Below are 121,896 nucleotides of genomic sequence, written 5' to 3'. Positions count from 1 at the left end.
TCCCAGCACATCTGGCTCCATTTTGGATTGAGAAGACAGGACTCTAAAAAGCCAATAAAACAAGTGTTTACTGTGAGATGCCAGGCCAGGAAAGCTTCTGGTCATCTCATATTTTCTTTTATCCATTGCATAGGGAAATCTGTTTGAAAGCAAGACTTTGCAGTGGTCATTAGCAGTTCCTAGTCCTTTAATTCATCAGAGCACTCTCAGGCACCTGATGAGACCATAGCAGAGCTGGGCTAAAGCATCTCCAGTGGTCCAGGCTCCCTGTTCAGTGCTTGGCCCCCCTCTCTTCCCTCTACTCTGGTTGCCCTTTGGTGCAACACCCCAAAACCCCGACACCGTGCCACAGGGCAGGAAGAGACAGCAGAAGTCCGGGAACTTACCGCGGCGAGGATGGGTTCAGTCACACCAGGCTAGGAGCTGGAGCTGGATGTTGGTTTGCTTCGAAATAAATATTCTGTGTGTAAATATTCTTCTTAGCCATTAGTATCCTCTCCCATCTTGCCTAGTGGAGGAATTAAAAACGTTTGGCAGCTGAGCACATTTGCTACAAAACCTTAAAAAACCCAAAAAAGCATCCCCAGAGCCAGCTAAGCCAGCCTGTGACTATCACTAACATCCTTCCAGCTTAGGCGTTACTGCTGTCATTACTTTCAGTGGAGACTGGGAGCAGAATTAGGCCCTCCGAGTCTCCCCCCACCCAAACTCCCTGCTTCAGCAGGAGAGAGCCGTGGAGAGGCCACAGGTGCATCTCGGGCTCCCACCGCTCCTCCGTGTCTCCCTCTTTGCCTGCAGACAAGCCCCACGGCCACGCTCCCCCGTCACTCCCCGTGTATCCTCCAGCAGCATTAACTTATGCACTCACCATTCACCAATTGTTCAGCATTTTTGTCAATGAAGGCACATTTTGTGAATTAGAAGAGCACATGCCCCCTTGTGGCTTGACTTCGCTCCCTGCTCCACGCCGCCAGCCCCCCCGCACCCCGCGGGGGCACTCCGGCAAGGAGAGGCTTCGCTCAAACCTTCACATGGGTTAAAAATAGCCCACGGCACCCGAAGAGATGGCCGGAGTGTTTGAATGATGAGCTGAAAGGACAGCATGCAAGAAAAAAAAAAAAGCAGTTGCTTGAGGAGTAAAGGGATATTTATTTCTACAGGGTTTTAAGAAGGGTTTAGTTAATTGAATCGAATGGAAAAGCAAGGCAGCTGACACGTATGCAGAATGCAGTCCCCTGTTCATCCATGGAGCAGGTACAGCACAGCAAATGGCTTCTGCCTGACCTATATGGCTCAGACACTCGCTAGAGAGCACAAGTGGAGCTGATTCTTCACAGCCTTTTCTCTCCTCACCCCTTCCAGCCCCTAACACGGGATTTTCTGGGGTCGGCTATGGTAGCAGTTTAATTATGAGAACCAGTTTTTACTGAGAACCGAAATGAACTCTTTGACCTAATCCACAGAGGGACTTCTGAGAGGACCTAGGTACAATGCCTTGATTTGGAGAATACAAGACCAAAGCGCACCCACCAGAGATGAGGCAAGACTGCCAATGCAGAGCCCACCCGTGGACCTCATTTACAATTAGGGTCGCATCCTGCGGCCATTATTCACGGCAAAACCCAAGGAGACAGAAGCCAGAACGAACCTCCCAAAGCCAGTGAGAGCCCTGGTGTCACAGGTTGTGGGATTGCTGTCTCTGGGATTGTGGCTGGGATTAGGAACTGGGAACACTGGGGCTCCAATCCCAGCTATCACATCACTCCTTTCTTAGGCAAGTCTCTGTAAAATGAGTAGTTAGTTCTCCATCTCCTGGGGGCTATGTGGCTGAATTATTGATGGTAGAAGGTGAAAAGCAATAAACAAGAAATCAGCCAAATTGCTAGCATGAGGGAAGAACAGGTATTAATATAATTATGAAAAAGAAAATCTTTGTTCCTGCAAATGTGGGAAGGATTGCAGTCTCATGGTTACCGGAGACAGGGAGAGACAGAACTCCTGGGCTGCAATGCCGACATGTGCGTGGCAGCTTGTTAGGCTCGGACTAAACACTCAGATCGGGTTGGTCTTTACTTGCGGTTGCACATTCTTGGTCAGGGATTTCCTTGTTACTTTTTGGGAAGCATCAAGCACTGTGGGGCCCACGGACAGTATTATGAAGAGACAGGATGCTAGACATAAAACACACACACACACACACACACACACACACTTGTGCATGTGTATATTTGCAACCACTTCCTGCGTAACTATCTGTGTGCATCATTAAAAGCATTTTGGGGTGGGCACCTTACCTTTATGTCTGTACACACAAGGACCTCGATCATGATTAGGGCCTCTGAGAACGGACATAATAAGAGTTTAAAAATACATACGGTAGTGGGTGTTAGGAGTGACCTTTGTTTCTTCTGCCTTAGACAGAAAGCCTTGTTTTTCAGTAAGCCTTACACAGTCTTATATAGCTTGTGGGATTTTTTACTTCATGTGGCTGTCAGTTTAAAATACTCGGGTGGAATATTTAACTTGAATGCTTTCCACCTTCTCTCGCTCTTTGCATGAACCAGCACAGGTTTCTTCTCCTGAGTGAGCACGGTGTCTCTAATAAAAACTATGGCAGCTAAATCGGGGATTGCTGTGTATTCTCCTTCACAGGTCTTGGTTCAAAATACTCAGTCTTGCAGAGAAAGCCCCTTCACACACAGGGAGATCCAGAGCAGCCAGTAAACTAGATCATCTCTCTTTCCTCTTCAGGAACGCAGAAGAAGAAAGCAGCTTGCTAAGATGCCTGTCTTGGGACCAGCGGGCAGCTCCCCGGCTCCCAAAAAGAGAAGGGGAGTCAGCACGTGGAGAAAAAATTGTAACTGTCACCAGTTCACAGGAGAAAATTACCAGAACTGCAACCCAAATTTCTCCTTGATGCTTTCCCAAGGTACAACACACAAGATACTATCCAGGAGAAGGCAAAGCTGCTTTTGCCCTGCTGGATTTGGAGGTCCTCTTTGAGACATCTGGAGGATTACTCTAGTTAGCAAAAGCATCCTAAGGATCCCATACAGCCCAAAATATCTTTGGTGCTCCATGCTACAGAGAGATCATCTCCAACTCAAGTCCCTTGTCTCATGCCCACTAAATTAATGAGGAAATTAACACAATGATTCTTCTGCTGAGGTACAATTCTTCCCTGATGTTGCTGGTACCTCTCCCTGCTTTGTTTTCCAACAGAAGTGGGGGCGTAGGAGAGAGCTTGAGGGATTTTTTCCCCTGTTGCCTGGAGTGAAATAACCTGCCCCTTTGAAGGAAAGAGTATTTTTCACCTGGATTTCCTCCTGTCTGGGCCTGAGCCCTCATTGGACTGACCTACTGCAATGGGAGCTGGGGGGGCTCAAGGCTAACCCCGAAGGGCTCTGGAAACCCCCATCAGCGCTGGTTGTTTGCTGGAGAGAGGTCTAGCCCTGCCGCTGCTGGCCACCGCCACTCCCGAGCACAGTTCAAAGGGTTGCTCGTTCTGGCTCACCACATTTGCTCTGGTGTGGACATCGTGCACTGGGGATGTAATCCCCTCTGTGCCATTCACCTGGGACAGCCAGAATGAGTCCTTGCCCACCCATGCTGGAGCAAAGGTGCTCTTCAAGAGGAAATTTGCTCTCCCCTGCCCGTGTCCCTGCCAAACCTGGTAGCACCCACACCTGGATGCTCTCCAGGTCTTTCCATCAATGCAGCCTTAAACAGGGGGTGGGAGGAAGCCGGCTGCAGAGCTCTATGTAGTAACATTATTTCTGCATGACAGAAATGATGAATCCAGGTGGTTCATACATTTTGGACCCAGCATTAGAAGAGTAGATGGTAAGAAAGCGCTGTATAAACTGGGCAAAGGTACAAGTACGGAAGATAAAAGTGTGATATCCATTACCTTGGTGTAAACCCCAGTGGGGTCAGAGCAGTCATATTGCCACAGCTACACCAGCCTGCCAACAGCCAGAGCTGTATTTCGGATTTTTCTTCCCCTCCTTTTTAGCTCCTTGTCACAGTGGGGATGCGACTGCCAGAGGCAAGGTAGGGCAAGTAGCCTGTGGTGGCTTGGGAATGGAGGCAGGCAGGGGCACCAAGCACCAGGGCTGGTGGTGGGGAGGCGGGCTGCAGCGATGTGGGGCTGCGGCGAGGAGCATTTCCCACCCTGCTGCCAGATAACATTTACCTTGGGGATCTCTGGGGTTTGTAACGTGGTTGTTTGGAGCTTATCTGCCCCCCAGCACATAGGGCTTATGTGCCTGTGTTTAAATATAGACTCAAGCTCACCAAGTCCCCAGTTGTAGGGAGGAAGGCAGAGGCTGTGGCTTGGCAGAGTGCAGCTCACTGCCCCAGCCTGCGTGGTGCCGCAGGGATGCGGAGGGGAGCGTGCCGCTGATGTAACCCCGTGTCCCGGGGAAGGGTGGGATGTGTGCTGGCACCGTGCTGGTTTTGTGTGCGGGGGTCACGTGGAACCGCTCCCGCAAGGTGGTGGTGCGTGGGTGTGCGGGGGCGTCAGGAGGCGGGGGGGCTGCCGGTGAGGCCTCCCCCGGCCACCCGGGCTCCAGCTGCCCGGAGGGAGCATGGAGTGGGGGTATGGCTAAGCTGTGCTGAATCCCCTTTAAAAATCTGCAGTTTGGTGTCTTGCTGGGTTTTATTTCTCTCTCCTGTTCCTCTCTCGCCCTGGAGTTCTGTAGTAGCCCTGAATTAGCATGTCACGTGTATGGCATGTGGAAATGAATCAGGGGCATGTGAGGAGGAGGAGGACGCCTGTGTCTGTGTTTGCATCCAAGGATCTCCTCTCACTCTGTGTTTGCGTAGGTGTCTAGCTCCCTTCTCCCCCCTCCCATCCCTGCCTGCCTCTCTCTCCCTGCCTCCCTCTCATCCCTCCATCTGGCCAGCCCAGCTCTCCCTGCCAGCTCAAGCAATACCTCAAGCAGAAACTGCAGCTTTTGCCCTGCACCCCATTAGGAAAATAAGGTGGCCCTAGACTCCAGACATGTACTTGGGGGAGAGCATGCACACATACTCCCAAATGTGAGCTCCCTTTCCCACTCCCCTCCTTCCCTGGATTTTCGCTCCTTAGTCAGCACCTCAAGCCCTGCAGACTGCACCAAGGGCAAGCTTATTAACGCTAACAACAACAAAACACAGCTGGCAACCGAGCCCCAGAACCTGCCTCTGTTACTGGGTAGGTCGCCCTCACCCCCTTTTAGGGAACTGCCACTGTCACACGTCTGCAGATAAAGCCAGGCATGAATTAAACCCACCCACGGGCAGGGAGGGGAAACGTCCCCGGTGGGGCGCAGGAAGCAGGCAGGACCCCCGGGGAGAGGGGCCAGGCGCGGTGGGGGGAGCAAAGGCTCAGCTCAGCGAGAGCTGAGGGGGCTGGGGCGGAGGCGCCGAGACCCTCTCGGGGGGTTTCCCCACACGTGCTGCCGCGCTGCCCCTCGCTGTGGAGTTTCCCCAGCCAAGGTCAGAGCGGCACCCCAAAACAGGAATGATGCCGGGGAAGGGATGGGGAGCATACCCTGCGCTCAGTCCCCTGTGGCAACCGGCCGCGCAAGCCCAGGGTCCCCCAGTCCCAATTATGACTCTCACTGGACCAGTCGCCCCCTCCCCATGGATCAAACTCCAGTACTGCTCTTTTTTAAACTCTCCCTCTGTATTGGGCGAGCTGGGATGTTTCTGCATCCCCCAAATCCACTTCCCAAGAGGCAGGTCTCACTCTGACCAGCTCCCAAGCACTCCCAGATCCCACGCAAGGGTTGCCCCAAGACACTTCCACTCAAAACCCCCTTCCTACCCTGGGAATAGCTGCCTCCCTCCTCGAATCTCTCCCAACCAATTTCTGATGCTTTCAGCTTCCATCCCCTGCCAAGCGCCTGAGATGGCTCCCCTTGTCCGCCTGCCCTCTGCTCCTCTCCACCTCGCATGCCATTCTCCCCGCTTCGCCTACCTCCTCTGCTCTGCTCCCTGCCCCTCCTTGCCTTCCAGGCTTTCCCCTGCCCTCTTCTCCTTGCCCGGGGGCCCTGCGCCCTGCCCTGCCCCATGGCCTGCCCCGTCCCGTACCCCCCGGGGCCGGCTGCTGCTGCTGCTGCTGGCAAGGTGCAGCCTAGTGTGGCGAGAGGCTATAAATAGCTCCGTAAGCTCAGCTCTCATTGACACCGTTTGGACAGAGGATGGAAAAATAAACAAAGGAAACTCCGTTCGAGCTGGGCTCCAAGCGGCAGCCACATTCCTCATGCTAAATAATAACAGATTTTCCACCAAGGTGTGTGGGTAATATACAGATTGGCATGGCGGGGGGGGGGGGGGGAGAGAGAGAGAGCAGGAATCAAAACAAATTATACACACCCAGTGCATGTCAATATTTTGGTCCCTCTCATTCTGCCCTGTAGTAGTTAAACACGCGCAGATTGCCTATATTTAGAAAAGGGTATATTTTTAAACACTCCGAGATGGAGATTGTTTCCATTAATAATGGTGGAGCACATTGGAGGAGGCAGACCTGGCGAGGAGCTGTCGAATGTTGCTTTAGTGACATACAGAGGCCTGAGAGATAAAGGACAGGGCAGGAGCAGAACAAATATTTTGAAATCAAGCAGTGATTACCCTGAAGTTTGCAGTTGCGTTGCTATTTTTACACAGGGGGCTGTTTGCACTGGGAGATTATTCACAGTTCCCTGGTGCAGAGATTCAGGCAGTGGGAGAAGAATTATATTACCAGGGGTTTATTTTATTTTGTGGTTTTCCTTTTTTTAATTGAGGACAGAATATATTCTGCAGCAGAAAGGTTCAGCTCAGAATGGCTGAAAGCAGGGATGGACACACGAAAAAGTAGCATTTATTACCCAGTTCTGGGATGCTAACTCAGCCTGGCTTAGGAAGGGCAGTGCCTGCGTTTTAACAAAATCCGTTTTTTTTCCCCTCCATCCTGTCCTTCCCAAAATAACCTCTCCCAATCTCAGTATTCCTACAGGGATTTTAGTAGTGAATTTTCATTTATATTATCGGAGGATGTAAACAACCAAATAAGATCTGCACAATAACACACTAGGAGCTATACATGCCTGGTATTAAGAGACTGCCCAAGAAGTTTAATATGTGAAAAGAGGAGAAAGAGAAGAAAAAGAAAAGAACAAAGACAAAAGAAAAAAAACACCTTTACGCTTACTTTATAGTCGGGTAAATGAAAGTTGGGTGACTCACCCAAGGCTATAGAGGGAGTCTGTGGCATTGCTGGGATGCGAAGCCATCTTAGCACAAATTTCCATCTTAGCACAACATCCTTCATGTGATCAAGAAGATGCTTCATTTTTTTTCCTCCTAGATGTTTCTGCTTAGCTATTGCACAGGCAGACTGGTTTCCAGAAGCACAAATTCCAGTAATTTTCCTATTACTCTCTCATGGAGGAATACGTACCAGTTGGAGCCACCCTCTCCAGTGAGGACCAGCATGGTGCGGGGGGACACCCCAAGCACATTTCAGGGCCCCCTCCAAATTACAGTCACTCCCACGCTCAGTCTGGCCGTGCAGCTCTGGCAGGCAGCCCCTGCCTTGACCCTGGTGAGCAGGCAGGGGCACCAGGGCTCAGGGCGGCAGATGCCTGCGGTCACCTTACGACCACCCAGTCTTGGTGCTGGTGGGGCTGCCTGGTGGGATGTCCCCCCTCCCTGCCCCTGCTGAGCTGAGTCAGCCCTAGCCCAAAGGTCTCTCACCCCTGGGGAGGCCAAGGCAGAGGAGGGTCCAGCCTCACTGCTCAGACATCTGGTGTGGGGGGTTTAGCTGTTCCCCCAGAGGAGCGTCCCAGTGACATTGGGAAAATCCACTCCTGAGCGGCCATGACCTGTCCCCCATCCTCACCTCCTGGTCAGGGATCAGACACACTCCCCAGCCACACCAGGCAGGGATGGTCTTCTTCCCCTGTGGCCTGCTAGGAGGCAGTCAGCCCTCACCAGATATGGCACTTCATTATCGGATCTGAACATGCAAATACACTCCTACCTCCTAGCGAAACCCATTCAGGCACGAAGTTTTCCTCACACTTTTGTGCACAAAGAACAGTCATGGCCTGACAGGTAGGAAAGCACTGGGAGCAGATGCTCCTCAGACTTTCTCTTGCTTCTGCCACAGTCTGACCTGGGTAAGTCATGCTACCTTATGCAGGATAGAGCAGGAGTAACTGGGGAAGCCATGTGATGAGATTAATCAATGTCTTGTAAATGCTTCTGAACTCTGGGTAAATTAAAGTTAGGTGATGGAAGACACTGAAGAGCTTGGAAATGTGGGGGAGCTCCCAACTAGAGGCTTTCTTAACCTACCCTGCACCACACACACGCCATGCTGCCGGGAAAGGACAAAGCCCTTCCCCTTCCTCAACTGGCCTTCACCAACACTGGGGTGAACCTCAAGCTGTCAGTTCACTTGTGAGGATCTTGGTGGTTTTTTGGTTTTGTTATTTTTTATCTTGGAGTGCTCAGCCCACATATTTGAGATTTTCCCTCACAACTTTCTTACAAACAGATATAGTGAGAGGCAACAGAACCGAGCTGCCTCCTTTCCCTGGATGGAGAGGGGTGGATAGAGCTGGGCATTTCAGGCTAAGCCTACTACAGTTGCTGAAAAAACTTCCCTTTAAATATACGTGTGGAGTTCAAATCTATCTTCAGCTAAACCTTTGAACAAAAAATAAGTCGACAGCCTCATTCCGCCCGTCTGATGCACAGGCAGCACACCCCACACGCATGAGCTAGAGATTTTGGGGGAGAAGCAGTGGAGGGATTCCCATTAAGGAAACCCCACTCACTGTCTGCTTGGGTAAGACGCGGGGGAGGGCTCCTCTCCTTCCCAGCGCTATGAACATGAGATCAGTTGCCTCATGGTTGCATAATTCCCTCACTCATTTGGGAATTCATGCGTTACTCCCATTTAGAGCCACTAAGAAGAGCCCCCATCTTTTGGGGATTAGGGGCTGAGGAGTGCAGCTTGAGCAACGTAAATGGGCTTGTGCTCCCACCGTCCGTCTGGCACCTCACGCAAAGTCCTCCCTCTTCCAGGCTTTCCTCCCCAAGGGAATCGGCTGCTTCACCCGGGGCTGGAGGCGGGGGTGAGTTAGCACGTGTGCTGTGCAAGCCCCCCGGGGACTGGAGCCACAACACGGGAACTGAATGGATTTGACCTTTTAGCACAACACGGATGCGATGTCAGCATGCTGGTAAAGAACGGCATAGAGGAGAAGACCAGCTATTTCTGGAAAACTAATCTTGCCCTCGCAACCTCCTTCTAGCCTGCTCCTTGGCAACACAGGGTGGGATGAGATGGACCCTGGTCTCAATTATGGCAGGGTACCAACTTTTGCATTTGTGGTATACCTGTATCTACACAATCAGAGGTTTGGAAGTACACTAATTTACTACAAGCTCTCTTCCCAAACTGAAAAAGGCTCTTGCCTCCTTTTACATTTTGGTTGCGATGGCTCATCAAGATAATGGTGGTGGAAACGGCTCTAAGGGGGTTGTCACAGAGCAGCAGAGCTGGAGGGCACCTGTATTGCTTATCTAATCATCTACCCCGCTAGCTGGAGCAGAGTCAACCGTAACCAATGTCATTCCTGACAGATGTCAGTTCAACCTTTTTAAAGGCTTCACCAACATCCATTACACCACAGTCTCCATCTCACAGAGGACTTATGTGCTTCAGGGAGCAAGCACAATGGCTCAGCACTGGCCACACTCATGTCCCCAAATGAAGAACCTGGATGAGCCTGGCCAAGGTCTGTGGTCACACCACGTTAAAGGGACTTCATGGCCATGCATCGGATTGTTAACCCTGGCAGACAGCAATCATCTTCCCCATTAGCCCAGAAACATGAAGGCAAGTGTAAGCTGAGCCCTCACTGCAGAGCTGTTAGAGTTGTGGCCAATATAACCACGAGAAGAAGAGACCCAGGTACCTACTATGACTTCTTTTGAAAACTCTCTTTGGGTCATGAAAATCAAATGGGGTGTAAAGGCAATGAAGAGAAACACAGCTATGGAAGACGGCTCCGAGGAAGACTTGCAATGGGAGGCTGGGGTGTAGGATGACTTTTACCCCAGCACCAGGACTAAGATTTCTCTTGGCCTTGATGACAATAAGCCTCTAGCTGACAATGCAGGCTGCTGTTATGCTCTGATATATCTACAGGGACAGTGGCACCATGCCAGCTGGGTGTTTTATTCATACTTTGCTACTCTTATAAAGATAGGCTCAAGTGACTCTTATGTCACTGGCCACACACCATACATTTAAACTCACTGTCATGGATTTGATTTCTGGGGGTTAGGTTGTCGTTGTTTTCTTTCTTTTTTTTTTTTTTTTTTTTTTTTTAATATTAATTCCTTTCCCTCCACTCTCCTCAATTTAATTATGGCTGTGTAATCTGGAGATCTGTAAGGCTCTAGCATGAGGTCTCTGGCTATCAAGTTTCCATGCTCACAATTAGCAAATGGAGACGAGAAGAGCAGCACTGGAAGAAAGGGGTTTTAACTTAAGATCCTTAAGAGGATCTCTTATGCTCTGGTCTCATCACTAATAGGAGGGCCATAGATGAGGAAGGTTTTAGGCTTCAAGCACAAGTTTTGAGGCACTCAAACCAATATGAAAACCAGTCTTTGTTGGACTTCCTAGAGCTAGATAAATGTTAAGCAATTAGGAGCACTGAAGGGATTTTAAGCCTTCCTCTGTAGTGTTCAAGAAACATTGAACCACAATGATGTCTGCTTGATCTTAGCTGAGAAGTTCTCATTTCTGGTCAAATGCCACTGAACAGTGCCTTCTGAGCAACACAACCCTGAAATTAGTGTTTTTTCACATCCTGATTGTCAGCTGCTGCTTTCTCCCTCATCTCATGCCACAATACCCTCAGACACTCCTCTCTCAAACTTTGCACTTGCTCCTAGAGAGATCCTCATGGAGGGCGAGGGCCTTAGGCACAGTCAAGAGGAAGACAAGAGGCTCAGAAAAGTCCAGGATTCCACCTTTGGCGCTTCCCCCAACACTTCTACAGTATACTGATGTGCAGAGGGCATAAGCGCATTAGACACAAGGCACGCTGATCAGCAAGATCAGCCAGAAACTTGCTGGCATGATTTTGAATTCAATATTGGTCCACCATACTTTTCATACCATGTAACACCTGAATGTCTCATACCACATTCCTGCAATGCTAGCTAGGCATCTTCAGCCTAGTGTTATCTTATTTTAGGATGAACTCCAAGTATAGATTCAGAATGGTACCATCCCAGAATTAAGAAAAGTAGAGGTGGTGTTTTGGGAAAAGATTTCTATTAAATCATTGGATAAAGCTCGTGAACATTTTCCATTTCTAGAATATATGTGCAGACATGAGGAATTCCCTACCATAAATCCCTTCTCCCCAAGAAGCCATTTCCCCCCTTACTTTTGAGGGAGAAATTTAAATTTCTTTTTTGTAATTTTCTTTAAGTGCGGTAAAGCGAAAACTAGTAAATATTTCACAAGGAAATATTGGCTTTCTCAAGGAAAACGTCATACCTGTTATGACCTACCTGTCTCCAAGGATCTACCCTCTGTCACAGGAGTTTTGCTGCCATTTCAGATGCTATGGAGCCTCTTGCTCAGGTCCTGTGCTGTACCATGCTAACTCATTATCAGGGAAAGAGAGAAGTGATGTCTACACATCTTCCATGCAGATACCACTCAGGCACCCCAGGATGCTAGTCGTGTCCAGTCAGACCTGAAAGTAAAAAAAAGAGAACTCAAAATTTGCTGATTATGGTGAGAAGGTCAAGCTCATTTAGGCAATGCTATGACTTAATTGTCATGGCAATGGAAAAATTCTTCTAGGCTGTTCCCAATTTTTCTTGCTGCGGCCACAGTTGAGACCTGCTACTGGCTGTATCCCTGCACAGGTAGTCCCGTGGTGAGACTTTGAATTGCTCACAGATGCAGGGACCCTAAAAAGGGAATAGGAGTACGTGGTACCTTGGGAAAAACATCAGTCCTTCTCACTGTGTTTAAACATGGGACAGATGCAGTGACACAGTACCTGAAGCAAGTCATTTCTGTGTAATTCCCTCCTCAGTGATGATGCTCCATTATAGAAATAAAGGATAATGCAGATAGCCAAAAGCATGAATCTCCTAGTCCAGGTTTCTAAATGGCAGTCACCTAGAAGGACAAGTGAGGGTCTGGAGGCTTGCAGGCTCCCTCCACCCCGACATGGTACCAAAGATGGCAAGAAGATGGAGGATGTTGTTGCACATTTGATACTGCAGTGGTCTGGCACTGCAGGTTTGGGAAAAGGAGGAAACCTGACTTGAAGGTTAAAGTCAAAGCTGAGAACCCCACCTCCTAATTTCTGTTCCAGGTACTGCCTGTAAGGTGGCTTTGCCCAAGTCCCCCCTGTGGCTCACTGCCCCTCTTTGTATAAGAGGGGTTAAATAACACCAGCTCTCTCCTAGATGGGGGTACCTGAGACTGAATGAAGCAGTAGCTGCAAAGGGCTTTAGGAACCTCAGTTAAGGGGTGAGGGTAGCAAAATATTAACTGATTGGTAGTAGACATGCAATAGCCTCCCTTCTGCATATTTACTACAGTAAAGCAAAGGGGAAAATGACTAGAAGAGCTTCTGCCTTTCGTTTTGCTTTAGACTTCTGCTGCCTATTTCTTGTGTCTGCTTCACAAGGGAAATTTCTTTGGATCTGTCACATAGGCAGAAAAATCCTGGACCAGGGTTGTGGGGTTTTTTTTGGATGGAGGCAACTGCAGATAGGTACTAAGGCTGTACCTTTTAATCTCCCTATCTGGCTAGATTAAATACATTTATAGCACACAAAATGTGCTGCAAAGTAGAAACTAGAAGGCTGGCTTTGTTGGGCAGGAGAGAGTTAATCCCTATGGGGTGCTCATGTACGTCAGAGCAGGTTCCTGTCTGTGCAGTGCTCAGCTAGGATTGAGAGCTTTTGTTCCTTGTTGTTTTTCATAATTTCTTTGCATTTAATAGTGTTTGGATTTTTTTAAAATACATTTTAAAGAGCATTTCAAGCTGGCAAATGGGGGGCAGACTGAGAACCCTGTAGACTGCAGTCCCCTACATATCCTAAGATATTAAAGAACATCATAGACACGGGCAGCACAAGTTCCCCACCATGGCCATGGCTAGTATACTTCAGCCTTTAGTGCCTGTGCCACACCCTGCAGGGGCAAAATCCCAGTTCATCTCCCATCACCTTCCAGGGGTCTGAGCAGGGACTAATAAGTGGTGGTGGGACTTGAGGTGGGGGTGCTCGCACCTCGTCTCCATCTCTGCCCCTCTAGGTCTCCAAATAGGCAGCTGTTACCTGTCTCAGCGGGACTGGTGGCCAACAGATGAGAAGCCCCGATGTTTCACTCCCAGGTCCTGAGCCAAGCCCAGCCCTGAGCGTGACTCTTCTGTTTGATTTTTGACTGAATTTAAATCAGTTTGGAAGAAAGCGGTGTCATTGTTCTCTGAGAATGAATCCAGCCCAAAAGGTTTGAAGCTGGCAGAGCCTGAGGTGGCTTCTGGTCTGAATTACAGACATTTCAGGACAGATGCAGTGCTGGATAACGCCTCTGCCTCCTCCAGAGGCAGGAAAGGTGACCAGGGAACTCCCTGCAAATAGGCTGTCCCCTGAGCGCTGGGGAGGCAGGCTGGTGCGAGAAGCTGGAGGGCACGCAGAGGTGAGGGACTGATCCGGTAAAGGAGCTGAGGAGGGTCAGCTTGAAAGAAAAGATCGTGAAATTCATGAAATATATATAGATTAGCCCAGCTGTGACTAAGGTTTGGGCCAAAATAACAACCCACAGTGAAAGGCGAGGGAATTGCACAACGCAGCCCGAAGGGCGGATCGGCGTGAGACTGCACAAAGCAGCCTCTCGGTGGGCTGCGAGGATCGCCAGGAGCAATCTCCTGATGAGCAGACCTTTCCCTTCCAGAACCTAGAGCTGAAGGGGGTAAACCCCTCAGAAATGCAGTGCTGGACACCACATGCCCGGGAGGGGGTCGCCGGCAACACCGCACCGCCTCCGTGTTTCCACCCCCGGTACCCCGGGTCCCGCATCCCCCGCCTTAAAGAGCCCCGGTTTCCAGACGGTGTGGGCGGGGGGGCGGTCCCCCTCAGCCCCCCGGGCCCTGCAGCGCCCGCGGGGGAGCCACGGCCGCCCCCGGGGCCGTTCGCCGGGCGGGGAGGCGGCGGCGAGGCGGGAGGTTTCGCCGCAGCCAGAGCTGGCACCGCAGCCGGGGCTTTCCAGCCTGGCTGCCGGGCCGCCGCCCGCCCCCCCCCCCCCCGCGCTCCTCGTCCGTCCCGGCCCGGCCCGGCCCGTCCCGTCCCGGCGGCGGGGAGCGCCCGGCAGCCCCGCTGCGCTACCGGCGGAGCGGCGCGCCCCAGCCGGGGAGGGCCGCTGGGCTTTGCACCCTGAGCAGCTCACACGGAGACCCCCGGGTCTGAGGGAGCAGCTAACGCTGCTCAGCGGGGCCACAGCTGCCCCTGGAGGGGGGCGACACGAGGGCGGCGCGCGGCCCCGCGCAGGGTGGGTCTCAGAAACACCGCAGCAAAGCCTGGTTTTCCCCCAGCGGTGCCACGGGCTCTGCCGTCGCCAAAAGAGCCGACAACGCACCAGACGCTCCCCCCCACACCCCGAAATGCAAGGGGACGAACCGGGGCCGAAGCGGGCGCCCCACGGGCGGCCGCACCTCGGTCGCGGAGGGGAGCGGGGGGCGGCCCTCCCCAGCCGCCCGGCGCCGCTCTCCGAGGGCAGCCCTCCCTCGGCTCCGTTTTGGGCCGCGGGGCAGCCGGCTGGCCGCGGCGGTGAGCACCGCCGGGCCGGGGGGACGAGGTGACGGTGGGGCCCGTACTCCCCTGCCCCACGCGTGGCGTGGATGGCAGCTGCGGTGCCCTAGCCTGCCACCCGCCGCGGGGGCTGCCGACATTTCGGACCCTGTACGGACCCACGAGCCAGATTTCGGGTGGGCGCTCCGTGCGGGGGGGCCGAGCACGGCAAGAGGGGCGAACCGACGGGAGCCGGGATCCAGCAGCGGCGGCGGCGCGGGGGCGGGCACTCGCCGCCGGCAGCCCGGAGGGATGGGGGTCCCGCCGCCCGGGGGGCGCAGGGCGCGGCCGGGCCCGGCAGCAGGGGCGCGACGGGGCTCCCGGGCCGGGCCGCGCCGCCGTCCCCGGCTGCGAGGCGCTGCCCCGCCCGGCCCGGCTTCCCCGCCGCCGACGCCGCCGTCTCAAGCCGGGCTCCGGCTGCCACCTGCAGGCCGCGCGGGGGAAAGGCGCCTCCCCGCCGCCCCCGGCCCTGCCCCGGGCTCCCCCGGCCCTGCCGCCGGGGCCGCCGAGCTGCGGCAGGAGCAGCTTAGGGACGGGGGGCAGACCGGGGCATCTACGGCATGACGCCCCCCACCCCCAGGATGAAAGGCTCCTGCCCAGGGCGTGAGTTTACGCCGAAGCTGGGGGTACGGGGGAGTCGTCGCCACCGTCGCCGCGTTGCCCCACTGGCAAAGCCCGGCCAGGAAAGGAATTCAGGGGAAAGACAGAGAGCTGCCATGAATCAGCAGTGAGGGGCTCAACCCGGGGACCCCCTGGAAAGGCAAAGAGGGGATTGTGTGGGTATCTAGGAGGCTCTGGCGCTGCAGGTGCGCAGACACAAAACTGCACTACGGGGGAGTCACAGAGCCAAAGCTGGCACACAAAGACAGGCAGTGCAAAAACTGGGACCTGAGAAACAGAAGTCAGTGGAGCCCAAAGCTGTGGTGGCAGAGGAGATGGAGAGGTAGCAAGACTGCAGGCTGGAAAGGCAGCTCGGGAAGCCTGATGCCCCCAGACGGGCACAGAGCTGCGAGGCCCTCGCATCACACGGATTCCCCAGGGAACATACTGGGACAGTCTGTGGGATAGGACAGGTGTACTGGGACGGGACAATTCTTACCTGCTCCTAGTAGGACAGACCATCAATCTAAGTCCAAATATGTCCAGAGAGGAGGCAATAATAATTTTGTCCTTGGGCACTTCTCATCTTCGCTTCAGCTGCCCATTCATTAACTTAGAGGTACAGGGAATAAGGCTGGAGTGGTTCAGGATCAGTAATGGCTCGTTTCCTGGCATGGAGAAAGGCAGGAACACAGTAAGGGTGAGGGAGGTGTGGGGATTGCCCCACAAACCACTGCTCACACCAGTACCTGCTCTTCAGCCCCTTCGGCTACTAGGTAGGTGACAAGAGCACAGCTGGAGGGGGCTGTGAAAGCGAGCAGACCACGAGGCTGGCTCTCAGCCCCCAGGTGCTATTCCCTCTTCTTCCTCCCACTCCTCCCACCTTCCTCCAGCTGCTGGTGCTGCTCTTTCCTCCCACACAGCAGCTCTAAGAGGCTGGAGGAGACAGTAAGGAACAGGGGAAGCACTTAGAGGCTGACAGCTGCCACAGCCTGGTTTCTTTCCAGAGCCCCATCTTCCTTCGACCTTCCCTGTCTCCTCCGTTTGCTCAGAGCTGGCAGCAGCGCTCGCAGAGGTGGCTGAGCTACGCGACGTGGACAAAGTGGGGTGCAGAGAAATGCGGGTGCCTGGGAGCTAAAGCTGATCACCACAGCCCTGAGAAGAAGCCACTTTGCTGAGAGTAAGGGAGGATCCTAGGAGGATTAAAAAAGAAAAATAAAAGAGTAAAACTCATTGGTAGTCCCCCCAAAACCAAGCTGTGCCAGCCAGGATCCATTTTGCTGGAGACCGCGGGAGTAGTGTGCAAGCAAGGGTATGAGATGGTAATCAAGGGCTGCTGGTGACACTTCGAAGTGAGAGAGTCACAGGGATGGATTCATTTCCATCTTATCCACTGTGCCCTTGTTGTTCATTCTACTAAATATCGACTTTTTAACTAATATTGTGAATTCATCCACACTTCACATTCCTCTTTCAAACTTCCTAGTGCCATGCTGACACTATTAGAAAGTCTTGTTCTTATTTTTCACTGACTTGAAGGATTGTATGTTGAACAGACAAATCACAGTAACCTGATATGCTAGGACATGCTATCCAGACTGAAAGAACTACAACTGCCACTCGATCACTTAAAAAAAAAAAAACCGAAACAACAAAACAGGCAAAAATAAAAGCTCAGGGCTAAGCCAATAAAGAAAAGGATGGAAAGAAAATAAAAGCCCTGTCCCTGGATTCACATAGCTAATGGGCAGGCTCTACTCCTCTGCCTAGCACTGGGGAAGGTTGAAACTACGGTCGGCACAGAAGGGGTTTTTGTCTTGGCTTCTCTTCTGAAGAGTTTCTAAGGAAATTCTCACCCCGTTTCAGGTTTTTTTTCTTTCCCCCCTTTTTTTTTTTCTCTTGCAGGTCCTCCAGTTGAAGAAAAAAAGCCTTGCCTACACTAAAATATGCCCAATTGTTTGTTCCTCTGGTCAAAATGTCTTTGAAACATTTTAGGGGAAAGTGGTTCATGAGAGACACTCTAGGTTTCTAAAAGCACAAAATATCCTGTTTATGAAAGGAGACACAGGGCTCTTTGTCAGGGTACCAGGATCAGTGCTGCACTGATCTGATCTGCCCCTGAGGAAGTGCTATCCTTCCCGCCTCAGCTGGAGAAGCTGGAGAGGACTTCAGTCAGGTTGTAGCCACCCAATTATTTAAGAGCTTTTAGTGGTGCTCCCGCGAAGGATGGCTACTGTATATGGGTGCAAGGGGGGTGTCGCTATAGAAATTCAAAGGAAGGCCCGTGTAAGCCTACAGTGACAAGGATAAGAACCCCTTGCAGAGCTCTTGCAACTTGATGTGCTGACCAAGCTGCTCCAAACAATTAAAATTGCCCTATGATGACAGTCAGGAATTAATTAATTAGGGTTTGGAAGATCATTCAATTCACCTCTCTCAGTTCACTGAAAAAGACCATAAAGCACTACTGTAATCAACAGATAATGCACAGATTACAAAGGTTTTATTCCCAATTTTCGTTATGGCAGTCTAATAGTTAATAGAACTGGCTCAGTGAATGAATCAGTGATTAATTTATACCCCATGGTCACAATTAACCACAGGGTTGTTTCTCATAGTGGTACACCCATGCATTTGTATGCTGGTATGCAAAGACATTGGTGTGGCAGGGCAGACAATACCGGCTAGTACAAAGTCTTTCAAGAAGCATTTGTTGTGACCCCATGGAGCTTGTATGACCAGATGCATGATCATCAAATGATCAACAAACAGGTGTCCTATTTCTGTAACCTGATAAGCTAGGGCGTGTCTCCTGTACTTTTTCTTATGTGAATGTGTGCATCCATCCATGCTTATGGATGATGCCATGAGGACATGCCATCATGCCATCCGCTTGCATGGAAAAACTTTTCCTCAGAGGACCCCACAGGCAGGCATGTCCCTGTGCCTCACGACAAGACACAGACCTCACTGTACCTGTAGGGCCCCGAGAAAGAGGGCGAGGGCGAGTGGGCCAGAAGATGCATCTGGTGTGTGGGCTGTAGATTGGCCACCCCGGTGTTAATACTTCAGTTACCTGAATCATGTCCTGACCTTTCTTTTCCAGCAGTATTTGCAATCCAGGTGGAGAAGTCAGAAAAAAAGCAGATTGTAGATGCTGTACAGTCTCCTTATAAAAAAAAAAAAAATTTGCTTTTGAGCAAGTGTTCTACCTTCCTAAACAAGTCAGTAGGCTAAAAGCCAAACTAGGTCTAGTCAGGCCTCAGTTTAGTCAAGAGTGCATGTCTTAGATAAGCATGTAACAGAAAAGGTGAGGGAGAACAACTGTTCATGATCACTACTAATACAAGATGTAGGAACCATCACACGAAACTAGTAGGTTCAAGACAAACAGATACCTCTTCACTGGAAACTAAACTGAACTCTGGAACTCCCAGCCATAGGTGACTATGGACACTAAAATGTCTACAATTTAGAAAATGGACCGACAAAGTCATGGGAGAAAACCCTGCAGTATTACATGACCACGTTCAAAGGGAGGGATGGCAGCACACCAGGGTGTTGGTGCAGTAGGGCTGAGCAGAGTGCTCTCAGGCACACTGCCCCAGGCTCTGGGACCTCCCTCGGCAGTGGGAGCAGGGAGGGTGCTCTGGGAGCTTTCATCCCATCGTCCATGGGATATGTGCTTATGCTCATCCCTGGGCACCTGCGCTGGCTGGGGAGGCTCAGCAGCTCTTGTCCTCCAAGGACTACAAGGACAGATGGCACATCCGAACATGCAGAGGGCTACATGTCAATGGCAGGTTCTGCAGTGGTTTTGCAGCATTGACTCATGGTTTCTCAGATGTCTTCCATCTTCTCTGACTTCTCCAGACAACCAGAAAAAAACATCCACTCAGGCCACCTCTTTGTCCTTGCTACCTTGCCCAGTCCTGGAGCCAGAACAGTCTCTCATGCTAGAAAAGCAGGACCCTCAGCTTCCTCGCTCTTACCTGGAGCTTTCTCTCCCTCCTCTGAGAGTCTCACCACTAAAGCCTGGTTTCTTTTCCCTGTTCCCAGAGAATACGGTTTCCTACCTCAGCTCCTAGCATGGCAGTTGGATAAAACTGGCTTCCTCCATCCATTTATGTTGTTTGGATTGCATCTGCCCACAAGTTAGTGTCTCTTAATGACTTTTAAATATTACTTCTTTGCTCTTCAGCACATGGATCACAAGACAGGGTACAGAAGAAGGCACTCATAAGACATACTGGTAACTCATGCTATCATACTGTAGTCTGTAACACCTGCAGCTCTGGACAATAATTTCTTTTTTTAAAAAAACAACAGTAGAATTGGATAATCATAGAGAGAAGACAAGACTGGATTTTGATCAAAAAGCAGAACAGTCAAAAATTCAGGTTGAAAGTTTTCCATTAAATTGTACTAGAATGATAATTGCTTGATTTGGCGGAGTACTGTCTTCTCCTCAGAGAAGCGTGGATAGCTCGGATTTTGAAACCGGCAGTGGTGCTATCGTGGAAGGACTGATGCCAGAAGGTTTGACAGAAGAGCAGTCTGATCCCGGTCATGGAATGAGCTCCACAAAGTCTGGAACCACTGTAAATATACTGTGGGCCGATGTCTGGGCTGTACAGCCTTCAGAGCAGAGACTGGCTCTTCTGTGAAACACCTGGCATGCCATGGGCACAAATAAATATAAAGAGCAAAACTCTGTTAGACTAGCAATAACCCGATTCTGAAGGACTGAATGTGGAAGGAGCAGCCTGAAACTAGATTAAAGAAAAAAACTCAGCAAATCTGCCTTAAGACAACCCCCCTAAAATTATAAACACCACAAAGCTACTCGCACTCATCTGTATTTGAAACTGTTCCTTCTGTGGCACTGTCATTGCACCTCTTCTGGGACTACTGAACTCAGTTACTATTATTTTTGCTCTGGAACCCAGAAGCAGATCATTAAGTTTAAAAGGTTAAAAAAAAAATAAAGTACTTGCAGAAGTTTGAGGGGCTGCTTTTTTAAGCAGTCAGCCTTATCAAAACACTGTTCCTAATCAGTCCTTAAGCTTTTCTCATTTTTAAGTATTGAAAAGCTCAAGTATGAGAACCGTCTCACTTAATTCAGACTTTCGCTTTCTTAACATTATATGTAGGTTGTATCACTCTTGTGCAAATTCCCTAAAACCAATAATAAAAATAAATGTTTTTAAGTTCACTGCCTGCCCTTTCCTGGCAGTCATTTGCAGGACAACCTTCTGTCAGCTCTCACAGATAACCAGCCATCAGACTTCAGCAAGAAGACCACAAATTGATAGGAAAGCTGCATAAGCCTCAGTGTTCATGGACCCATTTGCTTTGTTTGAATCCTGGCACACTTGATTACATTCAGCAAATTAAGAGGGGAAAAAAAAGCGGCAAAAGCAACCCCACAAGTGACAGACCTTACTCTTTGGGGACGTTTCTTTCAAGAGAGTCTCGTTGACCCAAAAATGGCCAGCTGGTCTTCTAAGAAATCAAGGCAACCTGCAGCACTCCAGAAGGACACCTCTAAGTGATGCTTGAGACAGGAGGGCCACCCTGAACCTGCCACACAACATCCAGTAGCTCCGGAGAAGAGAAGGAGCTTGTGTTGCTCTGAACACCAAGAGAAGTTCTTCTAAAGCATTTTCACTCTTTCAGTGCTGATACAGAGACTATTAAACTCTTCTTTTTCCCTGCTTCATAGGTCTCCACACAGTTGTTTTTAATTTGTGTTGCTACTATTTGTATTCTCTGGCACTACAACTGTTTCTCATAAAAAGACATAAACAGCAATGATTCCAGCTCCAAAAACCCCCATATGTTCTAAAAAGACATCAGACAACATGTGGGAGGAAGAGAGGTACAGCGACAAGTGGAAATGCCTTGTCTAAAGTCATACAGGAGGACAGCGACACGGATAGGAACGTTACTATTCATGAAGCAGGTCTAAACTCAGGAGGTCCTAAATTGCTAGCCAGACAAATTCAGGGCAGCTACTGAAAATCGCAGGAAGCAAAAGCATCACAATACTGCAACAGAGCTAATATAGCATCTTTGGCTATATCATACAATTGTTAGGGAGAGGTTATGGGGTTTTTGTTTGGTTTTAGTCTTTTTCCTGTAAGAGGGAAGGAGGAAGGGTTAGAGAGTGGGGAAAGAAGGTTCTAAGTTCCATCAGAAAACTTTTCTGAGTAATATTTTCAGTTTGCTACAAAAATTGGCCATCACAGGTGATGCAAGGTGTCCACAGGTGATGGAAATTAAGATCCCAGCCTCCATTGCGCTGTAAAATCTGTTATTTGAATGTGATGCTATGGTCACATTGGGTGCCAACATAGTATTTTATTTTATTTTTTTTTTGTCTGGCATCACTGCAGCCCCGACCGGTACAACTATGCCATCAATGGTGAATCAAAACCACCACTCCATAGACAGAAGTATCTGATTCTTGTCTTGTAGCTGTTGCCCTCAAAAGCCCCTGGATGTCAGGAGCGTGATGCTATCTGCAAACAAATGGAGACTTTTTTTCCCCATCTATACTTCATTTCTGGGTATGCTCTGAAAACAACAGAAAAAAAACTTTTTTGGAGAAGAGGGGATTTTGCCATTTACCTATGGTTGTGTCATCCCTAAATTAGACTACTTTGGCGATACATTTAGCAGAGCCAGTCAATATGAAATGAGTTACTAAGTCTCATTATTAGAAATCATATTGAAGTTCAGTTGGCCAAAGGTACCTCAACAGTCAATGGAAAGGAACAGGCAGTTTGAACAGGCCATTTGTCACGCTCTACAACAGGGAGGGTGGATCACCCTCTCAAGATAATAATCTTTTCCATTTACTGAAGACAGAGCCAAGGCAACTTACCTTAGCTTGTTTTAAAATAGCTTAAATGGAAGGAGATGAATGTCATCCTTAAATAGCTAGCTCATCCTGCAGAGTCGCACCTTTGCTCTGTAAAATTCACTGGCTTCCCTTTCAACACGCTGCCCAAATTGTCTTCTAAGATCTGCATAATTAGTTTTTCTTTGACTAACATTTGAACATAGCCAAACCACTCAAACCCACCATTCTCTGCATTTATACAGGAGGGTTGAAGACATGGAGATGAGAGAGTCTTCCATTCGCCTTCTCCAGGGTGGGAGCCAGCCTTCCCCAGTAGATTAATCCGTGGGTGATATCTTTAAGACACACACTCTGTTGCTGGTGTTAGGTCAAGTTTATGCTCTCGAGTAGATCTTTTTGCTTCCCTGCTTCAGTTTTATGTACTGCTTATGCAGTACACTTAGAATTACCTAAAATTTCTGAAAATACAGTTAAGAGGGAAGCATGGGCTATTTTCAAATTAGTTTTATGGCAGATACAGCATACAGTAGCCAAGTAGCAAATGAACAGCTGTACATACAAATTTTATGAGAGTACGGCAGTACACATTCCCTTAAAGTACTTAACCAAGATTCAGAAAAAAATTACATGAAGTCAGACTACTGCAGTTTTCAAGAACCATTTATAAGACGCAAGTTCTCTGGAAATGCAAACAGAGCAAGAAGAGCAAAAGCCTGCTATCTCCTTGGTGGCAATACCAATTTACAGTATGGTCATGCACACAAAACTAGGGTTCCTACCTTTTGGATGATGTCGGTATACAGTGCACCTTGCTGCATTTCTTAATAAAAAATAATACTGCAGTAAGCAAGACGTAAACTGACATGAGTATTAACGTCTAATTTTAAATGCCCATCAGTGCTGTCTATGAGCATAATCCTTGGTGATCCAGAAAAGGTCTATTTTAATTCCATCTTTTGTCAAAGCCAAGGATGACCATCTGTGCTCCACATATTGCTGCTTTAGGTTCTTACGGACCAGCCTTACTCTTCACTTATATCCCAGCATCTCTCATCATCAATGGGACAGATGCAGTAGAAAAAAAGAGTTCAGCATGTGGCAATCACTGGATTTGACCATAAGACACACTAGGAAACCAAGTAGTAAGGTGGATCCTCTGTACCAAGAGAAGTTTTTGCATATTACATTTTAAAACTAGCCCATGAAATGGGAGATTTACCAAATATATTTAAGTGACTGTCAAGTATCAACCACTATAAAAGTAAAGCAGATCACTTAATGAAACTGAATAAAAGCAGCCTCTCTGTGCATTGCTTTAGTTCAAGGAAAAGCCTTTGCTCTAACTTTTTTCTAGCTCTAACAGAACTTCTTTCCATTTACTTTTACCTGCCTTACTGGTTCCCCCTCCCACACCTCTATGTGAGAGATCACTGTGATTTGTTATCCCAGTCCATGATCCTAGTGGTGTATCAGACCTTCCAGAAGGTGATCTTCCTCTTGGAGTTTATTCAGATATAGCTATGCCCATCTCCAGTCAACAACATCCAGGCTTCAAGTAGCCTTGGGAAGGGAAGGCTTTGACACGCTGTTGGCTCTGTTGACAAAAATTTAACACGTTCACCCATTTTTAATAAAAAAACCTACCAAACAGTAGCACTAGCTCATACCTCTGTCAGACTTTCTAGATGAACAAAAATTACTTGCAATAAAACAGAGGTAAAATTTCCACTAGAACTGCTCACCTGCAGTTATATATAAAAATATACAGGGAACCTTTTATGAAGTAAAAAGTTACAGTATTAAAAAAAATTACGTTGACGTCATAGTTTCCACCACTGCCATACTTGCTCTTAATTTGCATCACTGAAAGAGGAAAAAGATCAACAAAAAGAGTAACTTCATAAACATTGTTAGCTCTTTAAAAAGAATCACTGAGCAGTACGTTTAACACTAAGAGCTGGAGGGTAGGTTACATGACAGACAGCTGATTTAGCCTGACCCCACAGAAAAGGGGTCAGGCACAGAGGTGCAGGGAATTTTCCATGGATACGCAGAAAATCATTGTCTAATCAGGAGTGTTAAAGGCTTTCCTGCCTCCCCACCTCTGTCTGCTCATGAGGAAAGGCTGTAGCTCCCCAAGCCTAGACTCCTGCAAACGGCGCATGACACAAAGATTAGAGGAGAAGCTGTGTTTTGTTCATAAACAATTTATTTCATTTCAAATATGTGCCCTTGTTGATTCAACAATGATGTCTGGAGAATCATGTCCTCCACCAACCAAAGCGAACTGATTTGGAAATCTTCCACCTGACTTATTTGCTGATGATACCTTGACACCGCCTCCCTCCTCCTCCTCGGCAGCTGAAAGTATGGCTCAGAGTGAGCATAAACTTGCACCTTATTCTGAAATGGCTAAAAATACAGTGAACAAAGAATTAGTAAATCAACCATTCAGGGAGGCAGAGGGCTATGAATATATAGACAAATATAAAACATCTTATTGGGATTTTTAGCAATTCTTTTTTGCAAGTAAGATTAAAAACCACTTTAATTTTAGTGTCCTGCTGTTCCCTCCTCCTCATTTCCTCCTCATCCCACAAGAGAAATAAACAATTCCAAAAATACTTGATGTTCCTAATGTTTTTTTAATAAACATTTTAAATCCTGTCCCTCTCCTTCCAAAAAAGCAGGTAATGTGGTATGGAGTGAACAAGACTGGACAAAGCATGAGTTTCACATGGATAAATTGCTGATTATCTCTTCTATTCGGTACAGGTGTGTGCTTTGCATTTCCATTGACTTAGATCATAAGACATGAAGCGAGTTATTTTGGATGCTGATGCCAATCTGAGCATTAAGGAAAAACTAACAGTGCCTGGGTCCTGGTACAGGTGGTCATGGACTCATGGAAGTTTCTTGGTTTAATATTTACACGGATGTTTTAAAATTATGGTCTGTGAAATATATTTTCCAAAGATGCTCCTATATTTGAGGAAAAAAAAAAAAAAAAAGAACCCTTGATCCAAATCCCATCTCTTTTTAAAAGTCTTGTTAAAAATTTTGATTCATCAATTTATCTTAGCACACTTAAAAGCAGAATAGAGAATAATGACATTTTTAAAAAAGGAGAAAGATGCTGATCTCTAAGGAGATCGTCGCTCTTTTTTCATAAGTAAATGACACTGAATGGTGCGGATTCGATTTTTTGCTGGGGCAAACTCCGGCTGAAGTTTTAGTGTTGACTCATACCATTTCATCGCCTTCTCAAACTCTTCCTGTAAAGAAAGAAAAATTGCAAAGAGTCAGATTGTAGAAAACAGTAAACACATTTTCTATGCCTTTCTTGTCCTAAGCAGTTGAGTAGTATGGTATATACAAAAGTAACTGAACCAACGCTTGTGGTTTAGGATTTTTTTCCCCCCCTCCAACAAATAATTCCGATATTTTCTTGGGCTAATGATCCAATTCTGCATACTCCACGGAAGGGAGTCAAATCACTGCTGAGCATTATTGACCAATGTTCTCGCATTTTCCTTTTAATAGTAGATCTTAGCATTCTTGCTGTAAAAGTAACTTTTAAAAACAGATTTCCGTCAGATTTTACACAGATCAAAGCTTTAAAATCTTAGACAATGCAAAAACATAAACTTTGCTAAAAAGCCAACATTTTTAGAAACAACTTGAAATTATTTTAAAAGATTACTCGAAGTAAAAAAACCCAACAAACAAACAAAACTTTAAGAGCATACAGTAGCTAGACAATTTCAATTGATAAACTGGACTCCAGAATGGTAGTAAGAAGCATTCATGCTGAAATAACATCTATTTTTATACAGCTGAAATGTAATTACCTATGCCACTCCGCTTTTTTTATTAACTAGGAAAGCACACCAACATCCAATAGTGTATTAGAAGAAAAACGAGAGGGGGAAAGACCCGAAACATTTTTCAGTCACTTTCAACACTGTTTTTGTTCTCTTAAGTTCTTTTCTCAGTACCTTTATTTGTCCAGTAGAGATAATCTTCATTTCTAGCCACATTATAAACACTAACTGGATCAATGTGAGTTGTAAAGTCTTGATTTTTAAAAAAAAGTGTATTTTAATACAGTTTCAACAGGAATTACACAGAAAACCCTGTATTAGTTTGTAGGAACACTGACAAGCAGCAATGAAAACAAGAATCAGATTTTTCCATTTTTAGATGTAATAATTTACATTTGCTGTGATCTGATATTATTTTGATGTTCCTTTAGATTCCCACATCAATAGTTTCTATAGCATCCATCCAAAGTTCTCAATCCTTAACATGGCCAACTGTTTCCCCTTTGTAAGGCAACTTACTGAAAAGTTTTGCAAATAAAGGAACCTTGGCCTCTATGATGCTATACTATTAATTAGTATGACATCTTCTACAACCTGTTGGTCAGAGTCAGCTCTCAAATACAGCAGGTTAAATATGACACAAATAAACTAACTTGTCTTTATGTTAGTATAATTTGATCCAGAAGATAAATTTTGTCCTGTTGCTACAGTCATTTCATATAATGAATATGGGGCTTCATTGAGATATCTCTCAGATCCAGGGAGAATGAAGTTATCCTTAGGCACTGTGCTAGCTTTAAAAAGACATTAGCAACTGAAGCATCAAACTTCTTCTTTGCTTCTTTCAAACAACTGTCAGAAGTAGAACAAAGTCATGCCTTTCTTCAGTTTGTTACCATTGTGCGTTTGACAGCACCCTGCATTCCAACTCATCTCAACCCTGATAGCCATAATACATGACGACCTGCTCAACTTGCCCTGTTATCTCCGTGATCCCCTCAACCACAGGAGCAAAACATTAAGGATAAATCAATGACAAGTGCTGAAAACTGGCAGGGATACATAAGAACATGTGTAACTGAAAATACTTTCAACACATACATTTTTTTTATATCTATCTATCTATATCTGTATCTATATATCTCTATCTCAACTACGTCTCAGTTTATGGTACCTCTTTTACCCTTCAAATACACTGTCCCTGTTAAAGATAAGGACGAAACACACAAGAACCAGTACAGCATTGGTAGAGATAAAAAAGGAATGAACATTGTGTTCAGAGTAAGCACTGAAAGCTAAATTGAAGTTTAGAATATATAGAGAGTATGAAGAAATTTGAGTTCAATCTGCAAATTACTCTGGGTGTTGATAATCCAGATATTGAAATTACACTTCACTTGTGTTTGTTCATCACAACTGTCAACTGGGTTTTACTTATTATGCTAAGCTCAGCTCTTCAGGATAGAGACCAAATTTATCATTAATTTTCCAGTATTATAAAAATATCCTGTGTTTAGACGGGCAGCCAACCAAAATTATCAATTGTTTGCTACTGTCTTAACAAAGCTTTGCAGACAGCATTCTGAAGCCAGCTTATAAAAATGTTGGCCTTCAAGTACTAAATGAATAATAAGAGTAAAATGAGTAATAAGAGTTTTGGCATTCAAAAAATATTCTCTCTGTTGATCCTACCCATTTCTTGAATGCTGCTCCTCCAAAACTATTTGTAAGAATAAAATTTTTTTTTTTAATATATATATATATATATACACACACACACACACACACACTGTACCAAAGACAAGACATAACTGGGTGACAGCACACTCACCATTGCTACGTAGACATTTGCCAGTGTGAAATGATTAACCACAAAGTGTGGTGCTATTTCCACTGCCATGGTAGCCACAATAATGGCATCATTCCAGAGTTTTGCGTTGTGGAAGATGTTTGCTAGGCTTATTAGTGGTACATCCTGGAAGAGAAGAGCAAGTGATAAACAGTGAGGTTCTTTCCATTGAAACTGTCTCAGGATCAGCAAGACAAACAGAAGACTCTACCACCTGGCCACTCTCACTTGGCTACTGGCCACTGCACTATCTGGTGACTTTGGAAGTGATGAGTCAGACCTGTTTTACTATAAAAGGGCATTTGGGCCTGAGTTATAAACAAAAGAACATTACATACACACATGTGCTCACAATAGTAACAACCACTACTGTTGTGTAGACAAACAACTAAAAAATTTACTCACTTAAGTGTCCCAGTATGTACCTGTATTTTTTTAGATGCTCTTAGACTAGTTTTCTCCCCAAAGATGAGATGCATTCTCAGAGACAAGAAAAGCTGTTTGTTTGACCACCCTCCTTCAGCTCTTGCATAAAAGGGGGAAAAATATGAATAAAAGGGAACTGCGGGGAAATGAAAAAAGGGTCTAACCATTAGTGATGCACTGTTTTTTATCCTGTCTCTGCCACAGAATTCCTATATGATGCTGGGTAACAGCTACAAATAAAATTTTCTCAGCTAGTCACTGATGCTATGTTTTTTATTTCCTGGATTTCCAGACCGTGACTTTGTCTGACTGGCAAAACTGTTGGGCCCTGACAGCTATAACAGACTCTGTGAGCTGGGCTTCGCAACTTCAAAGCACGAAATACTGCTTAGTAGCAAGTCTTACGTGCCCTCAACAGGACAATAAAAAATTTTGGATGTATTTGGTCCCTGCCTCCTTGACCACTACAAAGCAAGGAGTACCTTTGGTGGGTAAGTCATTTGTGTTTGCAAAGCAGATATTATGGAAGTTGGAATCACAAAAGAAACCCACAGGAAAATTAATTACCTTTTATTTACATGAGAAAAGGCAAGAGGAAGTAGTGAGAGTGCATAAAACCAAAGAGGAGAATAAAACAAAATATTAAATAGCTGTTCATTTGGTGCTAACTCTCACTGAGTTCAAGTTGCAGCTGGATCTTTACAAATAAGACCCACTATTTTCTCTGCAGGCAGCTTCAGTATGGAGGATAAAAACAAGTCACAAATTTGGAAAGTCAGCCAGTCCCAAGCAACTTTATAGCACATTTCTAGAACACAGCACTACTACACCATAATCTTGCCAAACTGTAGTTTCCAATCCATACTCTGACCCTTACAAGTCACACAGTTAAGGGCACCATTTCTGAGGAACCATCCCCAGTTACATAGAAAGACAGGAAAACAAGCAAGAGCTTGCTGTGTTAGATCTTGGTTCCAACCTTGTTTTAAAAGGACAAGTGCAAAGAGACAGAATTATAGGGGACACAGGTACATAGGATGTGCCTTTCTGAGCTGAGGCATTTCTACTGTTAATGGTTAAATCCTCCTAATAATATCCTGAGAGTGTAAAGTACTTTAAATCCTTCTCTGAAAACCGAGAGATAAGATCAAGATTCAAAAAGGAGTATACATTTTGCAGTGCTACACAATTTGTTGCTCAGGTCCCAAAGTGAAGTCTGCAATGTTAAGTGAGGAGCCTATATTGCATTTATTAGTTTGTAAGGAGGATCTTGGTGTATAAGAATAGACATTATAATGCTCAGCATACCATGTGGCGAGGTGAAGGGTACAAAGCACTTTAGTCAACTGAAACACTGAACAGAAGATTGTGTCCAAAGTACTGCCTTTTTTGGAGTAAAGCACAGAACTGCTGCACGAAGTCAGGCACTAGTGTCCAGCTGAGATTCACAGTCCAAACACTTAAGAGTTAAGCATTTAAGTTCTTCGTTTAGATATCACCTCCTCCCCTCTTTAAAAGGGCAGCCAGAAGGTATACTCCCCACTCTTAGGTTAGAAGACTTGACCAGGCAAAGGCTGCTGAAGATTCAAAGTCCTACATAACAGGGGAAAGCTCAATTGCCCAGAGAGGTGTCAAATACACTGAACTGCAGGAAATTCCACTGAACCTCTTTTGCAGTTATTTTTTTAAATTATTATTATTTTTTAAAAAGAGACAGTCCACACTAAACAGGTGGTGAAAGTCTTGAAGTTTCACCACAACTAGCTAATATCTAACACATTATAGACATTTGACACACACAGTGTTGGCCTTAACAATTGTCTGTGAAAGCTCTGTCATGACAAGCAAAACATTATTTCATCTGAGCAGTGGGCACACGTATACACACCTTCATGTGATGGGGTGCATAGTGCAATGCTTGCCGTAAGCAATCAATTGCCTTCTTTCCTTGGCCTTTCACCCTCCAGTAAAGAGCTGCCATGCTAGAGAGGACCCATGAAGTCTGATTCTGGTGAAAGAAGAACACAAAAACCAGTCATGTAAACACCTGTAGTGAACAGTCTTACTGTCTCTCACTCTTCCAATTTATTTGATATATTGAGTTAGAGGGTGTCACGCTTAAAAATAGTATTAAACTATTTAAAAGTAGCAAAAAGTTTCTTATCTAACAACATATATGCAATAGCCAGGTAAATGAGATTGCTGAATGAAACACAAATTCCAAATGCAACATCATTTTCTTAAGAAAGGAATAGAAGCTAAATAGCTTTAAACAGCAACAACAGTTTCAGCAGCCACAACAGCTTCTAACCAGCTGTCTGATGCTGGGCATCTAGATGTATATACACATTACCCAACATAAAGCAGAAAATTTAGCTAAGTTAGCTGATTGGACTTGTAGGCTCTCTGTAGTCATCGGAAAGAGAAAGGATGCTCTGGGATGCAGCTCAGAGCAGAAGCCTGACAAGTCTAGCTGATTAAGTTTGGTGCCTTTAGCTGGCTGACTCCCATGTCACGTGTTAGAAAAGAAAATACTATGTGCTTGAATTCTGTGGACTCAGATATAGTAAATGAATGTTTATGCTCACATATGCAATTAGATAAGTAGCCATCTTGATTTGTTTGATTAGCTCTTGTGAATACTGAATGAGACTGGTAGACAGAAGAACTGCATTTTATTTCCAGCACAGCTAGCCTTACTGAGAATTCTGTTTCTGGTCTCAGCGTTAAATTTTCAGCTTATTTGGGTAAAGCTTGCCGTCTGCAGGGGGAACTGTAGCATGTAAGAGAAAAAGTTAGTATACATCTAAAGTGAAAAGAAACTAAGTCTTGTAACATGAGCATAAGTGTAACATCTTTACTTTCTGGGAGTGACAAAGCTATACTGGCTTTAGTTTCAAAGCATAGTAAGTTCCTCAGATGGCTTTTGGTAGAACAGGCTGGGGCACCAAACTGTTTTGGCTGAGCCCTCTTTTCTATAGTAGTTTGGGATATCCTTCCCACTAGCTGTAAACATAGAACAACAATCCCTGCATCCTTACCTACCTCGTAGATCCTAGGAAAATTATGTCCCTAATCATCTCCTCCTAAGGACCTCAGCTGAGGTCCTTAGCAGCCTTAATCTAGCAAGGAAGCTTGGCTTTTTCTGGGGAGAAGAGGAAGTGCAGCCTTGCACATGGTGCCATGCCTCTGCCTGAACACATCTGATGCTTCAGCCCAACATGGCATGAGGTAAAAGGAAGTAGGCAGAGAAGAGAGGAAGCCCCTGCCTGTCAGCTCTCTGACCGCTGCATGCCAGGAGCACGACTGGAAAGTTGAGCCATGGCTTTACTCAACTTTCCATAAGCTCCAAGTCAATGTAGCACAAAAAGAAAGAGGAGGGCTGAGAGCTGCTGAAATAGTTGAATATATATCAACAACCAGCAACACTGCTCACTAGGGCTTGAAACATCGCGAAATTTGACAAGCTTAGGTTTTAGCAGAGAGATAAGCAAGACACTTGACAGCGTAAGCACAGGACGCAGCTCAACAAAATACCTGTGAGGGCATTACAGATGCTGAATAGACACAAATCCCTAGTCCAAGTACTAATACGTTCCTTGACCGGGATTTCAGACAAATGGTTTAAGACTGGATTGACCACTACATCAGTCATGAGCAGTAAGCCCAGACTTCTCATTTTTCTCATTTACACATACCTTTTCCAAAGCTTTGGCTATTCGAGTACCAACTTGTTCTAATGACTGTGGTGAGTACTGGTCCTTACCAAGATTCTGTAGCACCTGTGGAAGAGGAAGAACAAGTGTTTAGATGCCGGAACCTGGTAAGAGATGTCCCTCACTTGTTGGTTGCTTTTTCCTCCAGCCTTTTACAAACGCTGTAACCCATTCCAACCTAAACATCACTGTCTATCTTGAGTTAATATAATCTGTATCATCACACAGTGTTATAACTCCATGGCACTGCAAACTAAGAATGGCAGAAGTTTATGTATGCTCAGTTGCACTTTTCTTTCACTAATTCATCCATCAAGAGCTATAAATACAAAGACAGTAACTGTGTTTTAGGATTTCCCTCAGGCCAGATCATAGGTGGCTGAGAAAACATTCTGGTAAAATATCGCTTTCAGCTTGCATTGTTCTTACAGTTTTATCCAGGCATTCACTCACTGAAGGTCCCTTCTGGAGACAGGGCACAGAGCTAAACGTGCCTTGAATCGCCCATTTTTGTGTGACAGCCTTCAACTCTGGCATACCTCTTTCAGCTGACTTTCTCCAGTGTAATGCAAGCTGGCCCGACTAGAGACACCTTGCAGGTGGTCCAAAGTATGCATACTGGCTGGTAGATTTGGGTTACAAAGGGGCTCCATGGCTGGTTCTTGCAGCTGCGTGGCAAAATCAATGTGTTCTGTAATGCTACAAAGGTCAAAACAAGTTGAATCAGTCAGGATAAGAAAACAAAATAGTCATTACAAAGTTCTCTAGTGAGTGTAAACTGCCCAGAACCTGGCAAAATCTCATGAGTAGCTCAAGAAGCAAGAGAAACTGGATCTTCCGTCTGCACTTGCACTTTTCTTTGCAAGTCTATCGATGAAATACCACATGAAGTTTTCAAAGTTCTTTGAAATCCTGGCAGTCCTTTTTTACTTTAAAGAATACTAAAATCTTCAGTTTATACACACTGAAGGCCATGTAACTGTCTTGCTTTGTGTGAGCAGGTTCACATACAAGATACTTACTCGATGTTTTTAGCAGAAACAGCAAGCCACGTGCTGGCTACAGTTGTAAGCTCTACCCTACGGAGTTTCAGGCATTCATCAGGGCTTGGCCAGCCAAGGCTACGATAGTCATGCCTTTTTCCTTGAGAAAGGAAAGAAAAAAAAAAAAAACTAGAAGAAACTGTCTGGAAGCGGAAAGACATTCTACTTCAGTACAATGATTTACAAAATACTTCATACCAGTGGATACATTCCCTACGTGATAAAAGTCACAGTCCTGCAGCCAGCGTTAAGAACATTCCTGAACCTAAATAGACTGAATGGAACTTGTGGGATCCAAAGACAGAACTGGATCTTACGCAAGACAGATTAGGAGGCAGAGCTTTAAAACCTTATTCATTACGCTTTTTCAATAGCTACACATTAAGAACAATTGCCACTCTTGTTTACAGGTAATGTCTCTACTTAAATGTCCTTAAAGAAAGTTCATAAGTGAGTCATCATTTATGTTCTACGGGTACAGTAAAAACTAATAAAAGTTGATTGCTCCATCTTCTGACAATCCCAGGTGAAAAATACTGCTGTTTCTTTTCAATGAATATTGTTTAAGACAGATAGTGGCTTTTACTGCATTCTTACACTCAAGATAGCAACATTTTTGAAACTATTAAGCAATTACACTTCAGCCCTCCCATTTTGCAGAGAAGTTAACTGAGGCAGGGAAAGGTTAAACAACTCACTTTATGTTAACAAATAGATCACCGGGAGAAGCAAGAACCTGAACTTCACATTTGAACCAAAGCCTACTGAAATCCTTCCCTTACATTTGGTGGATACTGTACCAAGTCCTAGGAATCCAACTGTGTTAACTGTTAGGAAACATTTTCCTCTTATATCAGAAACATCTGAACTGTTTGGAACATAAGAAAAATTCATCGTAGCCATAAATTTGCACAGTGGGAAGCCAAGTTTAACAACGTGCCAGTCTATCGCATCAGCTACGTAGGCAGTATTTCAGTATTTATTTCTAGTTACCTGAAATTTTGCCCATTTGGATGCAAATCCTATTTCCCATCCAAAGTATAGTAAAATGCTTCACCACAATTTTGCAAAATAACGATGAAGTCCGTAATACCATGTCTTTCGTAAAGTATTCTGATTAAAGGAGAATTAACTTCGAGAAACACTGGGAAACTTCAGAGGGGAATGATCAGTTCTCATCACCACCACTGTGAACTATCCGATTGTTCCTATTTGCATGAATGGCCAAAGATAGCGGGAGGTATGGAAACACTACATAGAGACAGTTCAGTAGTCTTGAGAGGCAGTCAAACACACTACAGCTAGCGTCATTTCCCTGTTCTACCAGGAACTCCCCAGGTGACCTCCAATATGTTACTTAAACTTTTGATGATTTAGTTCTTGTAAAGAGGATGTCAGCGGACCCTGCCTCACTAGAGCATTAGGAAGATAAGTACTTTACAATTGAAGGATGCTATGTAATAAAGCCACAAAAGTAGCTCTGGGGAGAGAAGATGCATCAAGGAAAGGACAAGTGCGTGCTCATAAATGATAGTCTGTTTTCATATAATCCCTCCCCCCTATTTAAATATTTAATTCAGTAACTTACATTCGTCAGTTGCTAAAAAAAAGAGCTTGTTAAAGATTTAATGCAGAAGACTTGAAAATGTGAAATCACTTTCTAGGTCACCAAATTGTCAAGAACTAAAATGTATCGAAGAACCCATCTTTGCTTACACATCACCCCTATGACAAAGATTTTACCTCCACTGAAATCAAGGTAAGACAAAAAGTATGGGGGCCAATTATTTTGGTTCTCTTCTTTTGCATCATTAGGTTCCAGCAGCTCTAAACTTCATCCCACGCAATCAGGTCCTGATGATTTCTGTCCACCTGAACACACCAGCGGAACTAGCTTGCACCATAATAATAGACCACTCTCCAATTCCTGTTACTCAACTAGCAAAACCTCCACCTCTCTCTCCAAACCACCTCATCTATGTTGGTGCAAAACTCTACTCTTCTGTAACTCCAGTCTTCTGGAAGACAGTCTCTAAGTTTTCTCTTATAATATCACCAAACCAATTATGGCAGAACACTTAATTTTTATTTTATTTTTATTAGACCAAGTTTTCTGCCTTTTGTTTTTGTGTGTCTTATGTTTCATCAGTAACCAATTCAAGCTCTCATCCTGCATTTGTCACCAAAGGGGTGTCTCTCATCTGATTAAAACTGAATGGGCAGAGAAGTTAGTTTAAGAAAAATATCATTAAAACTCCTTCTCTCCTTTACTACTTCTACTCACAATATCTACCTCTTTCATTCTCCACTCTTACCACCTCATCCCCAGAAGTTCTGGGAATTAACTATGAAGTTTTCATTCAGCAGATAAAGTTATGCTGCACTTCATGAAGAAGGTGCAGATGGAAGAGATTTCTAATTTTTCCACATACTCATCTAGAAGGCATATTTCACTACGCAGTCTTTGTGATGCATATTTATGGTAATAAACCTGTGTAATATAAAAGCTGCCAAGGAAATAAACCAGAGTAATACAAAAGCTGCAAATGACTTGCTTTCTCTAGAAGCAGCAGGTTACCTATTGGTCCAGGAGAAGGTATCTTTGGTCCACTGATCTCCAGGGCAGTTTGGTAAAAATTTTCATTTTCTCCATTAGTCCCTTCTTCCCCGTTTCTCCCAACTGGCTCCTGGAGATCCAAGCTTTCAGCTTTTGGTTTCTTTAAACGTTTGACCTGAAAAGTGATCTACCAAAAGAACAGTATTGGCAAGGTTAACAGTAAGAAACACCATGAACGTTAACAGCTCCAATACACTACTTGTTTTAGCCCAACGATTCAATTTCAAAGATGTTACAGCTGAGATCTTTTTCTCTCTCTCCCTCCCTTCCCATCTTGACCCATTCTCTAGGCCTGCTCACTATCACTGCATCACACCATGCAAACAAAGTACACAACTTCCATCTCCAACATAAGAGAAAACCAATTTAACTGCTAGAGAACTGAAAGGCATTTTTCATTATATATTTTGTTTGTAACATGATGACAACAGATATTTCATTGTTTTCATGCTAACCAGAACTTGTGGTTAGAAACTTTTCTCCTTTGTAACTGTGAGCAAGAAGTTTGAAGGCAGCGGGCATCATTCAACACCTAAGCTCTTGCTGCTGATAATCATGGCATGATCATAGAATTATTTCTAACCTTTCATGTCCCTAAGTGCCAGATCTACCTCCAGAGATGAGGACTCAACCACTTCCCTGGGCAGCCTGTTCCAGTGCCTGACTACCCTTTCAGTGAGGAAATTTTTCCTAATATCCAATCTAAACCTGCCCTGGCGCAACTTGAGGCCATTTCCTCTCGTCCTATTGCTTGCTACTTGGGAGAAGAGACCGACCCCCACCTCGCTACAACCTCCTTTCAGGTCGTTGTAGACAGCCTCTTCTCCAGACTAAATGATGTTAGTTTTAGTGATGCAGAGGCCTGTCCTTTAAAAGATAGATTTAAACTACTTGCTCATTTCACAGAAGCCATGAACCAGCTCTTTTAGGTCCACAGGGGAAGTTCCTATATATATATTGCAGTGTTAAACCCCCTGAACTGTCCTCATCTTTCCCTCCTCCACAACAGTCAGTTGGTATGAGACTTAAGTAAACTCATCCAAACTTACCCATTCGGCTTCATCATCATCACCACAGTCCCCAAAACAAGAGCTAGCCAGTCCATCCTGAGATCCCTTCTTTAGGACCCGGATTCCCTGCAAGTCCATCCGGCGACCTTTTACCTCCAGTGCCCCTTCAAAAGCTTCTTGAGGCCAAGAGTTTTCAAACTCATCCACCAAAGCCAGCATCTCTTCAGACATCTGATCATCTTCTAACCCGTCCATTCCTTCTGAACCGTTGCTTTCTGCAGTGACTGCATCTAAAAGGGAGTACCATAAAAACTTCAAAAATTCTCTTCCTGCTGCTTCCACAAATGGTATAAAAAGGATCTTTCTTCTGTGACCTGACTTTTCCACTTTACAAACCAAATAGCACTGACTACTCACTACACGCTGCAAATGGAGAGGGGGACTGGAGAATATAGACTTCCCCACTGCAAAGAAGCATCAACTGTTGCTTCAAAAATCAACACCTCTACACCATTTTCATCAGTTCCCTTTCCGAACCAGAATTCTGCCTGTTTGATGGAGTAAACAGGTGGTGTCTTTTCTCTACATATGTGCATTAAACACTGAATAAAGGTTCTGTACCTTAACCTTATTCTGTACCTGAATAAGGTTCTGTAACTTAACCATAGACACTGTTTTTCTTCCCTCCTGTCTGGCCCAGCTGATACAGAATTCACTGAGGTACAAGCAACATGTGTTTGCAGAGTCTTGCAAGAAACTACATCCTTTAGCTTGGAAAGCATCTAAACCTTGATCTCATTTTTTGATTTACTGCATTTTGATGTTAGACTTCGAGAAGAACAACAGTGAACAGAATGAAACTGGTTTTAAGGGTTACTTGTCACTTTACAGATGGGGTGGGGGGAACGCAGCTTCTTGGAGGAAGCTCTTCTGAAAAATCTAGAAACCGATTCATTTGCCAGCACTGATTTTGTAAGGCTGACTTACTTTCCAGTCTTGAGAAGGAGGGATCCCTTGCTGAACTCTGAGTAAGGACTTCTGGATCTTCTGTACCTCCCTCAGACTGTCCTTCTGCCACTGCTGTAACTGACTCATGGTGGTCATCAAAGTATTTTTCCTTGTCATGACTGTCATCTGGATTTTTCTCATGACAGTGACCTGAAAGAGAAGTTTATTGATACACCATGTAAGACCACTGCTCCTGGATACAAGCGCAGAAGCTGTACTGTGGAAGCTACAGTCTTCTAGTTTTCTACATATGATTTAACAGAATAATTCTACAAGGTATCAAAGCCTTCATTCAGTGATTAAAAAGCTGATCACCTAAAACAGTTCCAGGAAACAATGTTGCTATATATACACTGTGAACTACTACTATATCTTCTGAGGGAAGGTTGCACAGCATGTAGAAAATTACTGCGTGCTGGTAGCCATTCCGATGAGCATTCCCAAGACATATTTTTAGTGACACTGCACCCTATGTGGGAGTTGCCTGCCATATGAACTTCACTTAGACACCATAATGCTCACCGTAGTTACATGCAAGAGAAAAAGGGCCAAGGCAGACTGATATGGGATTGCCAGGCTCTGACCTTCTGTGCCACAGTAGGTAGGTAAGACTAGTTCATTAGATAGACAGACAAAAGCTACGGGTATTAATCTGTGCCAAAAATGAGAAGTTTATTCAGCTGAAAATTTAACATCTATAATTCTGCGGTCAGCTTACAGGCTCAGATTCCACCAAATACAAAGATCTAGGAATAACACTGGAAAAAATCCAAATGTATAGTCAGTAATGAGCAGATTAAAAAAAAAAAAAGTTAAAACTTGCAACACTAGCCTTTGAGCATCCTTCAGTGAGGCATTGTTAAGCTTTCAGAGAGTTTAACTTTGTAAGTTAAACTTACACCTGCAACTTTGTAGCAATAGTTTTGATCTCAAATACATTTTAAATAAAGAGCTCGGATTTTCTAAGAATAACTACTTGCCAGTCTTCCAGGGCAAGAAGTGTTTAGAGAGCTGCTCCCCCGGCCGACCCCCAGAGCCGCACAGATAGAGACGGGATTCTCCAGGTGTGCGAGAGGCTGGGAGCTGCCCTGAACCCCACCGCACGGCTACGGGACTGAGACATGGACCGGGGCACCTGCCTATCGTCACACGGGAAGCCTGTCACCACGGAGAAAAACATATTCCCTGTACAAAGCTGCTGCTCTCAAACGCCTCCTTCCTTTATTTCAATCACTTGTGAGTGAAAATAGCATACATATACAAATGAATTAAGAAGCACATAGCGAATCAAAGAAAGCTTAAATTAAATGCAAGATTCTCAAGAATGTTCCCCATTCTACCCTCATGAATGCAAATTGTATTGCTCCATGCATATGGAAAGCATTTTTCTCTTTTTTCAACAGGCAGCATAAAATATGAAGAATGTGAATAAAGTAGATCAGCGACTCCTTTCTTCTCCACGCAATGATTCCATGTTAGAAAAGAATATTTTTAGGTCTCGCTCTTTTATCAGGCCAGCAGGACAAGAGAATGGCTGTAACTCTCATGTAAGGGTAACGTGTTCCACCACTTCTCAGCAAAATGAAACTACAGTTTTTTGCTGTATGTTCTCTACTTTTGCATCTGTGAACACTCAGGTGGCACCTCTGGAGGAAAAACAGACCAGCACTTTCGAGGGGGGTGTGTGTGTGCGTCACCAAAATCAAACAAATAAAACTATATTCATAAACCCTCTGTGAAAACTATTTCTTGCCCTGCCTTTTCTGTCGTACATAAAAAAAGTCAATGTTATTTTATGAGTAAATATATAAAGCAGAAACAGTTAACTTCATAAACTCTTCTAACATCTGCCATACAGTTATATTCTGCCTTTCCTACGAAGAGTCATTGACTCTTTCTTTAATCCCCTCCCCAACTCCCCCATGCTGTCAATAAAAAAAAAAATTGGTTTTATTAAAAAAACAAATAACTTCAATATATGGAGATCCTCATGTTTAATTTATGAGAAATGGTGTGCACAGAACCCTAAAGCTGAAACTAGTCCCCCTGCCTGACATCACACCAGCCTGATTTTGATGCAAGTCAGGTGCTTCTCAGTAATGTTATGACCACAATTCCCTTTGCTGAAGGTCAGCTCATCATTAGTATAAAGAAAAAAAAGCAAAGGGGCTGAAAAACAGACAACTATTTTTTAATTGAAGTAAAAATGCCAAAAAGAGAGGAAAAAGCTGGAAATAGCAAGCAGAAGGAAAAAACATGATGACACTTAAAATTCTACGTAAGACCAACTCTGTTAATATTAATTTACAAACACTGACAGCTAAAAACAGACTAGATGAGAGTACTGGCTTTCTTGGGATCTGAGAGCTGCTATATATAGAAACCTGAGTGGCCTAATTTTTTCAAATTGCTGCTTTCAGTTGTCTGACATCACAGGAGAAAAAAAATGCTGGTTGAAAAACGAATGGAAGTTCAAGATCTCTGATGAGCGTACCATGAAACTGGTGGTACCGAAACACTGCAAGTCAGAACTTTACAGCTTGTAATCAGCTGGATGGCTGAAGACCAACAGGGAAGACCACCAGGTAAGAGGTGAGACCAGCAAGGGAACAAGGCAGCCCCAAACTTCAGGCACATTCACTGGCTGTAGAACATTAGTTGTATCGTTGCGATACTTACAGCACCTTAGCCGCGTGAAGGACAAAAGTGACCACCACCCTACGAATGCTCAGCTGTGTATTATTTATTAACATTTCACATGTATTCTGGTTGTCTAAATATGCATATGTGGATTTCAGGGGTAAAGTCCTGACACAGTGATATTGCAGCTACAAAACTTGGAAGTCTAAAGCTACTTCATAGTACTTGATCAATTCAGCTTACTCCATCCTGAAAACTTACTAGAGAAGGATCACTTTCTTGCTCATTTATTTTCTGAGAGCAGCTGTTGCCACTTTTCCTATTGATTCTGCAGAGCTAAGAAAGCTCACAGGAAAGTGGATCAGTCTGTCCTGCCTTGTGTAGTATGAGACCTGGTTACTATGTTCCATGCAGTGAAACAAAGATGCTACAGAGATGACACAAGTGTCTGGGCTTTTATTTAAGTGATGGAAATCAATAGTCTGATTGTGCCAGGTTAATGTAGAAATTGGGAGGAGAAAAAAAAGAGGAGTTCCTAAGTTATAAAGCAAATCCATTGGATAGAAAAAGCAAATACAAGCCCTAAACTGAAGCATCGAGACCTTGGAGATTAAAAGCAGAACACAGTATTATATGTTGAAGGTCTCTATTTCTCATATTGCTCTAGTTTGTAATTTTTTGGGGCCAACGTGAATGCACTTATACAGCATTGCCACAACACACACTTTAAATGTAGAAAAGATCTGCTAGATCATCCATTCCATCTAATATCAACACCTCCTTGATTTTCAGGACCCCTCTCAGATGTCCACCAAAGCTGGGGTACCTACTGCAGTTAGTAGGGCTAAAAAACCCCAAAAAGTCAGAATTAAGTTCTTGTTTAGGAATTGGACGATTCCAAACTCTTAAGTTGAAAGCCACTTAGCGTAAGGAAAGAAACACCCAGACTGTTGACATCTGTAGCAAGGAAGAAGAAATAGTAGGAAGGAGATATGATGCAGTAACTGACATTGAAGACCTGTTCCATCTACAAAGGGATAACAAATATTTATTCTGAACCATACCTCACATTGCCACATTTCTCAGAAAAGTCACACTTGGAAACAATTATGAACTTCCCTTATTACATATAAACTTTTTGTTACTACATGGGGTTTTTTTGTTTGTTTGTTTAAGAGCAAACTTCTGCCAATTTAGGTGACTCCAGACCCTCAGACTGAAAGCCACTTACCTAAAGCAAGGGAAGAAATGTGAAAGGTATGGAAAAGAGAAAAGATGAACAAACAACGCCCCCACTGTATTACACGGAAGTGCTGCACCTTGAGGAAAGTCTTGAAATCAAGCTTCACCATTACAGAGGGCATTGATTGTTTTAAAAATCTAAATTAACCGCCACTGTAGCTGTTTGTGTCTTGTGGTACATCTGGCAGAGAGAACGAGGCCTCACTAAATATTTTCACTGTTCAATTCCTATATACCAACTTAAGATAGATGATTTGGTGTCATCAACAGCATTGGAAATAAAAAGTAAAATTATCTCCAAGTGTCTGTGGTCAGCACAGAGTTTTTAGTGACTTTTTATTCTTTGTTTGTCAGTGCAGAGCTTGCGAAACATGGCGTTCCTAACTCTACTATCTATGTTCCAACATACTAGGTTTAAGAAAATTATTGGTTCCTAACTTCTTACAATGAGACAAACTAATTTCCTTAAATTTTTTGGTACATATTTAGAACTTACAATGGCAGAACAATGATTCAAAACTAAAAGTCAAGTCATTATTTAAAATTTAGCTACTGATTTTTTTTGTACCACTTGGAAGAAGCAGAGCTGGATAATCTCTTGAATGATACAAGAGTCAAGTGACTATTGCTGTAGTAAAGCAACTTGCATTAGGTTACACAAAACGCAAGTTATCTGGAGATGAGCGTCACTTAAATGATTTATCCCTTTACGGTTAAACAATGCAAAGAGAGAACTCTACTTAATACAATGTAAGTCAGCCTAACACCTGAGTTGTCAGAGTACAGAACAAACTGAAACCAAGCTGCTGACAGGAGTTGCTAACTCCATACTTGTTTTTTGATCCACGCTCAAAACGAGTATTCCCCACAGTGAAATTCAGTAAAGGTAGTTCTTTTTTTCAATAGCAGGAATGACATATCACTGAGCTTAATGGAAATAGGTTTTAATCCCTGCACACAGATGAATAGCCTCATCTACAGACATTTCAGGAGCAGTGCATCAATTAGCAGTCATCTTTTTACTTTTGCTAGTCACTGCTTACACAGATGCAGAGAGACACCAGCCAAAGGCGGTGGTATATTACCACTTTACACATGAAAATGCATAACAATTAATGCTGCTCTTAGGTCATGTGAAAACTTTAGGGGTGCTCACTGCTTGGGTGACACTGCAGATTTAGAATTAGGCTAAAATATATCCTTTATAGAAATTAAATTGAAAACCAGCATATTGTCACCCATTACTTTTATAGAACAAGTCTTGTTCGGTGCTTCACGTCACAGGCAATATAATTTACCAGGGTTTACAAAAATAATCTAGAATGAATGAACACACTCACCAGAAACCTTTTGTGCATCTAAAACTACTGGGATCTCAGTCATCAAAATTTGGGCCAAACTAGCACCTCAAGAACTGTCTTACTTTCTGCACCACGGTGACTTCACCGCAATATGACATTAACAAGCCAGGGTAGTGTTACGGGGAAGTGCTGTTTGAGAGACCGTCTTTCAGACAAATACAAATCATGAGCTTTGACTTTCACGGCAATGTTAATACTGGTGATTAACACACCGCATACCCAAATTACCTTGATGTTTCAAGGTGAACATGATAATTTCCTAAAGATCTTGTGCGCCATTAACAGCGACCATGTTATTCCAGTCACATAGGAACAGATATTTGACTGCAAAATATTTGTTAAGGGAAAAAAAATCCATGCCAGTTATTTTAAGATGAGTTAAAAGCAATAGGATGAGCAGTAACTAGAGAAGAGACCTATCTTTAGCAGCTATTGCTGCTCTGCTCCCCTTAATTATAAATTAACATGGTTCTATTAAGATTTTGTTCTAAAATTCATTCGTTCATTCCTTTTCTTATTGTTTTCCTGAAAAAATACATATTGACACTTCAAAATGAATCCCACAATTGAGCTTTGAAAGCAGAAACTGAAAACCACTTATGACTGAACAGGATTGTCATCAAAAACATTACAGAAAGGTCACAAGCCATAACTGCTGAACTGCAAGACAGCACTGTGCTCCAGAAGCAACACCAAAGAAAATTTGGTGCTTTCCACACACACAAGTGATAAAAAAAAAAATAAAAAAAAATATATATATAATCAAAGAGCTCTCAGTTTATTTTTAGTAAAAAATGATCAACAAAGTGACAAATGGAGCAGGGAAGTAAAGGAAGAAAAGTAGTTCTTAATTACAATTACCTGGCTATGCAATATGGACCTGTGAATGTTTGATAGGTCTATATTTGAGTGAAGAGAAATACACAAGTCCTACTACATATTCAATGTGCAGTATAGGACTCAGGAAAGATACAAAGCAGATGGGCAACCTACATCTGCAGAAGCATAAAATTGTTTAAAGCCTTGTTGCAGAACTGAAAAGCCAAACAGCCCACCCAGCGGTCAGTCTTGCTCTCTCTGAACCCAACAAGGCATGACTAGGCTCCATAACAGTAACAGAAATGTACCTCCAGTACCTTTTACAGTTGTAACATACTGGATAAATCACTACAAAAAGTTACCGACTACCCACACATCATTATAGCTACTATTCTGGAATAACAAAGGACAGATTGTAATAAGTTCCCTGCCTGGTCATGTATTTCAAGTTAAGTATCAATATGGGTACTGGCAGAGAACGATGAGTGTAGCACCCAAAATTTAGACTAAGCTTTTGGTATGTTTTCTCCTCACAAAGAAACACTGTTCATTTTTAGCTTTTTCCTTTAATATAAACCCTCCTTTGCAAAACTGGAAGTCACAGGACAAAAATAAACATTTTCAAAGGACAGGACATACTGCTAACTGAAAAATAAAAGCTAAGTATAGAGAACAAATAATGAAAAGCAATATGAAGTATTTTAAAAGTTGATTTTCATAAATGCCTACCTCTTCTCTAAATTCCTCCCTTAGATGAGCGGTCAGTGGCCCTTCTTCAAAGATGATGAGAAGCATGCTCAAAATCGAGTAGTCAGAAGAGTGCTCTACATAACAAGCTTTGGTTTGATGCATAGCAAACAACAGGATGATGACTTATGTGGTCTAAATTTTGACTCAAGCACACAAAATCAAGCATACAAAAGTTCATTCTTTTTTATTATTTATTCCAACAACAGGTTTTCAATTAAGAGGATTATATAGTAAAATAACTATTCTCACTTGTAGGGAAATAGTTTTTAAATCTGATTTGTAGCCAAAAGATGCCTCTAAATTGGCTTAGCTATAGATTTAAAGATTATCTATTTGTCTCATTACAGCAGTTCTGATTAAACCTTTCAAAACATACAAATACCAACAATACATAACCAGATTTCTTGTTCATATTAAGTGAGAGAAATACCTCACCATTGCATAACAGACCAGTCCCTGATGAACAGACACACAAATTCTCCTTACGAAATATAAAGAAGTGATAAATAAAACATGGAAAAAAAAATTAAAGAGGAAGACAAATCTATTTAAATTAGAACACAATGCAGTTTAATAAGGGACATGCATGCAAAACATCTTGAAGAATTCAGTAGGTTACTTTATAACAGAGTAGAAAATGTCAACCCTCCCCCCCAACACCTCTTTCATACTTAAAAACAGGGAGGAGAAAATCAGAGGTTGACCACCTAAAGCCTTCACTCTCCTCCTTCCTCACCACCCACTAAAATAGGAGCTTGTTGTTTTTTTTTTTTATGACGCACATCTAGAAGCAGTAACTTCCTCTATGATGCCTGGGAATAGGGTCCAAAACAGAAACATCTAAACATCTAAATTTAAACTCTCCAATCCCATCAGTGGATAAAAGAGACTAGAAAATGTCTCTTTCAAGGGACTCTAGTCCTACATACAAAGTAGGAAGGTAAGTAGCACTCCAGTCTGAATTTCAGCCTGCACCTCAAAAATAGCTTGATTTTTTTTTTGTTTTGTTTTGGGAAAAGAGGGAAAGAAAGCAAGATAAACAAGCACATATAAGTTCTGAAGACAAAGCCTTGTCCTCAGTGACTTCTCCTATGTGCCAGATTTTTTTTCCACTGTCACATAAGAAAATAGTTACTTATTAATTCCTTAACAATAAACACTCACCCACAGTAGATCACAGTATAATGTATGCTGTGAATATCAAATGACTAATATTTAGTTCCCTGCACACAACAGACTTCTGAAATCTGTTTCTGATTAAGCCATGGAAATTCTTAGTTTAAGGATTACTAGCATTAGCAAAGGCAACAGTGGCCTGCATTTGTTTTGCTCTCTTTCTAATCTTTTCTCCATCACGAGCCACATACCTCTTCTTATGCTAAACATGAAATATTTTGTTAGATCCTGCTAGATCCTACGGTACCTATGAACTCAAGTTTAAAAGTACAAGAGTAACCCACTCATGAGAAACGGCATCACGTAGCTGAACTCTACAACAGTTAACTAACCCCACCATGAGTTACTGTTAGTCTTCCACTTCTCTCAACATATGGGGTTGACACTCTAAAGCCAAGTAATAACCTTATGTGTGGGTCTTTTGACTACCACTCTGTCTGTAAGGTTTGCACCATATGTTGGAATTTAAACAGTATTCCGCGGGAACCTGATTTCATATTTTTTATTTTAAGAAAATATTTTTGATAGGCTGTATTTATGTTTGTCTGTGTATCTCTTCACTAGGTTATACTGCTCAACAAGAGCAGATTAATAGTCAGACTTGATCCATGACAATTTATAGATTTGTGTGGGATAGATATCCACGCAATCTTCCTCCTAAATGGAGATCAAAGCAGACACACCGACACACTCCAATAGTAAAACAATGCGTTAACTGGTCAGGTAGGTATGCCCCTTATTAATCTAAGATAGCTTTTAAGTGCTTAGCAGTTTGTCTGACAGGTCATGTTTTACACAATTCCATGAAGAAACAGAGGAGTTGTTGTAAATAAGATTAAAAAAAAAAAAATCAATCCTGGTTTTGAGGGAGTGATGAACAAGAATCAAATTAGCCTTTTCCAGGTAAGGAACACCTGCAGAGGGTTAAGTTTGATAAGAATACTGCCAGCCACGCTAATGTAGGATTTAACAGGAAAATACTCTCCTCACACTGACAGAATAGTACAAAGCTATAGAACAGTGCCTGCAGAAAGACTAGGAATTTTTGGAAGAATGTCCTTTCTCCCCAAAACAGCTGCATTCAAGAAGCATCAATCTCTTCCTCTAGGGAAACTTCGAATTGTCCTAGTTTCAGTCACTAGTAGCCAGAACAGATGATAGATTTAAAGCTTTGAGGACAGTCAGAGCACAACACAAACTCACATGAACCAAGCAACCAACCTTAAAAGGAAAAAACAAATCAATAAAGTAGACAGATCAGGGGTAGTTAAGTGCCAGGCACTCTATGGCTCAGCATGCAGTGCTCATTTTAATCTGAGCACATGGCATTGCATGCTGCTTTGAGACAATCTCAACATGACTCATTACAGGCTGAGGCTACACATCACCACTGTACAAGTTCTCAGATTTAAGCCAAGTGAATATAGCCTTCAAGGTCCTGGCAAGTTGTTAACGACACTAAACTACACTCTGTCAGTTCTCCCATACGCGTGGACCACATATTCTTTCTCTTCCAAACATGCTTTAACCAACTCACTAATTCAGTCTGTACAGCTTTACTATGAAGTTCTTCATGCAACTAAATCTTCCTGGGGACGTAGCTGGGGAATTACTATTTCTCCTAAAAAGGCTGTTGAATATATGGAGTTGTTGGACCTTTTTAAAAAGGTCCAGCTCTGGGCAGCGCACACTATTCAGGTTCAGTAAGAATTTTTAGCAGCTACGTGCAAGAAACTGCCACTGGCAAAAGCAGCCTCCTGAAAAAGAAATCAAGACACAGACAGTAGCAAAGTTGTCTCATTTTCTCTACATTCCTATCACCAAAAAAGCACCAAAAACATTGCAGAGAAATGTTAATACGTCTGATCAGGTTTTGAAAAATTTAGTTGGAAAGAGAACCTATTCCTTTCCACTTTAACCCCAACAATCCTCCTTCTACTACAGGAGCATGCAGTTATGCTGAAGTAACTGAAGGATCCAGATATTATGAAGAATCATTTGCACTATAAAGGCAGATAAAAATGGGAAATGTCATATTATATTTAGTTTAATACTGTACTGCTTTTCCTTCATATATTAATAGTTTTGCATCAGTAAACTCTCACTGAACTCTCCTACAATTCTAAATTCCCTTCCACCGTGCTCTCCCCATTTCCTCCTGCAGCTGAGGCCATGACTTTCTTCTTCCTCCTCTGCTAGCCTGGGGCCTTCTGATCTTGGGAAAAGACAGAATGAATACAGAACACTAAATATTGCAGGCATACCATTCTTAACAGAGCACGATGCAAAGTGAGACTGATGACTATTGGGAGAAGTTGTTAGGTACACTGTCATGCTGTAAATAAGCAGAGTAAGTACATAAACTATCAAGACAGACTTCGCGTGATATAAAGCAATCACCTAATGTTAGCAGAAAAAGAAGTTGCAGACCAAATTGACCCATTAGCATTTTTAACAAATGCAAAAGAGGATGACATTTGAGCAACAGAGATATACTTAAGACAGCATGCTTTGTTTGCTGGTTACAGAAACCTTTACGATGTATAACAGCTTTCCAGCAAGCAGTAGCTTGGAAGCAATGTGCATGAGCAGTGGGTATACAGCCTTTGGATACTGGTGTAGCTACAAATGCCATGTTTAACATAGTACGACATTCTTTGATTTTTAAATTTAAGAATCTCAATCTATATATCTCTGCATAGTTTTAAGAAAAATAATATGTAGAGCTTGGAAAGGAAAGACAGGTGTCAAAGTGAGCTTGGCATGGCACTATCAAGGAGAGGTCCTTCACTTTCAACTTCCTTCAGCCACCCAAGAGACACTAGACAAAGACTTTTCAGGGGAAGAACTGATTTATACAGCAGGCACCAAATCAAATACTAAAAAGTATCAAAAAGCCCGTGTCTGGTCAACTATCTTCCAGATCACAGCACTAAAATTCTACGAATGCCATGATTATTGCATCAAAGGTGGATGGTAGGAACTGCTTCTTCCCTCGTTGGGCTAGTGGTGCAGAAACGGTTGCACAAAACTCAAAGAATAATTGGGTCATGTTATTCTCACAGAGCACATTCTCACATAAGGTTTCTCCAGGATCTCCCAGTCAGCAGCACATCTGACGCGTCCTGACACCCCCACCCCCTAGGGATGTCTGCCTCCAACAGGACAAAAAGCAGTCCTCATTCTCCGTATCTCCCACCTGCCTGCATTCAGTAAGATGTTTTCATTCTACACAAGTACAATTTAATCTCCTCTTACTCCTTTAGCACGACAGAGCCCAAATGCAGTGACCTAGATTCCACTTGTGCAGCACCAACAGATCTTTCAGATGGACTGACACTGTATGATCTCTTGCCAGAGATGTTTGAGGGAGAAAGAATCCAGCTTGATTTTCAGATCCCAGGTGGAACTTGCAGGGTGAACAACGGGCACACAGGTGCACGCATATGCGTGCAGGGGGTAGAAATAAGCAACTGAGTTATTTAACTTCAAATCATAACCTTGATTTTAGAACTGCTGCTGCTTAAGACAGAACCCACTTTCTCTATGCTACTATTAAATGACAATGCAAACATTTGCCATGATGTGTTTCTGAGAGCTCTGACAAGCTGTTCACATGCTTCATAAAATTCTGCTTGTTTAGAAATGCTACTGGGGTTGACTATTCTGTGTATACAGATGAACTTTCCCATGAGGCAACAGAGAGATGAATGGTCACAGATCCCACCTCTTTCATTAATATAATCAGATAAATAAGAGTACTAACATTTGTGGTAGTCTAAACAAGGCTCAGGAGCACTCAAGAATTCTGCCTTTGCATGACACACAAGCCAAAGAAAGAAAAAGCTGAATTTTAAACATACAGTAGTGTTCAGTTCAGAATCCCATACAATTGGTATAGATTCTGGCCTTTTGCTTCAACTAAAACATGATTAAATTCTGAGCTAAGCTCAACACCCTTTAACCCAAGGGTAAACATCCCCTCTTTCCACCTATTAACACTATAAGTGATGAGCATTCCTTGGAGGAACAAGATACAGCAGCTTGAGAAGGAGGAAACTAAAATGTTATAACAACAAAAGTGTCTAAAAGGACCTCATGCTATAGCAAATGGAAAGAAAATTTAGCAGCCCCCTGCTGGGACTACCAAGTCAGTCATAGCTTGTAGGTGATCACTGAGTAAGTGAAAGATGCATTTAAAAATGCAAAGTATTTCACATCTCTATGTTTTAACACACTTTTGTAAAGAAAATTTATGTTATGTTTTTGCTTAGTGTTTGTGTATCTGAAATTGCTACAGCGAACTCAAAGTGATTGCAGCTGTCAAGTCAGAGGCTTAAACTGTGATGTTGATTTAAGCAAGTTATTTAATCTGTCCATAAGCTTACTATTAGAGTTTCAAGTAGAGATTCTCCTTTCAGGTCAACTTGCTTAAAGGTCTAAGCTTATTAACTTTGTAAGAACTTAAGTGCTGGGAGACAAAGGAAAATCCATACACTTAAAGGATCAAATACCTTTTCCCCATGTTTTATTTTAAGAGGAAGTAGGTGAAATGAAACAAGACTTTTGATTTCATGTGGTATAGGGTGTTTGTACCACAAGAGGGCACTAAAAGCATACTTAAAGCAGATCACTAAGCTACTGCTGTATACATTACAGAACTAAGTCATAAAGTAAGGAAGTATGCATTGCTTTCACATACACATTCACTACATAAAAGCATTCAGATACCTTCATGGCATGCACATACATTCATAATGTACTCACACTGCCTCTACTTCCAACAGAGCAGCACAAAGCTTTTTGTAAAAGCACTATCCTGCCAAGCAATGAAAGACAGTGATACTAAAGGAACTTGAAGGTTGAAACAAGTTGTGCTTCATGTTTTGAATACTACCAGTCTGTTAATAAAGTTTAAGATTTTGAATTTTGATCTCGTCCAAAAGAATGTGAAGTGCATGAACTCATAAGGAATTGGAACTGTCAGTCAGAGGTAGATGCTTACAGTCAGATAAAAATATTTTGAGTACAAATGACTTCTGCTTGTCCAAGAAGCAATTCTGTTTACACACATACGGAAAAGTCCTACGCAACAGCAATTAACAAATCAGTATGTTTCAACAGCCAGCTGACCATTACACTAAAAATATGCTTGTAGTATACTGTAATCTTTTTAATAAGGCTTGGCAACATCTGAACATTCACATCAGCCAATGAAGAGCCACAGAACAATCCCTTAGGCATTAGCTGGATATTCCTCTACAGACCTTATCACATGATAAAAGCTACTCACAATTTTTTAAGCCATAAAGGTGTGTAAAACAAATCCTGGCAACGCACCATTTCAATATCAGACAAAAATAACGTTGACTTTCTCTACTAGCTTAATGAGCAGCACAAAGCCAAAGTATCTCATTTCTGCAGCTGAGAGTTGACCATATTTTTCACATTAAGTTTTTTTATGCTTGTTACGCAAGTCTCGTGGTCCTGTTATTTGTGTGTCAGATATGGCTGCTTAGGTGTCTGTCAAGCAACATGAAGTTTCTGCTACTTAACATGCTTCAGGAGCTGATTTGCCAGTAACATAACAGTTGATCATTCAGTAGCAAAACCCTTAACACTGCCAAGTCACCTCTAGAAGGACCACCACAGGATAATCCCATAGCAATGAAGTCTTCCAACTATTTTCTCAGTTATTTGGGAATAAGGCAGTATGTGGGGTGTTGGTCCAAGTAACAGAGGCACACATAGCACTGCAGCACTGTTGCTGTATAGTATCCGTATTAGTTGCAACTGACTGAACTCCTGCAGCTGCCTAAAATACATGTCATAGGTGATACAGTTGTACTGAATTTTGGACACTTCACACAGCTCCTCCATAAGAAAAAAGCCCACCAAAAACCTTTGCAGATTTAGACATCCTTTTACAACGAAAACAAACATTTATATAAACTTCAATGGAGGTGGCAGAAGTTAAAATAGAAAACTGTTGGTCTGAAGTTTTTAATTTCTCTTCTCACCTGCATGAAGTGACTTGGGTTTGAAATATAATTTTCTATCTAGAACAGAGGTAAGTTAGGAAAAAAAAAATGTATCAGGCAGCAGTACAGACAGGAGCATATAAGCAAGCATCCAACAAGTCAGCATTAGTGTACGACACTTCCAAAGTCCTGTGCTAACAGCAAATGAACCAACATGCTTGAGAAAATTCCTGTTTCACCTATTTGAGATATACACTAGGCATATACCGTAATCAGAAATCAGACTGTAAATTCAGTTTTTTTGATCCCCTATTCCATCCCATGCTAGCATATAACTCCCACTGACCATTTGCCGGATTCTGCTCACGGCAGCACAGCAAGGAAGTCCATGTCTCGCTAGTTAGTTCAGTTCTCGTGAACAGAGGCTTTTGACAGGCGAAGCAAAAAACACAGCTATCACATGGGCCTACAACCCAAAGCACAGGCAGCCCTACTGCTGTTACTTTCAGAAATACTGAATGAATGCTTATCAAAACAAGATGTTAAACCAGAGCCAACATTTGACATTTCAATTTCTTGGTAAATTTTTCAGCGTAACATATCCATCTCAAAGGATATAAATAGTTATGACATGCCATCAAGTGCATAATAACAAGAGGACAAACTAAATTCAGTATCAGATGTCCTCAAGCTGCAACACATGATCTGAAAGGCTGTGAAAATCTCAAGTAACAATCCAGTGATACCGGAATTATTAAGCATACATTTGATCCATGTATTGACAAATGTGCTGCATTAGCTGTATACCTAAAGTCCCATTCAGAAAGGTGTGTGAAAGTAGTGTTCAGTTTGCATCTTGACATCAAAATGTGCCTTCCAGTCTGCCATGGAGCCAAACAAGAGCAGATTATGTTGCATTATGAATAAGCCTATATGATATTAACATTTTAACAAATGCTATAAGTGCAACAGGTAATGTTAAATATTAGCATCTAAATACAGTTTGCATGTTTTAGGCTCTATGTAGTGGTTGAAAATTCAAAAACTTACAATCTCTTTTCAATTGTTTTCTTTGGACTGAAGGATGAACAGAAGGGTACCGAAATTTCAGGATACTTGTACGCACAAAGTGTGATTTCTGGGTACATATTCTTGAAATAATTCAGGTTTTGAAGACTTAACCTCACATTCATACAGCCTGTCAAGGTTCCTTTCAAGTCTGTTGAAGTTTACAGCAGGGAAAAAAGTATTTCCCCAAACCTTATGAAAGTAAGATAGGCAAATCTACCTTTCAATTTTTGAATTCTGAGTTTTGACTTAAACCACAAATCATCATCAAGGTTGAATTAACCAGTATGTTTATTTTACACTCTGCACAAGAACATACAAGGAACATTTACACTATTTGTCAGGTTCATACTTTCAGGTTTCTTGCACTCAGACAAAAGATGACCTAAAGGATATTATAAATAGAAATGAAAAAGAAAGAAATATTAAGACAGGAAGAGTCCCAGAAAAAGGCAAAAATATAGAGTAAAATACTTAAATACTGGAATACTGAAATTTAATGAGCAAATTAACATACTAAGGCATATTCATGTCTCTCTTGATTAGCAGCTTTACAGATTCCTTAACAAACAAAACCAACCCCAATGTACCAGATGAATATATTCACGGTCACTTTGTTAACCTGTAGCCAAGCTAGCAAAAAAGGAAAGATAACACTTTTCTCATAAGCACTTTTGATACGGGTGTCTCCTCACATTCAAGAAAGACAAACTTCCTAAACAGGATATGCAGTAATAGTTGACCTCAAAATGAACATACTGGATAAGGAATTAATGCAAATAGCAGCCAAGAGTCAGCCAAACTAGAGAAGTGTATTTTTAAGTATTATGATATGTTTAAGGAAGAAAAGCATACAAAAGAAAAGAAAGATGTAAAAGATCACTTTGAGGTTCAAGTACAGCCATTGCTCCTTACCATCTCAGTTCTGCAAACATACTTTTAAATTACTTTCTGCTTAACTTCAAAATAGAGTGGCTATCATTAAGGTTTGTCTCGAACAACTTTAACCTTGTGAGTTACAGCTATTTTTAAAGAAGATCTTAATAATAAGTAAACAAACACTGAATCTTTTCCCAGAACAGTGAAAGCGTCTCTTGTGATAAAATATGCAAGTTCCACTACTGTTTACGGTATCTGTTGGGATTTTTAAAAGAAGGGCAGTCTGATGTTAAGAGATTCAATGAAAGGTACCGGTGTAAGAGTTGACATTACGGAAGTCAGTAAGAGACCCATCAGTTGGGCCGCAATACCACTTACTACACTACATTTAGCCAAACAGTATTCATTTCTCTGCACAACTGATGTGCTACCAATCAGAGCAAAAATGCATAAGGCCATGAAAGATAATATTCTTCTAATGGCATAGTCCTGGAATTTCACCTACAATGGCATCATCCATATTGCACCAGGAGATACGATGGCCTCTAGTCTATGTTTAGACAGTGTAATTCTAGATGCTAAATCAGAGGTTTCTCCATGTCTTTCCACTGGAGAGGGAATTAAAAAAAATAATTCAGAGGAAGTCCTAGCAATACTAAAAATCAAAAGCACTTCTCTGATGCGAGGTTTTAATTTAAAAACAAAGGAAAGATTAGATGGAAAGATACCTTAGTAACAACATGAGAGAGAAGGGATTACAAAATGTATTCATAAATGTTCAAGATTACTCATGAACAGCATATTAGCCATATGCAAATACAGACAAAATACCTGAAATAGTCAGTGGGATTCACTGAAATGAAAGAATCCATCTCCAAAAGCTATTATTGGGTTTTTTTTTATACAAGTAGCCAGTAAGGACAATAAAGCATACTATCTCAAATATTTTGAAATATTTTTTGGGAAGAGATTGGGTTCAAAGTCATTCTTCTTACAGATTTTTGGAGGGTTAAGAGCCATGACCACAGACCCCATATAAACAAAATAACGTTGACACAATATAGTCTATTCTGTAAAGACTGAACACTAAAAAATTACATCTAAGGTACTGAACACACTGAAAGGATATGAATTAAAACTAAACTGTTCTTCACCAAATTCTTCATCTTCAAGAAAACATATCCATCTGACTGTAAAATTTGAAGGGATGTACAAAGGGGCTGTTGAGTAGTCTAGCAGTAGTAACTGTGTAGTTTCATAAATACTGAATGCAGCATTCCTCATTTACTAATAAGAGATACCGGTGAGACTGTTAAGGTATTACTGACACACTCAGGAAGTAATTCGCACTCAGTGGCAGCCCTCTAGACATTTAAGAGGTCATCCTCAAGCACTTCTTAATGGACTGTAACTTTTCCATTAAAAGCAGTGCCTCAACCTTGGTCCTTATAGGGAGAAGGCACTACAAAGCAAATGGGAGAATCCTTGGGAAAAAAGTAGAGTAATCACGAATTTCAGGTGCAACACCCAAGGCAAACAGACACTATTCCACTTGTGGTCCATCTTTCAGCAGTTGCTTACCACTGCAAACAGAAGAGGTGATGTTGTACAGAAAAGGATAAAACTGCAAACAGCGGATCATCTTCAGGCTGCTTTCACACTCCAAGCACTTGGTGGTCAAATCCAGTGCATGTCTGAAGGCCCGCAAGGCTCCACTAATGTTGTTCAGAGCCAGATACGCATTTCCTAGGCTCAAGAAAGTCAGGGGCTGCAAAGATAAAGCAACATATCCCAGCATAAGTATGTTCACTGTATAAAATCAAAGCCAACTAGGAAAAACTCCTGTCAATCCACATCCTCTCAAATTTGGCTGGAAAGAATTTGGAATTAAGTAGGGACTGCCTTTTCTTAGAATGAAGAACTAACAGCTTGATGCACTGGTACTAAACAAAAGCTGTTTTGACATAAGGTTGTGTTCAGTATTCCATCTTCCTACGATGAAAAACAGCTGTTCAATACACACAAGCTGAAATGAAGCATTAAATAGTCACTTATAACCCATCATAAATATAATGCTTACTGCACAGAGTAGCAAAGAACTAAACTGAAATGCTTGAAGACATTTTAGAATGATTAAAAGTCAGCAAAAACGTAAATATATTACTAGTGTTCTAGCAGGACAGATTCATTTCATTTGTCAAAAGCATTCAGGATTTACTTGAGCAGAACTAAGTCACTGAAAACACCAATGTCACACTAGCTTAGGGGTATACATTCATGTTTACTTTCAATTCTTTATAAAAATATTTTTGTCCACTGCTTTTGTCTACTCTCCCTAAAATATGTTTTTTTTTTAAAGTACAAATTATAAACACCTTTTTCATTGGGTAGAATTTAATTAGTACTTGAATACAGGCACATAGTAAAGCATTACATTTTGTTTGTTGACTGAAAAGCCTTTCACTTACACAAAGTAATTTGCTGCAATTAACAGTATAATGCTAGAATAATGACTATAATATTGTAATTCAGCAGTCATTTTTTCCACTGAAATAATTTTACATTCATTATCTGAAAATGTGGAGACTGATAGCTCCTGATGGTAGCTTAAGATTTTTCAAACTCATCTTAGCTTGTATTATTAAACACCATGCAGAAAAAGGCACAAGCCAAGCAACAGGATTTTTTTTTTTTAAAAGCTTTTGCTAATATAGCACATACTTCACTCCCTGTAGCTGCAATTCATTTTAATTTGTATTTACTTTCCATTATATTCCAGGAAATACTATTCCAGTACAAATTCTCCTGCCAGATTTTTTGATACGATATGTATTACAGGACTGAGAATGCCTGAAAAAAATAGGAGCAGGCATTATTGTAATGAGGTAGGACTCACCAATATTTTTGAAGAAAAGCCCTACTCACACAGCATGGTCCTAAGGATCGCTAGGCTCCTCCTCTCCAAGGCTGTGCTTTCAAGTGTTCTTCTTGAGGCATATCATTCAAGCATAGCTCTTTCTATAGTTCCTTTTTGCACTCTTACCTGCCACCCAAATGGGCTAGATTCCTTCCCAACAATTGCAAAATTGTTCCTGAATGCTATATTGAAAAAGCTTATTCTGTTTTTAGCTTTTTTATGTGCTAGATGACTGGTGGCCTGGCAGGTTTAAGCTCTCTGTTTATCTAACTACAGAGGTAGAAGCACAGGAAAAAGTCACTTGAACTTCTTATTGAAGCACCTCAAACGCAAGACCAAAATTACTTGCTAAAGAAAAGGTGTCTTCTAGCATGCCCCCCGCTTCCTCTTCACAATTGTTCTGGCCAATCCAGTAGCTTAAACAGTTTATACAGAAACTTTCTACATGACATAGATGACAAACTACAAAATGTTTATAACGTTGTCATTCAGAAATACAAAAACCTGTTTTGAATCTATGATTGGAAGTAAAGTCACCAAAAAACTAGAACACAGCTTTTCCTCTAGGTATATAGATGAAATCTAGGGACAAATAAAACAGTACAGATAAAGTCAAGCGGCACAGAAAGATGTCTATACAGCCATCTTAGTAACATATGTGCTACTTTAAGGGTTTTAAAAAAATCAAGACACAATGCTGACGCATTACAGATCTCTGTTTTAGATGAAAATGTTGCCAAAACACCAGGATTAGATTCCTTGGAGCCACTCCTGATAATACAGATCTTGGGAGGTAAAAAGTATGTCATCTGCTTTAGAAGAACTTCTGCTCTAGATGTTTATATTCTCAGCAACCAGCATCACCCCCAGTGTGATGAAGAATTTAAACGAAAATTAACATCTGTTGCAAATCACAAGCTGGAAGTTGAACTGCATGCACTGATAAGTAAGCGCAAGTAACATGCATTTAGAAAATAATGAAGGAAAGGACATTCATCACTGAACGAACACAAACATCATCTTACCTCAGAGGCATTGATGGCCAAAGCCTTCAGCAGGAGTCTGCTGGCATCCAAATGAAGACCATAATGAATCAAGAGGTTAGCAAGATTGACCAGAGGGATGTCCTGATACTCATGGGGAGCCAAATTAAATGCTTTTTGCAAACAGGTGATAGCAAAGGTGCTATTTCCAACTGCACGCCAGTACAATCCAGCTTCATTAAGCACAAGCCATAGAGGATCTTCTGGCTATAGGAGAGTCAGGGAAAAGGATGAAAACGCCCACAAAGAAGTGTCTCAGGAAGACAGAATTGCCTGCTCTTTGGTAAGAAACACACAAACCAACCTCATCCTTGTATACTACCTTATTAACTAGATAGAAATTACACTTTGCTGTGACTGCCAGCAGATTACTCAATCTGCTCTACTCAAATTGACATGATTTACAGTCTGAACTGTAATTTAGTAGCAGCTGTTGCTCACGCTCTACTCATATGACTGCCTTATCATGGCCACAAAATCCCTTAAAATATACAAGTGATAACGGTTAGCTTGCTTTAGGAAGCAACATTTGTGAGCCACTTCAGTCTCTTAAAATTACATTAATACAGATCAATGTAGAAATGCTACAATTTGAAGGTCAGGCAGCTTTTAAATTGTAGCTAGGTGTGTTTCCAGGTCCTACATCCAACATCAAGATTTCCCATCAATTTAAGGTTTCAGAGTTGTTTTTTTTTAAGATTCAGTTATCTATTTGTCTTGTGAAAGTTGACAAGTGACACACATTAGATACTGTTTAAAGATTATAAAATAGCAAGCAACAAGTGAGGGCAGGCGGAAGAATGGAGGAAGTGTCAAATACACCTTGAACGTTCCTTCCTCCTCTTTCACCTGTAACAGAAAAAACATCCTAGAGGAGAAATAGCAAAACTTTAAAATACTGACAGGTGGACAGAGCTATGTAAAACATCCACTTTTAGATGGAGCAGTGTGAAATGGTTTAGGAACACTTACATTCTAGTTTTTAATACTTTCAGCATTCCGTGATACCCAATTCTACAAGGAGTTTAAAGTATAAAAGCAACAACTGAAAATGATGTCCCATCCAACCTACACGTCTGAAGCCAAATGCATGCATGAGTAGGAAACATGCAGCTAGGATTAAAGAAGTGAAACAGATAAGGATCTTTACAGTAGTATTGTATTAACGCAATACAGCCGGCATTACAGTAATACTGTGTTGAAAAAGTTAATCAGTACAAAGATTTTCTTCCAGATTTTAAGAACAACCTCACACAGGAGGGTTCTATCTGTGGTTCAAGATGAATTGAAAGATATCAATAGGATATATTTTTTATATATATTACATATTTTATATATATCTTTGTTCAGAGTACCTTACATAATCTATAATTGTAAGACTATTTATCACCCCTATTTTGCAATGCACATACCTAATATTACTTGCATGTTTTTCATGCCAAACTCCTCATTGAATTACACTCCATACACAGGTCTCAATGACCTTTCTTTAACTAAATCCTCAGCAAGTTATTAGCACTTTGTCTTTCCCAATACAAAGATACCAACTGTGGCACTCCTGCTCTAGAAAGTTTATCATGAGTAGAACAAGCATGACACAACAGTGTTCTTAACATCAGCATCTAAATGACTGAGAAGTTCAGGCTTTTAACACGAAGGCAACAGAATACTACAGTTGAAACCAAAATACCTATGCACTGCAACAGTAAGACATTGGACATGTATATGACTGTTCTGAACAGCACAGTAATAGGAATCAACTCCTACTGTTAATTTTTTCTTCTGGGTAAGACAGATGCACATAGTAAATGGTACTGATTTTAGACTTAAAACAGTACATACACACTGCCTTGACACAAATTGTACAAGAGAGTTAATTTGAGAAATATCAGCTTCACATGTCAAAGAGTCAAGCCCTATCTCAATGCTTCCTGTCATTTGACTTGTGATGACTCTCTAAGACCCCATGCAAGATGGAAGTGGCATTCCACAGGGTGTTACACAGATGTACATTCTTTGCCCCAGAATGCTAATTATCCTGACAGAAGACTGACAGAGGGTTGGTTTCTCTGGAGGCGGGAGGGAGGGGAAGGCAGGGTATTGGGAAGGAGGAGGAAGAGCAAAAGGCAGGCATATAGGGAGGGGTGAAAGATGGAGGAGTAGTTCCAAGCTATTTCTCTCAGTTAAGTAAATGGCTGCCAGGATTAGCTAATGTATCACTGCTCCATGTCCTGCAGTCACAACAAGAACAAGTAACTACGGGGCTGTTCGGTCCACACTAAGCTAAGTTAAATGGATACTTCCCTATATGTTTGTGCTTTACTTGCAGACATGCATTTTTAAGTTAGTTTTATCTCAGTTACAGGCAGCAAATAAGCTTATTTCTTGCACATCACTGATGGACTTCTTTAGAAGTATAGAAACAAGCCTCAAATAAGAATTCTGAATTTATCTCATGCTACAGTTTTGACATACCTTTTTCATGGCATGATCTAGAAATGCTCCTATCGTCGCCTGTGTAATAGTTTGATTGTCGATACGAGAATGCAAAACCTGGACAACAAAGATTTTAATTTTTTTTTTTAAACAACTGAATAAATTTTACAGTATATATCTACATGGGTCATTCAAGTCTCACTTCCCTAAGTCTTCCTTTTAGTAAAGGGCAGGGGGGGTTGGGAATTGTTCTAAACAGATGATGTGAACATGTAACGATTAAAGCAGCCAATCTCCAGAAAGCAATATGAAGGAGTACTCTCAGCCTAAAGTTACCAACTTTGTAGAATACAGTAGTTATTGGAAACCCCAAGAAGATGAATCATGTCAAGTGAGTGTTAGAAGTTTTAAAAGAAAGCAGTAATTTTAAATAGTAAATTAAATTTCCTATTCTGTGTGCTTTTGGTCAGCATGTGAAAGAAGTCAGACAACAAGCCTTATGCTAAGTGACAGGTTCTCCCTTTCTCCAGCCCTATTAGAAAGCACTTGCTCCCCTTTTTTGGAAGTACTGATTGGCTTGTGATATCAAGTAATCTTTTAAATATCAGAATCTTTCATGTTCTGAGTAAGATTTTTAAGGCAATAAAGAGGAGAACTTTGAAACAGAAGAAAACCAACGAGAAAATGTCTCTTACTTGTCTTGCTTGATCATCCGGCATCTTGAATTTCAAATCTAGATTACTATCTAGTTCCTTGACCAGTATGTTTAGAGATTCATTGTTACGAGCATCAGTAATAGAAGAACAGTCTGGTGCCTGTGTTTCTCCATACCCAACAGTATCTCTTGGGATACTCAGGATTGGCAGGACTCTAGCAATAAAGAGAACCAACACAAATTAATAGCATCTGCTGCATGTCACTCATCTATAGACATAAGAATCAGCTATATATCAACTGATATGCCTCATACTGTAGACTGCCATGAGACATGAGCTGCAAACCAGGACAGTTCAAGGACCACCCTTCCCTTGAAAAGTCATTAATAAATAAGGTCTTTACTTTATATTTTTAAGCATAGAATACCTGTAAATAATGGACAGTGCAGTAGAGATAAGACACAGAAGGTTCTCATATTATGCTAATAAGGATTATATGAAGTTTAGGACTAAACAGGTAAGTGAAAAAAAAATGCTGAAGCTTTGTAAACTAAAGTTTGATTTTAAAAACATCAAGAGGTAGCCAAATTATTTAATAAGAAAATTCTAAGTTGAACACTGTTTTTTTCAAAGGAAGCTTCAGGACATTTCTGGATAGGAACCTTTGCTTTAACACATGCTCAATACTAGAATTATACCCACTGAGAGAAGAAAGCTTTCTTACTATCAGTATTTTAATGTTAAGTGAGTAGGATATTATGAAATTGCATTGATCTATGCAAGGTAGCTATTGCAACAGACATTTATTTTATCCTATGTAATAACAAATATAGTAATAGATGACTATTCCACAACTAAACTGGTTTTCTACCTCTGTTCCAAAGGAACAAGCCAGTGCTTTCCACTCCTAATCCTTTTTTAGTATTTTTTGGGTCTTCACAATTTTCTGTAACCATAACTAAAGCTAAGAGTATGTATGTAATGTACAAGTTAACTGTAGTTATCAAATAGATACTCATCTCATTCTCTCTCTCAAGGTCTTTTTTTTTTTTTTTAAATATACTCTACATGACATTCAGACTTGTGCTTAAATCCTCATTCTTTTAGTAATACTGTAGATATTTCATGTATTAACCTTGTAGTAACAGTCAGGGAAGAATCACCATGATCTGACTGTTACAGTTACAGCAAAGACGACAATAAAGGAAAACACCCCCCCTTCCCTGGGATGGCCAGAGAAATAGGTCTGAACACACCTGTGCTGTTGATTACTAGTTGCATCCATCCTCTCCAGAAAGAAAATACTCATTAAGACATCAGTGTGAAAATTTACAAATATAATTTAAAAAAATCAATACTTGCCTGAATCCCCTATTTTCTGGAGGCAGGAAATAAGTTGGCAGTTCTTCTGGATCAGGAATTTTGGGGAAAGATTTCATGCACTCTGATCGCTGAGGCCAAAGAATATGCTGTTTGTCCTAAGGAGGAAAGGAATTATTTTTTATTAATTAGAATATTAAAAATGTTCAGAAAATAACAAGCTAATAAGAACATAAGGAATAGTCTGGAGGAAAAAAAGAGCAGAGATCTTTAGAGCTATTATTTTTCCATCTTTTCTGGAATATCAGCAGTTCAGCTGTACTGCTTTATTCGCAGGAGATGTTTACAAAGGTAGCTAAGAACAAGCCCCTCTGCGCTGTAGTAGTTTCAAATTATGGGAAACTGGTACAGAGACACTACAGAGATGCTTATATGTTGAAGAAACTCAGAATGCTACATTCTCCAGTGCTGCCACACATCAAAACTGTAGCTAAGAAGTTTCACATAAACAAGGACAAGATTCACTCTCTCAACTCCTCTCTTTGTAAGGGCAAAGCTTATCCTCTCTACTCACTCTGTTGGATTCTACACTCCACACTGAAACGACAGAACGAGCAACAGGGGAAGACTGCAAGGACTGGCTTTGGTCGCTTTGGTTTGCATGAAGATCCAAATTCACTGATGTCATACTAGAAGTTGAAGAGTCTTCACCAAACTAGAGACAACAGAAAAACAATATTTAGCAAAGAAAAGAGATGGTATATTACTGGCTGAATTTCTGGACTTTTTTTTTCCCCCCCACCATTTAGCAGTTAAGCCTCACTGATGAGCTGAAATTTGGGTAGCAGAAAAAAAAATGGAAATTTAAGCCTCTTGATCCACTCACACCATGGAAAAGTAATATTCATATTGTAAATAAGGCAACAACGAAAACACAAGTGCAAATCAACAAAAAAATGCTAAAAGGTACCAAGCAAACATTTCTAACAGAACACAAACAAAATCTACTTATCTAGACTGCACAGCTCTAGTTCAAGTCAGACTTACTAAGACTCATGGCTTGCAAAATTATCTTGATAACCTGAATTTATAATTCTTATAATAGGAAGAACATCCAAGAAGAAAACAGAGCGTAATTAAAAATAACTATTCCTAAACTAGTTAATGGGAAAGTCCAGAACACATTCCACACTGCAAAATAAATGAAACCATAATCTTTATCTGTAGTTCTAGCACAACAGTGGTGTTGCTTAGGTGGCTGTCATTCTGGTTTTCAGTGTTAGTATACACCTTGCTTCCAAAACGTCTCAATATTCCTGTATCAGATTTCCTTGGTGCACTGTCTAATTCAAGATATACAATCAGCAAACACTCACAAAACTGGGCTAACACCTTACTTTTGGGCTGCAAAAGCACTCGCTAGATTCAACACCATTAAGCTCTGCTCTTCCACTTGTTAATTGCTTATGGCAGTTTTGTGCTCCTTCTGGTAGGAAAAAAGATTAAATTGGAAGGAGCATGCAAAAGTTGCATAGTTTGAGTCATACGACAGTGTAATAAACAAAAGAAAATATGATCCATTTTAAGGCTGTAGAGATACAATATTATTTTAAGCACAGTTTTAAGCTGTTATGTTGGAATATTTTCACTAAAGAATAATTCTTGTTCCATATACCACACATACATTAGAAAAAAAACCCCTAACTCCTTAGAAAACCTTTGCCTCTTCATTGATATTAGCTGCCTAATGTTTTTTCCTGTCCTCTCTGAAGGAAACTAAATTGGAAAATTAAACATGGTACACTCCTGCTAGCATGCCTGAAATGTACTATATTTATGTAAGAGAAAGCTGTAATTCCTCAAGGTGAGGATTCTTGTACTTCCTAGAAAGAAACACTTGTCTGTTCTATGCAGGTTGACAAAGTAAAGGAGTCAATATAGAAGGGACTGGCAACTCATAGGAAACTAAGACTTTGGACTAAAACAAAGTGTTTCAATTCAAATACTTCTAATAGTTCTCTTTTCTAAGTAAAAGAAAGTCTTATACAATAAATCCTCTAAATTTCTATAATCCACAGTCAATCTCAGCTTGTATTACTAGCAAAAGAAACTAGCATTAAATACTTTACACTCTGGAAAATGATTTCTCACTATAATTACCACACCCAAAATATACCCCCTTTGTCAAGCCTCAAAAAAAATTTAACTATTTTGCTAATAAGGCAAATGGGATGCAACTTAAAGCAGTGGTATCAATTCACAGACAAACCTGAACATATTCCACATTTTCAAAAATGTCTCCGCGGTGGTAACGAACAGGCTGGTCCCACTGGCAGTGCAAGCTATGCTGCTGGTTACCCAGTCTACAAATCTGATGGTTCCCTGCAGAGCACAACACATTTTTTTTCTACTATATAAGTGAGGTTTCCGAGGAGACAAAGACAGCACACAGACAACCCCTCCACCCCCAATTTGGTCAATCCTTTTTATTTATTTAATTAGCACAGATGAAACTCCGTCTTCGAAAGCCTAGAAAAAAAACCTGTTCAAGAACATATTGCAATCCCTTGTTTTAATAAGCAAAACACAAGAGCCACTCAGGGCCATCTTAATATATAGAGAAGTTATGTCCTAATATTAATCTGAATATGTGCAATTCTTCATTGCTATGATGAGCATGAACTCTAAAAAGTTATACCTAATTGAGCTTCTTTTGCCATCTGTGTCTCGTGAATAATGTTCCTCAAGATTTGTTCCTCCTGGATGAGCTTGTACTTGTCTAAGACATCTTGTTGCCTAAGGTAATGGTCATGCTGCTTCTGATATTCCTTCAATTCATTTAGTGTTCGCTGAAGTGATCTTGAAAATTCAACAGTAGAAAAGGTTTACTTTGCATGCTTTTTAAAATATCAGCTTTTCCTATAATGTTGCACAGTTTCAACTTTGGGTTTCTAAAAGTATTCTTATGAATAATTTTATTGCACAGTCAAAGAAATATAGAAAGCTGAAAATCATTGTTTTATTTGAAATGTAAATAATTGCTGCAACAGAACAACAGAAGTGAGATTGTATGAATCGACACTAGGATGCTTCTTTAGTTACCTATGCTGGGCTTCCAGTTTTTGCTCAAGTTTTTGTTGACACAAGACAGCATGCTTCCTTTTTACAGCTTGCTCAAACCCTGGTTTGGCCTGTAGAGCATGATCATAACACAGGACCGAGTGGTTGTACTCTCCAAGCATCTGAAGAATGACAGAGAATCAGCCATTGTTCAGTAATATTTAATAAAAAAAAAATATTCCATTTTTAAAGAAGTCATTAACTCAAATTTTAATTTGTGGTAACAAGCAGCCTGTCATATCTGAAACTCAAGCCACTATATCTGCTAAAGAAAGGCTTCAGTAGAGCTTCCCTGGAATTTATTTCCAAGTGCAGATAAGAACCTTTGCTGAAAGACAGACTTTTGGATAAAAATATCTTGATAGAATCTTAAACATTAAGCATGAAATGCGTGTGGAACACAAGGCACATTGTAAAAGAGTAAAACATTACAAGTCAAGGCAGCAAGATTAAATAATAATTGGTTTTCTAAAAGTCTTAGAAAATAAAGGTAGTATTTACTGCGTATATATTTCCCAAAGTGTAATAGCTGGTAAAGAAGTCACTGTAATCCAGAGCTGCATGGACCACAATAGCTGCATCTGCAGAGAAGTGAGCCCGGTGCAGAATATTTGCCAAATTTACTAGTGCAATATCTTTATTTTGCCTAAAAGAAGAAAAGAAAATGAAATGAAGAAAAGAGAAAACAGACATTAAAAGAAGGTCAAACTGTGTAAGAATCATGCATAAGGATACATTCGTCAGTCACATATTAAATATATAATTTGATAGAAAAATGTCAAAATTATATATATGCCTAGTATAGCAAATAAAGACTAAGAACAAGGAACATGGATTATTCCTTAGGATAGTCTTAGAAACTAAAACCTGTTTACTAACTATGATAACCAGAAAAGCAATCTGAAAAGAAATCCTTATTAGCAATTCTTACCTTGAAGAAAAATGAAGGGCACGCATGGCACATTCTACTACTTGGTATGGCTCATTCTTTATTCGCCAGTAAAAAGAAGCCATATTATAGAGTACCCAGGAAGAAGAGTTCTGCCGTAAAGAGAAACACATGAACTGTACTAACTACTAAGACATGAACTAAAAGGTTAATTAGGTCTTTTATTACTACGGGATGGAAAGCTGAGCATCAAATCTGCTCTAAGTTATCCTCTTCCTCTAGAAAGCTGCCATTTGTCAATAGTTGTGAATGTTCAGGAAGAACGAACTAGCATATAAATGTATTAAAGAAACAGAACTTCTATCTTTCAGACAGGTTAAAATTCAAAATGAGATGAAATGAGAAGGGGCAGCAGTTTAAGAATCAGCAGCTTAGTTGGAGTTCAGTGAGAGTTCCTATATTTTGCAGGAAGGCCTTTAATAAAAACATACACATTTCAGTACTGTTGCTTCTTCTTTCTTTAAGTGCCTGCATTTTTGTTTAAAAGCTCTTATTACCTTGACAGAGCAATGAATGTGGCTTGCCAGACCACACAAATACATGAGTCATTAAAGACGACAGTAAGTATCTATTTACTGGCTTTGCTGATGCTTTCTCCTACCTCTGCTTGCCTAGCAGAAAATGTTTTTAGTCTGCCTTTTGTAACTGAAATGTAAGCAAAGATATATGTGCAAAACTAGTACTGGATCTGATCGCATGTACCAGGCATATCTAATCTTGTAGAGAACTTTCTAGTACTCTTTTTGTGCATACAGTAAGATCACAGTTTCATACCTTCATTAGCCCGTCATAAATACGATGACCTATTTCCTCTATACTTCTTCCCAGCCTCCGTGATAAGTATGTGAAGATTGGATCTTCTTTAGGTAACAAGGGTGCGGAAAGATTAACTCTTTCTTGGACACCCTACAATAAAATTGAACATAGGTATTTGCTGACACTTCAACTAAAAGTAGAGAAATATACACATGAGCATGACTCCCAGGAAAATTTACAGCTTGGTTATTTTACATTCCTATCTTCCTTTCGTACCAAGATCTTAGGGATGTGACAGGATAACGTCACCTTTGACAGATGAATGATATGTATTATTACAGCCAGGCAAGCACTAGAAGCAGCCAGAAGCAGCCTCTGCTTGTGAATGCTATAGGGGAAATATTCATTTCTGGTAGCACTGTGTATCTGGCAGCTATTGATTTTACTAGCGACCACTGAAGCATTTAACTCTTGTTTGTCAGGCTACATGCACACTATGAAAGTATCCCTACATTTCTTCTTCTCTTTCTTCCTTCCCCAACAACAAATGTATTCCTTTCAAAAGTACATCCAGACCCAGGAACAGAGCTAAAAAAATTCAGTTCCTGTTTTGTCCATAAGAAAATCCTTACTTGTAGATGAAAAGTCATTTTAAAGACTTGTAATAAAATAAATACAAAGATATAAGCACTAAAGCTGCATCTGCATTAGAAAATTTGCTCATATAATACTGTTGACAAAAACAATTTTTGCACCACACTTCCACTGTAACCTTTCTAAAGGAGATGAACTTTGTACTAGTAAAGAACAATTATCTGGGTTAGGGCTTGGCATTCAGACACAAAAGAGACAGTCAAGTATGTTAGGAGCTACCGACAAGCCTGCAAACAATTTTATGACCCTGAATCTTCGTAGAGTTTAATGACCCTGTTCAGCACTCTCCAATTTTCAGCTGAAACAATTCACAAGTTAGAAGCATTTCCAATGAAAGCTACCATTTTACTAGTGAAACGCGTGTTATGAAAACAAAATACTCCATTTTCTTAAAAATGCCCTCTAAAATAAGGCAAACAATAAAAGAGAAACAAGATCTGTATATCTGACGGAACTGTCCTCCTGTAAGCAGGTACTTTAATCGGAGCACAACTGTGGTTTAAAAAAAGTCTGAAATAGTCTTGAAAGATTACAATACCTTTCAACCTTGACTGAGAACTGCCAGTAAGGAGTTTTCTATTCCTCTTCCTGATGGGGGAAAAAAACATAATTGCATTTACTCACTTACCCGTAAGTGCTGAAAAGCATGAATACTGTATGGAAGATCTAGAACTTTTGTACAGTCTGGCTGCTGCAGGTCTGGAGGTACTGGTGACTTTGTGTCTATGTAGTCTTCAGGGCTGAGGACATAACAACATAACACAGCAGACTCCAGGTTAAAATACTGCTAAAGTTCATAAGAGACAGTATTGTAGTTGACGAACACAGTATTCTGATTTGACCATTAACAAAAATCCTGTGTTTGAGCACATTTCTGATGTCTTCCCAGATTTCAGTTGTCTCAGGATGTCATCACTATATGATAAAGTAAATAAATTTCTGTCTGCTTCAGAGAAAACATCAAGATTTGGATAGCCTCCAAAATGTATCAGCGTCAACCTAGTGTATCACTATTATGATTAATGATCTATCTGCCAGGCAAATGGCAATGCATGCAGATTAGAAGACTCTTCAACTGAAACAAACAAACAAACCCCAAGTATTAGTGAGAAGCCCAAATGAAGGTATCTGAAGATAAAATCATCTTTTCCCACTTCAAGTACTCATCTGATTATGTTAAAAAACCATAAAACTACAAAAACAAAACAGTCAGCCCTGAAGATGAATTACCAATGAAGCTGGATGTCAAGCAGACTGTCCACACATCCTTTACTTGCTAAACACAGGGGATGAAATATGACCAGAAGGTTCAACAGCTTGGTAATCAACAAGGGACATGATGGTAATCAACAGAATTTCATTCAAATTTAAGTCAAGACAGTTCCCACTACAAGAAGTGTATCTAGCTCAAAACATCCGAAGCACACTCAAGCAAATTCAACCCCCTTCTACATGATGCACTTCAGTTTAATTCGCATGTCTGGTCGTATCAGTACAGAGTTACAGTGGTAGAACTGACTGGGAGCCTGGGAATAGAACGAAGAAGTAGTTTCAAGGTAGGGCTAACATGGACAGTTTGGGGGAGACAGTATTTCTGTGTCGTACCCTTTCATAATTAGTGGCAGAGGTTGTTTCAATTTTATTCCGCACTAACACAAAATAAAACAACTGTCATCTAAAGAACAGTCAGTGACAGTATTTTTCTTTTTACTTGCATTTAGAGGTTTTGTTGATTTTTTCATTCAGTAAAAATCTTAAAATATAAAGCATCTTATTACCGGATATCTTTGCTCTCTAAGGTGATGTATGTGCCATCGTATAGATCTAGGTCCCCCAAGGGCACCTTTGCTTTAATGCAGTCCGGATCCTCTTTATTATGCCTTTGTTCCAGCCCTGTGTCTCTGTCCTCATTTTCCTCTATATGAATCTTTTGAGCAACTAACTGTTTCTGTAGGAATAAAAAAAAAAAAAAAAGAAACAGAAGAATGTATACTGATGAAAGCAAACTCTATAGTTGCTAGGAGTTGAACAGTCAACTTTTTCCTTAAAACAAAGTCCACCTGAAGAAAACCTAAAACACTCTGTTCAAATTTTGGGAATATTCCTCTATATTTTATAACATCTGCAGGACATTTTTTGATTTAGATGGAATATAAATACTTTCATTAGAGATAATACAACTTGAATAGGCTCTTATTTCTCCTGCTGTACCTAAAAAGAGGGCTAATAGCATTCCAGATTCATGGTAGGCCATTCAGAAAAAGAACAGTTGTTAACAGTATGTCAGCTTTACCATATTTGGACCCTTTTCCTCCACTGTAAGTCCTCATGGAAATAATATTGGAGACTGCAAACAAAATGAACTTCTTAACCATTCAGTGCGCTAAGTACAACTGAGGTGGCAGGCTAATGCAAGAATTGAGACTAATTTCTGTAGATCAGCTTATGATGTGCCTTAGGAGCTACCTTTCACCCCATAAAGCTCATAGGTATTGATTACTATGAGCAGCAGATGGACTAAAGATCTGTCCCAGCACAGTAAGCTGTATTTAATTCTCACCTAGATCTGCAAATTGAAAACCTGTTAAATATCATAACGATTTGTGTATGTGAAATAAGAAAATTTGCATTTTTAAAGCCATACACAGTTGATTACACACTACTATGCAATACTAGAGATATATACAGTAGCAGCAACTTGTACAAGATCTTACAATAGGTAACTTCTGCTGAAAGTCATTTGTATGTCACAAATTGTACATTAGTGATTTCCAAACCCACAACCCATGTCCTGAAAAGCTTACAACTATTGTTCAATCCATAGCTAAAGTGTCCATTACCGCAAAAATGAGTATACCCTGATGAGAAAGACTGGCTGAACACAGTCACACAAGGGGCAGTCCTGCTTTTTTTCCTCCCTTCCACTTCTCCCATTCACCTAAAGCTACTTCTGGTGCTCATCTAACTTCCCAGTTAGCTAGTTAGGCTAATCTGACAAAATCAAAGCTGGCACAAGAGAAAAGAGTGCATGGCCAGAAGAAAGACTGTGAGCTGTTAGCTTGCCCAGCCCATATTATATTTAAACTTTAGTTTAAGTTACCCGTTTGAAGTTCATTAAAGCCCTTTTCAGAAGGGTGTTCTCAGACCCTTTTTCCAATAATAAACGGGCTTGAAGAAAAGCAGGGGTGACCTGCTCTGTGTTCTTCTGGAATGTAGTAGTCAGCAACAGAATCCAGTACCTAAATGGCTTTACTTAAAAATGTTAGTATTTATGGATAACAACAGGGAATGATGCAACTGGGGACAATGATAATCAGTTGAGCAAACTTGAGGCACAAAATTCTTGAGATCTGAAGAATTCTTCATCCTTTCACTGAAGCAGTGTTATGCCAATAATGACTTCTGTTCCCGATCTAAGTCTATCACTAAAAAGCCTGTGAAAAAAATAACCTTTATTTTCAGAAATTAGTACTTAATGTTATACTTTACCTCCAGTTCTTTGAGGTAGTTAACTGTTGTTTCTTGTCTCATTAGTATTACCAAATCATGTGGGTTCCTCAAGTTCATTGGTGAATCCACCTGCAAGACATTTCAACAGTCCATCATGTAAGACATTCCCCTAATTAGCATGATTTAAAGAAGTTTTTGTCAACTTTCCAAACAACTTGGACACATTTCTGGGACTCTCTCTTATTGCAGTGCTGCATCTCCAGCAGCAAATTTCCTGGTCATTTTAATGCGTCCCGTCAACAGACTAAGCCTTGGGCCATGTTCTCTTGGCTGTGAGTCAGATAAGCTCAAATCTACTTTCTTTGGACTATTGACTGTGAAGTCTACATTCCTTGCAAACCTCTCTACTGAGTAAGAATCCTGTCCTCCAAGATGGAAACGCTTGTTCCTTTTATCCTCCCCCCCCCCCCCCCCCCCCCGCGCCAAACCTAAGGGTGGTTTCGGCTAAATTTGGCTAAGTATTCCTTTCCAAATCAAAAGCTGAACAGCTTCTTTTAGGGTGACCAAGCATCTGCAATGATCCAGAGAAGCACAGAAAACACCATGTAAAAAAAAAATTAACGATGTTGTTAGCTGAAGCATTAAAGTCTACAGCATTTTACTTACAGTCACATTTCGTATTTCCTCCTATGGGCCCCACCTCACTTTGAACTGGTTGCACACAAAACCAGAGTTACACACTGAAAGCAGCACTAGTTCATGCCTCAATTGCTAGAGGAACTACTGTGGTATGTGCAAGCAAATGAGAGATTAATTTGCAAAGAAAATAAGGGAAGGTTTTAAGCATTTAAGTTTTAAGCATTTAATTGCCCATTCCAAAATAGCACTGTTCCTCTGACATCTAAAGGTTGCTTGCATGATACTAGTGTCACTGAGAGTGAAGTCAACTATCAGCTCCACTTTCAGTGACAAACTGCATCTGGGGAGAGATTTTTTGCAGAAAGTTATGCAGGCATTACCATTTAGAAAGCCTTATTCTAAAAGATGAAGGATCTTGGCTTATCATTCATTCAGAAACAGAATGATATTCAGGGACAGCTTCTGTTTTTAACTTTTGATAAAACAGTCTCATGAGAGTCAGGTCTGAATTTAGTCTTTGGAAATTTGGAGTGGTATGTTACAAATCCAACGTGCACGGGTTGACAGAAAAGCACACAAGTACCAAATTCCTATCAACTATTACCTGGCAGCAGAAATCAAAGTGACACCAACAATCAAACAGCAATGTCACTGAATTAATTCATAAAGTTATGTCAATCCACCAGGAAATCATCTCAGCCTAAGCAGCATGCATGATATTTTTCTTTAGTCTTCAGATTTTCACTTCCAGATCTGACCTGTTTGTCACCAGCAAACGAGCACTTTCTAATAGCAAAACCCTTCAGCCCAGTAGAAAGTTAATATTATTAAAGAGGTAATGGCTGCCAAGGTTATTTAAGACCAATGCAGTGTGTAAACAAAAAGCTCTAAACCCAAAGCTTTAGTAGTAAATCCAACCTTACATTTATTTACATTTAATAATTTCTGACTCAAAGTTCAAGACTTCCACTGCAAGAAATTAGCAGAGTAAAGACTATTATTAGCTCCTAAAAATAAAAATCCATTTCAGGTACAATAATTTCAGAAAAAGAATTCTAATGGAAAAAATTAAGCAGCTACACTGGACAATCATGCAAGGTTTGCAGAAGAAACTTGAGCCAGCACATCCAATGCTTTCAGAGCACTTTTGGCAGCTTGTAAAAGTGAGCCAAATATACTGTATTAGTTCTTATACTCTTCAGTTTATACATTCATAGTATTAAGGCATTACAAAACGATAACTGAGGAAATAAAAAGCGTTCAGATCTATAAAAAAATGCTATATGACACAAAGGAAAACAGATTCTTAATTGAAAACCAGAAGAGATCTTATGATATCATGCCTGCAAATGAGGAAAATGCCTTCAACAGACATCAGTTTGGAGGATGATGGTGCTCAAACTTAAGAATTTCATAGAATTCAAAGTGCAATTTCCTAATCTGCTTAGATTGATCCAAAAAAAAATCACCCTGCTGTCAAGTAGGGGAATACTCCCTTTTCTTACTACCTGTAATCTTACAGCTCCACTGAGAAACAGGTCAGCCAATACAGCTGAAAAATAACTTAAAAGATTAAACAATTAGTTTTCAGCCAGATCAGCAGGCTAATCTGAATTGGCCTCAGGTGAGCACTTCATCATCCCCCTCTCCATAGGGACAGCCACATGGCTCTCGAACTGCAACCTGTTCCTCTCAGATCCAGCCAGCAATACTGTCAAGACTTCTGGTTCATTACCCACCTTTTTACAACATCCCTCCCCAGATCAAACACGTTTTCTTTTACAGTGCTAGCCGTTTCTACACCTGGAAAAAGACAAAGCTGACCTACTCAGCTGTGAAGAGCACCAATACTGCATTTGCCATCCAGGGCAGTAATGCCACCTCATGAAGAATTTAGCACAGTGAGTAAGTAGAAAACAAAGACATAATATCCCCATAATCGACACAGCAGAGGTAACAGTAGCAGCAGTGGTAAAGTTAAGTGGGCAGCAGCACGTCCTGAAATGGAGAACGCACACTTGGAGTCCTGCAGGGCTCGCCACCTGGGTGCTCACACTTTGCCCCATCCTTGCTGCTCATGCTCAAGTGCCACCTAGCATCTTCCTCCTTTCCAGTGCAGCCATATGCCAAAACCCAGAAAATTATACCCTGAACAAAATATATATGACATGTCAGAACTTTCCTATGGGCTGCTGCTTAGAAAAATTCAAAGACACAACAACACACCCCAAAGATATGGAAAAGCCCTCAGAGCTTCACTCACCTGTCAAATAATTCTGTAGTCAGAAATACAGTAGTCCAAATAAAACATATTTGATGGATACCTGGAGACTGTTCTGGATTACACCCCTTCCTTCCCACAAGAAAAATATTCTAGGTAGATTTTAGAAGATACTGGTTTCATTCAGTCTCATGTCATGCTTGTTCTCTTATAGACACTTGCCGCCTCTATTTAATAGTCACCCAGAGACTGATCTGATTGTGGAAATGCCTCCAGTTTCAAGAAAGTATCTAAAACAAAACAAGAAGAGGCTGGTTCCACCAGAGAAGTTCTGCATAAAATATCAACTTATTTTTCTCTTCTTTATGTCTGTTGCCTTTGCACAGTTGAAATACATCTTCACGGCATTCGTTACAGAAAATATTTCTTTAGACAGAAAACAGTAAGCAACATGAATGGTACTGGATCATTTTGAGGAAAGAGCACATTATATCCACAATTGCATATGATTTTATGGTACAAACAGTATGTACTTACTAGCTCATAGCCATAGCTCCCCTCTTCTATGACAGTTCAGGTATTTGCAAATAACTGTGTATTGAAAGCCTCTTGCTGTGAAATACAGGGTGCACGTGGCCCCTGTCTTACTAAGCTTCACCACAGTTGCTGACAACACAGTCCTGGGACCACTGGGATGAATAAAAGTTTGTATTTGTTCTGAGCACTGCTGAAGATGTGTGTGGCACAGTGTTTGTATTTAATGTCAGTTTTTAAACAATTAACTAGTACAGAAAACAGAACAAAACTTTGCTCTGGAAATGAACATAGGTCTGACTTCAACAGTTAAAACCTTATTAGAGGGCAGGCGTTATTTCAAAAGCTGTCATGTTTTATCCTAATACTGTAACAGCTGCAATCAAATACCCAAGTGTCCTCAGATGCTTCTTTTTACCTTAGGATTGAATCTACTGCCAGGAAGGACTTGGGCTCACTTTAGTGTGTTACACTCTCTTCCCTGCTGCACAGAAAGTTGCAGATACACCACCCCGACCCCCAGTGTTAAAAACTACTTCACATTTAATGCTTCCTGTCACATTTAAGACAGGAGCTGAGGATGTTAGCATAAACTAAAACTGCATTAGAAACGGTAGCTTCGCTTTTATGCGATATAGGACAGTGGCCTGCTAATATGACAGATCCTTCACCCCTTCATGCAAAGTCTGTTGTGCCTCATCATCTGATTAAGGGAGTCGGATGAATGAAAAACAGACGGATACTGCGATTTAGCTCATCTTTTGCAAAATGCAAGCAGCTCCCCACTAGACTCTGCTGGGATGAAATGGAACAGATGTCAGCCTGCAGAGCACCTACAGCCTTGTGGTGAGGAGAGTGGAGACTCCTGCGCCAGAATAGATGCTTGTTCCAACTTACTCATTTTTAACTCAAAGCGTTAGGCTGATGCCAAAGCACCACATTCATTTACTCTTCCTCCAAAGTGCTGAAACTGTGACATTCAAGATGAAGTGCTTGAAATGCAAGAATCTGACTTCAATTCAAACACAGTAAACAGGAGAAAAACAGTGCTGAAAAGCTTTCCTTGAACCTCTGATGGCTACTATAGCTACACTGCAGAAAGCCTGCCAGTAAACCACTTTTAGAATAAGTGTTCTCTGTTCAACTTTGCCCAAAGGTGAAAGTTTCTTTTTAAAGCACAGTTCAAATTTATTCACTGTCACAAAGTACACCAAGAACCTGATTCAGCAAGAAACACACAGAATTTGTGTAACAAAAAAAAGACATCAGAGTTGAATCAAACCCTGAAGTTTTAGAGAGTAACACTCCTGTGTTACCTGCATATATCAAAGTCTCTGAATAATTAGACTTGTACATTTTGCCAAACCTTCTGGTATACTCCTCTCCACGATCCAGTTATATCGCACCAGGAAGTAAATTTTTAAAATGAGGGTCAATGAATGCCTCTGTCAACTATTTTTAGGTAAGGCTTTTTTTAAAGAACTGTGGAAATCCCACTGTTAACTGAGGCATAGGAACACCCAGATCAGAACAGCTGTTAGTGACTCTACGTGTCCTAAAAGCGTTCTACTACATGCAGAAGGCAGATTATGACAGAAAGAAGCTGGAAAAGATACTACATCAAATGATGGTGTACAGCAAAATGGGCTCCTCTTACTTGTTTTATAGGCTTGCTTTACAGATAGTGGATCTCTTGTTACTGTACTTGCAAAATGAAGGCAATTCCCACTCAAATAGGCTGGAACTGCTTGCAGTCTCAAGTGGGAGCAAAGGATCTAAAAACTGATGCTTGCCTTTTGGTATATTTTTGCTGTCCTGAGATACTCTACACTCCAACACGATGCTACTACAGCATTTCTGAAAAAGCTGCAAAAAAATCTGTATAGGTTTCAGTGCAAGACAAGCTACAAAACTGGAAAATATATGCTTTGGCTTATCCAAATGATATGCAGGGAGTGTCAGAAGATACTTGTTCCAAGGCATGTCTCTGAAAAATTCACACAGAAAAATTATGTTGAATCAAGTTATTATAATAAGTATTGAGCCATTTAAAAGCTTACAGCTGCAGAATCTGTTAACAAACAGCATTAGGTGTTTGGATATTAAGAGTAGCTGTGCTACAGGGAAAACAGAAATTTTAAACACTTGCAGCACTTCAAACAAAACCTAACGAAGTTGCAGTATTATTGAATAGGTCTGCTCAACTGAGATCACTTCCAGAGAGCACACCAGCTATGAATACCATAGATAACAGATCTAAATACATCAAAGGAAAACAAGACTTTATTTGTAACACCACTTGTCTGCAATGTGTTGTTGGTCATAGTTAAGGGTACAAAACAAATTTCCAACGTGTATATTCTAGCTAAGGTTTATATTCTGCAGTAGCAAAACAGATGCCAGCCATACACTCAGTTGAATCAAAACAAGAGATGGAGAGACCACTCATATACATCTGTAATGAACAAGCACTTGTTTTCATAAATGCAGACTGATTCCTCCTGCCTGCTCACTGCCAAATCCTAAAAATATTGTGTTCTAATGTTGAAAGTACAGAAAAAGAAAAATACTAATTAGACTTACACAATACCAAAAAAAAGTTAACCTTGAGCAGTAATTTCTTCAGCAAATGAATAGCAGACAACCTGTTAGTTTTTTCTGGTTAAACTTTAAGGGAAATTACTTTATCCAGTGATGTATTTTTAGGGCAGGCACTTTATACCATGGTTCTCATTTCCTAATTGGTTAGTAACAGGTAGCAATTCAGCTTTAAATGTACCAAAAAAAGAGTTCAGCTACATGACATAACAGTGGACTTCACAGTTTCCCTGACTTTGCTCTTTTGGGCTTCGATGGGGCCTTCATGCAAACACGAGCTTGGGCCACTTCCAGGCTATGTTTTTGCTGTGAAGCTCACAGTATGGGGAAGGCATGCCAGGCACCAAGCACAGCTTTCAACACAGAATAATCAGTTTTGAACAGTCGATTCATATAATCTTGTCAGTTTGTTCTACCCTTATTTTACAAGTGATCGAAAACAGGATGAGAGGCCAGGAAATTGAAGTGTAAGGATGCTGAGAGAAATGGGACATGGGAGCCACCCTGTCCCCAGAGGACAAAGTCTGTACGGAAACACCAGGAGTGGGGGAACGAGCAGGACATGGCGCCTACACGCGGTCAGAGCCACCACTGGGGCCTTCTGGACTTAGAAACTGAACCACCTCCGCGTGTATTACTATGAAGGGCTAAATCCAGACATTTTTCTATTAAAGCTTTGCTGTCAGCAGTCAAAACCCGGCATAAGTTTACCTGCTAGACTGTGGCAGGAGTGAGGGGCAGGGGCACCGACAGCTGTATGTTAGCAGCCCTTCGAATCTGCCTCTTCGCTCCTCCACTGCAGATGCAAATCTTTCACTATTGAGTTGAGAACAGTGAAAGCTACTTCTCCTCCACCACTGCCCCAAAGAACAAAAAAATTTGCATTTCTAACTGCACTCCACATATAGGCGACCACAAGGCCTATTTTTATCAAATTCGGATCTAGCCGTGACCTTCACAGTGATACAGAAAGACGAAGGCTGCACTCCCCTGCGAGCAGGCAGCGCTGGTGAAGTGTGGTTCTAGGTCAGCAGGACCCTATTGGGGACAAGGATGTTGTCTCAGCCGTTCACTACATAAAACATTCACGTTCAAGCTTTTCAAATATATGTATGAAAAGGCAGAAAATTTAAAATGAAGGTTTTTTTAAAAATTATTATTTTTCACACTAGAGGAAGACCTAAATCCCACAGTCTTCCGGTAATCAAAAGAGAAGTTTTAAAACCATACAAGCTTCTCTTTTCCTGAGGATAAGCTGACCTATGCTTCAAAACCATCACGCTTCAGCTCGTCACCCTGGGGTTGGATAACATCTAATGAACTGCAGTGACTCACACCAACCTCCAGCCTAGATTGCTCTGCACAGACTCATAAAGAGGCACTGGCAACTGTTTGGGGAAGGCGTGCTGTGTTGCACACTTCAGTAAGAATGAAAAATTTTTTTTTTTTTGTTTAGCACACAACAGACTTGGAAGAATAAGAAATTCAGTCAAGAATGGGCAAGCAAACTAACCTTTAGAGAAAGAGCAAAGTAAACATCCATCTGTCATTTTCAAGATAGGACTGAGTGACTGCTTAATATATTGCAGAAGATGCTTTTGTAAGCAGCAAATAGCTTTTTATTTGGCTACACTAGATTTTCGGCTTTCCTTGGTTTCGGATGGCTGCTTTTCCTATAGTCTTGAGCATATGGACCACTGTTCTTATCTCAACCTCTTAGCATATACGTGCAGTCAGATGATAGACATCAGTAATGTATTAACCAACTCTAAAGCCATCCATGAATGCTCCTGCCTTGCTACAACTTGAGGCACACTTGCATTCAAATCTGCAACCAAACGAACAACTGTTAGGTAATGCCTCCCCTCTTTACTTGTACTAAACCAGAATTAAGCACTCTACTGCACTGCATGAAATTCAGATGTCACATTTACTGGGCAGCTAGTCTTCTTAGCCCCAAACAGGCTAACTACCATTGCTCGTTCGCTCTCTTCTCCAGATCATCTCTAACAAACTTCAAAACACATGACAGTGCATTAAAAACAAAACAACATTTTGTCAACTCAGATTCCTTGCCAGAGGCTCTCTGCTCCTGGCAACACTTCCCCAGTCCTGCTTTGGGCCATCTGCCTGGGAAGTTTCTTTGCTTCTTTTAGTTTAGTTACTCAGAACTAACTTTTTCATCGTTTATAGTAGTCCACATAAAGGCAGTCCTCTGAGTCCCTGACAGCTTGCTTGGCTTTAATCGCCTTCATCAAGGGATCTTTAGAAAGACCCTACCTCAGCTCTGATATGTCAGGTCTCTGAGAGATGATAGCAGCTGGTCCCCACCAGTAAAGACATGAATGACTACTGAAACTGCTTCCTGCATTGCATTTAATCTGTCACTTGTTTGTCCTCTCTTTATGCCAAGTTTCTCTCTTCTCTTAAAGTACACTAGTATTTCTGTAGAGTGGCTACTTTCCCTACTGGCAGCAAGCACTGTCTAAAATCAGTTATATATTAGCCTGAACTTTATACTGTGAGTTGTGAAATGAGAAAGCTTATAAACAGGTGCACTGAGCAGATATAATCTCATTAGAGAGAGACGATTACTCAGTCCCTGACTTTGCAGGAACACACATTTGAAAGTGGACTCGGACCAAAAGAAGAATATGAACTGATCCAGGGAATAATGTATTTGACCTGACAACAGGCTACTAGAGCAACAGATACAGCTTGATGGCTTTTCTCTTGATGGCTTACCGAGACAACAAAATGTTACATACACTGCTGGGAATTAATTTGTTTCATCATTCAGAAATGCTCACTAGAAACAGGAACAGCAGGGCCTACTTAGCAAGCACTCCTGTTTACTAGATGAGACCTTGCTGATATATGGAAAATTGTTTGTTTTGTCTTAATTTTGCCACCCCTGCCAGGTTGTTATACCACTAAGAACTCCAGCTCAAGTCTCAGTCAGGGTCTTATGCCACAGGAAAATCAATCTCACTTGAATGTAGTCTCATATTAAAGGCTTACATCCTTGCTGCACTATAAGAAGAAATAACTAGCAGGGATTTTAGGGCAATAACATAAAATATTCTCACTCTTCTTCCCTCAAACAGATTCTGGCTATATTTTGTATATAGGCCAGGATCTGCAACTTCAGCTTTCAGCTCCTCATGCATAGCGCACTTTGGTTATAAGGAAGACAAGGTTCACAGTAGCAAACTAAAAGCTGCAGGGAAGTCACTTGTCACTGGTGCTTACCTGGACATCCGCAGCTAGTGGCTCATTTAGCAGGGTAAATGCCTGGGTCTTACTACCACCTAAGTTTTGCCCACATCTTAATCACTTATATGGGCTTCATTCAGATAAACTGAGGTAGTCCAAGAGAAGATTATGCCTGTCCTTCTGTAAAAAGGTGATAATCTTTAAAAATGCGTTTCAGACTGAGAACGCTAATATTTCTAAAATTAAATAATATAAATGCTAATTAATGCCACCACTCTTAACCACCAGACAGTATTAGCCACTTCCAGTTAGAAACTGCTGCTGCTGGATAGGGTTGCGATCAGCAGTGCAAAGTCCAACAGTGCCTGGTCACCAGCAGCATCCCTTGGGGATCAATACCAGGGCCAACACTGTTTAATGTCTTTACTAACAACAGGGGAAAAAAGAACCTCAGCAAGCTTAGTGTCCTCTGCAAACATGGGATGGGGGTTGCCATGGAGCAGGGCAGGGCTGTGGTTAGAGAGAGAGCTGGAGAAACAGGCTGACAGGGACCTCATGAAGTCAACGGCAAGCGCAAACGCAGCGCCTGGGATGCAACAGCCCCATGCAGCAGGAAAGGCTCAGGCTGAACAGAAAACAGCTTTGCAGAAAAGGATGTTTGGGCCCTAGTGGGGAAAAAGTTGGCAATGAGCCAGCAGCATGCCCTTGCAGCTGAGGCAGTCAACTGCATCCTGGGCTGCAGCAGCAAGGCTGGAGCCAGCAGGGCAAGGGGAGAGATTCTCCACCCATGGGAATGCACCTGCTTCAGCTTTCTGTCCTCGGTTTCAAGGCCGGCAAAGCTCATTCGAGGTGGTGAGGGGCCTGGAGCACATAACCCACAGAGCAGCTAAGAGAAGCAGGCTGGCTCAGCTGCAGGGGGATACTGCTGCTGTTTTCAGCTTCCTAAAGACAGGGTACAGAGAAGATGGAGCCAGACTCTTCTTGAGGTGTGACAGTGAGAGGCATCATACATCTGTTGCTACATGGGAAATTCTGATTAGGAAAAAATTGCACACTGAAGGCAGTCGACCGCTGGACCAGGCGCCCAGCAAGGTTGTCAAATCCCCACCCCTGGATGCAAAATTTAGCCAGGCAGGGCCCTCAGCGACCGGACCCAGTTGGTCCTGCTTTGAGCTGTGGGCCAGGAGGCATTACTCTGTAACCCTATTTACCTTATTGCATCCAAACCAGTAGCAGCTGAAGCTTATTCCAAACATGAGTCTTGACCTACACAGCTGTCTTCTAGTTGGTAAGGTGCTTCAAAATTCAAACTTGGGCTGCTGGGCAAGCAGCAAGAACTAGCACAATGGATCAATACTTGGACATTCAAAGGAGGAGTCTAGACAACTATGGAAAAACCTGATGTGACAATGTTTTTCTACAAAACAAGAGTAGATTAATTAGAACCAGTAGAGAAGCCAATAAGATGACAGGCAATGCTCTGCGTACACTGAGAAGTTGAACCGCCAGGCACTGCAGAGAAGCACAAGAAGCTGCAAAGCCAGTGTTTGAGACAAACGTGGACAAAAGCCCCACTGAAAATGCACAAACTAAAAATAGCTGGAGAGAAGGATTGAATGGCTAAGTATACTGGTAAAAATACAAGTTCTCCTGATAAATATCAACTTAATGAAGAATATTCTGAAAAATTAAAGCAAAGAGATGCTTCTGCAGGGAAATTTTAGGCTTCTGTCCTGTTAATAACTACTTAGGCCTTGGTATTAGAAGGATAGGTCGAATATTTTGGAATATTGTGGTTCTACCAATGAATTGATAAATCAATTATGAAGCATCCCATTGTCAATGAATCACAGAATATCTCAAGTTGGAAGGGACCCATAAGGATCATTGAGCCAAACTCCCTGCTCCTCGTAGGACTACCTGAAACTAAACCATATGACTAAGAGCATCATCTGGACGCTCCTTGAACTCTGACAGGCTTACTTCCCTGGGGAGCCTGTTCCAGTGACCGACCACGCTCTCAGTGAAGAACTTTTTCCTAACGTCCAACCCGAACTTCCCCTGATGCAGCTTCATTCCATTTCCTTGTGTCCTGTTGCTGGTCACCAGCGAGAGGAGATCAGCACCTCCTCCTCTGCTGCCCCCCTTGAGTAAGCTGTAGACTGCGATGAGGTCACCCCTCAGCTGGGTGACATTGCTGGACAATGGAGATCATCTGTTGGTTTTGCTGCTAACTATTGAACCACAATTACATTTTGGCATTTAAAACAACATTCAAGTTCACTCTAGAAAATGCCCACTCTTCTCATTCCCCAAAATACAAATAAGTGGAATAAATGAAACTCAGAGGTGCTCTGCAGGGATGGCAACCACAAATTCAAGTATCATTTTCACAAGAGCCAGGGAGATGACAGTAACAGATGCTGAAATACATCTTATTACAAAAAACTCACTGGACAATTCACAGCACTATATCCCAGCTACTGAAGAATCCGGCTTCTCAAATTCCAAGTAATACCATATTTATAATTTGAGTTTCCTTGCTGGAAATGGATGGATTAGCTTTGACCGTGCAGATAAGAGAAGTTATTCCACAGATATTATTTTATCACCTCCGCTATAGACTTTGAGTACTTTACACATGGAACATGGGAATGCCCCTGCTTAGAAAGCATTGGTAACTGTAATAGAATAGCTTACTGCATAGCAGTGGTACAGTGAAAGCTTCTACCTGTACCATCAATTCACTGACATTGTAAAAAGCCATTTCTTAAAATCAGTGCTGAATTTAGCTAAACAGATTTTCAGGTCATTTTAGCTAATGAGGTTTTTTCAAGTCACAGCTGCTTTTCATGCAATAATCAAAATCAACACTACACCCAAATTTGATAATATATAATTAATATACACATACAGATGCTTTCAGACCATTATCATATACTCTCACCACTTTCCCACTACAGAAAGTGGGAAGAGGAGGCGAGATAGCACTAGAAGTGTTGTCATTCATTAATTTATGATTAACTAGGGTGAGCGAGTGCCTGGATCCACACAGGCAGCTGAAGTGCCCGAGAACCATAAAGACAGCAGGGGCTTCCTGCAGAGAAAGCCAGTTCCACCTGTCTGAGGAACCTAATGCTTTCTGACAGGAGGCCCCACCAAAAACTCTCACAAAAGGCAGGTGATGTTAACAGACACTCATCTCTCCACACTCTTTTTTGTGGGAGGAAGGCCACACTGCTTGCTACAGCGATTAACTCTCCACTCCAGAGGGAAACCAGTCTGGCAGTTCTGCTTAAGAGCAAAACAGATCTGACATAAAAGTGGATTTCTGGTGCTGTTGCCCTTGCAACAAAGAGGGAGCAAAGCAAGTAAGAAAAAGCCGCTTAGTGAACGTCAGGCACAGCCCAGTATCAAAATAAGGTGCTTTGACTAAACCCACAAAATTACTGCAGAACGGGGCACGCGTCTGCTTCTGCACCAAGCAGACACCGCGCCGTTTCTCCTACTTCCAGAAAGAACGAAAAGCAGCCGGGGCGGGGGCGGCGGGGACGCGAAAATCGCAAACTCATTCGGAACTCGGGCTGCGCCAGCGGCGGCCAGGGAGCCGGCGGGGCGCCCGGGCCGGCACCGGCCGCACGGCGAAGGGCAGCGCGGCCGCCGCCGGCGCCGGGAGGGCTCCCCGCCCCACGGGAAGGTCGCGGCGCGCCTTGCGGGCGAGGGTCGAGGTCCTGCTGCTTTCGCGACCCCAGCAGGAGCCCGGCTTCGCGCTTACTCAGCAGCACGGCCGAAAGAGCTGGGGGCGTTCAGGGAGGCTGCAGGTAAGCACGAACCGCCGCTGCTGGAAACGCGGGTCCAGTTAAGGTCTATCCTCGGCTCGCTCGGACCCACCGGCCGCTCCTCCCCGCCCCCCACCCCGGGGCGCCGGCGACTTCCAGCTACGTTTCGCGAGCGACGCCAGCTCGCCGCGGGAGAACCCCGTGCCGGGGCCGCCCGCCACCGCCGCCCGGCTGGCTGCAGCGGCTTTCGGACCGGCAGGGCTTCGCACCGGGCCAGCAGGCCCCGTCCCCCCGCCGCGCAGCTCGGGGCAGGCCGGGGCTGCGGGTGGACGGCGACGCGGGCAGGGGCTCCGCCTGCCGCCGCAGCGGGCCGCGACGGCCAGGGCAGGCGGCGCTGGGCAGCTCCCCGCGCCCCCCGGGCCCCTCACCTGCTGCTGGATCTTCCCGTCCTCGGTGACCACCCAGTGGGTGGTGGCAGCGGCGGGCCGCGTCCCCGAGGCCAGCAGCGAGCACAGGCCCAGGGCCCAGCCGGAGAAGACCCACGCTCGACCCAGCCCGCCCCGCCCGGACGCTCCTGCCGCCGCCATCTTCCCCAATCCCGGCCTGCCCGCACCCCCCGGAACCGGAACCGCCCTCGCCGCCATTTTGGGAGGGAGGGCCGAGCGGGCGGTGCCTCCCGCCGCGGGGCGGTGCCGCCTCTCCAGGGGAACGGCGGCAGGGACAGGCCCTGGGGCGGCAGCGCTTTCCGCGCCGGCAAACGGGGTGGCCCCGGGTCGCTCCCTCAGACGGCGCCGGGAGCCTGCCGGCCGGAGCTGCGCGCCTGCCCCGCCCCGCGGCAGCCACAGCGCGAAGGAGGCCGGATCGCGGCGGCTCCGCCCGCACCCGGAGCCGAGGCGCGGGAGCGGGCTCCGCGTTGCAGCACCGCGCATCGACGGCTCCACGCACATCTAACCCAGCCGGGGAAGCCGAGTCCGGTTAACCGAGCCTTTTTGCACTTCCAGCAGCCACCGGTAACGGCAGAGCCGCTGTCCGGAGCTCAAGGCTGACTTTAAATGCCAACAAGCAGCGCATGGTGCTACGCTGAACGCTTCCATTTAAAAAAATTAATTTCTGGCTATGCACGCTGAAACGTTTGCCACGACAGCTCGAGGCAACGGCCTTCTGCCCAAACCAAACCGTATCCGCAGCTATCCACTGTTCATGCCAGTTCACTGAAGAGCCGGTTGAAGGTAGCTCTGGAAAAACACATCGCTCCTGTTTCCTTCTAATGCTTTTCAGCTACACAGGAAAACCTAAACTTTTCCTTTCCTATTCCAGTTAACGGTAAATACCAACCCAGCAGTGGCAGCCTGTTTCCCCAGCCCTGAGTAAGATCTAAAAGCTGCCAAATTCAAACCTTGGTCTGTTTGACCTTTCTAAGTTTGCAAGCAAGCTGCAAAGAGTTACGCTTCTTGGGGACACCAGACTTCCCAGAGCCTGTTAAACAGTAAAATTTGCCTATAACTCAAACCCATCAAGTAGAAACAAGGAAAAAAGTGTACAAACAGTGTCAGAGTGGTTAAACTAATGCAAAGAATTCAGTTTATGTCAGGATATAGAACATACTCCCACCAGTATGATAGTTCTTTACTGCTGCCAGTTTTCCCATCAGGCATATTACAGATTTCACCAAAAAAACAAGGCTGCTACTCCAAGCCACTCTTGCTCTGTCGTAAGATACTAACAAAGTTTATTGCACTGTCGACATCTAGGAGGTTAAATAAGACAATGAATGACTCCTTTTCACATGATAATTCCCAAGTAAGATGTATGACATGCAGCTTTTGCTGAATATTTAAATTCCTAGCCAGAATTTTGCATTTAAAAGTTGATTACTTCAAAATTGAAACAGCTAATGCAGTCTTGCTAAGATTCCTTAGCGGCAAACAGCTCAATATATCCATAGCAATCTAAGGAGTAAGTCACTAAAACAAAAAGGTACCACAGTACCCTTTTACTAAGCCAAGACAAAATGTTGCAGAAACTGTGAAACAATGAGCCAAACAAAATTACAAAATGAATTTATTCCAAAAGCATAAGGGAACATTTACAATTTAACAAGATGGTAAACAGGTGTCTCCACAAAACTCACAGCATGAAAATTAAATATGAAACGGGGGGGGGGGGGGGGAATCTAACTACTTCTGAGGCCACAAGAACTTTGCACACCACCTCTGAAAAACAGGAGTCCCATAAAGAAAACTCACTCAAAATTCAGTGAGAAAATAAGCTGCTAGTACCTAGTTATTAGTCTAAATACAAGCTATGTTTAGGCTTTGAGATTACATTTTTAAATCCCCTCAAAACACAAATTATAGCCACAAGTGCAAAAATGTCTATTTTTCCCCCCCCCCCCCAATGGAAGGTTATTACCCATCTAGTGCGTATTTTCAGAGTGACATTTTGATCTCACGAATTTGTCCTGGAAAGCTCTTTGCCAAGTTTGTTTGTTTTAGTGACAAATCTGAGTTTAGCAGCTGGCATGTAATCAGAAATACAAAGTCAGCTCACATGTCCTGGAATGTCCAAAGTTTGCTGCCTACTGCTCCAGAGTTAAGCAAAAATAGACTTCTAATGTAGCATCAACAATGTGTCTAACTTTGACATTGTTTTGGTATTCTGGCCTTCTGATAGTAGTGATAAATATCAGAGAGTGTTAATGAAGACACCTGTGTCAGATTCACAAGCAAATACAAATGGAACTAGGTGGGGAAACATCACTTTCAGGCATTTGTCTGTGGATATCAAATGGCTAGACAAAAAAAGGATAAGAAATAATCTTCATTCTTCTAAAGCCTAAGCTATTTTACATCAACACGCCCTGGAACACTTATTAAAATTCTTTTCCTCTGTCCCAACTTCTTTTTTACCATCTGCTAATTCCTTTACAATGTTGAATGACCTGAGAAGTAGAAATTTTGAGTGGTGAGAATAGGAAAAAAAAAAAAAAGCATTGTGCTCTTACATTGTATTTTCTGGGTGTACACCAGTAAATAAGAATCCCAAGTTGCTATGGAAAAAAATAGCATGGAATTGTTAACTTTTCCACCTGAATTGAACTACATAGCTGGAATTTTTCAATTTTACCCAAAATACAATTTTATTTATATATTTTTAAATGCAACTATATTGGTAAAAAAACCCAAAAACCAAAAAAACCACAAAACAAAACAAAACAAACAACCCTCAAGTGCCAACTAATCCAGAAATCTGCAAAACATAGAAAGGAGCCTGGTACCGCTACAGTCCAACTCCAGCCTATGAAGCTCAATCACTGCATCAGTCTTTACCCATTCCTGGAATAATTCTAGTCATTTATTGTTTTGTTTTTCCTGTTCATTTACTGAAATTTCACGGCATAACTATATGCACATATTCATATTAAACATTAAAATTTCATTTGCAAAACATCACTTTTGCATTACAATGCACGGAGAAGAGTAAGATGTGCAAACCAAAAACCACCACATTCTCCACATCTCTAAGTAAAAGGACTGCTTCATGCTACAAGCAAAATAAATTTCCATCCATGTTGCAAACTTTAAAAAAAACAGCATGTATCTCATTCAATTCCATTTAACAAAGTAAATCAAAGTAAGTTTAACAATGGTACTCTTCTCCACATATTGCAAAATATGGTTACAAATAAGGAAAGGATTACTTCAGCTGCTAAGCTTATCTGGCAAGTATCTCTGTTGTCATGCCTTTCCTGTCCATTACTTAATACATAAACTCAATTATATAGATTCAGTTATGCAGTAGCTGATTTTTAGGTTAATATACAAACTGTCAAGATGTAGCTTTTTGATAAAACATCTATGCTCTTTTCCGATTTTGAATAAATCCTGAAGACACTTCAAAAATAAGAACCCAAAACTGCTGACTGTAAGCATCCAAAAATACAGTTGTAGTTTCACTATGGACAAGTTGTAGTCCGTTAGAAAAGTAGATCATACATACAAAGGTATAAAGAACATTTAAGTCAGTCTTAGTGGAAGGCAGTCCTTGAAGGAAACAATACTCCAAGCAAACTTGCTGAGTAGCACTTTCACTTTAGCCCTTCAGGGGCATGGAAGATTTAGCGGTCTACTCAGTAGATTCTTCCTCGGCTACGATTGCCACGTCCTCCCCAGCCTCTTCCTCGTCCACCCCGGAAACCACCTCTTTGCTCTGAAATAAAAGGTCAAAACTTTTCGTACAGGTTTTACGCTGTATACAGATTACAATTAAATAGCAATAACTGGAGGTACTGAAGGCTGACTTAAGTCTCTGAGGCTAATCCTGCTTATACACTATGAGATCTCCAAGTTATGCTTTGATGGACAACAGACCCCATTAATTGTAAAAGGAGGTCAGGAGAACCAGCCTCTCTAAACTAAATGTAGTCTTTCCGTATTCTAATACTATGACACATAACTGTCCCATTATTTTAGAACTCTATTTGGGCCAATCCATTATTACAGACCAGTTCTCAATTCTGTAAGAACTTCATCAGGCTACCTAGCTCATCCTTCTATCCAATAACACCGTGTCGACCGTGAGGTGTTTGTCTGACTTGCTCCTAATGATTTTATAAAACGATGGAAAACAACAACTTTGTCAGCCTGTCCTTTTCTATCCTTAACATTATCACCAGCATACTTAAGTTTTTTTGCTGGGCTGGTATCTTAATATATCCAATTAAAAATCTTAGACATAGATGGATACCACACAAACTATTTGTATACCGTAGAGAATTTTTCTTTTCCCTTTGTTAAGAACAAATCTGATCACAGCAAAAAAACCCATGACATATTTTGTTAAAGTTTCTTTGGAGTTGTTTGAAAATCTATCAAACTCTCATTCCCCTTCATGTACAGTCTTAAAACACAGATCATATTAATCTACAAAGAGAACTGTGTGCTTACTTTAAAGAGTACAGAAATGAAAAGCTTATCAGAGGCCTAAGTATCTCACTAACAAGAAACAGTAGCAAGCAATAAAATGTTTTTGGTTGAAAACTTCCTAGTTTTTAGAACCACAGGGCTACAAACTTATCTTAAAAGACACAGGTGCATCACCTGAAGTCTGCAGTAAGAAACTTGCAGAAGACTTTATCTTTTCTCTTTGTTTCATATATAAGACAGTGCTTTGTATCAGCTTTTCAACTTATGGGCGTGGGTGATAATTTGTCATAGCAGGCTGTTTACTCGACAGAGGTAGGACCAATGGGCCTACAGGGAAGACAAGACGACCAGGCTGCCGCCATTGTGGGGCCTATTCATCCAGCCTGCAACTGCTCTCACGTTTTGCCCAGAAATACGACTTGCTGAGAGGCAGAATCACTCTGACTGGGAGCATGAACTGTGTTTATGCACAGTGAACCTGGCAATTCCCAGAAGTTCTGGATCAGGTCTGCAACATCAGCAGTGGCTGTAATAGGAATTCAGCACAGGTCCAGTCATATGACAGGAGGTGGCCCAGCTCTGCCACTTGCAGAAACTGATCTGTCCAATGGGACATTTGGGGTGCGAGTGCTGTGTGTCATAATAGGGAACACAACAGTTCAATTACTAACTCCTATGCATTAAAACACTACTAAAACTATCTCGCAAATGACGTATAGTTTATAGGCTGGTAACACTCAAACACTGTAATAGATCAACAGCTAGGAAGAGACCATTGCACACAAAAATTGGTGACAGTGCAATTTGGTCTTCCAAGAACGTGATAGTAAGCTCAATTTGTTTGTTCCCCCCGTCCCAAGGCACAACTGTCACTAGACAAAAAGTTTTTCCAAGCTGCGTAACTTACCATAAGAAAAACTACCCAGGTTACTGCTGTATTTTCCACTGGGAGGATTATATATTTGCCTGGCATCCCTTTTTGGTCCTGCTGAAGCTTTCTTTGGGGGTGAACTTGAGGTTGTATCTTCGCTTGCTCTTTTTTGACTGACAGAAGAAAACAAAACCAGAACATTACACCCCTGTGGTGACAAGTACAGGAACAGCAGTTCAGCCTCAAAGATTAACCACTGGAAGCTAGCAGCAGCTAATGAAGATGCCTTGAATAATACTTCAAAAAAGGAAGTAAGCTAGTCTCCAGTTGATTCAGTCTATTGTATCCCTAAAGCAAGACTAAGAGGATGACTGTTATATTTGACTGTGGAACTTTTAGCTCATGTGCTGTGCATATTATATATATACAGCTTGGGATCTTTATTTTGTAAACAGCAAAAATTAACACCACTGTTTTCTTTTTTTATGAAAAACTCTTACCTTGCATCTGCCTTCTGTACTGGTTTCCAGGACAGTGTAACTGTACTTTTATAAGAAGGAGGAATGTGGAAGAGATCCTATGGAGGCAAAATCAGATAGTTTATTCTACAGTTAAATTCATGTCAATTGCACTTCAAAATTTTAGCTACCTACTGAGACTCCAGAATAACAGTTACTTTCCAACAATTTTAAATCCTTTTTTAAAGTCCCATGGCAGAGGGAGAAGGCAGCTGTACCTAAATGCCTTATCCGGCTGCCTTAGCCCATATACTTTACTAGGAAATTAAAGTGAGATTTTTATTAACAGAATAGTGTCTTATACTGACATAATATGCTTCCTCTTCCTTCCTGTGCACATCAAGCATCTTATAATGAACTACAACGGCTCCTGAAGGGAGACATCTGATATCCCTATGATGGTAAAAGACAGGCCTCTCAATACTGTGGGCAAAGTTTTTGGTTTATCGTGGTGATTGAGGGTGAGAGATGGGAAGAGAAGGAAGAGAGGAAAAGGTGGTTAGAAGAAATCAGAATGGTTTCAAGGGCTCTGAATGGAAGTCTCTTTCTGCAGCCCATCTCTCCTAGACTCCTTGGAGAAAAGGGTTCTGTAAAGCAGCTTGCTTTGCCTCCCCCATCCTTTACATCTCCTTGCACCTCTTCAAACTATTCCTTACCCCTCACTGCCACTGCAGGAAAGGGAAATGACAAGGAAAAAGGCTCGGCCAGAGTCCAGAGATCCCTAAAGCAAAGTCCTCTGCTCCTGCAGGCAACCAGTCCTGCCAAAAAGGTCCTCAACACCCTACCCCAACAGCAGGAGCAGCAAAGGCTAAGCAGCTTGCATAAACAGCAGATCCATGTCTCTTCAGAAACAGTAAACCAGGCATCAGCCCTGAACTGGCTAATGCTGACTAACTTAATAACACAATACAACTTTGTTCACATCTATTCCTTTTTTCTGTGTAGGTTACTCTACTGTGTGAATTGTGAGGACTTACCTTGATTAAAACATTAATGTTATTGGTTATTTTCAAGGCAACCACTTTAATCTTGTTCTGTAAAAAAAGAAACACCACTGAACACCTATTCTAGTAGCTTTAAATTATGCCAACTGCATTTGATGAAGTTTTAACATTAAACCGACTGCTCTTCCTAGTGAATTGCTATAGCAATAGTAATAGTGAATGGTGTGTACCCTTCTGACTTTTCATTACAACTATTTCCAGGCTTCTTGCAGTTTTACACTAACTAGTTGCTTTTAATGTTCCAGTGTACTTCCCACTAAAATTTTTCCCCTCAATATATGAAAACTTCCCCTTCAAAACAAAATGCAGAGCACAGTTAAACCAAATACACGTGGATGCAGAGAACAACTAACAGTAGAAACTAAAAGATCATCTTAGCTTGCAAAATGCAGCATCAAGTAAGATGCAGTTGCAATAGATGTTAGCAGTATTATTCCCTTAATCTACCAGCATGCTTATAACAGACTGCAGCCCACTAATGTGTGCCAATGGTTATTTCGGTAGGCTCAATTAGAAAAATCAGAATTCCTGAACAATACTTACCTCCTCTGTTTTCAAGGCTTCTCCTGTTTTTCCTTGAAGCGCTAGACGAAGCTGTCGAATATACACCTGCAACCCTCGAGCAAAATACTGTAGCCTAAAAACATTTAAAAGCAATCTGTTAATAAATTTTACATATCCCCATAAAAGCATAAGCAAAGGGAAGCCGTAATCTTAATTTTTCCCCTTTAGGAAAAAGGCCCAAAATAAGTCTTCTATCAATCTGATTTGTGCTTCTTTAGCATCCAGACAGTAATAATTCACACTTTCTAACAGAACTGTAACACTTGCTGCTAAATGATTACCTGATTTTAAAGTCCTTCAATTTCTCTGCATTCAGCTTGGCTGTGAGGAAGTCTGGAAGTTTACGACCCAGCTGATGGAAGCTATACAATAAACACTCCACATAACTGAATTGCAACTTGGGCTCTTCATTGCCAGCATTTTCCCCATTCTCTGCTTCCTCTGGGGGAAGGGGCATATACTCCTAATGAACAGAAAGGAAAAACAAATGCATGAGACACATCTACGCAGACTGGTTGTTCTTTTGCAGTGTTTGAACTGGAGGGCTTATTCATGCTGACAATTTCAAAAGTATCCCCCATCCCTATACTAACAGGATGAACCACTACATGAAGTCCTGGTGCAGGTGGTTTGCCTACACGTATGTGACTTGACACATCTGACTCAGAGGAAATATTACAGTAGCACTCCTACCACACGTACTGCACCAATGCTTCCGAAACAGTGCTGTATTTACTTAGAATTGTCAGTGCAGATATAGCCTTTAATGAGATCAACATGAATCTCTCATGACTATAAAATTTAAAAAGAAAAAAAACACGAGTTTACTGGATTAAAAACATTATGCAGGTAACAGCTCTCTATATCTACAAGGACTTTGAACTGCAAAATGATGTTTGACCTTATATCATGGACAAAGCTATCGTTGAAACAGCCACTTTAGAAAAAGGATAAATAGATTAATAGATAAAAATAATTTGTTTTGATGAAAACTTTTTTTTTTTGCGCAGTGTTTTACATGAGTAAAAATTGAATTAGTCTTACCAGTAATTTATCAAACAGCTTCTTCAAATTTGATTCAAGCTTTTCCATATCACCACAAAATGAACTCATTTCAGCAAGAAGCTTCAAAACCTACATATAAGGATAGCTGGGTTTGTGTGTGTTAACTGCAAAGTACAAAGGCTTAACTTTCAACCTAAAAGCAATTATCGCATCATTATGGCTGGCACAGTAGAGGTCAGCTCTTATGATTAAACCCCTCCCAAACATCAGGAAAGAATGCAAGGAAGAACATGCCTAGTCTGTTCTTCATGTCCTCAAACAGAAACACAGGTTTGTGTGTCTAACCCCAACAAGCATCATTAGTCAACAAGTAAACAAAACTTCATCTCCCAAGTCTGTAGCACAGCTCACCTTCAAAGTGAGATTCACAGAGATCTAACTGAAGCTGCAGCAATGATTAAGGTAAGCAAAATTACAGACATTAAGCCACTCCCTTAAGAGGCTACATTAGCACAAGCCATGCAACAACCATTTCAGTAAATGCTATGTGCTTAAAAAAATTGACAGTAATATAAAAATGATTACACCGATCTACTTACTCTAACCTTGCCTCAAAAGCTCAGGACAAATGACCCATGCTTTAAAAGGCAATGCTCAGTTATGCCTCAATACAGCAAACTTTTTTTTTCTAGTGCAGTTAGTTTTCCTCCAAGCCAAGAACTGAAAACCACTTAACAAAGGAGTTCATAATTTTTATAATAGCTGTCTTCGTCCAAGGTGCTTATTTCTTATGAGTTGAAAGACATTTTATCTTTGGCTTACCTCTAACTGGATATCAAGACCCTCCACAGGAGTAGTCAAAGAACTGAGGTTTGGCAGAACATGCTCACAGAAGTAAGTAACAAATTTTGTGGAATGAACATTTTTCTGCAAAAAACACCACACATTATTCAGGCTACTCTTTGAGTTTGAAGGAGTTAGATTTCCCCTCCCCCCCCCCATCACTCCGCCACCCTTATAAATGCCTACCATACAGCTATACATTAAAGCTTTATTAAACCTCCCTCTAACTCCTAAAACGCAGAGACCCTTCCAGGTAGCTTAAACTCAGAGGCTGTCTACAACAGGGGCTGAAAAGATTGCCTATAACGCAAGAATAGGCCTTTAAGTGCTGCAATTGCGTGGCACTAGACTTAAAACAATCAAACTCATACATGTATGAACCTAATGTGAGAATCTTATAATTCGCTGTAACATCTGAAATTTGAAAGAAAATGTTGAAGAGTAGAGAGTAACACAAAAGCTCTTTGTATTTGGAGGCTTTAAGAATGTTTTCCAACATTTTAACACATTAGAAGCCGAAGGTGGAGAAGTACTGATATGCTGTCATTCTAACATAATCATTGAGAACACCAAAGAGAAGTTACAGCCATTAACCTTTCACAATATTCCTCATGCAAAGCAAATAAATACATACTGAGAAGAGTGGCACTGCCTGCCGAGTACACTGTAGAAGCCTGTCCACACAATCTGGATCAGACGGGTTGAACGTTTGTTCCAGGTCAGCTTGTTCGGCTACCAGCTCCACTAGTTGTTGCCTCCCACTTACTGTCTGTAAGCTTTTTAATCCAGACAATATTTTCATGAACAGAACAAATTCCTCACCCGTCACATCTTCCAGCACCTTAACAGAACACCAGAAAACATATTTCTGTGGTGGTAATTTGCAAACCTCCAAGTCAAACCTACTTGATTTGAACAGGTACGGCATGCAAATATTTAGCTTCTAGTTATGTAAAAAACACAAGTTTAAAGAACACATGAAAACATGCCGTATTATTGTATGCACCTCCCAATTAAAGTAACTGCCATCAAGTTGTGCAGAGGAAACATTATTTTTCTTCAACTCTAAACTTAAGAACAAATTGCTTATCTAACAAAATCATATGCTTCAGGCAGAATAAACATTAAATGAGTATCTACTCATTATTGATTAATACTTTTTGTACCTTTCTCAGCTTGGAGAATGCTCAGGAATCTCATGAAATTCAAGAGGACAAATGCAAAGTCCTGCACCTGGGATGAACTAACTTCCCTGCATCAGCACATGTTGGCGACGGACTCGCTGGGCAACTACTCTGCTGAAAAGACCCTGAGGGTTCTGGGGGACAGCAGGCTAAACATAAGCATCAGCAGCATTCCTTGGGTGATGAACAGTGTCCTGGGCTGTGACAAGAGCGTAGCCAGCAGACTGAGAGAAGCACAGGGATCAAGGATTCTCCTTTGCTATGCCCTCATTAGACCAAATCTGGACTACTGCACCTAGTGTTGGGCCCTCCTGTATGGGGAAGCTGTTGATAAGCTTTAGAAAGCCCCGCCAACAAGGTGATCAGTGTCTAGAGCACACGACCTGCGAGGAGAACCTAAGGAAACTGCGCTTTTTCAGCTTAAAGGAAAAAAGTCATAAGAGGGTGAGGTGACCTAACACTACTCTTCCAATACTTAAGAGCAAGTCACCAAGAGTAGGAGCCAAGTTCTTTACTGAGGTGGACAGGGTGAGAATGAGACAATGATACAAAACTGAAATGGGAGGTTCCAACTGGATAAAGAAAAAAAAAAAATCACGTTGAGGACAATTAAACATCAGAGCTGGTTACCCAGACAGTATGGGAAATCTCCACCGTTAGAGGTTTTCAAAACCCAACTGGACAAAGCACCGAGAAACCTGATCTGAATTCAGCTGAGCATGATTCACTGAGGTAATCGATCTCCCAAAACCCCTTTCCAACATGAATGATTCTATGAGTCTAATAAAAGTCACTCTTAAAAAATGAGAAGAGCCTGGCATTATTTTAACATTCCCACAAAAAATGCTGCAAAGTTTGGATTGTAGCAGAATAGGATAACTAGAAGACCACACTTGTACAATGGTTAACTCTACCACTTAACTGTGGTTTAAACAAACAGACCACCAAAGCAATGCCAGTGATATGGGATGGCTTAATAATACTGAAATTTGTACTGAAATCAGACACTCACCTTCTTTGATTCAGTCAATATGAACTCTTCTACCTCCTTTGTCATCACCTCCTCAGGCAGGGTTTTCAGTTTTGTAGAGAGGAACTTGATGGCTCGCTCTCTGACAATATCCTCTCCCTGAAGAATTTGGCTGAATAAGCCTCCCAAAGTCCCTGAATGGAGAATAAATCAGGTAATGCAAATTATTTTAGAAGTTAAGAGCTGAACCTTCTATGCAGAAGTAAGACGTTTCCTCCTGTAAGACTCCACGACACATTTTAAAGTAACTGCTATACTAACTTTTAAGAAAAACCACAATTTTCATGTAGCTTGACATAAGAATCCACATTCTTTTATTGGTCTGTATAATTCAGATCCACAATTATTGAGAAGTTCAGTATTGTTTGTAAAACCAAACAATGAGTGTGTGTTTCTAACTTTTGCATTGTACTAAGAAGATTGAGTCCTGTTCTCATCCTACTAAAGACTGGGAAGTATTAATAGAAGTCATTTATAGAAAAATGTGTCCTTTACCTTTAGCATCCATCTTAAAAATACTGAGCAAAGCATTGTTCACCAAATTGAATTCTGCAGAATCATCTGAAGAGAGAAAAAAACCTGATATGCACATCTTTGAAATGCAAACATAAGAGCAGAAAAACAAAGAAAGATATCACACAAGAAGCATTCTATCCTCAGCATATAATTATAAACAACAGAACTTGTATTTTTAATGACTACTAGACTGAGGAAGTAGAAAGCCATTGACTATGGAAGCTGGAAGCAAAACAAAAAGCTATTTGCCACTTCAGCCTCCCTGCCAAAACTTTAACATTACAAACTTGATACAACTGAAAACTTGAAGGGGAAGTTACTAATCAGTGTATTTAGTCATTTTAAGGAACAGCTGAATAAACAAGCTGACCTTTACTAAATTAAGGTAAAATAAATAGTTTTTTTTTTTTTAAACTTTTAAGTAATCTACAGTGTTTCTAGGTGGGAGAAACAATTTTCCTCTTGAACTAAATGAACAAATGTGTAAGTCTCAAAAAAAAAAAATCATGCATTTTTAATACAAATTTGAACATCTCATATTTAGCACTCTAGAGCTTACTGAGATTTAAAAAATGCATATTGTATATTGAATTCTAAATTAAATATTTTGTAGCAAAAATGCATTGTATGGAAGAAAATGCCTTCAGGATTTTTGAAGTTCCTGAGTACCTGGTTTAGAAATCCAATAACTTTTTCAGAAGGCAATCTGTTGCAGTCCATAACAGAAGGGTTTTGTTCCCCACCCCCCCCGCCCCTTTCTACAGATGCTTTCAGAGAACTTGAATGAAGAAAAGTTGTTGTATTTAAAGGAAAGATTTTCAGTTCAGATTAGGATAATTAGCAACCTTTCAGCAGAAGTAGCAGCATAACTATACAGCAAATATAGAGGGGAGGAAAAAGAGCAGAAGCAAGACGTGAGTGGCACTGGGACAGACTGCTTTGTAACAAATTATGAACCAACAGATTTAGGTAATAAAACTGTGGAGATTTTTAGGTGTGCCACAAGGAAATCAGCCAGGAAACTACCAATGTCTCCTACCTGACTGTAGAAGCTGGGTCAGTATGTCTGCTACCCGAGGAAGATTATCTCCAGTGGCAAACTGAGGCAATTCCTTGATAGCTTGTCGCCGGATCTGTCAAAATTGTCAGTATCGTGGAAATAAAAAAATGTAAAAATTAAAATAATTACAAAAAAAAAATAATCAGGCAATTCAACTCCCAAAGTTTGGCAGAGAAATCAGCCAAATTTGAGAAAATGACCACACATCCTTTCAACACGAGTATCAGGTTCAGAAAGTGATGTTCAAGTTTCAGACTTTAATGGCAGTCCGAACTTCATATTTGCTATGAAACTATTATGGCGTATTTATGAAGAAAACAATATATTTTTCTTGGATCTAAGCAGCACTGGAGAAAAAACAAATTCAAACAGCATCTCTGTTCACAAAACCATTCATTTGATGAACAAAATAAAGGGCTAGAATTTCTGTTCTTATGGAGTCTTATTTGCTGACAGGAAGGATAGTTTTAGTTGTGCATATGGCAGAGATAAACTCTAGGTTTTGTTTCCAGCACTGACAAGAATCCTTGAATGATCTGCCCAAATCATTTAAGATCTGATAACCAAAGATGCTTCAAAGGTACAGCTTCTATCAATACCACAGAAGCAGCATGAAGCATCTCAAGAATTCTGCAAGAATAATACATTCAGAATCACATCCCCATGGTTCTCAGGTACAAACAAAATTTTCTTGCCTCCCAGCAGGATTTATTAGAATCAACTACCACAACATGCTTTTTGAAAGGAAAAACTTAATAGATATTCAAATAAACTGTATCTAAGTTTCTTTCTACAGAGCTATTCCTTTGATCAGTGATGGGAGTGAAGAAGACAAACTGATGTATCTTCCCATACCACCACACAATAGATTCTTCTATTGCAAGAACACAACTACGTATTCTTAAGTTTTCCAAAGACCAACCCTCCCCTCCCAAAAGACATAGCCTATAAAAAAAAAAAAAAAAAGAGGAAAGAATAACAAAATATAAATTCAACATATCAACTTGCTACAGGGGCCTTATTCTTACAGAAACATCTTCATCCTCACAGAGATCCAACTGGGCATTGATAGCCGAGTCAGCCAGCTCAGGAAAATGCTTGAAGAACTTAGGAATAAACTGGGCTGCAAGTCTCTTCTCCTTGGCACCTCCTTTCACACCATCCAAGATTGCCTGGTACGCATCCTTATGCTGAAAGAGGAAAAACAGAATACATAGACAGAAAAACCTTGGAGTATTCTCAAGACAAGGGAAGGATTTTTTTCTCCCATTCACTTCAGCTATTTAAGTGAATTATATTATGCAAGCTTCATACAAAGAAATAAATTTATCTCTTAGACCAATATAACTGTACCAATTTAGTAAAATTTCCCTCTATTGACTGGTTTCTACTGCTATTCTGGTTCCTCTGTCTGTTCAAGTGCTTACCATTCAAAATGCCAGCCCTAAGGCTAATAGCTCTTGCACACCACCTGTAATCACAGGTTAATCAAGATTAATGCAGACTGAAGGAATTACATGATCACCTTCACTGAACTTGGGCAGTTTTTCAAGGAGCCTTCTGTCTGCTCGTTTATTGTCTCTCCAGTAGAGGTTACCTCTCCCAAAGACTGTGCCACTGGAATAGACCATGAATGATTTTTAAGATATATTGTGCTAAAGCATCTTTGGCATCTATTCAAGCAGTTACCTTAATCTGAGATAAAACATAGTTCTTAAAACATCTGTTAACAGAGACTAGATCCAAAAAAAGAAATCTCCAGTTGAAATATAGACATAAACACTTCAGCAACAGAGTAGAATATTCTCTAGCTGCTCCAACTAGAATCACACAGGCGTTTCTGATTTTGTGCCTACAGGACTGAAACTTGAGAATAAATGGAAGTCTTTGTTGTGGTTAGCTATGTGTTTGCGAAATTAAAGTCGGCATTATTAGGATGCTAGCAGAAACCAGAACCGTCTATCATTAATTTTCCTCATGATTGTGAAAAGAATGCTTTAGACAACTTCGAACAGCAACATCAACAGCACAGGACACTGCTTTATTTACATTAAATTTCCCAGAGCCACATATACCATCACCCTGACTCACATAAAAGTTTGCCTAGAGCAAGTCAAGATACTAATTTACAAAGCAGTACACTGCATTAATTCCCTCTAAAGTAAGATGTATTTTAACATTCAGTACCAATGCTCCTTAAACACTCCCTACACCTTGTTGATAGCTCTCCATGTTGCCAGATTCTGAACGGGATTAGGACACCGATCTGGAAGAAAAATAACCAAGGAAAAAAATGGTTGCTTTTCAGCTGATCCACATCCCCATTCGGTTTGCTCTGTAGCTGTGCCAACACAGTGCACTCAACAGCAAAGGCAGGAATGAGCCAGCACAAACTAACAATGAAATACACATTATTATAGTCACAGGTTCTCAGACTGCACATTAAGAACAACTATTTTGTGGAACAAATTACTTAAACTTAATACATATTAAAAAAAGCATTCATACAGCAATGAATTAGAGTAGCTTGTGTTCCATGAATTTGTATTACTCCATGCTAACTACTCCTATCATTTAGGCAAAATACAGTTCAGGCAGGAGTTTGTTTTACCCTGTACCTGGCAGCATTGAATGCTCAAGAAAAAAAGTAGGCAACTGCAGAAGCCGCATGATCCTTCAGTTTTGCACACTTCCTCCCAATCTGTAACACAAGAATGTCCCAAGCCAGAGACAGTGTCCAGACCTTTATTTTTAGTAACTGTCAGTTGACCAATCATCCATTAATTTCTCTACATTAGTTCTTGAACCAATTAATACTCTATAACATCCTGTGACAAGTTTCACAAAGTGTTATGGAGAAATGTTTGTCTTCCTCTTTATTTTAAGCCTGCTGCCTGATAGTTTTTTTTTTTTTTTCAGGTTCTCACCTTCATTCCACTCATGAGGTAGACCCATCATACCTGAGCCTCTTTCTCAACTGAAACTCTTTTAAAAGACTGGAAGTATTGAGCTTGTAAATATCTCCTCTTCATGTCAGACTTCTGGTTGTCCCCTTGCTCTTCTCCTCATGTTCAAAGTTTCTTTTTTGAGACAGGCTGACTATGACTTTTTGTAGTGAGAGATCATGTTCATAAGGTTGTTAAGAGACAATAAAGTAATAAGTGGGATAAAACTGATGAATAAGGAACAATTACTCATGGCTTCTCAGAATGCAAAAACTGGAGACATCAAGCAAGATTATGAAATGACAAGTTCAAAGGAGAGAACTCTTTCACAAAGGTTAACGAGATAATGGAACATTTTGCCACAGAATGTTTATATGCCAGAAATATAATCGGTTTAAAAAAGCACCAGAAAAGTTCACTGAAGAACAATCTAGCAAGATATACTAATTACAAAGACACTATCTCTGGCTCTGGAAGCCCACAAGCTGCAGAGAGGCAAAGCTGGGAGAGTATATCAGGTATCACCACTCTATCCTTACCCTTGGAGGTTCTTACACATCCGCTATTGATCCCTGTCACAGGCTGCGTTTCTTAACTACGCTGGAGTTTGTTCTACCTAAGTTGGCCGTTCTTATCTTACAAAAGCTACCCACAATAGTAAAAATAATGGTGGACTACCTATTTGTAAAACGGCACAGTAATAGCACCTGCTCTGTTCTGCATCCCTCCCCATAGTTCCCAACATTTTGGTTGCATTTTTTGGTTGGCTCTGAGATGATGTTTTTGTTGGACTGTCTGCAAGGATGCTTTGTTTCACTAGGGCGTAATTACACATGTAAAGTGAATGGACTTGAATTTAAAAGAAAAAAACCTTTTTTTCTTTAAAGAAACCCCAAACAACCACCATATTGTTTGTTTTCTTAAAGAACTTTCCAAATGACCTTGCATAGTAGTATCTAGTTTAAAATTCACTGCTACGTACGTGCAAAGCTACTTTCCTGCTTATATACATTATGACGAAAAAAAAAAAAGTATCTGCTGCCATTCAGTAAAATGAGAGCCTAATGCAATTCAAAAACTAATTTTAAATAACCATAATATTTTGTATTGGTAATATACTAAGTCATCTTCTTTTTTTGAATAATTCAGTAACGGTATAAACAAACGGCAGATCTTGCCAGGATTTTCAGGTAAAAATCTTTAGCCGTGAGGATCTGCCTTCCATTCCTCCCTTAAGGGGTAAAAAAAAAAAGGGGGCTATAAGCAGTTATCAAACTATCACAGACCTCACCTTCCTCCAACAAGCATTTTAGCAAGAGAGCGTGGCAGAAGCTCTGCGGAACCGCAAGTGCGCTGGATCAGATCCAGATAACTACCGGTGTCGTCTTTAAGGCCTGAAGTCGCCAGGCGAAACGCCCCGCCCCCATGCAAAAAGCAGCCTAACTCTACCAAACAACTAGTTAATATCCACGACGCCACATTTAAAAGAAGAGCTGCCGAGAGGGCGGGAGGAGGAGGATGCTGCAAAAGCGACGAGAGCTGCTACCGTCTTTGCAGAACGGCAGGCGCGAAGCTCATCTTTACCCGCCCCCCCCCCCGCACTTCGGGTCGTGAGGAAGCCTACACCGAGAACAGCCCGGGGTGCTAGCCGGTTGTCCGGAGGGCCGAGCAGCCCCTCCGGCGGCATCCCGTCCCGTTCGCCCACCGCCCGCCCCGTCTCAGCCCGCCCAGCCCGGAACTCCCCGCGGCGGCGGCGTCGCCGCGCTACTCAAGCCCGAGGCCTAGCGAGGCCTTGCAGGCCGCAACCACGCCGCACCTGGCCCGCCGTCTCGGTGGCGTCCGCCAGGATCCCGTAGTTGCGGTAGAGCTCCTCCACGGTGGGCATGGTGCGGCGGAGAAGAGGCAGAAGCCGCCGCTGCAACCGAGGCCACCACTGACGCCGCCGCTACCGCTCAGGCCGCCGCTACCGCTCAGGCCGCTGCCGTCAGCACCAGCGAGGCGCGTCCCAGAGCGGCCGTGTGCCGGCGCCTGCGCAGCGCCCCCAACCGGCTGGCGGTTGAGCTGCCGGGCCGGGTTAAGGGCGGGGCGTGGGGACCCCACCCCCGCCCCCCCCTCCCCGCAATGTGTTGCATAGTAATGGGACTTGGGTGATGTTAAACGGCTGTTTAATGTTCTTCGCACTCCTCCTCCTTTCCCTGATTTCTGTCTTCCCCCAGCCACTCGTTTCTGTATCCCTTTTTGTCTCTCATGAAAGACGTGCGGGAAGTGCCCACCGTACGCCGAGCTCCTGGTGCAAGAAAGAGGCTGTTTTCCTGTGATTTGGTGACTTTCATCTTTTCCTGCAGAGGAAAATACCCTCTAATTCCAGTTTATAGAAACCTAAGTATCTGCAACTCATGTCGATGGAGGCAGCACGCACGCAGTAGGCTCAAATGACCTAAATATAAATTGTGGTGAAAGTTAAAAGGCTGTAGCAGTGTCTTCCCCTCATCTCAAGGTGCTTTAGCATCCTGCTGATTTCACAGGCACTTAAAATGAAAGAGGAGTCCCCTCATGTCAGCCTGAGACTGAGCTAAGCAAGACGCTGGGCCTTTCTTTCATATCCTTTCCAGCAGGATGAAGGGAGCTTTCGGAGGCACTCAAAGCCCTGGTCTCTCTCCAGAGACTGTGCAGGCAGAGCACGTGCAGCAAGGATGTACAGCAGCATCAGGGGTGTACAGCAGCATCAGGGGTGTACAGCAGCATCAATCATTTACCTTCCTTTTGTTCTTCCTCTGCTCTCGCAGTGTTTCGGCAAGTGGCAGCAGTGACCGCATCCATCACGTTTCTCCCCTCTTTGAATTGAGGCCCGGTGCCTTTACCTGTCCACAGGTGGATTCGTGTGGTTCTTGCACGCTCTGACGGTGTCTGAGGGTGCGGCAGCTGGTGGCTGCTGTCAGATCCAGGAGAGCACTAACCATGGCCTGACCCTCAGTGTGCTTGTGACCATCACGCTTACCCAAAGTAATCTTCTTAAAAGAATACATTGGTTAATCTTAGTAGTGGGAACAAAATATAACATGAGAGAAAAAAATATTTTTAATGCATCAAAAGAGCTACATGCATGATTAGCTTACCTGAACCTTTCATTTTCTAGGAAGTGACAGCTTCCTCAGGCAGCCTGGCAGATATTAAGAGATGTCAATCTCTTGCCCTCCAGCATCTTCCAGGCAGCATTGCATCTGAATGCAGATTTTAAAACTCTTTATAAAATCATCTTTATCAGCACTGCCATGGCAAGCTTTTACAACTTGGCCAGAAAGGAGGAAATATGAACCTCCCATTTTAATTGCTTTTTAACCCCCCTGAAATGTTTACATAGATGGAGGTGCCTCGTTATCTCCTTTTCTTGCTTGTTTCCTCAACCGCATGCTATTGAACTGTGATTACAGTCTATAGCAAACATCGATAATCAGATAAATATGTAGCATTTATACATTACTGTATGTATGAGAGCTGTGGAGAAAGAAGTGGAGGAAAAAAGAGAAGAAGTAGACATGAATAAAAATGGGTGTGAGAGGGGTTGTGTGCCTTCTGGGAAAGCCAGGCACTCCGTGGCAGAGCAGAAGGGGCGCTTGAGATACCGGAGAGCGATGGGAAAGGAAGGTGAACTCAACTGTTGGACTTTGGCTGCACTACAGGGAGATTAAGGGTAGGGTGGGATGGTAAGCAATTGCAAAGTGCTATAATAAAATTATATATTTTGTTGTATCTGGGTATATATGTATTATTTTAATCATATTTATATATGTTGTGTCATAACATATATTATATGCCTTGGAATGATACTTTTTTACCTTCTCTGGCCATTGCCATACATTCAGCTGTGCTCATCGTCTTTCTAACAGACAACATGCATAATAAAAAGGGATATTCAGAGCCATGTTAAGAAAACGTTTTCTCTGATGTTCATTCTATTTCCATCCTTTGATCTTCCATGCATCATCTTTTGGTTTGTTTCCTCACCTGCTTCCTTGATGCTTTACATCATTCTTCTCTTTGTTTTTTCTTTCCTGACAACAATTTCCATTTTCCAGTCTCTAGTTTTCACTTATATATGAAATATATATGAAAATATATGAAATATTTTTTATAATGAACCTGTTTAAAATTAGCCACCATTAGTCTTTAGCATTAATACAGAAGGAACATGAATGAAGAGCTGATGGTGTTACAAGTTTAGGAGGCATTGTTTGAAATTATTTTTCAAAGTTAGTCAGGGATCTCTTGGTTTGTTGAAGTTGGGATATTTTTGGAAACGTATCTTTAGAAACTCAAAAGCTTGAAATGCACATTTGAGAGTCACACATAGCTTTTTCAGACTCTGCAGTGTAAGCCTCCTAGTTTCACTAAGTATGATTAATTTTGCCATCAGTCAGGATTTTCCTCTCTTCTTTCCTCTCAGTCTCTTCATGCCAATGCATGTGGAGATAACCCTATGGTAAGTTACAGACTCATGTGATAACGAAGTGTTATAATTATACATTTGACCTCCATTCCTGCACACTGCCCACTAATCCATGTACACTGGAATCATTGCAGATCTTTGTGCAATTTTCAGCGGGTTCTCCAGAGGGAAAAAAATTTACTTGTGAAATCAATGAAATTTGCTTTTTTTCCTCAGAGGAAAAAGAAATTACTATTCTTGTCCCACAGCTGCCCTGGTCTTTGGTGGATGACAGACTTCAGACAAAGCCATAGACAGGGGCAATAATAGACTTCAGTTATGACCATGACAGAAGGAGAAGACATGCTTAATGAAGATTTCACACTGGAACAGTGGTTTAATCACATGAATCCTCTGGTACCAAACCCAGAAGGTTTCTGCGGGCTACATACCCAAAGGATAATGAAGTGTCTGAAATTGAGTCCATTTGTTGGTTTGTGTCGGATGAGCAATTGATCCTGAATTCTAATTTCTGTTTCTCACTCTGTAGAATTGGGCTTAGTTTTACAAATGAAGGGTTATAGCAATTATCCCCCATCCGTCTTAAAAATTTCCTAGTGTTTTTCAGAAAAAGGTGTCCAGACACCATGGGGGTATTCAGTGAATGCATAAGAATGTTCTGAGATGTAAAGCCTTTAATTGGCACATATTGAAGGTGTCTTGCATGGTTATAAGCATCTAACCGCTGCCTTCAGCCACGCACAGATTTCCTCCGGATTCCTTCTAGTGTAATCTGATTTTCTTGCAAAATTTCTCCCTGGCAAGGATGCCTGCTTCTGTTTCCCGGCGGAACGGCGGCCCCTGCGCCTGCTGCGCGGAGGAGCAGCCCGAGCCCCGCCGCCCCGGCCCCGCCGCCTCCGCGCCAGCAGGCGGCGCTCTGCTCCCGCCGATGGAGCCGGGCGCCCCCGCTGCGGCTCCGCCGGCGCCGCCGCCCTCCCGCCCTGCAACGGGGAGACGGTGCCTGATCGAGTGCTATCTGCTCCCGTGAACGCAACAATACCCAGCCTTTATTAAAGGATTTCCATGCAGTATTGAGAAACGTCTTGCACTGCTGTCTGAAAAAACGTTATACCTAGGCTGTTCCAAGTGACATCTCCAAATTCAGCCGGAAAATGAGATTAGAGAAATAAAGTTGGGTTTTTTTTTCCTTTTTTTTTTTTTTTTTTTTTCCTCCAGGTTGCTGCCTTTGAATGTTTAATAGCAGTCTGATTGTACCCGGCTTACTGTTTACCCTGCTACGGTATGTAGGAATTTTAGAGTATCCTTTTAAACGATTTGTGAACCTATTAGTAATGCTCGCTCTGTTCTATAGTTCAGAAGCTGCCATAGCCCTGACAAAGCATTTGTGCCTTGCATGTTAACTACAGTTAATTGGCACTAGTATTTGGAGCCCAGAATGCTGTGTGCCTTTCCACACAGGCAAGGTTGTGTAGAGATTGAAAACTCAGCCCTTGCCAGAGTCAATCTGATTCTCTGGTTTGTGTGGAACATTCATGCAGCAATAACAGAGAGGAAACATCTCAAAGGGTAGAAAAATGTGACTGTGAAATATAATATTTGGCTAGAAGATTTAAAAATGGGCAAAGCATCTACATCAGCTCAAAGAGCATCTATGGAAGGGGGACAGACAACTGGTTTATGCCGAGTTTATTCTACTTTTGTTGAAAAGTTCCACATGTATACAATGCTGGTTAGGGCAAATTAATGGGACAGGTAATGAGTACTCCGTCCTCCTTTAGAAAAGGTATAAAATGATTGGGATGTTAATTTTCTAGAGGCTGAAGTTCGGATGCATTTTGCCTGTCTGCTAGCATGGTCATCATTGACTTGCCATGCCATGATCCCTTCTGCCTCCTGGGACATTTAAACACGTGCCCGCTGCTTCTCTGGGCTCACGCAGGGCAGGTTTCATCTGTGAATTCTGACTCCAAGCCTTCGCATTTCCATGCTGCCAGTTCAGGGTCAGCGTACTGGAGCAGGACAGCAGTAGCCCAGCTGCATCCACTGTTTACTTTTGGCCAGTTTCTAGGCTCCTGGCAAGAAGGAGGTTCAGAGGCCCTTGGGAAGGCAGACTGGGAGGAGGATGTTTAGAAAGTTGTGATGAAATGGGCAAGGAGAGGTTGAAGAGTAAGGATACGGAAATTGCAACAGTTTATAGGAAACCCCCTGGAAGGGCAATGAAATACCGGCAGCTCTAGGACTGACTGTCATACAGACAAGGAAGAGGTCTTGGTCATCCAGGTACAAGAGCTAGAGATGAAGTGGCAGTGTGCTTGCAATGCTGAAATACTCCCTTACGAGCACTGGGGAGGGAACCCCTTTCTGTACTTGTTTTTCCTTTAATTGTTCCTATTCATGTGATTGTACATCAGTGCCATTAACTACTGTGATTCACTATGGGGTTTTCTGTCCTGTCATTCTAGCCTGTACGTCACTACAGGAATGACTGGGTTTGCTTTTCATGTTTGTCAAAAAACCCTTTCACTTCTACACAATCATTAAAAAAGAAAGTTACTGTTTTCGAAAATGTTTTGAATTAAACATGAGCATAATTGAAAAGTGGTAGTAATATTTTTAGGAAACTTTCAAAAGGAAAGTTCCATAAAACATACTTTTCAAACATTGCAGTGTGGCTAGACATGAAACTTTTAATGCAATTTCATATGAATATTCATGGCATATTTCGTGAAATATTCCATGCCATTCCCATGAAGTATTTCCACAGCTTGCATAAGATATAACTCGAATCACACAAATCAGACCATACAAAATACTCATCTAGTGTTTTGTGAAATATTTCAAATAACTACATAAAATATTTGTGCTACTATCCATGAAGTATTCGCTCTCAATACCTTGTTACAGTCTTGAAATTCATAGCTATATTCATGGAATGTTACACAAAGAAAGCAACACAGCCGTGGGTTTAATCAAACATATGTATAAAATCACCAAAAGCAGGAGCATAAGGCACCCTTGAGCACATGTCCCAAGCAACTGTCACTTTGGAGAAGGAATTGTGCACTCCTACCTCCCAGCACTCGCGGAGTATTTCCACCTTGTTCTCACAAGCACTGGGCAAAACTCGGCGCTTCGAACAACAGCAGGTAGTGCTCCACGGCATTTCCACTTACTATGAGGCAGCAACACTTCGCCTTTTGACACTCGGATGCTTTCTAATGTTATCCTTTAGCTACAAATAATTAAACAACTTCTTTCTAGCATGCATGTTATCGAGTAAAAGATTTAATCACACATAAAGGATGAGCCGTCTCTCCAGAATTACAGGGAGAATACCAACAACATTAATGTCTGTTACGGTGATAGGAACAAATCAGCAGTTTTGTTGAATATGAGTTTGAGAGTCCCTGGCATTCTCAGAGTCGGGACTGTTTCTAGACCATCTGCGTTCATATTAGTAAGTCTGCCATTGTGCTTATCTGGGTATTGCAGCCCTAGGCAATGGTATCTATTTCTACTAACAGCCTCTGACACCTTGTGCAGGAGAAAGAGAGAATAGACATCCAACATTTCTTTTTTCAGATTCCCAACCATGTGTGTACAAAGCCCTCAAGAAGCTCTGAATAGTGGCCAACCTTGTAACATCTGCTGATAGTACCTTTTTAATGCCACTGCCCACCACCAGCACAGAAGTCCAATCTGTCTGCAGCACGCTGAGCCGGGGCAAACAAGGATGGCACGCTTACCCGCAGAATCTCTGGTGCTTGGGCAGGCAGCAGTGCCTTTGAGCTGAACCCCGCACAGACATCCAAAAATTTGGTCTCTTTCCCGGAAACTCAGTAGATGCTGATGGCTGTCCCAGGACCTTCCCCACCACTTCCCTCTTGCTTGATAAATTCAGAAGCAGCATTTCAGCCATGGATGCTGACCCAGCTTGCACACTGTGCAGCCTGATGTCCTGTGCCTTCCAGTGCTCCTGAGGCTGCTGCTGGCGGGACAGCTGTTGCCACCACTTCTAAAACCATGGGAGAGCTGCTCCACAGCACAGTGGCAGATTGGCAGTGCTAAAGCCACATGGCAGCAAGCTGTGAAAACTTCTCCACAGCTTCTGTGTATTTGCAGTGGCATTTACAATGGCACAGAGCACTGTTTTGGTCTATGCTGGCTGATAGGAGTGTGAAAATGACACTGGCTATGCAGAAGGAGCTAGACGGTGACAAAAGAGAGAGAAGAATCGCGAGGATCTGAGGTTTGGTTTTACCTGTTTTGGCAATGTTCTCTGGAGGTACTTCAGAAAAATCCCAGCAGTGGGGGTGAAATACCTGGAATACTTGGAATATATGTTCAAAGTAGCACTTAATAATAAAAGGTCCCTGACACCTGGATGAAATACTGCGGGCTGTAGCAGACTGTGTAAACATGGCTATGGAAACCACAATCTGCAGCACTTACTGTGTCCCAAATCATAGTTTGAAATAGGATCTCTGAGTAGCTGATCCCTTTCTGCTTGGAACTTGACTAGATTTGAATTAAATAGTATCCCTCTAACACTCTGAGCTACTCTAACGAGAAAAATCATCCTAAGTAGATTCAGGCCTTTATTACAGTGGAAAAAGTTTGATGGTAATTTCTATCTCCAATTACACTAAAAAAGAAGCAAAATATTCTTTTCCCTTCTCCCGTTTCTTGAACTAGAGAAATTAAACTGCCAAAGAGTTTTTTCCTGGCATAGCTCTAAGACTTTTGTTGTCATGGGGATGTCAGTTAATGGGGTAGCTTGTTATGTTCTTAACCTAGCTGTGCCAGCTAAACTTTTGCATGTAGACCAGGTCTTACACTAGTCTGAAAACTCATAAAAATAGGAACTGGGCTTTCTGTTTAATAAATCATCTTCTGAAGACTTCACTGTACGCCTCAATGTTTTTCTCCTCAATACCATAGTGTATTAAGTAAATGAATGTACAGGCATGTATTGCATACATACAGATTGGAAGATGTAGTAAACCACGTAGGTTTTGTTAATGCACACAGGTATAAGCCATCTGAACTTTATTGGCATAGCTGGCTGTGTGCAGATCCTGCAGGTGCATGTTGTAAGGTGCAGGCTGTTCCTGTGCCTTGTGCAAAGACACTCCTGTGCAAAGACACTCATGTATAACGTAAGGCACACATATGTGCATATACAAAAAATCTGGCATCATGCACATGCCAAATATATAGGCATGTGTGTAATGCATGCCTGGGTGCATGATTAATATTTTGTTGGGTAAATACAAAATGTTTTATACTTTGTATACTCATTTGCGATAAATGTGCGGAAGCGTATAGAATTCCATGAAAAGGTTTTAGAGTGTGCAGTGTGATGCATACTTGTCACTTAAAACCTGGAAAGCATCTTTGTGAGCACGTCTAACTATACTACATTGGCAATTCTCCCTTTCCCATTAAAAATATTTTTTAATTATTTAAATAATCAATAGAGTTCTCCAGTGCCTAGCAGGGAAGTTAGGATTGCTAAAGGACTGAAAAAAACCCTGGAGAGGAACAGATATTACAGCATTTTCCTAGATGTTTTGCACTGGAGCTCTGCAGCTGTCTCCTCTGCCCCAAGAATCTGTGCTCCTTGGAGCACATGAATATTCTGTGCTGAGTAGAAAACCTTGCTGTCTGCCAGCAAAATGTTGACAGTGTCCTTTGTTGACTTCCCCAGGGAGTTCATGCAAATCACTTTGAAATACAACAAACCATAGGATCCCTAAATGCTTCTAAACAAGACCAAATTAGAAAAAGGCTTCACATTGGAAACATAATTTTCAATTAGTGTCTATTCAGTGGGAATGGGAATGGGGCGGGGGAGAGCTGGCATGTGAGATAAGCTAGATTTGTTAACATGCTTTGAAAATGCTTGCTGGCTAGCATGCCTTTTTTCTCTTGCAAATGCTCACCTTGCTGTAATTTGGTGACATTTCCACAGTTGCAATATGCTCTGCTCTTGTACTTCAGATAGAAATGAACTCCGCCCAGCAGGAGGTAGACTTGAGACAACCATCGGCAGACTGCATTTATGTGTCATGTACACAGCTGAGCATTGCTACACAGGCTGAAAGCTGGGAAAGAAACAAGTCATCTCTCCCCAGTCCATCCCTATTAGTATCAACCAGTGCATTTATGAGAGCACTGAAAAGGGAAGCTGATGACTGAATGGCCAGAGACCAAAGTGCCATCTCATTCCCTCCAGAACAGCACAGTGTGTCTTTGGTATAAGTAATATGGGAGGTTGTTTTTCCATGGATAAACCATGTCTACCCATGTCCATAGTCCACAGGAAAGGCACTGGGGACCCTTCACTACCTGAGTGCATTTTGTCTATATTCCTCTCTCCTAACAGAGGAAGAGGAGCGAGTTAGTTGCTGCTGCAGCTATAACTACTAGAAGGGGAGGTATGAAGTACATTATAATTAGCTACTGTTTCTTTTACCCCTTACTCTTTTATTCCCTCTACTCTCCAACATGTAGCAGCATTGAGCATTTTTCCTAGTTTTATGAATAAGGGTGAATGTATCTGGCCCTTTTCTCCCTGCTTTGGTTGGCTTACTTATGCTACTTCGGCTTGGACCCCCTTTAGCAGACCTCCTTGCCTTATCTCATTTTCTTTTTCCCTTCTCACCTTCTTTTGTTTTGTTACTTGTTGCTCTTGTTAGAAATTATCCCTTCTGTGCCTTTAATCTCAGGAAATACCAGCCTTGCCACCTCTAGGCATGGCTGTGCCATGATACTTGCCCAGTGTATGGAGTGGCCCATCCCTGTCTCCATTTGTACGTGCTGTGTAGGTTATCTGCCCTCTCTTTTGCATTTCAAGGCACTGTGCTTGAGATGCTTGTTCACATCTGTCTGTGTATCCCTGGGACCACAGGAACTGACTGGACCAGTGCCTCTCAGCTCAGCACCTGGACCTGCTCACCTCACCACAGCCTGCCCCGGAGATGAGGAGTGCTGCCTCAGGTCCAGAGCATTTATTTCCTCACCTTCATTTTCTGTTCTGGCATCAGAGAGTGAGACATTGATGGTATTTGTAATGATCAGGAGAATCAGCACAGCACTTATTGGAATAAGCAATCTAAAAATTCCTTTATCAAAGTGAAGACCAGCTAGCATCTGGTATTTCCAGGGTTTTTCTGTCAAGACATGGAAGTTATATGACACTTACTAACTAGTTACACCCACTGTGGTGAAAGTGTGAAGACTTTGTGACATTGTTATGAACACTGTACATGGTTCAGTTTCCCTGCTTTTTCAAAGGGAAAGAACTAATTAAAATCTGAACCTAAGCAAGTGACAGGGAAATATAGGGAATATACATATAATGTTTATCAGTGTCCTGGTTTCAGCTGGGATAGAGTTGATTTTCTTCCTAGTAGCTGGTATAGTGCTGTGTTTTGGATTTAGGATGAGAATAATGTTGATAAGACACTGATGTTTTAGTTGTTGCTAAGCAGTGCTTACACTAGCCAAGGACTTCTCAGCTTCCATGCTCTGCCAGGTGCCCAAGAAGCTGGGAGGGGGCACAGCCAGGGGGGCTGACCCAGACTGGCTATTCCATACCGTATGACGTCATGCTCAGTATATAAGCTGGGGGAGTTGGCCAGGGGGCAGCGATCGCTGCTTGGGGACGTGTTGGGCATCAGTTGGTGGGTGGTGAGCAATTGCATTGTGCATCACTTGTTTTGTATATTATTATTGTATTATTATTATATTATTATTATTACTGCTACTACTATTACTACTATTCTATTTTATTTTACTTCAATTATTAAACTGTTCTTATATCAACCCACGAGTTTTCTCACTTTTACCCTTCTGATTCTCTCCCTCATCCCACCACGGGGGGCAGGGAGTGAGTGAGTGGCTGTGTGGTGCTTAGCTGCTGGCTGGGGTTAAACTATGATGATCAGGGAGTGAAAGGACTTTTGTGGGACATGTGAAGAATACACTTCAGTGAAGACAATGGGATGCCTTAATTTTTAATAGTGGAAGTGAGAACAAAAGAACCTACAATGAAAAGCTTTTAAGAAAGTAGTTTTAACTTCTAAAAATTTTTTAAAAACTTTTGAAGAAGGACATAAAGATATATTTTAAGGAGTTCTTAAAGAAATGTGAGTATTTAATAGGCTTGCCTGCTGACAATGCCTTTCCTAAGTTTGCCATGTGCATTTGCACTCAGGTATTCTTTCTGCAGTCAGTTTGACAAAAACCAGGCTATTTTGCTTTAGAAATACTCACCTGTGTGCTTTTCACCTCTAAATTTCTTGACCTCCCTTGAAAACATACACTCTCTGTGCATGACTGGTTTGGGTCAATTTTGTGTGGGCCATGTAAACATGCAAGGGAAGTGTTACCTACCTGTCCAGTTCATTCCTATGAGAAAATACACTGAAATTCAACTTTCAGCAGTAGACAGGAATGTTGTAGAAAGGTTAGTCTACTGAGTAAAAATATCAAGAAATTATTGTCATACACATACACAGAAATATCAACATTGTGTTTTGAGCAAAGTAAGTATAAGAGGAATTTCCTGGTAAGTCAGGTCATTAGTGGAACACTTTAGATAAATTTAGCACTAAACTTCACTTTTCTTCTTTTATTCCCCTGGATTTTCAGTTCCATCATTCTCCTTGGCATATCTGCCCTGTAAAAGCTGCTGAAACCTGGCTAGAAGTCGTTCACTTATCATATTCTGCCAATGCTTCAAATCTCAATTTACTTCTCACATTCCTTCTTTGTTTCTCTCATCTCTTTTCCAAAGCTCAGAGGCCAGAGGAGCTCACGTACACCCTCTTGTTATTTTTAACATCTCTGACAGAATGGTACCTCAACTCTATAAACTGTCCATTTTCCTCTCTCCTCCAACGTCTCAGCTGTAACATATTCCAAATGAGCACCAGCTCCTTGATGCGGTGCCTCTTTCATCTCTCCATCCTTTAGAGAATCCCAAGCAACTTGTTCTCTAGTATAATTATATCCTTTCATAATGGAAAGCTGCAATTACAATACAATCTTATACATACTATGGAAAACTGAGTATGATATACAGTAAAAGTGCAATATTCACTTTAGAACAATGTTACAGGCATCGTGTTATCTCACAGCGGTTTGGGAGAGGCACAGTGGCTTGGCCTCAATTCCCACTTTGTGTTTTTCAAAAGGTGTGAACCAGTGACTAGTGAAGATACCTGAGGGTGAGCAAAGTTTGTGGACTGGCTAAACTTTGTCCCTTACCAACTCACTGCTCCTTCCACTCTGAGTTTGTGACAACAGGGAGCCACTGAAACATCTTCTCAGTTTTTACCTAGTGCTGACCGAAAGAACCGTTTCTCAGTGCAGTCTGAACAAGCTTGATGAGAAGATCCTCTGCAGCTGTGGATCTCTTCCTCATTTTTTCGATGCGGCACTTGGAATTGCCTCCTGTGGGAAATAAGCAGGGAGCAGTTCTCTTTAGCTTAGGAAACAGTCCAGGCTTGTGCTTCTGGCATGGGCTTAAATGTCTTGATTATTTACTGCTTTTAGTTTGGCTAATAATACAGTCTGGAGCATGAAGAGCTCTGAAAGAGAGACCTCTGCTTCCCCTATTAAGATACAGACAGAAATATCAGCCACTGGCAAGGAAACAGCAAAAGGTTGAACTGCTTGACATGCTCTCTATAGAAATTTACAATACAGACTGTTTCCTCATGAATCTTATCGGTCCCAGCGAGCCATTCCAGCTAATCCCTTTCTCTTGCCATTGAATTTGGCCCTTCTGGCAACCAACTCAACAAGCAATGGGTTATTTATATGTACCTTGCAAAGGAGCAACACAAAATTAAATGTCTGAATCAAAAATTGAACGGAGACTTCCAAGTTTCTGGGAAACACCTGTGGTTTTCTCAGAACTCTCCATGTCATAGATGAATGCCTCTGATAACCTGTGCAAAACAGGAATTAAGCTGGTCTGTTCTCTCTTCTGGATTTGTTTAGCCTTTCCTGGAGCCAGCAGGCAACCTAGTCAAATGTCATCTTGAATATATCTTAAGTGATATATAAAGGGGAATTTTCAACCAGTCTTGATTAGTCAAGATCCATGGGCACTTTTTGACCATGCTTGTGCTCAAATCAAATCACAGTTCTCATAGTCCCTCTTTATACGTGAAAGAGGAACGTGAATCTCTTGCATCAAATATTCGCATGTAACCCTTTCTCACCTGGATGCCAGAAAAGTTTGGAGTCAGAGATGAACTAAATCAAAATTTTGGTTCATCCCTATTAAAAGCCTGTATAACTTCAATTGCATTTGTAATTGTAAGCAGGCCGTGGGCTTTTCTGTGCCCTTCTGAACAGCTGCAGTGTTGTCCCCTGTGTTTGCTGCATTTCGTTGGCAAGTCAAAGGATTTATGAAAGGGATTATATGACATTGTTGCCTGCGATAGCAGAGGACTGGACTCAATGACCTAGGCAGTCCCTGCCAAACCTATGTCCCTATTTTCCTGTGATTCTTGTGGAGTATGTAAATTATATTAGGATTTCTGGCATGAAAGCCACAATGCTAATCTTTTTTATTATTGCTTTATCCATTTTGAGCTGGCATATCCATATCACAGCGCCTGATTTTCTGTTGTCTTGCCGCTTTTGCTGTCATTTAAACTAACCCACAAAGGGTGTCAGAACTCAACTGAATCAGAATGGAAAAGCTTGGAGTTCATTTCGCACAGATGTAAAATGATTACCTAGGCAGGGGGAGATCAGTCCCCCGTGTATATTTTGATACACCAAAGCTCCAAAGCCATTTTTGGGCTGTTGGTCTGTGAAGTGTCCTCTTTCAATGATTTAACACTTCAAAGTACAGACACCCCTGTGCAAACAGAGGATTAGGATGTTCCAGGCAGAGGATTATGAATGCAGGAGAACTTTCACACAATGAAGAGCATCTTTGAAAGACAATTACCATCATAAATAAACACGTAGTTCTGAGAACAAATGAATTAATGAAGTCTGGTTTCCTATGGTTTTGTGTATTGTGGTGGGATTTTCTAATACCTGGTAACGTACAAACTGCAGGTGAGGTATTTCAGACAGCTTTCTTCATGTGGCCTATCTAACGTTGAGTGAGGACAATCATATCTGAAAAATCCTCATTTTCTCAGATAGGAAAAATACCAGGTAAGAGCAAAATTTACCTCCCAGCATTGCCACTGGGGCATAATAACCATAAGAAGGGAGCTGTAACCTTTCCTCCCATCTGTCAGTTTATATGACCTGGTACAGTGCACTACCATTTGATTCAGGAAGAATTGTGCTGCTATGTAGCCCATCTGTATCACGGGCCACAACCAGTTCTGCAGCTGTTCAGCTGGGAGAAGCTAATAATTTAGAAGCAGGACTGCACATACTTTCTCTGAGATGTTGGCTGCTCTTACAGGTGCTTTTATAAAGCATGCTCTGCCTGCTTTCTGTCACCCTGGAACTCATCACAGAATAAACATTTTTTTGTAATGATGAGGGTGTAATAAAGCACCCGTGACCCACTCAAACACGTGAATCTTCAGCATGGATCTAAATAACTCTTCAGCTCTTTCATTATATTAAGGACCCAAAGTGGGCATTTTATTGACCTCTGTGGAGTAGGGAAAATTAGATTGCTTTACACTGCGTGGCTATTTTATTATAATAAATGGATTGAAGATTGAGCTTTTTAATTAATATCTGGAAAAGAAAGGGAAGGATCTACTGCTGAAGCCCTTGGGCCATTTCAAGGAGAGGGTGGGAGTTAGAATGAGCTGGAGAAAAAGAAATAAAGGGGCTTCCTGAAAGACTTCCTCCTTAATGCTCATTTTATGTCCGAACACCATGGGAAGCAGAATGTTTTTTTCAGTGGAGGACACATCCCAGGACCATCACAGAGAGAAAATGATGTTATCGTTGGGGTCAGCATCACCTTTTGTCTTTCCTGAGTCACTTTCTCTGGAGGTTCCCAAAGCAACAGAACAACGACAGTTTGGCCTTCTGCCCTCTGGAAATCTATGTGTAACTCTTGTGGTCTCCTTTTTCTACCTGGGAAAGTGAAGGTGACAGAGCAAGGTGACAGCAAGGAGGTCAACAGCCTCTGTAAACAATGTTCCTGCACCCTCTCCGCTTCTGTCTGTGGTGTGAATGCAGCTTGCCAGTTACTTCTATTTGCAAATTTAGAAAAAATCTACCCTGTTTTTGCTGGAGAACCAGAAAGGTGGACTGGCAGTTTTCACAATTTCAAAGAGAGAGCATGGGAGGTGTTACTCTTCTGACACATACAACCTTTCTCCCAGGCTGGGTGGCCAGCACCAATGTAGGCCTCTTACAGATCTAACACACATGGCTCAAACACACAGAAAATCGGGAAGATTAAACACCTCCCAATGGAAACTTCAAGAGGCAATACTTCCCTCATAAACATTAAGTTTGCATATAAAATAAAAGCTTAAAGGAAGAAAGGACACAGCTAGTCTTTGGTAAAATACAAAAAATCAAGTCAAGAACACGTGAATAAGTACAACACAAACTCTTCAGTCTCTTTGGCAGCTGTTCATTCAGACTCCCAACTTGCCAGCATAAATGCTCAACGTTCAAGAGGCTCTTTTATATCATTTTCCCCCTTCCTGCTGCTGTGTCCACTTGCAGCTTGATGTCAGATATTATAATGTAAGGTCCAGGGATGCACCTGGGCTAGTTAATCTTGAGCTCAGATGAAGAATGCTGCCTGACTTTTATGAGGAGATATTTTGGTGTCACCAACGTGTAGTCTCTTGTTGATCTCACCCCTGGGGCCCTAAAGCCACCTACCATTTCATTACCACCTCTAGTCTTGGAGCTTTTACCATGTAGGCCATCTCTACTGTCTTGCTGTGCAGTGGGTTAGTAGCACTAGCATCTAGCCAGCTTTTGTACATCGCAGTCCTAAGATGGTGGTGGGTTATATCCCCTGTTGCTGCTATCACTGCCTCAGTATTAATGAATTCAGCTATTATTGATTCACTGGACTGAAAGAATCCACCTCCTCATCACTGGCTCTAGAAGTGTCTCCACATCAGTTCAAGAGATATTTCACTTACCCTCATTCATAGTGGTTTCAGCTCCAGTGACTGTTGGACAGTACTGTGAAAAGCGGTGGTGGGGATGAGGTTCTTACAGGCTTTTCATTTTTGTATATGTTTCATTTGTAACTTATGCAAGTAGACAGAACAGCTATAGTGCTTCTGGTTTTGGTGCCAGCTGGGCAGGCATTAGTGAGGGTCAATGCACAAAACAGCATTGGGCAGTGCAGACAGAATTCAGTCATTTTAATTCTTAACATCCATGGGCTCTGAAGGAGCTGTTTCAGCTTGGCTACATTTAAGGTAGAATCAACCAAAAATGTTCATGCTACCAGGCTGGGTGAAGTTTAAAAGGGCTATGGTCCAGACCCACAAACTTAATTCAGATGAGCTGTTCCAAGGAATCACTCATCCTTGGGAAAGTAGACTTGCAGCTCCACCATGGACAGTGCAGTAAAATGACACAATAGCTCCTACTTGTCTTTTTTCCAAACATGTTCCAGAGAGGCATGAGGAGCAGTAGGATAATCAGGGATGACTTGAAGTAACATCCTTTGGTAATTAGGATCTCACTGGCTGAATGACTCTGACGAATTTCTGAAGCACTGAACTGAAGGACCAGGAGCAGATTCTCCTTCGGCATGCTAATACAAACCTGTGCTGTGAGCAGCTCCAAAGAACCATGTAAATGCAAATGAAGCCAGAAGGTGAGTTTATGGAACAAATACCAAGTTTGTCTCTCATTCTCTTTGCTTTGATCTCTGCTACTAGTTAAAAGATAAAAAACTTTTACAGCACATATAAGACCAATTAGATCTTGTAATGAAATCCTCAAGTGCTACCGAGGTGGAACTTGCAATAATTAGTTTTGATACATAAATGAAATTTCCAGATGCAATTTGTTCTTTTAGGCTCATGTTCCTCTTTCAGTTCATAGTGTTTTATTATTTCACTGATGTGTGAGAAGTATCTTCCAATGTTTCTGTTCCCTTGGTTCTTACAGCCTCTATGCTAATGCATTAAAACAAACTAGAATTAATGACAAATCTAATAAGTAATTATTCTAGTGGCAATGCTATAAACTGGAATTCTGACTTTAAGGACAGGTGAAAAACATTCATAGCCCCTTACTTTCACACCTTCATCCATCCAGGGAAAGGCAAAGAAACTACTGATCATCAAGGCACTGAAGGCATGACAGATTTTGCAAGTGAACAGTCAGAAGCCATGGCTGGCTAAGATGCTGTTCTTGGAGTTATGATGAATGTTGTGAGCAGCTAATAATTTCACAGGCTGCAGTAAGGACCCTCCATTTGGTGAGGTTATTTGTATAAAACCCCAAATATCTGTCCCACATCCCCTTTTTTGGAAAAGATTTAATGAAATTATGCAGGTAGAGTTCAAACCATACATATTAAGTAGAACTTTTTCACTTGCTACTTCACTACACTCCTTTAAGACTTATTTCCATTTAGACAAAGTAAGATACAGTCTTGTAGTTTACGCTAGAACAATAATACACAGAAATGATGGTCTTCTGGCTAAGAAATGGCACAAGAAGTTAAGATCGTGCAAGCCCCCTGCTCCCTACTGCACATGTTTCTGAGTTGATGTAGTCCGTCATTTAGCATGAGATTTTTGGGCATTAGCCTATCCCTTCAGAGGACTAACACTTTGTGCTGGCTGTTGAGGTCATTCAGGTGCTTAAATCCCTGTTTTGAAGGAGCAATAAGGGTGTTGTGAAAATAAATACATGAATATTTATAAGAAACATATGGAAATCCAGATAAAAGCTGATTTAGTCATTCTTAAACAGTAATGGTTTAGGGTGTATGTACCATGGTACTGGGAACTGAGCGACTGCATGCAAAAGATAGGGAGATGCTAATTACCATTGCTCATGTCCTGCTTATCTTCAACAGCCATAGACATTCAAAGGGCAGGGGCTCTCAGAGTCTTGCAGGATTCAAGGCATAGTATTACAAATGCTACCAGGTCTGCCTCTTCTAAAAAGCTCTATGCCCAGGCTGCTGCATTTCTACCTCAAAAGATGCTTCTCTGGACTCCGGCCTTGGCTGCCTTATCAGTGTACTTCTCATGCTGCCTTCTTGCTTTCTCCTGACTGACATTCTGGGCAAGCAATCTTAGCTCTGTCAAAATAATTTAATGCTACATCCTTGCTGCATGTCTCAGGTTTTATCTTTGCTGCCATAAAGGGAAACAGGTAAGGTTTGGGCATGTACATTTCAGACCTAAGTCAGTGCAGAGAACAGAAGAGGGAAAGGCCAGGCTTATCACCCCACAACACAGCCTATGGCCACAAGAAATGTTTCTGAGAAGCAATCCATTAACCTGCAAGGGGCTGGGAGTGGTGGAGATGATACAACAATGTGGTTTATACTCCATGATAGCCTCTGTTGATTAAAACACCTTCCTGCCCCAAATACCACAGAAAACCATACAAAGGACTGCTCACCTGATTTTTTCCCTAAATATGTTTAAAGTTAACACAGGAGGGCCAAGCCACCGCTGACCCAGCAATAATGTTTGTTCCAATGGGAATAGTTTCAGCATCCCAAATTGTGGATCCACCCTGATGTATGTTGCCTGCTTTAGCAATCTTGCTAAAAATTGCACAGTCTTAATCTCTCTGACCACATCAGGATTTCATCAATTTCCATAGCTCTCAGTGGAGATACACAAAACTGGCTTCATTACATCTGATCTGAGATGTTTAAGTCAAGCACTTCCACTGGGGATCAAGATACACCGAGATATCTATAATCAGGGGGAAGAAAGAGAGGCACCTCCAGAGGATAACTCAGATTTAGCTAGTGAGAGGCAGTTTTGTAGGAACATCCCTTAGATTAACAGAACATGACAGCTAACTGAAGTAACACCTGTAGTCCGGAAGCCATATAGACGCATTAACATGGCTCTGTATCCCAATTTTACAACAAAAGCACATGTCTGAAATGTGGCGGGTTTGAATGATATACACTGTGTATGCACTCCTTCCAAAGTATAGCTGGAGCCAAGCCAATTTACAATGTTGTTTCAGTACCTTGCAAATAACTGTCAGTGGACTCCCAGCTCAGAAGACAGCTAATAGCAACATGGTTACAAAAGTCTGCTCTTCTCACAGCCAGCAGACAACAGGCATTTTTCATCCCAGGATTGTTTAGGCAGTGAAGGTATTGGCCATTCAGTGGGATGGTCCTTAGTGTAATTTGCAATAAATTAGTGAAAGCAAAAGAAAAAACTTGCCTATGATCACTCTCAGCAATCCTGACCATAATAAAAGACCACTTATAAAATGAATCAATTAAAATCTCATTTCTTAGAGGGCAAAAGAAATATCCAAGTACCAAAGATACTGAATCCCATAAAAAACATGTTCTAAGGACATGTTACAGGCTACCATTTATAGGATAAGCAAGTTTAGTTATCTTAAGAATTGCAGGGAATCTGAACGTGCACTGCATGTCATCCGCAGTAAGTCATTTTTGTTCAGCAAAAAAAAGGTGAAATGTCCTTTTCAAAACCACTGTCAGGAGCCAGGCTCTCTTTAGCAGCAGAGCAATCCAAAGTTTCTGGCCTTGGTGCTTATTAGAAAGTCTGTAAAAACAAAACAGCATGTGTGTGAAGCAGCCCGGCAGCATCCGCTTAGCCCACCCGCGCAGCCCCGGCAGCAAGCAGGGACATGGGGGGCGTGGATTGTGACCCCAGACCTGCCAAACCAAAAAGTGTGGCATTCCTCAGCTTGGAAGAGGAGGTACACCAGCAGCGTGCATTTCCAGTGTTCTCAAGGAGTAAAAGGGAACTGGATGATAATGTCC

The 121,896-nt window shown here is 41.9% G+C and overlaps 2 protein-coding genes and 1 long non-coding RNA gene across 13 annotated transcripts; 1 reads left to right on the top strand and 2 right to left on the bottom strand.

The window, feature by feature from the left end:
- Positions 1 to 24,545: 24,545 nt before the first annotated feature.
- On the bottom strand, positions 24,546 to 85,184 carry TTC17 (tetratricopeptide repeat domain 17). Of its 3 annotated transcripts, XM_087745997.1 has the most exons (26): positions 84,474 to 85,184; positions 71,098 to 71,187; positions 69,387 to 69,556; positions 68,237 to 68,348; positions 66,973 to 67,104; positions 66,181 to 66,290; positions 65,751 to 65,895; positions 65,232 to 65,371; positions 64,828 to 64,988; positions 64,399 to 64,511; positions 62,704 to 62,844; positions 62,172 to 62,287; positions 60,849 to 61,023; positions 60,193 to 60,270; positions 57,700 to 57,924; positions 55,339 to 55,525; positions 37,821 to 37,991; positions 36,873 to 37,123; positions 35,785 to 35,950; positions 33,186 to 33,306; positions 32,703 to 32,862; positions 32,146 to 32,229; positions 30,336 to 30,455; positions 28,004 to 28,147; positions 25,598 to 25,623; positions 24,546 to 24,760 (listed from the first exon to the last, which is right to left on the bottom strand). In XM_087745997.1, the coding sequence occupies exons 1-26, from the start codon at positions 84,990 to 84,992 to the stop codon at positions 24,661 to 24,663; spliced, it is 3,957 nt and encodes a 1,318-aa protein (XP_087602123.1). In that variant the 5' UTR covers positions 84,993 to 85,184; the 3' UTR covers positions 24,546 to 24,660. The 3 variants fall into 3 exon arrangements, with proteins under 3 accessions (XP_087602123.1, XP_087602122.1, XP_087602124.1); XM_087745996.1 differs by having other exon boundaries at positions 24,601 to 25,623; XM_087745998.1 differs by lacking the exon at positions 84,474 to 85,184 and adding an exon at positions 73,961 to 74,119 and having other exon boundaries at positions 24,601 to 25,623.
- LOC148057127 (uncharacterized) lies at positions 83,830 to 95,964 on the top strand. Its single transcript, XR_015701897.1, has 3 exons — positions 83,830 to 84,087; positions 85,047 to 85,274; positions 94,951 to 95,964. It is a non-coding gene; the product is annotated as an uncharacterized LOC148057127 (long non-coding RNA).
- Positions 86,090 to 102,540, bottom strand: API5 (apoptosis inhibitor 5). Of its 9 annotated transcripts, XM_087746000.1 has the most exons (17): positions 100,493 to 100,535; positions 100,184 to 100,266; positions 99,753 to 99,831; positions 99,091 to 99,182; positions 98,594 to 98,755; positions 97,545 to 97,638; positions 96,485 to 96,550; positions 95,972 to 96,123; positions 94,410 to 94,616; positions 93,755 to 93,859; positions 92,972 to 93,061; positions 92,209 to 92,390; positions 91,907 to 92,000; positions 91,337 to 91,393; positions 90,342 to 90,418; positions 89,878 to 90,014; positions 89,198 to 89,600 (listed from the first exon to the last, which is right to left on the bottom strand). In XM_087746000.1, the coding sequence occupies exons 1-17, from the start codon at positions 100,521 to 100,523 to the stop codon at positions 89,473 to 89,475; spliced, it is 1,836 nt and encodes a 611-aa protein (XP_087602126.1). In that variant the 5' UTR covers positions 100,524 to 100,535; the 3' UTR covers positions 89,198 to 89,472. The 9 variants fall into 9 exon arrangements, with proteins under 9 accessions (XP_087602127.1, XP_087602133.1, XP_087602130.1 ...); XM_087746001.1 differs by lacking the exon at positions 89,198 to 89,600 and adding an exon at positions 86,090 to 88,254 and having other exon boundaries at positions 100,184 to 101,504; XM_087745999.1 differs by having other exon boundaries at positions 89,196 to 89,600; positions 100,184 to 102,078.
- Between the last annotated feature and the right edge of the window lie 19,356 nt (positions 102,541 to 121,896).

The sequence above is a fragment of the Nipponia nippon genome, unplaced genomic scaffold (assembly GCF_047370975.1).
Source record: "Nipponia nippon isolate SJK-2023a ecotype South Korea unplaced genomic scaffold, ASM4737097v1 scaffold_10, whole genome shotgun sequence".
Classification (NCBI taxonomy): Eukaryota; Metazoa; Chordata; class Aves; order Pelecaniformes; family Threskiornithidae; genus Nipponia; species Nipponia nippon.
Note: the sequence above shows the minus strand (reverse complement) of the source record. Positions and strands in the feature narration are given on the sequence as shown.

Coding starts and splice junctions, on each gene's coding strand:
- TTC17 (XM_087745996.1), bottom strand. CDS start 84,992: ATGTGCGTGGAGCCGTCGATGCGCGGTGCTGCAACGCGGAGCCCGCTC. Junction 71,188..84,473: donor ACGGGAAGATCCAGCAGCAG/GTGAGGGGCCCG, acceptor AATGTCTTGCAG/GTGGATTCACCAATGAACTT. Junction 64,512..64,827: donor GGCAAAAGAAGCTCAATTAG/GTATAACTTTTT, acceptor TGTGCTCTGCAG/GGAACCATCAGATTTGTAGA.
- API5 (XM_087745999.1), bottom strand. CDS start 100,342: ATGATTGGTCAACTGACAGTTACTAAAAATAAAGGTCTGGACACTGTC. Junction 96,124..96,484: donor TTTTAAGATGGATGCTAAAG/GTAAAGGACACA, acceptor TTCTCCATTCAG/GGACTTTGGGAGGCTTATTC. Junction 94,617..95,971: donor TATTGACTGAATCAAAGAAG/GTGAGTGTCTGA, acceptor TGTTCTGTTAAG/GTGCTGGAAGATGTGACGGG.